The 144,179-nt window shown below is 41.7% G+C and overlaps 1 protein-coding gene and 2 non-coding genes across 3 annotated transcripts; all 3 read left to right on the top strand.

The window, feature by feature from the left end:
- Positions 1 to 22,532: 22,532 nt before the first annotated feature.
- On the top strand, positions 22,533 to 22,637 carry LOC126076603 (small nucleolar RNA SNORA76). Its single transcript, XR_007517532.1, has one exon. It is a non-coding gene; the product is annotated as a small nucleolar RNA SNORA76 (small nucleolar RNA).
- A 6,427-nt stretch (positions 22,638 to 29,064) lies between these two features.
- On the top strand, positions 29,065 to 111,472 carry EP300 (E1A binding protein p300). The gene is made up of 31 exons (XM_049884476.1): positions 29,065 to 29,848; positions 53,285 to 53,922; positions 63,647 to 63,826; positions 64,984 to 65,245; positions 66,027 to 66,140; positions 67,962 to 68,207; positions 77,376 to 77,469; positions 78,044 to 78,181; positions 80,165 to 80,282; positions 80,954 to 81,128; positions 84,411 to 84,488; positions 84,896 to 85,005; positions 86,672 to 86,809; positions 87,405 to 87,842; positions 89,086 to 89,265; positions 89,708 to 89,852; positions 90,867 to 90,985; positions 92,138 to 92,377; positions 93,056 to 93,144; positions 95,048 to 95,128; positions 97,273 to 97,329; positions 97,976 to 98,053; positions 99,681 to 99,748; positions 100,835 to 100,985; positions 101,100 to 101,246; positions 101,916 to 102,029; positions 103,231 to 103,396; positions 104,343 to 104,507; positions 105,729 to 105,890; positions 108,189 to 108,470; positions 108,679 to 111,472. The coding sequence occupies exons 1-31, from the start codon at positions 29,755 to 29,757 to the stop codon at positions 110,881 to 110,883; spliced, it is 7,272 nt and encodes a 2,423-aa protein (XP_049740433.1). The 5' UTR covers positions 29,065 to 29,754; the 3' UTR covers positions 110,884 to 111,472.
- LOC126076585 (U6 spliceosomal RNA) lies at positions 100,564 to 100,675 on the top strand. Its single transcript, XR_007517517.1, has one exon. It is a non-coding gene; the product is annotated as a U6 spliceosomal RNA (small nuclear RNA).
- Positions 111,473 to 144,179: the final 32,707 nt, after the last annotated feature.

Raw genomic sequence — 144,179 nt, forward strand, 5'->3', positions numbered from 1 at the left:
AAGAAAACAGATTCCTCCTACTGACATGATTTTGACATGTCCCGTTCACTGAGAAAGGATAGAGTCCCTGGCCTTTTCATCCCAACAATGCATTTGCTTTCCTCTTAGGCATTTTTCATGAAAACAATGAAATGAAAATGCCCCCATCCAACTACCAGGGGAGGGTGGCAGCATTCTGAAGTAGATCTTCTCTGATCTCTAAATTTCTCCTCTAATCTGGGGAGAATTTGGTTCATTCTGCCATACTGTTTAAATCGGAAGAAGCGATAGTACAGTGCAGTGAATTACTTAATATGGCCCTGCTAGCCATATTCTTTGTGACTCCTACAGAATGTTCGGGTGGGACTATGCAAATAAGGTGCTTGTGGCCCACCAAGGGGAGTGGACATCTTGCTGCTAATGAAATAAGGTGTATGGAACCTGTGCTGGTTAAGGTTGTGTGTTAGCTTGGCTGGACCATGATTTCTAGAGGTTTGGCAGTTATGTAATGATGCAATTTGGCAGTTATGTAATGATGTAGTCATCCTCTATTTTTGTGGTCTGATGTAATTGTCCTCCGTTTTGTGATCTGATGTAGTTATACCCCATTTTGTGGTGTGCTGTAAATCCTAGCCTCTATGTCTGTGGTTATGGTCCAATTTGGGAGTGAGTTGTCTGCTATATCAATAAGGCAGGGTTAGGGTGGGATGTATCTTGAGTCATCACCTTACTAGAGGATGTGACTCAAGTCACCACCCTTACCCCAGTCACCACACTTAACACCCTTATTCAAGTCACACCATTGCACCACCTTTCTCAAGTAAGGGGAGCTTCTTTGAGGGTATGATCTGCATCCATCTATCTATCTGTCTGTCTACCTATCTGTCTGTCTATCTATCTATCTACATATGAATGCTCTGGCAAAGCCCTGTCTCTTGTTCTGGAGCCTGCATCTGGCTCATCATCATCTGACCTCTGGCTCTTGGAACTTAAACTAGCAGCCTATTGTCCAGCCTGATTTGCCAGCTTCTGCAGCCTTGTGAGCCAGCAGCCTATTATCTGACCTGCTGATTTGGGTTTGCCAGCCTCTACAACCATGTGAGTGAAGAGAAGCCTCCAGCCTGATGCCCGATCCACGGATTTGGGGTTTGCCAGCCTCCACAATTGCATGAGCCATTTCCTTGGTGCTACATGAGTTCTGTGAGATGTTGCAGCAAATTATAGAACCCAAAGATGGGAGAGTGAATACTGAGGGGAGGAGTAGTAGTTGATATTAGAGTTGATGGAGTGGTACAGCAGTTTGGGAAAACTGGAGTTTTGGCACATCTTTAACCTCTGCTTCATAGGAACCAGCTTTGTTCTGATCCTTCTAAAAGAAATTATTCATTTAGATAGGTACCGGAAACACATGAGTGTGTGGATTTGGCAGCAGAGATGTGAATGAGGTGTGTTCTGATGCCTTCTCTTTGCTCAATGAGCTGGGAAGTGAGGCCATTCATTGCGAGTAAGGGAGGAAGGAAGGCAAGAGAGTGGAGGGCTGAGCAAAGAGAAGGTTATAAGTAGTCTCATGGAGGACAGGAGAGAGAGCTGACCAGAGACGCTTGGTACCATTCCCAGCAGTGTTAAAGGTGGGTGTTGCAACGGATGACTGAATTTTAAGCTGTATCAGTTTGTCTAGGCACGTGACCTTCCTCTAGTGAACAACTGTCTGGGTGTGTTATGGATTGAATTGTGTCCCCCAAAATATCTTTTGGAACCTTAGCCCCTATACCTGTGGATGTAATCCCATCTAGGAATAGGATTTTCTTTGTTATGTTAACGAGGCCATATCAGTGTAGGCTATGTATTAAGCCTAATGGCTTGAGATACAAAAAAAGAGTAGGTTAGACACAGAGAAGCAAGCACAAATGGGGGAAAGACAGATGCCATGTGGAAATGGCCAAGGAACTGGGGAATGCTGAGGTTGCAGAAGCTGAGACAAGGATTTCCCTCCCGTGGACAGAGAGTGCCTTTCCCTAGAGCCGGTGCCCTAAATTTGGACTTCTAACCTCCTAAAGTGTGAGGAAATAAATTTCTGCTTTTTAAAGCCACCCAGTTGTGGCATTTCTATTCTAGCAGCACTAGAAAACTAAGACAGGGTGCATGACAACTGCTTCCTCGCCTCTCCGGGCTAATAACATCATTGTCTACCTAGCTGGAAACCTCAATATCACATCTAGCCAGCCAGCCACTCAACCATCAACCTTGTAGATTCAACCACCTAAATTGTCCTCAAATCCATCCCTCTCGTTTTCTTTCACCTTGTAACAGCTTCTTCATTGTACCCTCTGCTTTTCTTCTCTTTCTCCATTTTCAGACATGCAAATTTGATTGTGTCACTCCCCTACTTAAAGCCCTCCAATGGCTCCCTATGATCTATGGGTTTCATTTTGAGTGCAGTGGGAAGCCATATAAAGATTTCAAGCACTGGAGTGACAATTTTTTATTTACATTAAAAAATATATTTTATTGTGTTTTTAGTGAAAATATACACAGGTAAAACATGCTTCCATTCAACACATCTAAGATATAACTATTGGTCTCCACAGGAGAAAGATGCAGCAGACTGCTTCTGTAAAGATTTCAGCTTTGGAAATCCTATGGGGCAGTTGTACTCGGTCCTGTAGGGTCACTATGAGTTGGAATTGACTCGATGGCAATGGGTTTTTTGTTTTTTTCAGGACAATAGTCTTGGGGACTCCTCCAGCCTCAATGGGTCCAGTAAGTCTGGATTCTTTAAGAATGTGAAGCTCTTTTCCACATTTCTCTCCCTTTCTATCAGGATCTACCTGTTGTGTCTCTGATTAGAATGTTCAGTAGGTAGCCGGGCACCAACTAGTTCTTCTGGTCTCAAGGTAGAGGAGGCAGTGTTTCCTGGAGACTATTAGTCCTGTAGTCTGGTTCCTTCTCTGAGTCTTGGGTTTCCTTCTTTCTCTTCTGCTCCAGACAAATAGTTAGCCATATGTAAGCTTTTACGATCCCAGACACCACTCACTCACAAAACTAGGAGGTAGAATATAAACTTAAAAACTATATTATGCCAATTTGCTGGCTTCTTTCAGGAGACCATGACCCTAAATCCTCAAACCAATAAAACTAATCCTGTGAGGTGATTGCTTATGTCTAAGTAATATCAGCTTCTGTAGCCCCTTTTTTTTATTTTGCTTTCATTTTTTGGTTGTTGCTGTTGTTCCAAAAATTATATATATATATATATAACATAGCATTTGCCAATTCATCTTTTTTCTTATGTACAACTTAGTGGCATCAATTACATTAGTCAAGCTATGCAAACTTTACCCACATTTTGTGCCATCTTTCCCATCACCATAGATAAAAAGTGACTACTACCTAGAAAATTACTCCCCTTAACCCCTCCCCTCTGGTAACCACCAATGAACATTGATCTCTCTGTATTTACCTATTCTTGTCATTTCATAATGCTCAGTTTACATTTTAAAAGATCACTCTGGTTTTTGTGTGGAGAATGGATTTGAAAGAAGCCAAAGTAGAAGCAGGAAGAAATAGTGGCCTAGACCACATGGTAGAGGTAGGGATGGAGATAAGTGGATGGATTTGAGATGTATTTTAAAAATAGAGTTGGTAACATTTGCTGATGAATGGGATGTAGAGTGTATAGGAGAGAGGTGTCAAGAGAGACCCCTTACTTCTGAAGACTCCCTAATTCCTTGGCTTCTATAGCACTTAACCCTCCCTCATCCATTACTATGTCTTCTCAGTCTTTTTATTACTCCATATTCGTGGCCAACTTCTTTAATGATGGGGTTCTCCAAGGTCTATGATCTTCTTCTATTCCAATTTTATCAACTCTCCCTGGGGATGTTCATCACCTCTTATCTTCAACTCTTTTTTTTCTTTTTAAAATTAATTTTTATTGTGCTTTAACTGAAAGTTTACAAATCAAGTCAGTCTCTCATACCAAAATTTATACACACCTTGCTTGCTATATATACACCCCTAATTGCTCTCCCCCTAATGAGACAGCACACTCCTTCCTTCCACTCTCTTTCCTCATGTCCATTCGGGCAGCTTCTGGCCCCCTCTGCCCTCTCATCTCCCCTCCAGACAGGAGATGCCAACACAGTCTCATGTACCTACTTGATCCAAGAAGCCCATTCTTCACCAGAATCACTTTCCATCCCATATTCCAGTGCAATCCCTGTCTGAAGAGTTGACCCTGGGAATGGTTCCTGTCTTGGGCTAACAGAAAGTCTGGGGACCATGACCTCCAGGGTCCTTCCAGTCCCAGTCTGACCATTAATTCTGGTCATTTTATGAGAATTTGGGGTCTGCATCCCACTGCTCTCCTGCTCCCTCAGGGGTTCTTTGTTGTGTTCCCTGTCAGGGCAGTCATTGCTTGTGGCCGGGTACCATCTAGTTCTTCTGGTCTCAGGCTGATGTAGTCTTTGGTTTATGTGGTCCTTTCTGTCTGTTAGGCTCATAGTTACCTTATGTCTTTAGTGTTCTTCATTCTTCCTTGCTCCAGGTGGGTTGAGGCCAATTGATGCATCTTAGATTTTTTGGAAGTAGATCACCAGGCCTTTCTTCTCAGGTGCCTCTGGGTAGATTAGAATCTCCTACCTTTCAGTCAACAGCTGAGCATGTTAACCAGTTGCACAACCCAGGAACTCTTCTTAACCTCCTTAAAAAAAAAACCTCCTTAGAGTTGTTTAAATCCGTAGGATTTTATCATGGCAGTACCACTTCCTTGGGTCTCTGTGAAGATTGAACAATAAAATACACTGGGCAGGTGTTTTCAGAGTCCATCCTTACAAAATATTTGTTTTTAACTATTACAGTGATGCCTCTCTCTCTTCTCCCATCATGCAATCACTAAGTCTGTAGATTCTGTGTTCTCAATATCTCTTGAATCTGTCCCACCCTTTCCATTCCCACTGCCACCCTCTGAATCTAGCCTCCCTGATGATTGCAGGAGCTTCCTAACTGATCCTCTTGATTCCATGCTTGGCCCCTTTCAATCCTTTCTCCACATTTTTGTTGTGGCTTTTCTGAAAACCAACTCGGCTCACGTCAGCTTCCGGCTGAGCTGAGCTTCTTTCAGTTCCTCAAATGAGCAAGTTCGGCTTTTCGTTTACAAATGCTGTTTCCTCTGCTAGGACCTCCCGTCCCTCATCTCTCTGAGCCACGTCCACAAGCTGCTCCCTTTTCTTTCTGCTCTCCATGTAAATGTCAGGCTGCCTGTCCCCCCTCCAAGATTCCATTAGGTGTCCCTCCTATGCGTCACTTTCCTCCAAAGCTGTCCCCCGTCGGCCGTAGTGCTCATCTCACTTCACTGCAGTGACTGTCCCCCACTAGATTGACAGCTCCATCAAGGCCAGGTCTCTGTCTGTTCTGTTCACCACCATTCCCATAGGCTGGGCCTATAGCAGGTGCTCAATACATTGTAAAATTAATTAATTAATTTACTTTTAATAGGTAATACATGCACATAGTAGAAAATCCAAAAGGTATAAAAGGGCTTAAGTAAAAAATAAGCTCTCTCCACCCTGGTAGCCCAACCACTCACTATAACTATTTCCTTGAGGATCCTTCCATCTATGCAAACATCAGCATATATACTATGGGTACGGTAGCATATTATATACAGTGTTTTATAACTGGCCGTTTTTTCACTTAATGTATCTTAGAAGATAGTCCTTTTCAGCTTATATGTAATGAATATTTTAAAACTCTGCATAGTAGACCTTTGTCAAGATGTATTATAAGGAATTTAACCAGTCCTCAACCACTGGATATCTAAGTTGTTTTCGATCTTTTGTTGTTATAAGCAGTGTTGCTCTGGGTGTCTTTGAACTAGTCATTTCACACATAAGCAAGTATATCCCCAGGATAAATTCCTGGAAGTGAAATGACTGAGTCAAATCATACACGCATTTAGTAGTTTGTTAGATATGCCAAGCTGCTCTCCATAGTTCACCAGTTTACACTCCCATCTATAATATGCGTGCTTGCGTGCTCATTGCCGTGGAGTCGATTCTGACTCATAGTGATCCTGTACTACAGAGTAGAACTGCCCTATAGGGATTCCAAGGAGCGGCTGGTGGATTTGAACTGCTGACTTTTTGGTTAGCAGCCAAATCTTAACCACTATACCACCAGGGCTCCATCTGTAATATACTTCTAGACATTCTTCACATGCTTGCCAATACAAAATTATCAAATCCCTTGGTCTTTGGCCAATCTGGTAGTGACAACAGGAATGCCATTGTAGTTTTGTCATATCTTTTTATAATTGAAGGTGAGCATCTTATCATATACTTATGATCCATTTGCAAAGTGAAAGGACAAATGCTAAAATGGGAAATGACAAATCATATCAATCAGACAAAGACAAACTCACAGAAAACTGAACAAAAACATGAACTGGCACTTCACCAAAGAAGAAATCCACATGGGCAATAAGGGAAATAAAAATGAAAATGACAATAAGATACCATTACAGACTCATCAGAGTGGTTACAAGTAAGAAGTCTGTCAATATCAAATGTTGTTGATGACACAGAGCAACAAGAAGTCTCATACACTGCTGGCAGGAGTGTAAATTGGTAAAACTGCTCAGAAAAGGTTGGGCATTATCTGGAAAAACTGAAGACATGCACGCCTTCTATCCCTGCAATTCCACTCCCAGTGTATATACTTCTAGAGGAAGCCTTGCCCATGTGCACTAGGAGTTATATAAACGAATATTAAGATCAGAACTGTTTCTGATAGAACGAAAACTGGGAAACCTTAAATGCTCCCCCATAGTAGAATAGAGGAGCAAAAAAAATTGTAGTTTATTAACACAGTGGAAAGCCATATAACAATAAAACGAACAAACCACAGCTCTGTGCATCAACATGGTTGGATTGCATAAAAATAATGTTAAGCCAAATAAGGACGTTACTAAGGAATATGTGAAACTAAACCACTACCCAATGTCTGAGGATGTCTACACGGGAGGGGAGACTTCATCAGGAAGGTAAGGCAATGATATTAACTGGAGTCAACGTGGAGGTTACATCCACAGCGGAGCAAGGGCTATGTGATAGGAGAGGTGGACACGGTGGGAGGCTCTTAAGGTACTGGCTATATTTTATTTGCTCACCTGGATGATGGTTACACACGTGTTGGTCTTGTCTTTAAACTGTACATATATATTTCAGGCACTCTGTGTATAATGTATTTTGCAATTAAAAAAAAAAAAAAAACTAGCAAGAAAAGGTCCAGAACAGTAGATATATGATACAATTTAAATAAAAAGGAAAAAAGTAATGAAAATATAAAAAAATACATATATATTTGCTTGCTTACATCCGCATGGATTAGCTCTGGAAACATAAACACAAACATGGTAACAAAGATGGTCACTAGTGTGGAGCACTAGGTGACCAGGGGACAGGGTGGAAGGAAAAACAGGCCTTTTAAGTGTTAATTAATATATTATCTAATTTAAAATTTCTAAAAAGGTTTTTTAAATTTTTCTTCAAAAAAATGAAAATTTCTAAAGAAAGAAGACTTTGTATTTCCTTTCCTGTGAACAGTTGTATTCGTTTTCTATTGTTGCATAACAAATTGCCACAAATTAAGCAGCTTAAAACAACACATACATTTAATATCCTATAGTTTCTGTGGGCCAGGAGTCTGGGCACAGCTTACCAGCATCCTCTGCTCAGGGTCTCCTGGGCCCTGAGTAGTCTGCTAGCTAGACTGCTCTTTTATCTGGAGGTTTGAATGGGGAAAATCCAGTTCCAGGCTCATTCATGTTGTTGGCAGAATTCATTTCCTTTGGCTATAGGACCAAGAACCTCTGGTACTGAAGGAAGAAGTTCAAGCTGCACTGAAGCACTGATGAAAAATAAGGCTCCATGAATTGTCGAAATACCAATTGAAATGCTTCAACAAACAAGCAGAAGGCTGGATACCCTTACTTGTCTATGTCAAGAAACTTGGAAGAGAGCTACCTGGCCTAATGACTGCAAAACATGCATACCAAAAAAAACCAAACCCAGTGCCGTCGAGTCGATTCCGACTGATAGCGACTCTATAGGACGAGTAGAACTGCCCCATAGAGTTTCCAAGGAGGGCCTGGAGGATTCGAATTGCCGACCCTTTGGCTAGCAGCCATAGCACTTAACCAGTACACCACCAGGGTTTCCAAAACATGCATATTTGTGTCCATTCCAAAGAAAGACGATTAAATTTTGAATGCAGAAAATATCAAACAATATCATAAGCTAGTAACATTTTGCTAAAGATAATTGAAAAAATGACTGTAGCTGCACATCAGCAGAGAACTGCCAGAAGTTCAAGCTGGATTAGAGGACACGGAAAAAGGGATATCATGCTTGATGGCTGATGAATCACGGCCAAGAGCAAAGAATACCAGAAAGATATTTACCTGCATTTTTTTTACTACACAAAAACCATGTGGATAATAACAAATTATGGACAGCATTATAAAGAGTATGAATTTCAGAACACTTAATTGTGCTTATGAGGAACCTGCCCATGAATTAACAGGCAGTTGTTTGAACAGAACAAGGGGTCACTGAACGGTTTAAATTTGGCAAAAGTGTGGGGCAGTGTTATACTCCTTCAGCTTACTTATTCAAACTGTATGTTGAACAAATAATCGATGAAACTGGACTATGTGAAGAAGAATGCAGCATCAGGATTGAAGGAAGACTCATTAACAACCTGCAGTATGCAGATAATACAACTTTTCTTGCTGAAAGTGAAGAAAACTTGAAGCACTTCCTGACGAAGATCAAACACTACAGCCTTCAGTATGGATTATGCCTGAACATGAAAACAAAAACACAACTGAACCAATTAACAACATCGTGATAAATGGAGAAAGTATTGAAGTTGTCAAGGACTTCATTTTACTCGGACCCACAATCAATGCCCATGGAAGCAGCAGTCGAGAAAGTAAACAACACATCGTATTGGACAAATCTGCTCCAAAAGACCTCTTTCAAGTGTTAAAAAGCAAAGATGCCAGTTTGAGGACTAAGGTGCATCTGAACCAAGCCTTGGTATCTTCAATTGCCTCATATGCATGCAAAAGCTGGACAATGAATAAGGAAGACGAAGAAGAATTGATGCATTTGAATTATAGAAGAAGAATTGATGCATTTGAATTATAGCATCGGCAAAGAATGTTGAATATAGTGTGGGCTACCAGAAGAAGGAACAAATCTGTCTTGGAAGAAGTACAGCCAGAATGCTCCTTAGAAGCAAGGATGGGGAAATTTGTCTCGCTTACTTTGGACAGGTTATCAGGAGGGACCATTACCTGGAGGATATCATGTTTGATGAAGTAGAGGGTCATCGAACAAGAGTAAGACCCTCAAGGAGATGGATTTACAATGTCTGCAATAATGAGCTAAGACATAGCAATGATTGTGGGGATGGTGTGGGACTGGGCAACGTTTTGTTCTGTTGTATATAAGGCTATGAGTCGGAATCGATTCAACATTCAACGGCACCTAACAACAACCTTTAGGGTTTATTCACTGCAAGTATCTACTGTTTATTTTTTCCAGGTTGTTTCATACTTTATTTTTTACCACAACTACTTTTTTTTTAAATTGTGTTTTAAGTGAAAGTTTAAAATTCAAGTCAGTTTCTCATAGAAAAACTTACACACACATTGTTACGTGACTCTAGTTGCTCTCCCTACAATGTGACAGCACACTCCTTCTCTCCACCCTGTATTTCCTGTGTCCATTCAACCAGCTCCTGTCCCCCTCTGCCTTCTCATCTCGCCTCCAGACAGGAGCTGCCCACATAGTCTCACGTGTCTACTTGAGCTAAGAAGCTCACTCCTCACCAGTATCATTTTATGTCTTATAGTCCAGTCTAATCTTTATCTAAAGAGTATCACACCTACTTTTGACAGTCCATTTTGACAGATATGTTGATAGAAATAATATCAACAATCAATGCAATTTCACTCATATGAATATTCTGGTGAATATGGAATATTCCAGTGAATGGACAGAAGGTGAGTAAGAATAGTTCTCAGGCTTTCTGTTCTATGGCCAGGCTAGGAAGGATCTATTGTTTCGAGGGAGGAGGGGTTGCCCAGTTTTCTATATTTTTCCTTAACCATTTACGAGAACTCTTATAGCATAAATAAATTAACCTTTTGTTTCCCACCTGAGGTGAAAATTCAATCCATTTTTGATAAATGGATAAATGGCACTGCTATGGATTGAATTGAGTCCCCCTAAAATATGTATCAACTTGGCTAGGCCCTGATTCCTAGTATTGTGTGGTTGTCCACCATTTTGGGATCTGATGTGATCTTCCTATGTGTTGTAAATCCTACCTCTATGATGTTAATGAGGCAGGATTAGAGGCAGTTATGTTAATGAGGCAGGACTCCATCTATAGAATAAGGTTGTATGTTGAGTCCATCTCTTTTGAGATATAAAAGAGAGAATTGAACAGAGAGAAGGGGACCTCCTACCACCAAAAATGAAGAACCAGGAGGGGAGTGCGTCCTCTGGACCTAAGGCCCCTGCACTGAGATGCTCCTAGATCAGGAAAAGATTAATGAAAAGGACCTTCCCCCAGAGCCGACAGAGAGAGAAAGCATTCTCCAGGAGCTGGGACCCTGAATTTGGACTTGGGTTCTGGGTAGCCTCCTAGACTACGAAAGAATAAACTTCTGTTTGTTAAAGCCATCCACTTGTGGTATTTCTGTTATAGCAGGACTAGATAACTAAGACCGACTCTGAATCTCCTACTGCTTCTTCTAAGCACTTTAGCTGCAGCAACAGTGACTTCATCAGGCTTCTGTAAAATCTGTTTTCCTTACCTGGAAAGCTGACCTGAGACAAAGTACAGAGTTTAACGGAGGTTTGAGGATGGAAGAGAATATTAATTTGGACTTGCTGTGAAACTGCTCTTACTCTAACTCATGCCAAGAGGAGTTAAAGAAGTCAGGAAAAGGAAAAACCTCCGATGAGGCTGCAGGTAGGAGGACAAACCCAAAAACCCATTGCCCTCTAGTTGATTACAACTCATAGCAACCCATCTTTATGTCTGTCAGTTTGTCACACTGTGGGGGCTTGTGTGTTGCTGTGATGCTGGAAGCTATGCCACCGGTATTCAGATACCAAGATGGTCACCCTTGGAGGACTGGTTTCAGCTGAGCTTCCCAACTAAGAAAGAATAGGAAGAAGGACCTGGAAGTCTATTTCTGAAAAGAATTAGCTGGTGAAAACCTCATGAATAGCAGCGGAACATTGTCTGATATAGTGCTGGAAGATGAGCCCCCCGGGGTTGGAAGGCACTCAAAAGATGACTGGGGGAGAGCTGTCTCCTCAAAGTAGAGTCGACCTGAATGATGTGCATGGAGTAGTCTTCGGGACCTTCATTTGCTGATGTGGCACCACTCAAAATGAGAAGAAACAGCTGCAAACATCCATTAATAATTGGAACTTGGAATGTACAAAGTATGAATCTGGGAAAATTGAAAATCATCAAAAATGAAATGGAACGCATGAACATCGATATCCTAGGCATTAGTGAGCTGAAATGAACTGGTATTGGCCATTCTGAATCAGGAAATCATATAGTCTACTAAGCTGGGAATGACAGCTTGAAGGGGAATGGTGTTGCATTCATTGTCAGAAAGAACATTTCAAGATCTATCCTGACATACAACACTGTCAGTGATAGGATAATATCCATATGCCAACTACTAAGGCCAAAGATGAAGAAATAGAAGATGTTTATGGCTTCTGCAGTCTGAAATTGATTGAAAACGCAATCAAGATGCATTGATAATTACTGGCGATTGGAATGCGAATGTTGGAAACAAAGAAGAAGGATCGGTAGTTGGAAAATAGGTCCTTGGTGATAGAAAAAATGATGGAGCTCGAATCATAGAATTTTGCAAGACCAATGACTTCTTTATTGCAAATACCTTGTTTCAACAACACAAACGGTGACTATGCACATGGACCTCGCCAGATGGAATACACAGGAATCAAACCAACTACGTGTGTGGAAAGAGACGATGGAAAAGCTCAATATCACCAATTAGAAGTGGCCAGGGGCCGACTGTGGAACAGACCATCGATTGCTCCCATACGAGTTCAAGTTGAAACTGAAGAAAATCAGAGCAAGTCCACGAGAGGCAAAATACAACCTTGAGTATACCCCACCTGAATTTAGAGACCATCTCAAGAATAGATTTGACACATTGAATACTAACGGCCAAAGATCAGACGAGTTGTGGAATGACATCAAGAACATCATACATGAAGAAAGCAAGAGGTCATTGAAAAGACAGGAAAGAAAGAAAAGACCAGGATGGATGTCAGAGGTGACTCTGGAACTTGCTCTCAAACGTCGAGCAGCTAGAGCAAAAGGAAGAAATGATGAAGTAAAAGAATTGAACAGAAGATTTCAAAGGGCAGCTCGAGAAGACAAAGTAAAGTATTATAATGACAGGTGCAAAGACCTGGAGATAGAAAATCATAAGGGAAGAACACACTCGGCATTTCTCAAGCTGAAAGAACTGAAAAAAAATTCAAGCCTCGAGTTGCAATAGTGAAAGTCTATGGGGAAAATATTAAATGACACAGGAAGCATCAAAAGAAGATGGGAAAGAATACACAGTCATTATACCAAAAAGAATCAGTCGACGTTCAACCATTTCAAGAGGTAGCATATGATCAGGAACCAATGGTACTGAAGGAAGAAGTCCAAGCTGCACTGAAGGCATTGGTGAAAAACAAGGCTCCAGGAATTGATGGATTATCTATTGAGATGTTTCAACAAATGGATGCAGCGCTGGAAGTGCTCACTCATCTATGCCAAGAAACATGGAAGACAGATTCCTGGCAAACTGATTGGAAAAGATCCATATTTATGCCTATTCCGAAGAAAGGTGATCCAACCGAATGTGGAAATTATCAAACAATATCATTAATATCACGTGTAAGCAAAATTTGTCTGAAGATCATTCAAAAATGGCTGCAGCAGTATATCCACAGGGAACTGCCAGAAATTTAGGCCGGTTTCAGAAGAGGATGTGAAACCAGGGATATCATTGCTTATGTCAGATGGATCCTGGCTGAAAGCAGAGAATACCAGAAGGATGTTTATCTGTATTTTATCGACTATGCAAAGGCATTCAACTGTGTGGATCACACCAAATTACAGACACCTTTGTGAAGAATGGGAATTCCAAAACACTTCATTGTGCTCATGAGGAACCTGTACATAGATCAAGAGGCAGTTGTTCAGAGAGAACAAGGGGATACTGAGTGGGTTAAAGTCAGGAGAGGTGTACATCAGGGTTGTATCCTTTCACCATAGTTATTCAATCTGTATGCTGAGCAAATAATCCAAGAAGCTAGACTATATGAAGAAGAACAGGGCATCAGGATTGGAGGACAACTCATTAACAACCTCTCTAATGCAGATGACACAACCCTGCTTGCTGAAAGTGAAGAGGACTTGAAGCACTTACTAATGAAGATCAGAGACTACAGCCTTCAGTATGGATTGCACCCCAATGCAAAGAAAACAAAAATCCTCACAACTGGACCAATAAGCAACAGTGGGTTAAAGTCAGGAGAGGTGTACATCAGGGTTGTATCCTTTCACCATAGTTATTCAATCTGTATGCTGAGCAAATAATCCAAGAAGCTAGACTATATGAAGAAGAACAGGGCATCAGGATTGGAGGACAACTCATTAACAACCTCTCTAATGCAGATGACACAACCCTGCTTGCTGAAAGTGAAGAGGACTTGAAGCACTTACTAATGAAGATCAGAGACTACAGCCTTCAGTATGGATTGCACCTCAATGCAAAGAAAACAAAAATCCTCACAACTGGACCAATAAGCAACATCATGATAAACACAGAAAAAATTGAAGTTGTCAAGGATTTCATTTTACTTGGATCCACAATCAACACCCACGGAAGCAGCAGACAAGAAATCAAAAGACAGATTGCATTGGGCAAATCTGCTGCAAAGGACCTCTTTAAAGTGTTGAAAAACAAAGATGTCACCTTGAAGACTAAGGTGCACCTGACCCAAGCCATGATATTTTCAATCACATCATATGCATATGAAAGCTGGACAATGAATGAGGAAGGCTGAAGAAGAAGTGACACCTTTGAAGTTTGGCGTTGGTGAAGAATATTGAATATACCATGGACTGCCAAAAGAACGAACAAATCTGTCTTGGAAGAAGTACAACCAGAATGCTCCTTAGAAGCAAGGATGATGAGACTGTGTCTTACATACTTTGGACATGTTGTCAGGAGGGATCAGTCCCTGGAGAAGGACATCATGCTTGGCAGAGTACAGGGTCAGCGGAAAAGAGGAAGACCCTCAACGAGGTGGATTGACACAGTGGCTGCAACAATGGGCTCAAGTATAACAATGATTGTAAGGATGGCGCAAGACGGAGCATGTTTCATTCTGTTGTGCATGGGGTCGCTATGAGTCGGAACCGACTTGACGGCACCTAACAACAACAACACATCTTTATGGAAGCCGACTGCACAAGTTTTTCCCGTGGAGGGGCTGGTGGATAGTTTCCATGGAGACACACTTGGATTTCTGTAGTATTGGCAGCCCATGTCGAGTGAGATGTTTGTTGGTTGGAGGATTTTGGAACTTTGGGTTCACTGCTTCATATGCCTCTCGTGACCTCAGCACAACTTAGGGCGATACCATACATTTAGCTGCCCAAAAAGCCACATCACCAGTGCCCATTGTCCAGATTCTGAGCTTTGTGGTGTTTGCTGTGCCAGCCCTGGCCACTCTCCCCTTACGGATGGTTGGACTGCAGCAGAACCAGGGAGTTGTTCAATTATGTTCACATGGGCTTCTTTTTTTTAACCAGACAACCACTCAGAATCATTCAAGACTCAGTTCCTATGCTGTCTCCTAGAGGGACATGAAAACTTCCAGGCCCAGAAAGTCGCACCATAATCTATGTGTGAACCTGTGCTAGCATTCACACTACAGACTATTGTAGTTTATCCATGAGTATTTACACTTCTCTCTCTTTCACTAGATACTAAGACTCTCAAGGGCAGTGTCTGAGCTACCTACCTAGTACTGTGTAACAAAAATACCACAAGCGGTTGGTTTTAAAGAACAGAAATGAATTTTCTCACAGTTCCGAAACCCAAAAAAACCACACCCATTGCCGTCAAGTCAATTCTGACTTGTAGTGACCCTATAGGACAGGGTAGAACTGCTCCATAGGGTTTCCAAGAAGCGGCTGGTGGATTTGAACACCAGGACACCTCTCACGGTTCAGGAGGCTAGAAGTCCAAATACAGGCACCGGCTCTAGGGAAAGGTTCTCTCTGCCCTCTCTGGGGGGAAAATCCTTGCCTCAGCTTCTCTAGTCCTTGCATTCTTTGGTTCCTTAAGCTCCATCTCCATGTGGCATCTCTCTTTCCCCCATTTGTGCTTGTTTCTCTCTGTGTCTAATCTGCTCTTCTTTATCTTAAAAGTCATTAGGTTTAAGACACAGCCTACACTGATAACAGCCTCATTGACATAATAAAGAAAACCCTATTCCGAAATGGGATTACAACCACAGGTATAACCCCTTTGCTGTCCTCATCGATTTCTGAACTTATAGTGATGCCATAGGACAGAGTAGAATGGCTTCTTTGGTTTTCTAGGTTGTAATCTTTACGAAAGCAGACTGCTACATCTTTCTCCCTTGGAGTAGCTGGTGAGTTCGAACTTCAGACCTTTCGGTTATCAGAAAAGCATTTAATCATTGCACCACCAGGACTCCCCTACCTGCTAAAACCAAAAAGCAAACCCACTGCCATCGAGTTGATTCCAACTCATAGCGACCCTAAAGCACAGAGTAGAACTGCCCCATAGGGTTTCCAAGGAGTGGCTGGTGGATTCAAAATGCTGACCTTTCGTTTAGCAACCGAGCTCTTAACCACTGCACCACCAGGGCTCCACCTGCTACCTAAAAAAAAAGAGCTACCTAGGAGTGAGTAAATATTCACTGGGCTGAACCAGATATCTGCATCCTCAGTGCCAGGGCCTGTGAGGGTACCCAGAAGATGCTCAGAGCATGTTTGTTAAATTAGGTTCTAGGAGAGAGGCTTCTCTCCAAGCCCTCTGCCCACCCCCCTCCTCTGGCAGGCTTGGATTAACACCGAGAGCCAATAGTTTGTCACATAGCAACAATAGTAAAGAATGAGCTGCTGCCACCGAACGGAATGGAGCAGACGCTTGCCTGCTGCAGAGAGCAGAGCTATTTTGAGATCCTTTTTGGGTAGAGTCACAGTCTGATAGGTCTACACATTGTGGCTATAGCTACCGCACACGGCATCAGCTTGGGGGTACAAGGCATGGAAAAAATGTGCTATTGGCATAGCAGTCTCTTTTGCCATCCTTTGGAGCACCCTTTTAGAATATAAAGGATCAAATTGTAGGTCACAATTTTTCTCACCTTGAAGTCAATCAGATTTTTGCTTACGGTATTACTATGTTATTATTCCACTGAGTTACTGTGCAGATGTGCTAATTTATAGATAAGATGACCATATATTCCAACCAAAAAGCAGGACCCAGGTTTCAGCCCAAGGAGCCCTGGTGGCACAACAGTTAAGTGCTCAGCTGCTAACCGAAAGGCTGGTGGTTTGAACCCACACAGGGAAAGACCTGGCGATCTGTTTCACAAAGATTACACCTTAGAAAACCCTATGGGGCAGTTCTACCCTGTCACATAGGGTTGCTATGAGTCAAAATCAACTGGACGGCACCTAACAACAACAACCAGTCTCAACCCAATTTCCCAGCTTGGAACACATGGTCCTCTGGTCTGGCCAGATCCTAGTTTTCCAGGATCCCGTGCTGCCTGGGCACCCTCACTTGCGTATGCTCCAGCCTTGGGGATGTCTCCAGGCTCCCACGTGGCAAGTGCTTCTGCTCACAAGTTGTCCAGCCATGTTTGCCTTGAGGGAACTCGGCCACTATCTCCGGTAACTATCTCTATGAGTTTCTCCCCAACTAGATAGTGTTCCAAAAGGACAAGAACAGTGTCTTCTTTCAATCCAGCACAGTGCCAAGCACAGAAAAAATGCTCAATAATGGTTGGTCTGGTGTATAAAGAGTGCAAATTGCTTGGTTACCTTAGGTTTCCCTGGCACAAGTCCGTCCCAGTAGCTGGATGCCACACCTAAAAATGAAGGAAGTTGTAAGTTCTTGTGGTTGCTTTCCGTAGCTTGGGCTACAAAAGATAGTGTGTGTGTTTATGTATAGAATTTCCTCTTCATTTGTTCTTTCATTCATCTATCCATTAATCCATTTCAATGATCACTTATTGACTATGAATTTTGTGCCAGTTCCTGTGCTAGGTACTAGGGACTTAAGGAAGACTAAGACCTGCTTCCTGCCCTAAGGACCCAAAGGTTCAGTAGTCAGAGGTTCCTGTACCTCAGTTTGGGGTCTAATTAAGGACATTTCACTTGCTTTAGACCCCCCCCAGGTTTCCAGATTGTTAACAAATGCAAACATTTATTTCCATTCCGGTGCAATTATGCAGAATCTGAGTCAAGTTATGCAAGATTCTAAGAGAGAAGGAGGTTGGGTGGCCACCCTAATGGATCTTACCATGTCTTTCTCAGGGCCAGAAAGTCCTTATTATAGTAGAATAGATGAGATTGGGGTGGTCAAGGACATCCATTCATTTGTTCAAGAAGTTTGAGTTGAGTCTCTACTATATGTCAGGTCCTGAGTTAGGGGCTGCGAAGGGAGAGACCTAGGTCTCAGTTGTCACAGGGAAAGGAAAACAAGGACCCAGGCAATTAAAACAGTGTAAATAGGGTGTGATTCAGAAACACAGGGTTCTTGCCATAGGAGAGTAAAGCAGAAGGCATAACCAGGACTCGGGGCGATCAAGGAGGGTGTTTCAGTTACCCAGTCTTGCTGTAACAAATACCACAAGTGGGTGGTTTTAAAGAATGAAAATTTGTTTTCCCACAGTTCTGGAGGCTAAAAGTTCAAATCGGGTCCTCGGCCATGTGGATTCCTCAGCGTTCCTTGGTTCCTTGGCTTGTGGACGATTCTTACATGGCTTCTGTCTTCTCCCATGCATGCCTGTCTCTGTATCCAATCTCTTCTTTCTATAACTCAGAAGTGATTAGTTTTAGAATCCAACCTGCTTGGGTATGATCTAATGAACATGACAAAGAAAACCCTATTTCCAAACAGAGTTACATCCACAGGTACAGGGGTTAGGATTCCAACACATATTTTGGGGTGACACGATTTAATCCATAACAGAGGGCATTACAGAAAAAAAGAAAGTCTGGAATTGGAAGGGTGGCTCGGAATTAGGTGGGTTAAAGGTGTGGGGGTGGTAAATATTTCAGGCAGAAGGAATATGTGTGTGAATGTCCCAAGGACAGAGAGCATGGTGCAAGCAGAACAGAAATAATTCCACTTGAGAGAAATGAGATACATAGGCAGGAGTCCTTTCCTGCACACGGAACATTATCCTAACAGCAAAGAGGAAAGATTGAAGGTTTAAAAAAAAAAAACAATCCTTTTGGGTTCTGATTTCAAACATCCCAAAAATTTATCATGTAGAATGAAAGCTCCTCATAACACTCCTCTCACCACTTTAACAGTTTGGTGCATGTTCCCTCAGATTCTAATCTGTTATTATTAACTGTTTTTCTTGCTTTTAGGTGCCATCAGGCTGGTTCTGACTCACAGCAGCCCTATTTACAAAACAAAACACTGCCCAGTCCTGTGCCATCCTCACAATCTTTATTATGCTTGAGCCCATTGTTACAGCCACTATGTCAATCCATCTCCTTGAGGGTCTGACCCTCTGCTTTACTAAGCATTACATCTTCTCCAGGCACTGATACCTCTGATAACATGTCTAAAATATGTGAGATGTAGTCTTGCCATCCTTGTTTCTAAGGGGCATTCTGGCTGTACTTATTCCAAGACAGATTTGTTCCTTCTTCTGGCAGCCCATGGTATATTCAATATTCTTCACCAACACCATAATTCAAAGGTGTCAATTCTTCGGTATTCCTTATTCATTGTCCAGCTTTTGCATGCATATGAGACAATTGAAAACACCATGACTTGGGTCAGGCGCACCTTAGTCTTCAAAGTGACATCTTTGGTTTTTAACACTTTAAAGTGGTCTTTTATAGCGGATTTGCCCAATGAAATATGTCGTTTGATTTCCTGACTGCTATTTCCATGGATGTTCATTGTGAATCCAAATAAAACAAAGTCCTTGACAACTTCAATATTTTCTCCACTTATTATGACATTGCTTATTGATCCAGTTGTGAGGATTTTTGTTTTCTTTAGGTTGAGGTGCAATCCATACTGAAGGCTGTAGTCTTTGATCTTTAAAAGTAAGGACTTCAAGTCCTCTTCACTTTCAGCAAGCAAGGTTGTGTCATCTGCATATCACAGGTTGTTAACAAGACTTCCTCTGATCCTGATGCTCCGTTCTTCTTCATATAGTCTAGCTTCTCGGATTATTTGCTCAGCATACAGATTGAATAAGAATGGTGAAAGGATACAATCCTAACACACACCTTTCCTGATTTTAAACCACAAAGTATCTCCTTCTGTGTGAACGACTGCCTCTTGATCTATGTACAGGTTCCTCATGAGCACAATTAAGTGTTCCAGAATTCCCATTCTTCACAATGGCAACCATAATTTGTTATGATCCATACAGTCGAATGTCTTTGCATAGCCAATAAAACGCAGGCAAATATCTTTCTGGTATTCTCTGCTTTCAGCCAGGATCCATCTGACATCAGCAATGATATCCCTGGTTTCACGTCCTCTTCTGAATCCGGCTTGAATTTCTGGCTGTTCCCTGTCAATATAATGCTGTAGCCGCTTTTGAAAGATCTTCAGCGAAATTTTACTTGCATGTGATATTAATGATATTGTTCGATAATGTCTGCATTAGGTTGGATCACCTTTCTTGGGAATAGGCATAAATACAGATCTCTTCCAGTTGGTTGGCCAGGAAGCTGTCTTCCAAATTTCTTGGCACAGACAAGTCAGCACTTCCAGCACTGCATCCATTTCTTGAAACATCTCAATTGGTATTCTTTCAGTTCCTGGAGCCTTGTTTTTTATCAATGTCTTCAGCGCAGCTTGGACTTCTTTCTTCGGTACCATCAGTTCCTGATCATGTGTTATCTCCTGAAATGGTTGAATCTCGAATGATTCTTTTTGGTATAGTGACTGTGTATTCCTTACATCTTCTTCTGATGCTTCCTATGTCGTTTAATATTTCCCCCTTAGAATCTTTCAATATTTCATTTCAAGGCTTGAATTTTTTGTTCAGTTCTTTCAGCTTGAGAAATTCCAAGCGTGTTCTTCCCTTTTGGTTTTCTATCTCCAGGTCTTTGCATGTGTCATTATAATACTTTACTTTGTCTTCTCGAGCCACCCTTTGAAATCTTCTGTTCAGCTCTTTGACTTCATCATTTCTTCCTTTTGCTTTAGCTACTCAACGTTCAACAGCAACTTTCAAAGTCTCTTCCTACACCCAATTTGGTCTTTTCTTTCTTTTTAATGACCTCTTGCTTTCTTCATGTATGATGTTCTTGATGTCATTACACAACTCGTCTGGTCATTAGTATTCAACGCGTCAGATCTGTTCTTGAGATAGTCAGGTGCTGTATACTCAAGGTCATATTTTGGCTTTCGTGGACTTGTTAATTTTCTTCAGTTTCAACTTGAACTTGTATATGGCCTTATTCCAACTGATGATATCGAGATTTTCCATCGTCTCTTTCCACAGCTGTAATCGATTTGATTCCTGTGTATTCCATCTGGTGAGGTCCATGCATATAGTCACCATTTATGTTGTTGAAAAAAGGTATTTGCAATGAAGAACTTATTGGTTTTGCAGAATTCTATCATGCAATCTCCAGCATCATTTCTATCACCAAGGGCGTATTTTCCAACTACCAATCCTTCTTTGTTTCCAACTTTTGCATTCCAATCACCAGTGATTATCAATGCATCCCGATTGCACGTTCAATCTGTTTCAGACTGCAGAAGTTGGTAAAAATCTTCAATTTCTTCACCTTTGGCCTTAGTGGTTGGTGCATAAATTTGAATAATAGTCGTATTAACTGGTCTTCCTTGTAGGCATATGGATATTTTCCTATCACTGACAGCATTGTACTTCAGGATAAATCTTGAAATGTTCTTTTTGATGACGAATGCAACACCATTTCTCTTCAAGTTATCATTCCCAGCATAGTAGATGATCTGATTGTCTCATTCAAAATGGCCAATACCAGTCCATTTCAGCTCACTAATGCCTAGGATATCGATGTTTATGCGTTCCATTTCATTTTTAACAATTTCTAATTTTCCTAGAGTCATACTTCGTACATTCCAGGTTCTGATTAGTAATGGATGTTTGCAGCTGTTTCTTCTCATTTTGAGTGGTGCCACATCAGCAAATGAAGGTCCCGAAAGCTTGAGTCCATCCACATCATTAAGGCTGACGCTACTTTAAGGAGGCAGCTCTTCTTCAGTCATATTTTGAGTGCCTTCCAGTGTGGGGGGCTCATCTTCCAGCACTATATCAGACAATGTTCCACTGCTATTTATAACTTTTTCACTGGCTAATTTTTTTCAGAAGTAGACTGCCGGGTCCTTCTTCCCAGTCTGTCTTAGTCTGGAAGATCAGCTGAAACCTGTCTGCCATGGGTTACCCTGTCGGTATTTGAATACCAGTGGCATAGCTTCCAGCATCACAGCAACACACGAGCCCCCACAGTACAACAAACTGACAGACGAATGGGGGGTTTGCCACTACTAATCACTAATAAACTTTGGTCTCTAACTTGTTGTTGTTGTTAGGCGCCGCTGAGTCGGTTCCAACTCATAGTGACCCTACACACAATAGAATGGAACACTGCCCGCTCCTGGCCTGTAGACATTTTGTCTCTATACATTTGCCCATTCTAGGTACTTCATATTAGTGAGATCATAAAATATTTGTCCTTTTGTGATTGACTTATTTCGCTGAGCATGAGGCTTTCGAGTTCTGTCCATATTGTAGTTTGGATCAGACTTTGTCCATCCTTACGGCTGAGTACTATTCCATTGTATGGATACACTACATTTTGTTTATCCATTTATCCACCGATACGTACTTAGGTTGTTTCCACTTTTTGGCTATTGCAAATAGTGCTGCAGCGAGCATTGGTGTACATGTGTCTGCTCACGTTGTTGCTTTGAGGTCTCTCGGGTATATGCCTAGGAGTGGAATTGCTGAGTCATACGGTAGTTCTGAAGGCATCCTTAACCTACATTTAATGCCCTACAATTGATTAAATTTTAATTTGATTTGGTTACATATAATTTGAAAGCTTGAATATTGAAAGATTCTATGGACAAAACACTGAATTACAGCAGTAAGCATCAAAAGAAGATGGAAGACCCCACAGCGGTGCTGGGGGTTAAGCTGCAACACCAGAGCATGTGCTCTCAAATAACTGAAGCCGCCAATCCCCTGCAAGGTGGGTGGCCCTTTTAACCATGAGCAACACAATGGCTGGCAGTCCAAGCAGGTTACCTGGGGTGCGAAGTTGCCCGGGGGTTTGCGACTTAGGCCTCAACCCTCAAACCCAGAGCTGAAATGTCCTACAGAAACAGGTGGCTATAGTAGGCTTTGCTACCTATTGTGCCCTGTGTGTGTGCCCCTGACATTCCTCTGTTCTCCTTTCCCTAGAGAAGCAAAACCAGTGAAGCCCATGTGTACATATATAGATATGTTGTCGTTAGGTGCCATCAAGTTGATTCTGACTCATAGCGACCCTATGTACGACAGAATGAAACACTGCCTGGTCCTGCATCATTTTCATTACCATCCTTGCTTCTAAGGAGCATTCTGGTTGTACTTCTTCCACGACAGATATTTTTGTTCTTTTGGTAATGTATTCAATATTCTTCACCAACACCGTAATTCAAAGGTGTCAATTCTTCTTCAGTCTTCTTAATTTATTGTCCAGCTTTCCCATGCATATAAAGAGATTAAAAACACCATGGATTGGGTCAGGCACACCTTAGTCTCCAAGGTGACAACTTTGCTTTTTAACATAGAAATAGAGAGAGAGAGAGATTTAGCTCAAAGAAATGACTCACGTGGTTGTAGAGGCTGCTAAGTCCCAAGTCCGTGGATCAGGCATAAGGCTGCAGGCCTCTCCTGACTCATGTACCTGCAGGGGCTGATGAACCCAAGATCGGCAGGTCAACAGCAGACCACTGGCTCACAGGCTGCAGAGGCTAACAAATCCCAAGATCGGCAGGTAAGTGTCAAGTCTCAAGAACCAGAGGTCAGATGATGACAAGCCAGATGCAGGATCTAGACTGAGAGCCTTGCTGGAATATCCATTTATATACTGGAGGCAGGCCACACCCCCAACAAAGCTCCCTTTCAATTGATTCACTGCTCACAGCAGATCTCATTATGGAGTTGATTACATCATTAGATAGCTGCCAAATTACACCATCACATAACTGCCAGACTACATCATAACTGCCAAACTACATCATAACTGCCAAACCACAAGGGCTTGCTACAACCTCACTGTCTGTCTGGAGCCATCATCCTTTAACGGAGAAGAGAGACATGCAGTTTCAGTTAAACACTGTGTGGGATGGCCTTTGCTTGAAAGTGGGGTGGGGATGAGACTCAGGGCTTTGGCCTTGACCAGTTTCTTAGGGCCATGGGGTACTTGGCAGGAGGTGGTTTCGGTCTTGAGCTGCTTGATGAGTTTAACTCATCTGGCCAAGTTGTAGCCACAACCTATTTACAAAAACTACCATGCAGGACAAACTGCTTATTTGAATACTACGTCATGCAAGTGTTTAAAGCTTTGGGCCAATTAATCTACGCGGAGGTAGGGGGCTAGAAGAGTGGATAGAAGGTTCCAGCCCAGAGGAAGAGTGGGGGGAGGGAGGAATATGAATCAAACCAAGGAACACCATGACTTCCCCCCAAGAGACAGTCTCCAAGTGTTCCATGCCCACCGCTGTCCCGAAACACCAAACATTTTGCTTTTTAAGCTTAAAATGGCAGGTGAGCTTCCTTACTATAAAGGAGAACACTGGAAGTTTCCAGAAATTTAACGAAGCCTATATCAAGCTATGGGCTAAGAAGTGTGTGTGAAAAATTGTCTGAAGAATTTTGACTGCAATTCAGAGAAGGATTCTTCCAAGTTTAAAAGAGTGAGAAGCAACTCTCCAAAGACTTCTTTCAACCCTATAATTTTATTTTTAAAAAATGAAATAAAGGTCTTGGCAAAAAAAAAAAAAAAAGATGGAAGGAATACACAGAGTCACTATGCCAAAAAGAATCAGTCAACATTCAACCATTTCAGGAGCTAGCGTATGATCAAGGACCACTGGTATTGAAGGAAGAAGTCCAAGCTGAACTGAAGGCATTGGGAAAAACAATGGGAAATACCACTTGAGATGTTTCAACAAACCAACGTAGCACTAGAAGCACTCACTAGCTTCTGTCAAGAAATTTGGAAGACAGCTACTTGGCCAACTGACTGGAAGAGATCCATATTTGTGCCCCATTCCAAAGAAAGGTGATCCAACAGAATGCAGAAATTATTGAACAGTGTTTTTTTTTTTTTATCGTTAATATCACACATAAGTAAAATTTTGCTGAAGATCATTCAAAAGCAGTTGCAACAGTACGTGGACAGGGAGCTGCCAGAACTTCAAACTGGATTCAGAAGAGGATGTAGAACCAGGGATATCACTGCTGATGTCAGATGGATCCTGACTGAAAGCAGAGAATACCAGAAGGATGCTTACCTGTGTTTTATTGATTATGCAAAGGCATTCGACTGTGTGGATCATAACAAATTTTGGATAATATTGGGAAGAATGGGAATTTCAGAACACTTAATTGTGCTCATGTGGAATCTGTATATAGACCAAAAGGCAGTTATTTGAACAGAACAAGAGGATACTGTGTGGTTTGGGATCAGGAAAGCTGTGGTTAGGGTTGTATCATTTCACCATACTTATTCAATCTGTTATGCTGAGCAAATATATGATCCGAGAAGCTGGACTATACGAAGAAAAACAAGGCATCAGGATTGGAGGAAGACTCATTAAAGACCCGTGTATGCAGATGACACAACCTTGCTTGCTGAAAGTGAAGAGGACTTGAAGTACCTACTGATGAAGATCAAAGACTACAGCCTTCATTATGGATTACATCTCAACATAAAAAAAAAAGAAAACAAAAATTCACACAACTGGACCAATAGGCATCATGATAAACAGAGAAAAGATTGAAGTTGTCAAGGATTTCATTTTACTTGGATCCATAATCAATGCCCATGGAAACAACAGTTGAGAAATCAAACGACATATTGCATTGGGCAAATCTGATGCAAAAGACCTCTTTAAAGTGTTAAAAACCAAGTTGTCACTTTGAAGACTAAGGTGCACTTGACACAAGCCATGATATTTTCAGTTGCCTTATACGCATGAGAAAGCTGGACAGTGAATAAGGAATATCAAAGAAGAAACGATGCCTTTGAATTATGGTGTTGGCAAAGGATATTGAATATAGCATGGACTGCAAGAACAGACAAGTCTGTCTCGGAAGAAGTAAAGCCAGAATGCTCCTTAGAAGCAAGGATACTGAGACTTTGTCTCACTTAATTTCGACATGCGGTCAGGAGTGACCAGTCCCTGGAAAAGGACATCATGTTTGGTAAAGTAGAGGGTAGTGAAAAAGAGGAAGCCCCTCAATGAGACGGATTGACACAGTGGCCGCAACAATGGGCCCACGCATAGCAAGGATTGAGAGGGTGGCGAAGGACCCGGTGCTGTTTCATTTTATTGTACATATGGTTGCTGTAAGTCAGAACCAACTTGATGGCACCTAACAACGACAACATCAAATATATAATCCAGGGTGATGATTCAACTCTACTTTTTAAAAGACATCTAAAGTCTCATACTGATTGCATTCATGTGATCCTTATTTCCCCAGCCACTTCCAACATGGCTGACTTCAGGGTAAAGGGCCAGAGGAACAAATCCCAGGGAGAGAGGCAGCATTCATCCTAGTTCCCATGTAGAGAGGAGCCTTCCCTCCTGGCCAGGTCCGTGGCCCTTGACTCCTTCTTTTAGCAGAATTTTCTCCTGTGATATTACTCAGGTCTCCTTAAGCACGTTCTTGTACCCACTCACAGTTTGGCCAGGGCGACCAAACGTTTGAATGCTATTTAGACTCAAGTTGGATCCTCTGCAAAACTAGGCAAATCTTTTTCCTAAGGTCAGAAACTCTTCAAAAAACCAGGTGAATTCCCAAAGCCAACTCTTCAGACAGGGATTGGACTGGACTATAAGACAGAAAATGATACTGGTGGGGAGTGAGCTTCTTGGCTCAAGTAGACACATGAGACTATGTGGGCAGCTCCTCTCTAGGGAGGAGATGAGAAGGCAGAGGGTGACAGGAACTGGCTGAATGGACACAGGGAATACAGGGTAGGGAGGAGGAGTGTGCTGTCTCGTTAGGGGGAGAGCAGCTAGGAGTATATTAAAAAAAAAAAACAAACCCAGTGCCCTCCAGTAGATTCCGACTCACAGCAACCCCATAGGACAGAGTAGAACTGCCCCATAGAGTTTCTAAGGAGTGCCTGGCGGATCTGACCTGCCAACCCTTTGGTTAGCAGCCATAGCACTTAACCGCTACGCCACCAGGGTTTTCCAGGAGTATATAGCAAGGTGTATGTAAAATTTTGTATGAGAGACTGACTTGATTTGTAAACTTTCACTTAAAGCACAAAAAAAAATTAAAAACAAAACAAAACCAGGTGAGCCAAGTTTCCAGGCATCCACATTTTTCCTCTGTGCTCTTCACCATGAATGTGGGTTTAAACTGTTGAAAATAACCGAATCATTCCAGAAAGCCAGTTTTGACCTTACCCCTATATGTCGGATCCATCTGGAAACAACTTTAAGGTAAAGAGGATGCTATCCTTCTTCATTTGTCTGCTTTTCACTACAACTTGGGCGATTGAGGCCTGGATGTCACATCATAGAATTCATTCTTGTGAGGTAATGTGAGTTGCTCCCTTAGAATTTTCCTTCCTAGGTTCTTATTCATTTTCACCCTCATTCATTTAAAAATCAAACAAACAAAAACCACACACACACCAAAAGTAAACCGAATAGTATGAAAATGCCGACTAAAGAGCATGAAATTTGAAAGATTAGAAAAAGCTTTTAAGCATCATCTTGGTAGATAATGGTTTAGGGGTTCCCTTGAGGCCACTTACAAATCTTGCCGCTTCCTCAAGGACCAATTTCCCCAAGGTGAAACACGGGGACCCTGTATTGTGTAGGAATGTGAAACTGTGCGTGCATCCCTCGGCTGCAAAATTGTTCGGTCACACACACATTTTCTTTACTCATATTCACCCATTTCCCCCATCGTTCCATTACTACATTTTTGCTTTTTTATAGAATTGCATTATCTTTAAGACACTGCCTAAATCAAATGTGTTCTTTTATTAAGCTAGTCTTTTTTTTTTTTTTAATTGGGAGTGGGTGGAAAGAAGTACCCCGAAACTTCCTCAGGTACCAGGCGTATTCAGAAAAATAACTTAAGATTCCGAGGAAGACTGTTGCCTAGTAGGGGCGAGTGGACACGTGCTGGAGAAGAAATGAATTTGCGTCTGGTCCTAAAACATCCTTTTACTGCTGTGATTTCTGCTGATTATCAATATATCCTCGTTGCAAAAAAGAAGGGGGGCGGATACAGAGAGAAAATGGAAAGCACCCCGCATCAGTGTGATTTTGGGATGTGAACTGCTCCCCTCCGGACAGGTGATGGAGGAGAGTGCGGACGCACTGGGTGTATGGCCCGGAATACCGGGTAGCAGGGTACGCTCTTGCTTGGTGGATTCAAGGGAGGTAAGGCCGACTGGCCGCTCACGGGCCCAGGGAGCAGGGCCATCCCCATGGGCGCTCCTATTAAGCCACCTGTGCAATGACTTGGCGCCTTCCCTGGCGTAACTCCTGGGCTCCGTCACTCCTGGTTCCCACCGGTTCCTACGCACAGACCCAACCCAGGAACCTTCCCCCGTAACTGTCCACCGACCGAAAATAGATTCCGAGTTCGCCCTCTTTCCCCCACCCCCCCCCTTAAAATCCTCCCCTTTAAAGGGAGCCACCGGGTGACGCCGGGGGAGTTTGCGGAAGCGCCAAGCGCGTTGAGGCCCTGGGCGGGTCCCGTGATTGGAACTGACCCCGCCCCCGGCTCCTCTTCCCCCATTGTGTGAGCCTCTAGGGCCTAGGCCCCGCCCCTCGCCCCCTCCCTCCCGGGCCCCGCCCCGCCCCTTTTTTCACCCCCTCCCTTGGCTCATTTCCGGCGCCGCTGCTACCGCTAGCCCGTAAGGAGGATTCGGCAGAGGGAAGAAACAACAGCCGCCATCTTGTTTGTGTGCTAGGCTAGGGGGGAGAGAGGGCGAGAGGGAGCGGGCGAGAGTGGGCAAGGAGGACGCCGGGCTGAGTGCGAGCTGCGGGAGCCAGAGAGTGCGGAAGGGAGCCGGGCCGGAGAGAGGCGACAGGGTCGAGACAGTGGCAGGGGGCCCGGGGCGCACGGCCTGGGCGACCCCTCGCCCCCTCCTGCCCGCACACACCCCCACCGCGGCCGGGAGCCGGGCCGGCGTCGACGCCTAGGGGGGACCATTACATAACCCCGCGCCCCGCGGCGCCTTCGCCCGCCGCCTAGGGCGGCCCGAGTGGAGCCTCGGGGGGCGGGCGCTCCCGGCCCCGGCCGTATTTATTTATTTTCCGCGGGAAGGGAGGGCAAAGGAGGCGAGCGCGGCGCGAGGAGAGGCCGCCTGCGCCGCCCTCCGGAGCGGGCCTCCTCGGTGGGTTCCGCGTCGGGGCGGGCGAGCGCCGCTGCTCGGCCCGGCCCCCTCGGCTCTCTGCGCCGGCGGCTCAGCGCCGGCGTCCTAGCTGCGCCTCCGCCGCCCGGCCGCCAGCGCCCGCCGCGCGATGTGAGGCGGTGGCGCCAGCCTGGCTCTCGGCTCGGGCGGGCTCTGTGCGGCCATTAGGGGCCGGTGCGGCGGCGGCGGCGGCGACGCGGAGCGCGGCGGCGGGAGGAGGGCTCGGAGGGTGGGGGCGCAGGCCCGGGAGGGGGCACCGGGAGGAGGTGAGTGTCTCGCGTCGCCTCCTCCTCTCCCCCCCTTTCGCCCCCGCCTCCTTGTGGCGATGAGAAGGAGGAGGACAGCGCCGAGGAGGAAGAGGCTGATGGCGGCGGCGCTCCGAGAGACCTCGGCGGGGCAGGGGCCGGCCGTGGCGGGCCGGGGACTGCGCCTGTAGAGCCGCGCGTTCTCGGGAGTCGGCCGCGGCGGACGCGCTCGGCGGCTTCGTGCTCTGCGCCTCCTGCGGGCTGGGCCCAGGCCCGGCCCCTCGCACTTGCCCCTACCTTTTCTGTCGAGTCCACATCCCTCTTCGGCCGCCGCGAGCCGGCGGAGAGAAAAAGGAACTTCCCCCACCCCTTCGGGTGCCGGCCGAGCCCCCCAGTCCCACCCCAGGGAGCGGGGCGGGGGCCCCGGGCCGAAGAAGAGATTTCCCGAGGATTCGCCTTTTCCTCGCTTGTATCTCCGAAAGAATTAAAAATGGCCGAGAATGTGGTGGAACCGGGGCCGCCTTCAGCCAAGCGGCCTAAACTCTCGTCCCCGGCCCTGTCGGCGTCGGCCAGCGACAGCACAGGTTAGTCTCGGGCCCGGCCTTCCCCGGCCCCTCGCACCTTTCTTCTTCCATCTTTGCTTCCTTTCTCTCTCGCCCTGGTAGCCTGCCTCTTGGCCCGAGTCCGTCGCAGAGGTATCTATCTGAATGAGCTGGTCGGAGGCGGCCGGGAGCCCTACCATTTTCTTTGCCTCCTAATCCATTCGTTGCAACACTCTGTGCTATCGATGTGTGTTCTGGAATTAGAGCTCGGAAGTGGGTGCTGTAGAGAAATGGCCTTTATTGTAGCGCCCATGCAGTTTTAGTTTGGGGAAATGCCAGCGCGTTTGTGTGCAAGGGCTTTTTTTTTTTTTTTTCCCCGGATTTTAGTTTTAATTTTTTTTTTTTGATGGTGTTAAACGAGAAATCGCGAATCCTTTCTCCTTGGTTGCACTCATTCTGTTTCCTCTACTTTCCACTCTTCAAGATTTCCTCTCCTTTGCACAAAGATTTTCTGCGGAGGATTAGGGCGTGAAAAATCGTGGTTTCTTTTAATTTTTAATTTTTGTGTGTACGATTTTGGATTTCAGGTTTAACGAGAGGTTTAACAAAAATTGGTCTGACCTACTATTCTTAGGGTTTTTTTGTTTTGTTTTTTCTTTTTGCTCTGAGAGTCAATATGGAGCGCAGTTCATTTTACATCTCCCATTTTTTTGTTGCGAGGCCAAAATGTCTGAAACTCTGGGTTTCCTCACTTGGGAGGAACAGAGATATTTTTGCAGTTTGTATTCACTTTCTCTTTTGGGGGGAAAGAAAAAAAATAAAGGATTTTGTGGAGTTATGTACCTGGAAATCAAGGATAGAAGTTGAAAGAGTCCCAATCTGCAACAAACATGAACCGATTGTACAAAAGTGAAAAATGAGGTTTGGGCCTGGGGGCGGGGGGGTTGTTCGTATTCTCTCTTTTTTTTTTTCAACCTTTTAAGCATATTCAGAGATTGAGATTTTAGTTTGAAAGCCCTGCAAATTCTTTACTCAGTTGTGGACTAGTCTTTTGTCGTGAGGATTCAGGAATACTTGTCTGCCCATCGCCCCTTTCTCTCCCTTCTCACAGCTAGTTTCGTGGTGCTGTCCTGATGGTCACCGGCCTTCCCGTTCACTGCCGTAGTTGTTTGAGATGCCAGGATAATGAAGAGGGAGAATGGCTGGCCATCTGACAGTCCACAAGATGTTCCCCTTACTACGGAGCATCTCTTTAAAAACTCCCCAGAACAGGCTCAACGTCATCCCTCCATCTGCCAGTGAGAATGCATAATGGAGTTAAATGTACCCTTTGAGTTTGTAGAGAACTTCCAGAGCATGTTTCTTACGAGGCTGCATTTCCAGGAGTGAAAATGTGAGGAAATGGCAAATGCTTTGAGTTTCTTTGCTCTTCGGAGAAAGATGCTATATGACAAGTTTAGGATAACCTGCAGTTTTGTTTTGTTTTTTAAGTAGGAATCATGCAGAGTTCCTTCACCTAAGGCTTGTAACATTGGCGCTGCATGAACTTTGTTCTGTTCTTATGCCCTGAAGTTTCTGTAGTCTTCAGGGATTTTTTTTTTTTTTAAGCCTCCCTCCCCCTGCCCCGAATTTTTATACATACACACATACAGAGTTTCTCGTTGCAGCTTACTAAAGTGTCATTTAGAAGGATTTTTTAGACCACCTTTAGACATATTTTCACATGTAGATTTTTGCGTTATCTCTTTAGTCATTTTCCATTTTTGTGTGATGTGGTCATGGATTTTACATTGGAGTTGGCTAAGTGACTTTGGGATAGTGTAGGGGTAAACTTTGCTTTAATTCGATGAGTCCTGATTGAGCAGTTTAGTCTTGGAGTAAATGCAAGGCCCAAAAGGAAGGATGTGCTCTGATGTTCAAAACTTCTCTTCAGGTGCACTATTGCATTCTCCCTGCACTGTGTACTTGGACATGTACGTCTCACTCACCTGGCTAATACATAAAAACCCTTCTGTTACTTGGAATATGTAGGAGTTCTGAGTGTATGAAATGGCTTTTTTATTATAAAAAATTATTTTTGTAATAAGAAATAAACCCTTAACATTGAGACTAATTCAGTCACAATTAGCACTAACAGTTTATCTTAATGTTATTTATTTTTCTCTAAATTTCGTAGTGAGAGTTATTATTTTTCTCTGTTCTGAAGAATTCTGTTACAGGAATTCTTTAGGATACAAACCAGTTTGGGGTTTTTGTTGGGGGAGAGGTGACTAGAGAGACAATACTGTCCCTCCGTGAACTTATTTCAAGTCGGGCACTGTTACAGTTTTTTTTTGTGTGTGTATACAGCAGTGTGTAGTAGTAAGTTTGCAGGCAACTTTTAATGGAGGTACTTCACTTTTTAAAACTCTAAATTTCAGACATACCTTCTACGTTTTGACTTTTGAGTTGTCACCTGGATTTTTCATAAATGTGAAAGAAAGCTGTTCTTTGGTACTGACTGTGGTTTTCATCTAGAACTGGTGAAAATAAGGCAAAAATCCTAGGCTCCAGAAACTTTTTTAAAGAACAATGAAGGCTTGCGATTTTTGAACCTTCTAAGAGTGTTGAACACGCCAGTTCTGTAGGAAAGAAAACTGGAATCCGGTTGGGCTGACATGCTAAAGGGTTACAAAACAAATCAGCGTTTAAATCCCAACTTCTGGTTAGGTACTGATGCAGAATAAAAATGATATTTAATACTTAAAGATTCTTCTAAGAAATTTCTAGGTTGAGTCAGATAGCTTGAATTAAGTTCAGGTGTTATGCTTTGGGATGGGGGAGGAAGAGAGACTTTAGGTTTTGCACCTATATGCTCCTGGTTCCACATTTACAGTTTAATTTGGTATGGTTAAGGCAAAACAAATTATTTGTTAAACGAAATAACTTTGTCCTACCCTTTCCACTCCAAAAGATGATAAAACCCATTTATTTGTAAAATTATTGACCAGAAGAGGTAGTAATAGGTAAGTCCTGGATTATCCTGTTCTTAATAACCTTGAGCGATAGAAACGAAAAGGATATTAACGTTACCTTAATTGTTCAGTGAACATGTTCTGTCACTGCTTGGCGAATGCTTCATGCCGTCCGCACTTAAAGAACAATTCCAGAAAGGTGGCTTACAGTGTTAGGGCCTGGCATGTGAAGTAGGGAAAAGATCCTTCGGGTCTTGGTACAGTTTTGTGGCCCTACAACATGTCAGGATTGGCTTGGCTTTTATGCCTATTTTTATTTTTCATTTCAAAGGCACAGAGCAGAGTATAAAATGTACTTGCATTTTTAGTGGCAGGTTGACAACTAGATTAATATACACAGTAGAAAAGTGGCAAGAATTCTTAAATGTTAGTTATACTTTCTCGAGATACCATCGGATATTAGCGGTTCAGCAGCGTAACCAAAACGTTTTGGTTGGAGGCCACTCTTTTTTCAGCTCTTAAACCTGTGTGATACGGCATTTTAATCTTATTTCTCAGGTATGAGTGTTTACATTAATTCTGCTTCTAGAGTCTTTGAGATGTGGCTCCTTGGTTCAGTGAGGTATTGCTGGATCTCAGTATTAAATTGCAAAACATTTTACTGAGTGTCTTGAACTACTTGGGCCATTGCTTATTCTTGAGGACCCTGTGAGTTAATTTATAGGGCTTCAAGAGGATTATCTGCGGTAGGTGGTGAGGTAGAGTGACTTTTTTTACGTTGTAAATCGTGTATGTGTTGTAATTGGGGTGACGTCTTTTAGCTGGAGTTTAGACTGTATTGCAGAGTTCAGAAATGAGGTGGTGTGTCCATTGAATGGATGACGGAGAGAAGGGAGAAGAGGGTTCCTGTCTTGGTTGCCTTTTGTCGTTTTCTCTCAGTTTTACTCTACTTGTCTACCTCCTCTTTAGTATAAAAAGGGGGGAAAATGAAACAAGGAGTTGAAAATTAATGCTTAAGTGGTGTTTGTAAGGATATTAAGTGGTGAGAGTTGAAAATTAATGCTTAAGTGGTGTTTGTAAGGATATTAAGTGGTGAATAGGAAAGGAAAAAAGAGTGGGAAGAATGTTGCAGATACAAGTGGGAGTGTAAAATACTTCTTTCTGGCGTATTTATAAAAACAATTCAGGACCTGTTTTTCCAATTCATACACCTAACAATGAAAAAATAAGACGTAATTCTTCTGTGTATTTGTCCAATTTTAGGATTTCTTCCATTGAGGATTTTTGAAATTGAATTTTTTGAATGTGGGAAACATTAGTAAAATTAATGGGCAAATGAAATTTATGTTATACCAAATGTAAAAATTTTAAAACATTAATTTCCAAAAACCAAACCCATTGCCATCTAGTCAATTCTGACTCATAGCGACCCTATTATAGGACAGGGTAGAACTGCCCCATAGAGTTTCCAAAGAGCGGCTGGTGGGTTTGAACTGCCGACCTTTTGGTTAGCAGCCATAGCACTTAACCACCACACCACCAGGGTTTCCAACATTAACTTAGCAGGTGATTTTTTTTCACGTGATGGGTGGTAATTTTTTTTTCCTGAAATTGCTCAGTTCTATTCAGTATCGAACAAAGAGGTTTAAAAGAATAAGTAGTGATTACTGTCTTGAGGTATTTGCATATGTATATTTAATGTAGATCTTTTTTATTTCTTTTTAATGCCAGGAGGAGTAATTTAGTTAAAGTGTGAGAGAGAAGATAAAGTAGAAATTGCTGGGGGAAAGTGAGTGGTTAAGAGTATGAATTTTGGAGTCAGACTGTTCGAGGTTGTATCTCAGACCTGCCGTTGTTAACTGTGAACCTTGGGCCAGTTATTTTAGCCTGTCTCAGCTTCCTCACCTGTAGTATCTGTTTAAGGCTTTTGTAAGGCATATTGAGAATTCTCTTCATAAAATGCTTAGGATAGTGCCTGCTGCTGCGTAGTATGTGTTCATTAATAACTATTTTTAACATTACTGGTAAGTATACTGGAAGGAAAGCAGTCATCTGTTGTTGTTGCTGGAGTTTTTTTTTATGGGTAGGAGAGATGAAGAGAAAGCCGAGTGCATGAAGTTGAGAGAGTAAAGTTGAAAGTAAGGCTTATGGTGCAGAGTTAGCCTGTATACCAGCCATCTAAGCACAAAGTTTGGGGGTGAGTACAAAAGAATATGGGAGCAGAGATTAAAATAAGAATAAAAGTATTATATATACTGTCACGCAGGGTGTCTTGTATATGTAACTGATCAAGTAGGTAAGGCATGATGAGAAATCAGAAAGCAGATTGCTCTCATTGGAGGTGCTCAGAAAGAATAGGAATAGCATTTTGCTAAATTTTGTAGTTGGATGCTATTTTTTCTATATTTTATTGCTTGTCTGCTCATAAAAGAACTTCTCTTATGAAGGAGGATGGAGGAAAGCAGGAGTAGTGCCAAAAAAAAAAAAAAAGTTGCCGTCAGGTTGATTCCAACTTTTAGTGACCCAATAGGACAGAGTAGAACTGCCCCATAGGGTTTCCAGGGAGCAGCTGTTGGCTTCAAACTGCTGACCTTTTGGAACAAGCTCTTAAACACTGAGCCACCAGGGCTCCAGGAGTAGTGCAGTACCTTTCAAAACTTTTTTGACCACATCCAAGTAAGGACTACAGTTTATGTGTAGAACCAGAGACTGCACAAGTGAGCAAACAGTACCCACATTACTTATATGTACTCTGATATTTTCTATTGCAATTCATTTATTTTAAAGTGCTGGTTGTGACTTTAATGTATTGATTTCATGAACCATCTCTGGCTTATGATCCACAGTTTGAAAAACACTGGCTTAGAGAGGAGTTGATAAGCTAGCAGCTGTCCTGTATTGGGCCAGTGTTTTCTGTATGCTAGGCACTTATCCTCAGTACAGGGAATACTCTGATAATCCAGACAGACGTCGCTTCCTTCCTAAAGTTTATAGATAAAGGGAGAAAATCGACATCCAACAAGTCTGGTGTAACCAGCACTGTAATTGGAAAATACAGTCAGTGTACAGGGGCATCTAATCTAGTGATTAGCTCTGGAGCCTGGCTTGAGGAATTGGAGTCTGATCTTGAGATCTGAAGGATAAGGGGGTTAGTAGAAGTGAGTCAAGGAATATGGCCTGTTCAGGGAACCTGTTAATTCCGTACAGCTGGGGAGATGGCAAGAAATATGACTATAAAGGAGAGCAAAGGGCCACTCATTCAGAACTGACATTGCTTTGGGGAGCTTAGACTTTCCACTTTAGGTGTTTTAAATGGATGAGGCAGCATTATACCTCAGTTGAAAGATCGAAGTGAAGACTAGGCTGGAAGGGAGCAGGAGAAATATGGCGGCCAGGAGACCAGTGAGATGGCTGTTTCAGGATTCCAGTTGAAGTGAGGGTGGCCTGGATTAGAAGAAACAAGTGGAAAGATTTGAGGGAAAGTCTGTGATTGACAGAACTTGGTGATTGATTAGATCTTGGGTAGTAAGATGGGAGGCTGGCTAGGTGACGATGCCATTTATTAAGATAGAGAACGTAGAAAAGAAGTGTTTTTTTCTGTGTGTTGTTGGGGGGGGTGGCAATGAGCTAAATTTTAAGACATTTTAACCCCTTCGTAAGCCAGTTGTTTTTTCTTTTTTAATTTTTTATTCTATGTGTTTTCACTAATGAAAGGCTTGCCGAATCATTGAGTTTGTTTGAATTTTTGGGAGGTGATAATGGTTTTTGTTTTATGTCTCATTCTACAAATCACACTTGGAGTTCAGAGGTACATATTTGTACCAAATGAAAATTACCCCCCAAAAAAACTTTTTTCAAAATTCATGTTTTTCCTACCAAAAATGGAATGATTCAGCACCACCTCATACGATTCCCTGTAAAAACAGTAATTTCCGGCACACACCTGTGTTTTCCGGTTTAAACTGTTACATAGGGCCCTGCCTACCATCAGCACCATACTGTCAGTGGGACAGCAGCTTCCTGATGAAGCCCAGAGGCACAAAAAGTAAGTGGTAGCTGTATATACCACCAGTCCTGAAACAGTTAAAGTTGTGTGGGTCTCCTGAATGAAGTGTAGCCACTGTTTTCATTTGGTTTGCCTTTATCTCCTGTTAGCCAGCAAACATTGAAAACCTACCAGGTGTTAGGCACTTGGAATGTAAAGATGAATCAAGATACCCTTTCTCCTCTCAAAGCGTTTAGCATCTGGTGGGGTTGATTCACATGCACACACAATTCTCCTGTAAGGTACATTCTACCTGTATACTGATGTTCATTGCAGCACTGTTCACAATAGCCAAAAGGTAGAAACAGCCTAAAGTCCATCAGAAGATGAGTGGATAAACAGCGTGTGGTACATACACACAGTGGAATATTACTCAGCCATAAAGAGAAATGAAGTCCTGATGCAAACTACAACATGGATGAACTTTGAAAACATTATGCTGCGTGAAATAAGTTAGTGACAAAAGGTCATGTATTGAATGATATTACTTATATGAAATATCTAGAATAGGCAATTGTATAAAGATCAAAGTTAGTGGTTACCAGGTGCAGGTGGGGAGGGAGAGGGGAGGGAAGGTTCATCACTTAGGGGGACACTGAGCTTCTGCTAGGGGTGATAGAAAAATTTGGAAATGGTTAATGGTGACGGTTGAACAACATGATGAACATAATGTTACTGAATTGTACATGTATAAAATGTTAAAATGGCAAATGTTTTGTTACATGTATTGACTCCATTAAAAAGAATACTCTGATCAAAGTTTTAAAAATGTTCTGGATAATGGCAGAGGTTAGGAATTATCTCTGACAGGGTGGGCTTGGAGAATTGGGGAAAACTTCACAGAGAAAATGTGTATTCGAATGGGGCCCTGAAGGTAAATTTCCTTTTCTTAGAAGTAGGAAAGTTTGGAGGAGTATTTCGGGTGGAACAAATACAAGCAGTTGTCTAACGTAGCTGGAAGATAGACTGTGTGCCGGCGTGTTTTCCTGGGAGATAGATGGAAAAGGACGTTGGAGTCCTATTACAGAAATATGTAAATATCATTTGATGTTTATTTTATCAGGAGAAAGATTTTAGGAGCAGGAGAGTGACATGGTCAGAGGTAAAATTAATTCTGGGGTCACTTTACAGGCTCATTTACAGGGAGAGACCCTAAGTGACAGGAAGACCAGGAATGTGTCCTTTATCTCTTGAAATGAGCTTATCGTTCGCCTTAGAAGGAAGGTCCAGATTTTGTTTGCCAGTTGTCATAAATGTAGAAAATGTAAGAGCTGCCAACTGAGAAGCCATTCACACTCCCCTTTGCTCTTTACAGAGATGCAATTTTTAGGTTTTTTTTCTGGGATGTTATGATAGCTTCTCCATCTGGAATTACCTATAGGTATTTCCTTATACAAACGCTGGTCAAGCAAACAAATAGTAGTCTCACTGCAAAGCTTCTCACAAGATTCTTGCCACTGCCCTAAATCAAGATGTGCTCAGTAGTTGTTAAGTTGGCATGCAATTCAAGTTTAATATAAACATGTTGTTGAGCTCTGGTGGCATAGTGGTTGAGAGTTCGGCTGCTAACCAAAAGGTCGGCAGTTCGAATCTACCAGGTGCTCCTTGGAAACCCTGTGGGGCAGTTCTACTCTGTCCTGTGGAGTTGCTATAAGTTGAAATTGGCTCAACAGCAATGGGTTTGGTTATTGAGTTGATTCTTAAGGATTTTAAATAAATAAATGTCCCCATCTTGTAGTTAATTCCACACCAAGATGCATTACTATGCTAATAAGTGGATAAAGAACGAGACAGTCAATGTAAAACCTCTAAAAGTGGGTCCCAGGTCACATTCATGATCTGTTATGACCCCCATCTCTTTAAATTTTGAGACCTAACTTAAATGTGTTGGGGTTTAAGAATAAACTTCAAGCCAATGTCTTCCCAAAGTATAGGTCCACATTTTGAGTCATGATTGCAGGCAACGTTAAGAGTGCATATTTTGGGAAATTTACTTGCCTTTTTGCCCTTTGAATGTATTAGATTTCAAAATTCAGCAGCTGCCAGCCTGCATAGCTTTGTGATGCTGAATAATTTAATATCGGTTATCATCTTCTATCCGGACTGGTATAAAACTCACAAGTTGTTTTCTAGTTGCTTTAGAAAGTTTTAGGAGTCTTACCTATTTGTCTGTCCAGCATGGGTATGTATTTTGTTTGTCCATCTTTCTCTCCTTGAAAGGTGGGGTTTTTCTATGATTAGATTAATTCTGCTCCATCTACAGAGTATTAAAATACTATTTTTAAAATAATCTACTGAATGGAGTTTAGGAAAGTTGTTTTAATCTGATATGCAAAATTGCCTCATTTTAAAGGCTGCAGTGTTTTAAAATTTCGTGTTTTTTTAAGCACTCTGAACAACTGAGTTAATAGAAGAGTAGGAGCATCCCAAGCTAATAAGAACACATCTTTGTGGGATTAATAGTGTGGTGTGATGGATCCCTTTTATATGGTCTTGTAACTCCCACCAAATGATTAGGTGGGACTATGCAAATAAGATGCTTGTGGCCCACTGGCGGGATTGGACAGTGTGCTGATAATGCAAATAAGATCCATGGAACCCTAATGGGGGGATTGGTCAGGTTTGCTGTCCCGCTAGGCTTAAAAGAGAACCAATCCCAGAGCAGAGGGAGACCTCACTATGACCAAGAAGGAAGAGTTAGGAGTGGGATGCATCCTTTAAACCCAGGATCCCTGCACTGAGAACCACCTATACCCAGGAGACAGAGAGAGAGAGCGCTGTAACATTGGAGACGGTGAGAAATGGTGACAAGCAGCAGCAGCAGGACCAGGAGATCAGCAGGAGAAAGCATGGTGGGCTTCCTGGCCTACACAAGGAGAAAGTTGAGCACTTTTAGGCAGGGGGCTTGCAGGCAGAGTGGGGTGCTTCTGGGTACTTGTTGGCGGAGCTAGGCTTGCTGACCCACTGAGCTAGAGAGCTGAGTGCCTTTGGGCCGAAGCTTCCTGACAGAGTGGGATGCCTCTGGGCACTTCTCAGGGGAACTAAAGAGCTTTGTAAAATTTGCCCAAGCAGGGCAGAGGCTGGAGACCAAGGAGAGGCCTGCCTGTGGGCATGGCCAAGAAGCTGTCCTGACCAATGAACTGTATCTGGGTCGTTCCTAATCCTAAATTGTAACCTGTTACTTCCCTAATAAACCCCATAATCGTAAGTATTGCCTGTGAATTCTGTGTGGCCGTTGCAACCCAGCATCGAACCCAGTAGAGAAGAAGAGAGTGCCATGGGAGGGGCAGCTGGTGTCAGAATTGGTTAAAAAAGTTGGAGAGAAGAGCTGTGTCTGCCCTCAGCTTCATAAGACTCAGCCTTGCTTGGGCTGATGCTGATGGTGATTCTCGTCCTGTCCCGTCCCCCCGCCCCCCCGCCCCCCGCCGAAGCTAGGAGGTGAGACAGCTCTGCCACATCATTTTTACAGATAGCTTCACAGTTAATTAGACCAAAATTAGAAGGGTTAAAGTGATGTAGATTTGTTTTTTAATCATCGTCTTTTTTTTTTTTTTTTTTTTAAATCTCTAATCCCTAACCTGGACTAGGGCTCTGAGTGTTCTAATCTCTGCCCACCTCGTCAGCCTGAGCCTTCACTCACTTCGTGGCCCCTACTTTAAGTTTCTTTCAGTTGCTGAACTGCCCAGGCTTCTCCCCCATCTTTAGGTTGTTTGGGAACCCTGGTGGCATAGTGGTTAAGAGCTACAGCTGCTAACCAAAAGGTCAGCAGATTGAATCCACCAGGCGCTCCTTGGAAACCCTATGGGCCAGTTCTCCTCCATCCTGTAGGGATCGCTATGAGTTGGAATTGACTCGACGGCACTGGGTTTTGTTTTGTTTTTTTTTTAAGGTTTTCCACACATCCTGTCCCGTCTCTCTACTCTTCACCTGTGTAGCCTCCTACTTATCCTCTGACATCACCACTGGGTTAGATGAAAGAAATGAAGGTTTTGAGATCTGTGAATGCCTGTTCTTTTTAAAAGCATTTTAATGCTGCAGAGTAAGCTAGCCGAAGGGAAGAGAAGCAATGGGTGGATTTTGTCTTCTAAACGGATACTTGAGAATTGGCTCATTTTAAAATACGTTAATTAGTGTAGGTATTTTGCTTACTGGCCATACATAGTTCAAGAGCAGAACTGAGCTAATTTAACTTCAGATTACCTAAAGTATGAAAATAAGCCTATTTAGTCAACAAATAATGTTTGAGCATCCTCAGTGAAAAAACGTAACTAGAAGAGGTATTATTGTGCATTGGAACTTGATTTTGAACCAGAATCATTTCAACTTATATTTTGCATCCAGTTAAGTAACTGTTAAAAAAAAAAAAAAAGTTTCTTATTTATGCTCACAGCATAATATTTGAGATTACAGTGGTGATCGTCCTAAATTTGAAGGCTCTGCTTTCGTTATGTATTTTGTGGGGTAATACTTATCTAATTTCTCGTGTATCATGGAATTATCTTGATCTTTTGACTTTTAGAAAGGCTAAGTAAGCTGAGTATGTATTTTTAAAGGGATTATTTTGTTAAAATTGCTGTGAGGACCACAAGCAATATGGAAGACGTGAAGAGTGACCTACAGAATCAGCATGTAATAAAGTATGCTTTAACTCAGTACTTGTTTGCTATGTTTAATCTAAACTCAGTTGTTTTTGTTTAAATTGTCTCATTGCTAACACACAGTTCATTGGATAAACCTCATGTTCTGCTAAACTTTCAAATTAGATTTAAATCTGTTGGTCAGATTTTGCATCACTGTATTTGAACTGAATGTACACGTAGATGAAGAAACATTTTACGTGTACTCATACTCATTTTGCATGTGGGAACTTGTCAGTAAACTGTTTGCTTGGTAGAAGTGGCTGCTGCTGATGTTGATCGGTTGATATTTTAGAAACTAAATAGGAAACATCTTACTGGAGATGGTGTGAGTTGATTCATTTCAACAGTCATTTGTGATACTGTTTTGCAATATTTGTCATAGATTAGAGGTAATGGAATAAGTTTCAGGTTTTTAAATTTCTGATTGGAAGAAATGGGGGGATGTAAGCAAATTAAAAATCAAGAGCTTACCTTATTATCTAGAAAAAATACTCACTGTGTTTTACTTTCTTATCTCCTACTTCTCAGTCCACTGAAGTCTGGATTTTGCCCTTGCAACTCCACTGAAGCTGCCCTTACTCTGATTATTCGTTGTTGAGTGCTTTCGAGTCAATTTCAACCCCCAGTGGCCCTGTAGGACACCGTAGGACTGCCACGTAGGGTTTCTTAGCCTGAAGTCTTTACAGGTGCAGATCACCAGAATTGAGGCAATGGAAGTTAGAATTTAGTGAGACTGAAGATAAGGGACTTGACACCAACTTATTTCAGGAAAACTCAGATAAAAGAATTTTAAATGAGAAAAACCTAATTATGTGGGACTCTATAAAGACAAATGTCCTACTAGTGACTGGAGTATCAGAACAGGGGGTATAACAGAAAATACAGAAAGAATTGTTGTAGATTTGTTAGTAGAGCGGCTGGTGGGTTCAAACCACCGACCTTTCATCTAGCAGCCAAGTGCTTAATGGTTGTGCCACCAGGACTCCTCTGATTCCTCGTTATCTCCTGTTAATCTACATTTAGTGGGCTCTCTCTGGAGCATGGAGCACCAGTGACGGTTTCCTTCCTGGAACCTTTTAGTCTCCAGGTCAGTATTCCTGGTAGGATAAGGCTGAGGATGTTGGGCTTTAGCATCCTTTGCTGGTTAAAATCCTTATAGATCACTGTCCCTTAAATACTAGTGTTACCTGTGGTCCCTTCTGTGGGTCTTTCTTGTTTTGCCTCATAAATACCATCTGGTCAGTTTTAACTCCTTCTGTGACTCATAATTCCTTTATGCAGACCTTCTCTTGATGCTCCAGAACTGTCATTAATGAGGTACCCACTGGACATCTCCACGTAGGTATCCCAACAGTGACTTTTCTTTCATATCCTTATGTTTTCCTCTGCCTCTCTAGATAACCCCACCTCTATACCCTTTGGTTGTCCAAGCCAGAAACTTATATGTTGTCTTTGTCTTTTCTGTAACCCTCCTGTCTGCAGTCTGAGATGAATTCTTCAGATTGTGCTTTTTTGACACCTCTGCCCGGTTAGTACTTCATCTGTAATCTGTGTCTTTCATTATTTCTCCCGCAGTAGCCCCCTAAGCACTCTCCTGCACTCCAGACTTGTCCCTGTCCAACTCAGTCTTCATCCTGTTGACCCGAGCAGTCTCTGTTAAATGCAAGTTTGTTCCAGGGCTTCGAACCTATTCAGTCACAGCAGACAAAGCGAAACAGGGACAGACACGAAGTTTTACAGTTCGGCAGATTTGGCATGGTACCTGGAACAGGAAAAATTACAGGTCGAAACCCTAGGATGGAAGACTCAGAAGAGGTATAGGGAGCCGTTTCAGGAGCCCGACACGTGGGATTGGATTATTGGCAGAACTGTAGAAGAGTGATACACATTCTAAGTGGCATGGTTGGCTGCCATCTTTTGAGCGGGGCAGCGCTGCTTCAAACTGTGCTCAAAATCCAACGGCAAGAGATTTGGTTGCAGTGGAACTTACATGCTGCCCTTGTTCTCTGAAAGAGAGATTGAGTTTCTAGCAGGGCTTTGACCTGTAATTTTTCCCATTTTGGCTGTCTTTCCAGTTCATGGTAATATTAAAAATCCAGGTCTATTGTGGTGATACTTCTTAGCCATTACTGAACCAGGCAGAGCCAGTTTGAAGCCCTGGTTTGTCCATATCATAATAATTCTTAAAAATCTTTCAGTAGATCAATTTTCTCCCCAGAATAAAAATATAAACTATTATATTACGGAACCCTCTAGATTGTTTCTTGTATTTATTGAATTCATCTGAACTGATCTAATCCCTCTGCAGGTCAAGTTGAGAAGGGGGCCTGAGAAGGAGATTTGGAGCTTGATTTTCCGCCCCCTCCTTGAAGGAGAGGGAAGGAAGAACCTGAGGAGCTTAGTGATAAAGGCATAAAATTCAGGCTTGTTGGTGTTAAGGCCCTCAGCTCAGCGAGGATTTGTGGAAATTATGACACTTAATTTTTTTATTGTCTCTTCATACATATCGCTTTTTGTTTGGGGCCTACTTTTCTAGTTTTGGACCACCGGATTTCATTTACTGTTTATAATAAACTTCGGCTAAAGACATAATCTCATGTTTTAGTAACCTGTTTATAATATGCTGTTCAGTTCACTGCTTGTGAATCTGTTAGCACGTTTTTTTTCTGGGAAGCCCTTGCAGAAATATCTAACAGGAAAAGGATGGAAATTTGGTGACCAAAATAAAGTCCACATACTAGGTTTTTGCACTTTAGTACTCTTAACTGTACCAGTATAGAATTGACTAAGAGTTTGGGTAGTTTTTCTTACTCTGGAAATACTACTTTAATTTCTATTTAAAAAAAAAATAGCAGTTTAAAATTTTCAGAAAAGTTATAGTAGTCACAGTCCTCATAATGTTCAATAGTCTAAAAAAAAACTGCTAAAAATGAAGTCTTGTAGGTTCCTCACATAGAAAGAACATTGGCCTGGGATCCAGGGGACTTTAATAGATTCCATATCCAATAACAGAGTTGTATTATCTAGGGGAAGTCAATGTTAGGTTCAGTTGCTGTATCTGTAAAGTGAAAGAATTAGTAGTTTTCAAACTTAGGCGCTTCCTGAGGGGTAAAGTGCCAAAGGTCTGAGGAAGATGAACCCTCATTCTCCCAGTTCCTCTTCACCCCATGCTGTTCTGCCTCCAGGTAAACTTGGGAACCATTGTACTAGATGATTTGGTAGGATTCTTTTCTCTGCCCCGTCTGGTTATAATAGAGTTCAGAAATCCTGATCAGACAACAGGACATAGAGGATTTAGGCATGTCACACTTGACAATAATGGCAATCCTCAAAAACAAAGAAGAAATTCTCCAGTCTGTTGGATGATTGGCTCTGCTGAAAGCTACAGGGCTAACGAAATTGTGAGAGGAACCTATATCAGATGTGGATAGATTGTTAATGACATACACTGAGGATCAAACGAAAGAGCGAATTCCTCTCAGTACGTTGACGATCACTGCTAAGGCACAAAGCTTGTTCGAGATGCTTAAAGAAAAGGCATTTTGAGGTGAGTGCTGGCTCTGGGTGGTGCAAGCGCTTCAAACAACGTTTTTTGCTGTATAACGTGAAGGTGACTGATGACCGCTGATGGGAATGCAGCAGCAGAATTCGTCGAAAGCTTTCTTAGGCTGAGTTCGCTAGAGGAGCAAAACCAGTGAAGCGCGTACCTACACGTATATAGAGATTTACCTCAAGGAGGTGGCTCACGCATTTGTGGAGGCTGGTAGGTGGGTCAGGCGTCAGGCAGAAGGCTGCTGGTTCACAGTGTTGCAGGAACTGATGACTCCCAAGATACGCAGGGCAGAGAGAAAGCAGCTGACTCGCGTCCCAAGAACCAGAGGTCAGAGGATTATGAGTCGGATGCAGGATCCAGAGAGCTTTGCCAGAACATCCATAGCTATTAGATACAGGCCACACCCCCAAGGAAACTGATTGGCTTTCAGCTGATTGCTGCACACATCACAAAATGGAGGGTGATTACATAATATCTGCCAAACCACTGAGAATCGTGGCCTAGCCAGGTTGACAGCCTTAACCATCACTGTCCACCCATTATCAACTTGGCACCAGTACAAAGCTCCTTATAATCTCTAAATAAAGACAAAATATAGTCATACTTGCACCTAACATGATACAGCTGTCACACGTACAACCAAAAACACACTGGTCCCATTTATATCTTATATTTTATAATAAGTAATGGAATGAGGGAGGGAAGAAAAAGATTTGAGAGATGTATATGCATGCACACATACACATGGTCATAGCTGGTGTTTAGAACTGCTTTCTTCTGCCACCCATTACGTATTCTCTTCGCCCTCAGCAAGCACCTCAGCTAGTCGTGGTTCTTTGCCTGGTGGGGTGACCCAAACCCTCAAACCTGAAGGGTTATGGCCATTAGTTGTCATATCAGAATTGGGTTGCTATAGTTTTCCATTGGCTTTAATTACAGGGCATCGTAGTAGTAACAGACGTCCTGAGGGATCTCCTGTAGTCTAGGCATACTCTTCTTTACGTCCATTATGTAATATCAGTCCGATTTCCTCCTGGTAATCAGTATCATTCACACCAGCCAATACGTTAAACTGCCTTCTTTGCCTAGTGATCCAAAGGCATGAGAAGCCCAAAGTGGCCTGGTAGCGTTCTCAATTCCCAGTTCAATAGAATCAGTGTCGTGTAATTGGCATCAGTTCAGAGCCTGTGTAGTAATCTCCAAAAAGTCCGATTATTTCTTTTCCCCCAATGAGCAGTCACTCTGATAAAAGGCCGTAGATCTCTTTGGGGAAGGATGTGAGAAAGATTAACAGTATAAATTTTTGACAGTGTAGCTGGGTCCTTCCTCAAGGGGACTTGTCCTTCCCTTCATTCAAGGGGTTGTAGGTCTGTAACTGGTCAAGTCTGGGGATTGATTGAGGGGCCATGACTGTTCTGACAATTCTAGGTAGACTGCCATTCACTTGAATTCTCCTGCTTGTACAGATCAAGTAAATACTTGGTAGATTTCCTACGTATTTCGCTCCTAGGGACAACGTGACCAAGTAGTCAACACCGTAAGTCCACACGAGTCAGACTATTCAATTACTGCTTTGAACCTGCTTTCCATTACAGCAACCATATGCACCTTGTCCTTGGCAATTAAGTGCCAACACTTAACCCTCCCACCAGGAGATCCAATCAGCCACATTGTAGTTAACCCAAAAACCAAACCCACTACTGTCGAGTCAGTTCCGATTCTTAACGACCGCATAGGTTTTCCAAGGCTGTAAATGTCTGCGGAAGCAGGCTGCCACATCTTTCTCCTGCAAAGCTGCTGGTGGTTTCAAACCACTGACCTTTCAGTTAGCAGTCAGTCGCTTTAACTACTGCACTACCAGGGCTCCTTCCATTATAGTTAGTTGTTTTGATTCAGTCAGAGCAGTTCCAACTGTCAAATCTGACTTACATAAAATTGCAATCACAGTAGTCTTCAGGGGTACTGGGGCTTCCTTCACCAATTTGTTCCTTACCGTTGTGAAGATATGTCCTCTGGGTACTCTGTGGATGGATGTCTGGGTCCAACCTAATAAATCCACTCTTAACATACCAATTTTGGTTAGCCTTTGGATACTTCTACAGTATACCAAGGCAGGTCTGGCATTTCAGCTTGATTAGTATAGTCCACTGCTTAATCCATGTTTCAGCACACCAACCAAATAAACTGTTAGATCCTTTTCTAACCTCTCGAGTTGAAACATTGAATGAAGAATCTGTGCTGGCTCATGTCTGAAGAACCAGAGGTCAGAGGTTGACGAGTTGGATGCAAGATCCAGAAAGAGCTTTGTGGTAACATCCATAGATATAGGATGCAGGCCACACCCCCAAGGTAGCTGATTGTCTTTCAACTCATTGGCTGTACACATCAGATCACAAAATGGAGGATAATTATATGTGCCGAACCACTGAGAATTACGGCCTAGCCGTGACTGACACACAACCATCACAAAACGTCAGATAAATTGTTAGGTGCCATCATAGTGACCCTATCATACACAACGGAATGAAACACTCGCTGGTGCTGTACCATCATCACAATTGTTGGTTTGTTTTGAGCCCATTGTTGCAGCCCCTGTATCATTCCATCTCATTGAGGGTTTTCCTCTTTTTTACTGATCCTCTACCTTACCAAGCCTGATGTCCGTCTCCAGGGACTGGTCCCTCCTCATAACATGTCCAAAGTAAGCAAGATGAAGTCTCACTGTCCACGCTTCTAATGAGAATTCTGACTTCTTCTAAGACAAATTTGTTCATTCTTCTGGCAGTGCATGGTGTATCTGATCATTTGTGCCAACACCACAGTTCAAAATTCTTAGGTCTTCCTTATTCATTGTCCAGCTTTCACATCCGTATGAGCCTATTGAAAATAACAGTGGCTTGGGTCAGGCACACCTTAGTCCTCAAAGTGACGTATTTGCTTTTGAAAACTTTAATGAGACACTTTGGAGCAGATTTGCCCAGTGCAATGTTTGATTTGAGTGCTGCTTTCGTGGCATTCGTGGTGGATCCAAGTAGAATGGAATCCTCAAGAACTTTGATATTTTGTCCATTATCATGGAACTAATTGTAGAGGGAGGTTATATGTTCCCACTAATTTTTAATATGGACAAAACTTCCTTATTCTGAAAGCGAATGCCTGAAAGGACTTTCATCCGTGATATGGTGTTCACACAATGTCCAAATCACAACGTATTTCACAGAACGTATTGTGGACGTTGGAAACCCTGGTGGCGTAGTGGTTAAGTGCTGTGGCTGCTAACCAAAGGGTTGGCAGTTCAGATCCGCCAGGCGCTCCTTGGAAACTTTATGGGGCAGTTTTACTCTGTCCTGTAGGGTCGCTATGAGTCAGAATTGACTTGACGGCACTGGATTTGGTTTTTGGTTTTGGTTTATTGTGGATGTTAAGTGACGTGTGACTATGTATAATTATAGAATAGCTGTAAGTACTTTTAATTACATTCGGCAAATCTGCAAAAGACCTTTGTAAAGTGTTAAAAAGCAAAGATGTCACTTTGAAGACTAAGGTGCGCCTAACCCAAGCAAGCCATGACATTTTCAACGTCCTCATACGCATGCAAAAGCTGGACAATGAATAAGAAAGACCAAAGAAGAATTGACACCTTTGAATTATGGTCTCAGCAAAGACTATTGAATATACCATGGACTGCTGGAAGAATGAACAAATCTGTCTTGGAAAGAATTACAACCAGAATGCTCCTTATAGGAGATGTTATCATCAGGGAGCGGTCTCTTGAGAAGGACATCATGTTCACTAAAGTAGAAGGTCAGCAAAAAAGAGACCCTCGAGGAGATGAATTGACACAGTGGCTGCAACACTGGGCTCAAGCAAAACAGCGATTGTGGTGATGGTGCGGGGCAGGGCAGTGTTCCGTTTTGTTGTACGTAGATAGGGTTTCTATGAGTTGGTACCAACTCTTTGGTGCTTAGTAATTCATTCCAGTATTTATTTAGTGTACATAATAACATAATAAGTCTCTGTGCTAGGTGCTACAGGAAATGTAAACACCTATTAAACAAGACCCTAAGCCTCAAGCTGTTTATAATCTGGTAAAGAAATAAGATGGATTCAACCTATTAAGTAGGTACTTTCCTATAATACAGAGGTAGAAACTAGGTTTTTCTTTGTATGCTTTAGAATTGTCTTGTTTCTTGGAAAAACTTTATTAGGATTTTGATTGGCATTGCATTGACTCTGTAGACTAACCTTGAAGAGTTGGTATCTTTACGTAGTATTGAGGATTTCTAACCAGGTGTTTGGGAGATTATTCTATTTATTTAGATAGTCTTTAAAGTTTTATAATTTATACCCATTTTATAATTCTACGGTGTCACAACTTTTTGTAATCATAAGTTACATTTAAAAAATTATTTCTAACCATTTTTTGGTGTACAGAAACAGTTTACTTTTTTTATATTTGTTGCCTATCCAGTCATTTTGCTAAACTGTCACTATTTTCAATAATATGCATGAATTTTCTATGTTGACAGTTAAATCATCAACAGTAAATACTGTTTCTTCCTTTCTGGTCACTTTACTTGTAATTTTTCTTGTATTGTTGCCCTAGCTAAAAACCCAGTATAATATTGAATAGAAGTGGGTGTCATGGGTATCTTTGTCTTATTCTGATAATTAAAGAGACTACTTTTAATTATGGTCTATTATGCATATTTGCTGTTTTTAGGTTTTGGAAGAAGCCTTTTATCAACTTAAGCTTCCTTTTAGATTATGGTTTTGTTTGTTTTTGAATTATAATTGGGTATCAAAATTTATCAAATGCTTTTCTTACAGCCAATGAGTCTTTTTTTTTTTTCCTTTGTTAATATGATGAGATGTTTTGGTGTTGAAATCCCCCTTTCTTAGGGGGATTCCTGGAATTATTCCAGTTTATGATGCTGCATTTTAAAGACACTGATGAATTTGACTTGCTCTCTTTTTTTTTTTTTTTTTAAGGATCTTCTGTGCTCATGAATGATTGGCCTGTGATTTTCTTTCCTTGTACTGGCAATGTGTGATTTTTAAAGTATTATTTTTTTCTTCCTAGAAATGGTTGTATGAGATTGAATTGCCTTTTCCTTGAAAGTTTGATAGGACATGCCTGTAAAACCATCTAGACCTGGTGTTTTCTTTATGGAAAGATTAACCAATGGCTCCTTTTCTTTCATAGTAGTAGGATTATTCAGGCTTTCTATGTTTCCTTCTTTTAAACATTTTTAAATGAAAACTTTCAATTTGATAGAGAAACTAGTTTAAAGAACTCCCATATACTCATCACATAGTTTCAAGTTGCCAGTATTTTGTCCCCATGAGTGTTGTTTCACCAGAAGGACTTCACTAGGCATCTCTCAGTAAAAAAGATTTATTTTTAACATAGTTATTACTGTCTTTATCCTGTTCAACAAAATTAATAATTTCTTAATACGGTCTACTACCAAGTCCATGTTGCTATCCTAATTCTCTTTCAAAAATTTGTTTTTATGGTTGGTTTGTTTGAATCAGGATCTAATCAGAGTCCATATAAGGACATGATAGTACATCTGGTTGTTGAATCTCTTATTTGATAACAGATCCCTCCTCTTTTTTTTTTTTTTTTCCTCCTTTTATAAAAGACATTGATTTGTTGGAGAAAGGCCATTAAAATGTTGTGGGGGAGAGTAATTGGGAGTGTGTAGCAAGGTGTATATGGGTTTTTGTGTGAGAGACTGACTTGATTTGTAAACTTACATTTAAAGCACAATAAAAATTATTTTTTAAAAATGTGGGACATTTATCTTGTATAATTTCTTTTTTATTAAGGTTTGGTGAGTATTTTCCCAGGAATTTGTTCATTTTTGTCTGTATTCAAATTTTTGGCTTAAAGTCTATCTTCAATTAATTATATCTAGTATTTTTTTCTTAACATCCCAGAAGCTTATCTTTTATTACTCTGGTCAAAGAACCAACTTCGGTTTTATGGATAGCCTCTCTATTGTATCTGTTTTCTCTCTCCTTGAGAATTGCTTTCATCTTTGATCATCTTTCTGTTCTTTTTCTAACATATTTACTTGCTTAGCTTGTTATTTTTAGCTTCATTTTCTAATGTAAGCCTCTAAGTGATGAAATGTAGTTTTTTTTTTTTTCTGTGAGATGTAGTATTGTTATTATTACTCAGTTTCTTTTGTGACTTCCTCATTAATCACTTGTGTGTAGGTATGTTATTTAAATTTCTAAATGGGGGCAAATTATTTTTTTCCTATATATTCGATAATAAGAATATGCTGATGATGGGATATATTCTTGGATATTCCAAGAGGAACAGGGAATGCAAAATTGCACATAAAATATCCCAGTTTTGTAAATTAGGAGGAAATAATGAAAATATATCACATTAAGCAATTGTCTTTGAGTAGTGGGGTAACAGGTGAATTTTTTATTTAAAACTTCCCTTATATTCCCAAACTATTTGTAATACATATTTTTATGATGGAGAGGCTGATATTTTTCAAAAGGAAAGAGGAAATTATTCTATAAAAGTCTAGACTCTAAATTATGTTGAGAGCAGTCAAGCATGACCAGATGCTTACTGTGTTGGGCATTAGGCAAGGAGTTGGTATGTACAGTGGTAAGACAAGCTTCTTCCCAAAAATTGCAATCTGGGTGCCCAAGTGGAGTGAGGAGTGGTGGTGAGGAAGAGCTCGCAGAGGTAGGGAGACAGGCACACACAGGTAATTTCAGTTCCATGATAGAATGGTACAAAAACACAGGCAGGCCATTTAGAGGAGAAGGAGTCGTACCTCTTTACCCAAGAAACGAAGATTAATAGGTCCAAGTTCAGGTAGTCCCCAACTTTAAACGGGGTTCTATTCCGAAGACTCTGAGGTCAGTTGGTTTTGATATAAGTCAAATCCCTCTTTTTTTTTTTTTTCTTTATTACCAGTATTTTTATAATCCAGTCTGTATTTGCCTTTGGGGGTTGGAAACATTATGTATAAACTTACAGTTACGATGACACCAGCTGCAACGTTATAGTAGTACGTATTACTAAGACTTAAAAAAAAAAAAAAGGTTGTAAGTACAGTTCATTATAATTCTCACATGTCATAAGTTGGGGACTACCTGTAGATCATTATTAAAGCAGGTATTTTGTTCTGGACTGTTTTTTAATAGCATAATCAGCTGTAGGTTCAAGTAAATATAACTGTTAATAGCCAGATTGCCTTTTGTAATGTGAAACTGCTTGGAGAATTAAAATGATAGAAAACTCAGACTCCTCAATCCGTATCATAGGTTCATACAGTGGTTTTTAATACGGGGCAGTTTTCCCCCTCCATAGGATGTTTGGCAGTGTCTGGAGACGTTTTTGGTGTCACAATTGGAGTAGGAATGCTACTGCCATCTTAGAAACCAGGGGTGTGCTAAGTATCTTAGAATGCACAGGACAGCCTGTCCTCCCCCCACATCAAAGAATTACCTACCCAAAGTGTCAGCAGTGCTGAGGTTGAGAAATCTTGGTTTAACCTATAATTAGCATGTAATTTTATGTAGCAGCAACAATGCCCCCTTTTTGGTGGCTGGGAGTGGCTTGTATGTTGTTGAAGAAGCCAGAGGCGTGGTTTTGTACCCTGTTCTGGCTAGCTGTTGGTTAATGAAGAAAAACTGTTCTGTTGCAGGCTGTGGGTCATTTGAGAACAACTTCATTCAGTAGAGGGCCTACTTGTGGCAGGCACTGTGATAGGAGCTGGTATAGAATGGTGGGCAGCCCTGTCCAGTGACACTCAAACAAAATGTTCTACACGTGATGGGTCGTTCGTATCAGTTTTTCATGTAGTATAATATTGTAAATACTTTGTTTTCCATTTCCATTCTTAGTTTATGTATAGACAAGTTCTTTTTAACCTCTTCTAAAGAGCTTTTTTTTTAAAGAGCTTTAGAATACTATATAGCTTAGTTGTATGTCTTTTTTTCATGACTATCAGTACACACTTGCAACAACTCATTTGTAATGGGCATTGTACTAAGATGTGATCCCTTTTTCCCATGGTCTTACCTTAGGTGCAGTTTCTTAAGTGTTTAAACCTGTTGGTCTAGCTGAATACTCCCAAACATGTGTTCTATATTATTACATAAGAAACAATACAAATAATAAATACATAGTATTCCATGGAGTGTGGATATGATTTCTAGCTGCTCATCAAGAACAAAATACAGAACAGTTTCTAATTTTGGTTTGTTCAAGCTTTAAACTTAATCTTTCTTCTTTGCTTTTAGATTTTGGCTCTCTGTTTGACTTGGAGCATGACTTACCAGATGAATTAATCAACTCTACAGAATTGGGACTAACCAATGGTGGTGAAATTAGTCAGCTTCAGACAAGTCTTGGCATGGTACAAGATGCAGCCTCTAAACATAAACAGCTGTCAGAATTGCTGCGGTCTGGTAGTTCCCCTAACCTCAACATGGGGGTTGGTGGCCCAGGCCAAGGCATGGCCAGCCAGCCCCAGCAGAACAGTCCTGGATTGGGTTTGATAAATAGCATGGTCAAAAGCCCAATGGCACAGGCAGGCTTGACTTCTCCCAACATGGGGATAAGCACCAGTGGACCAAATCAAGGTCCCACGCAGTCTGCAACAGGTATGATGAACAGTCCAGTAAATCAGCCTGCCATGGGAATGAACACAGGGATGAATGCTGGCATGAATCCTGGGATGTTGGCCGCAGGCAGTGGACAGGGGATGATGCCTAATCAAGTCATGAACGGTTCGATTGGAGCAGGTCGGGGGCGACCTAATATGCAGTACCCAAACCCAGGAATGGGAAACGCTGGCAGCTTACTGACTGAGCCACTGCAGCAGGGCTCTCCCCAGATGGGAGGACAAGCAGGATTGAGAGGCCCCCAGCCTCTTAAGGTAAGGACAGCTTTGATTTATGTGTATTAGCATGCTTTTGAGGGTCCCATGATGGTGGGAGGGCTTGAGGTCAGTTGTTCATTTATTTTTTTACTGTTCAAGTTTAATCTTCTCAGATGGTGGAGCATTTCGCACATATTATATACAAGGGATCTACTGTGTTGTCACAGCTTTTAAGAAGCCCTTATTCGATGGCACTGGGTATATCAGTTTTAAGTAAAACATTTACTTTACAACTGACAGGTATTCTGTAACTTCACAGGTTGTTCCAAATGATTGCTAGCTAATTCCTGTACTCACTGGCACAAGTACCGGAATATTTTCATCTCACTCCTAAACCCATTGTAGCCTTCACAGGCTCTTATAAAAATATCGTGTTAAGATATCTGGCATGACACTGTCTCCAGAAACACATTGTATGTTCCCACTGCTTGGGATATCCCTGGTCTTTAAGAGATTTCTTTCCATAAGAGGTTTAGTAAATGCTATTTTTATTTTTATTAGTGAATGGAAATTAAGGTACATTCATTTACAGTGAAACTTCAGCCAGCATTCCGTGTGTTTCAGATTAATCAGATTTTGGCCATTGTTTGAAAGGCTTTTATTTTAAAAATCCTACTAGCTTAGCTTTATTAAGTAAGCAGATATTAAATATATATTTTGAAAACCTTTTAATCTCTTAAATATGTGCTCTGTATAAATAATTAAAACTTAATTAGCACACATACATTTGTCTTTATTCCTCCATATTTTCCCTATGTACTCCTTTATAAAATGGGATCATACTATAGTTGCCAGTGCCTGGCATGTAGTTACTTAATAAATTTTTATTGAATGAAAGAGATGGCTTCACCAGGAAGGTGGTATTGGAGATGGGCCGTAAAGATGGGTATGGTAGCATTTTCACAAGGGTTCAGGAGCAAGCTTTCTCTATAAATCTAGGCAGGCATTAGGAGTTCTGTGTTCCTGAGACTCTTGATGGTAAGAGAGAGTTCAAGAATGAATTTAAGACATAGGAGGAATCAGGGTTGGGGGCACTGAGGTCACATGTGGCTATTTGAAAGCCCTTCAACGGTTTTTTGCTGTTCAGTAAAAAATACTGACTAGTGCTTGATACATCTTAACTTAGGAAGGGATTCTATTTAGCATCCCTTCTCTGTAGAATTTCCTTTTCTGGCACTTTTATGTTGCTGTATCAGTGTGGTTTATTTTAGAATATTTGGAGTGAGAACCACAAATAAGACAGCCAAATGTTAAGTACCTCTTCTGAGTTCTAAGAACATAGCAGTGAAGAGAAAAAAATCCCTGTCCTCCTGATGTCTGTATTCTTGGGAGAGGGGGAGGTGACAGACAGACAATGCTCATTTATTCATTCATCAAGTGTTTACTGAGCCCTAGCTTTGGTGCTGAAGATGGAGCAGTCAGTGAGCTCCTGCGCTTATGGAACTTACTTTCTAGTGTGCATGGAAGATATAAATTTACATTATCCCAGGTAAGGGCGCTAAAGAAAAATAAAGTAAGGAAGAAGGCTCGTTGGAAGAATGCCTAGACAGGGTGGGACTCTGTTCTGTTTATAATCTAAACCACAGATTTTTTTTTTTAATTAATTTTTATTGTGCTTTAAGTGAAAGTTTACATATCAAGTCAGTCTCTCATACAAAAATGTATACACACCTTGCTATATACTCCTAATTGCTCTCCCCCTGATGAGACAGCATACTCCCTCCCTCCACTCTGTCCTCGTGTCCATTCAGGCAGCTTCTGGCCCCCCCGCCTTCTCATCTCCCCTCCAGACAGCCAGTGTCAACACAGTCTCATGTGTCTGCTTGATCCAAGAAGCCGTTCTTCACCAGTAACATTTTCCATCCCATATCCCAGTCCAATCCTGTCTGAAGAGTTGGCTCCGGCAATGGTTCCTGTCTTGGGCCAACAGAAGTTCTGGGGACCATGACCTCCGGGGTACTTCTGGTCCCAGTCTGACCATTGAGTCTGGCCTTTTTACAAGAATTTGGGGTCTGCATCCCACTGTTCTCCTGCTCCCTCAGGGGTTCTCTGTTGTGTTGCCTGTCAGGGCAGTTATCGTTGTGGCCGGGCACCACCTAGTTCTTCTGGTCTCAGGCTGATGTAGTCTCCGTAAACCACAAACTTTTTGCGCTAACAGTATTTCAAGGACTGGGTATATAACAGTGAACAAAACAGGAAAAAAAGATCCCTGTCTTCATGGAGCTTATATTTTGGTGAGAGGGGAGAATTTAAATATAAAAATTTTATTATCAAATTGATCATTTCTCTTTTAAATGAGTCCCATCTACATTGTGTATTTACAAATTCATACTTGTAAAGCCTTGTAGAACAAGAACAGCTCTGTAAGTCTTTAATAAATATTGTTTAAGTTACAGAGATTTAAGGTGATACGTCTGTGTGATATGCAAAAAAGTACTTTTATAAACAACTAATTTTCTCTCTGTGGTAGAAAAAGCAAGTCATATTTTCCTATGGAAAACGCAAATAAAAAATTCAAGTCAGTGTTCAAATTGTTGGCCAGTAGTTGCACTTCCACTGTACCAGGTTCTAAAATTATCTGGTACAATTAATTATATTTCTTCCAAAACTTCTAAGAGAGTTAGATGATATTTAAAAGTCAAGAATTAAAAACAAGGAAGTTTTCAGTGAGACTTGATGACTTGAATCCTGCTGGCAAATGGTATTGGCTTTTGTACATAGTTTTTTTTGTGGACGAATCTGTGTTTTAGGATATGCAGGCAGGTTGTGCCATTATGCTGTGGAAGTCTTCCAAAGGCCTGACTAACAGTGGTCTATGGGAAGAAACTTGGATTTCACCTCCTTTTACCCTCATCTTTCATTTTTAGTAAGCACAAAATAATGAAGGCCAAAATAAAAACTGTCTTAAAGTTGCTTCTTTTTGATCAGTTGAGGAGGATACAGTAGAAGGCAGGCTAGTGCGCTGATGTTGAACTGTATCACCCGGGCTAGGTCGGAGCTGTACCGCAGCCTGCCTTCTCTGTGGCTGTGTGCTGTGACTGCCTGCTAATCAGTGCACTCTGAACTTGACAAGGCAATGTGTCTACCCTGCAAAAGTGCTGCTGACAAAAGAAAGAATTTTTGAAAATCCATTTCCTAATTGGTTCCTTTTAGCAGTTGATTCTATAAAGATTACAGCCTTGGAAACTCTGTGTGGCACTTCTACTTACTGTGTGCATTAGAGTTGCTGTAAGTCAAAATCGACTCAACAGCAGTGGCTTTTTTGTTTGCTTTAGGTACTTTAAGTGGGGGAGGACAGTAAAGTGAACTAGTAAAAGCATCATAGTTAATTGTGTGAACTGTGGAGCTCTACACCTGGGTTCAAAATGGACTCAATCCACTTTAATAGTAGCTACATTACATTGCCAAGTTGTTAGCAGGATCTGTTTTCCTTTATGTGGAACAGACTTATAATAGTAGGAAGTAACCTACCTCATAGGATTGTAGGAGAGCTAAACGAGTATATATAAGTTCTTAGTAGCACATAGTGTTTATTATTAGGATAGTAGTAGCCATCAAGGGCTTATTATTGCTGTGTTTCCATTATGTGATGTCTTTAAACATTTTTTTAGGGAGGAAAGTTTAAATCTACGTTACAGAGTTAGTTGAAATCTTCAAAAGTATAGTTCTCAGCTGTAATGGGGAAGGTGAACAACACCCCGTGAGCAGCAGTTGGCTGGAGGATTATGGGGATGCATGAGTCGGAATCGACTCAACGGCATTGGTTTTTTTTTTACTAGTAGAGACTTCAGTTGGGTTAATACTGTATAAATGTCACGGAAGGTTTTACCTTGTTTGGTGGAACTAATGCATTTCTACTCAAGAAGTGTTACCCTGGGGTATTCTTGAAAGAAAATTTTCTTCTCGGAAGGAACTGGTTTATAATTAAGGAGACAAGATTCAGAATATTATTAAGTAACAATACCAGACCATATAACTGTACCTAAATTATTTTTAGGCTCTAAATATCAAGAAGATTCTGGATATTAATAGGTATTTAATATGCATCAGGGCCATTAATTGTAACAACACCCTATGAGGATCCCTGGTGGGCAATAGTTAAGAGCTTGGCTGCTAACCAAAAAGTCAGCAATTAGAATTCACCAGCTGTTCCTTGGGAACACTGTGGGGCAGCTCTGCTCTGTCCTATAGGGTCACTGTGAGTCAAAATCAACTCGATGGCACCCGGTTTAGTTTTGCCCGTATGAATAGATTTATTCCCATTACACAGGTGAGGGAACAGGCTCGGAGATAAAGACAGTAACAGTGGAGCTGACATTAGAACTCTCGACTTTGACTTAAAAGCCCGTGAGATTAATCACTACAGTATAATGCCATTCTAAACCTACTAGCTAAAAACAGATACGAGGTTTTCATGGTTGATGCAACAGCGGACACCTCCCAACTTGTAACCTTATATACGAGCAATCATTGCTAGACTGAGACCTGTGTGAGTGGAAGCCAAGCTTGTTTCTATAATGCTGTCCATAATCCCGCATTACTGACCCCTGGCCTTTTGCAAAACACAACCCTGGAGCATCTTTGCATATCACTTTTCAGTTCTCCTTGCTCTGTAGTCCTAGATCTGGGGAAAAATAAAACAAATCTTAACCCCCTTCCCTAATTCTGGCTGCCTCACATACTGTAAAGAGGTGTGTGTTACCCACATCCAGATAGGTTCATAACCAAAATTTCATATAATTTGTGACTGATGAAATTTAAAATAAAAATAAATAACTTCTGAACCTCACTCATTCAAATGAGTATTGGCCTTTGCATTAATACCCCTTTTTTTTTTTTTCTGGAGGCGGTCAGAATGCTAATGGTGCTGGCACAGTTTTGGAGCACCTTTAAAGTTAACATCATCCTCATCCTTTTGTGATGGATTTTGCCATCTGTTCTCATAGAGTATCTAGCCTGTGCAGCTTTAAATTAAGAGAGTGATGACTGCCCTGTCTGCGTCCCTGTTTTAGAAGAGAGCCTGAGTGGCCTTGGACAGGAAGGAAGGACTAGTTAGGGCACCATCAAGTGTAAGCTGGCGTGGGGAGGAGAATTGATGTTGGGGGAAGGCTCTTGAATGCCGTGTTCTATGAGTTTAAATAGAAGGATCTCATGCTCACATTTACAATTTGGACAGGTGTGGTTCTAGGTGTGGCACACCAGTTTAAGAGGACAGGCACTAATGAGGTAATGCAGCCAGAAACTAAGGTGATGGTGTAGGAATACAGTAAAGGGAATGAATTGAAAAATAGGATTTGATGTTGTAGATTCTGAGAGATCACTTGTTCATCATCGTATCTACAGTACTGAACACAGTACCTGGAGTATTACGTGGGTATAGATACATAACGTTGACATTTGTCTAATCTAAGATCACTTGTTCATCGTCGTATCCACAGTACTTAACACAGTACCCAGAGTATTACATGGATACAGATACATAACGTGGACATTTGTCTAATCCAAGATCACTTGTTCAGCATCGTATCCACAGTACTGAACACAGGACCCAGAGTATTACATGGGTACAGATATATAACGTGGACATTTGTCTAATCCAGTAGAAATGTCTGAAAATAGTTCTGTTTTTATTCCTTAGTAAAACCTGGAGTCACACATACATTGGTTTATATTACTGTGGTACCAGCAAGTCTTATTAAGGCTTGCAGGGACTTTTGTCCCACATGTTAAATGTTCCTAAATTGTTATATATATTTTTCCTGTTTATTTGTCAGTGACTGTCACTATCATGTGTTTTTTGTGTTCCCGTTCCCTAAATTTCTGCTTTGAATGTATTGGGAGTTTAGAAGCAACCTGTAGAGTCAGATTTTTAAAAAAGAAAAGTGATTCCCTACAGGCCCTTTCTGAGATTCCGTAGTGAAGTCCTTTGCATCTAATTTTTGTCTTAGATGCCTAGGGCTGTTTGCAGCTTCCTGGTCCTCTGCATTTTTAGTTTAGGTGAATATCTGTATCGTTGTGGTCCAGGTAGGTATTTGGACATCAGCAGCACATTAGCTGTGGAGAAGAGAGCACAATCAAGTAACTTTAACCACAGTCTATTATATTTGGTGGGCAAGGGGGCGGAGGGGGCCTGTGAGGCAGAAGGGGTAGCAACGGGGAGGTTGGTTGTGTTTCACTTTCTAACTCTGGCAGCAGACCTCTGAGGGAGACTAAAAAACAAAAGCCTGAGAGTCTTTGTTGGTCAGGATGACCAGAAGTGTCAGTAATGAATTACTGCCAGCTTGACCAGCCAGCCGTCAGTACAGTCTTTGTTTATGTAAGAGTTTTTAGGTAATTGAGGAACCCCACAAGGTCAGGACTGGTTGAAATTCAGTTAGTCTGGGCGAGGCAGGGTCCATGTGAATAAACATGAACTGATAGATTCTGTGCTTATTAAGAAGAGGTATCAAGGCAGGTTGCAAGTTCCAGCATTTGATTTACTCAAATAGTGGCCTCTTAAAAGCATAATTTATTAACTATTGGGCTTTTTTTTTTGTATCATGCAGATTCTATGATAAAGTGGATTTCATATCCTTTGTTTTGAATTTCAATCACATGTTAATAGAAAACACAATGAAGTGAATGTAACTCCCCTAAGTGTTGTTGTTAGGTGCTCTCAGTCAGTTTTTCAACTCACAGCAACCCCATGTGTTAACAGAGGAGAACTGCCCTATAGGGTTTTCTAGGCTGTAATCTTTATGGGAGCAGATCACCAGGTCTTTGTCCCTCGAAGCCGCTGGGGGAGTTTGAACTACCAGCCTTCCCGTTAGCAGTATAGGCTGTGCATGTTATTGGAACCATATTAGCATAAATACTAGTACTTCAACTGTAGCAGCAGCAGCACTTGCAGCCACATTGAAAACTACCAAAAGCAGCCTGAACTTAGAGTGAACCTGTTTCTGTATTTGATTGTTCCCGAGATTGTCGTGGCCAGATTCACTTAGGAAATTCCAGTTATTGGAAATTGAATCAACAAGTTTTTTACTCTGGATGCTTCCCATTTGGGCAGCCCATTCTTCTGTGCCTTCATCCAGACTTGCCACCTGCCTCCGTCTCACTCCCCAGTTGTCTTTGGAGCATTTAGGCAATTTACTTAACTTCTCTGAAGCTCTGAGCGCATCTAGGAAGGGAAATATAAGTGTTTTGTAACTTTTTTTTTTTTTTTTTTGCCTTTCCACTACAGGCAAATCTTTGAGCTGATAAAAGATTCGTATTCATATTGATTTGGAAGGTATAGATAATGTATAAGATTTAAAGAACTGACTTTTATTTCCTGAGGCTCTTACTTATTTTTTGGCTTTTAGATAGTTTCTGTTTTCCTGAGTCAGTGAGCTATGGTATTGATCAAGCTTAGGGTGTCTAGATGTTGAGGCTTCAGAGGGAAATGAACTGTGGTTTTTGCCCTTTTGTGCATGGTCTGGAATAGAAGAGGCACACATTTAAACAGATTGTCACCCATGCTGTATTATAAACAAAGGCATGAACACTTGTGGCAGGGTGCAAAAAGAGCTCTTTAATGCCCAACAGAGTAGAAAGCTGCCTCACAGAGGTGGTAACATTTGGGAAATGTATCTTAAAGGATGACTAGAATCTGCAGCTGCTTCTTAATTATAGGTTGTACCAGCTAAGCAAACAACACAAAATGAAAATTAAATTGCCTCAAAACCAACAGAGCCCCGTTCTGCTCATAAACTTGGGGTCGCCACAAGCTGCAGGCAACTCAGCACCACTGGTTTTGGTTTTACCAATTTAGTGTTTTATTTCTTTATAGGTTAGCCTCAAGGAGTCAAATAGGAAAGGAAGTGTGCCACCACTTATTTTAGGGCAAAGGAAAAGCTTAAGGCAAATGCTGGAGACTCAAGCATGATGCTCCCAGTTTCATAAGTAATGAGTTTAAGAGGTAGTAGGATACTCTGAAGGAGCCCTGGTGGCACAATGGTTAAGCACTTGAATGCTAACTGAAAGGTCGGTCAGTGGTTCAAACCCACCAGCTGTTCCACGGAAGAAACGTGTGGCAGTCAGCTTCCATGAAGACTGTAGTCTTGGAAACCCTATGAGGCAGTTCTACTCTGTTCTATTGGGTCACTTTGATTCGTGATCAACTTGAAGGCAGTGGGGCGGGAAGATACCCTGGAGAAATAATTAGACCTCATGAAGGCCCTAGTATACTGTGTTTGTTCCCTTATGAATAGAAAGAGGCAAAGACAGAAGGTAAGGAAACCTCTTGGAGGCAGTCTACACAAGCAGTGATAAGGGGCTTGAATTAAGACAGTGACAGTGAGAATGGAGACATGGGAAGGATTTTAGGGAGTATGTGTGTATGCTAGATGTAGTATTTGAAGTATCCTTTGACAGGACTGAATCTGGCAAAGAGGATTGTATCTGGCAGAGAGAGGGGTAGAATCCACCTAATGTGACTGCTGTTAAGTGAGCACTAGCGGTGACTTCCTCAGTTTCCATTCGGAGTGCTTGCCTTGTGTTTCTAGTAGGTGATGACTGACTTTTAGTTGGGATCCTATGGGGAAGAATAGAATTGAAGGGGATACTTCTAATTTTATATTTAAGGTATAAAGGTGACCCCAGTTTGAATTATTCAAATACCCATTTTGGGTGATTTTTTAAAATGATTGTAACAGTAAATTTCATCATTGTTATCAGTAAAACATTTGACCTTTGAATAATTAATACTGTCCTTTTCGTTAATCATTAATACAGTATGATTGCCCTAATGGGCTTTAATAAATACAGCAGAAAAGAAACTACTTTTTAAAGTACATAGGGTCACAAACTCAAACTATTTTAAGGGCGAAGCAGGTAACTTAATGAATAGCTAGGCTTAAGACCACAAGGAATTCTATAAATTCTGGAGTTTGCATGTTTCATACATCTAAAGGATTCAGGTTCACAAGGCTTAAAAAAAAAAATACACCATTGGGCCACTAAGTAAAAAAGGATCTGTCTCCCACACCACCTGTTCGCTGCCTTTTTTATAAACAAAATGCTATATGAAGCATTTGAATGCTTTGAACATGTCAAACTATAATTTATTTAGGGGTTAGATGGTTTATTAAGTTGAATTGAATTTACGAAATCATAGTTAATTTGAACATTAAATGAAAGTACATAAACATTAGTGTCATGTGTGACTTGATGGAAGTAGCACATCTTGTTTAGTAGATAGTTTAATGAAAATGCTGATAAATTTTTCTAAAACACCTTTATCTCAAATATTTACAGAAAATAGCTCTGTAAATTTATTGTACCTCAGGCCCCTAAATTTTGATTTTGAAAATGTGATTATTTTCATGAGCATACTTTCATGCAGCCTGTTTTATAATAAGCAGAGAAAATTTTCTTTATAAAAAGACTCAATACAGTATTCTGTATCATATAGTTGTTAAGAGGTTTGATTCCCAGCTCTGCCATTTATAAGCTGTGCAGTCTTGGGCAAGTTACTTAACACAATGGTGTCTCAGTTTCTCTTGTTTTTATAACTCTTATCTCCTAGGGCTGTAAAAATTAAAAGAGTTAATACACAGGTAAATGCTAAGACATACAGGAAGCATTCAAATAAATGTGTACTTTTTTTTTAAATTGTCTTTTTAAGTTGGAAAGGGAATGATAATGTTGTCCATTAAGATGTGAGAGGGAACTTCATTTCTCTTCTGTTTGTTACTCTTAGATGGGGATGATGAGCAACCCCCCTACTCCTTATGGTTCGCCATATACTCAGAATTCTGGACAGCAGATTGGAGCCAGTGGCCTTGGTCTCCAGATTCAGACAAAGACTGTACTACCAAATACCTTATCTCCATTTGCAGTGGACAAAAAGGCAGTTCCTGGTGGAGGAATGCCCAACATGGTGGGTAGCAATCTGTTACAAACTTCTCTTAACAAAAGAATTATATTAAACTTTTCATGCCTTCTGTTATACACAGAGTATATTTTTTTTTACTATACACATAAGGTTTATACACACTAGAAACCTAAGTAAATGTGTAATGGACAACCCTTGTGAGCAGGGAGGCAGTGCTGTTTTGTTCCTTGTGGTATTGATCAGCGAGGGTGCTGATCCAAATAGGAGCAAGTGAGGCTGCTACAGGGACGTTTCAGGGACCTGCCATCTATCTAGCAGATTCTGCTTGTGAGCACTTGGGTAGGATAGGAAAAGTGAGGTCTTTCGCTTCTTGGCCAAAGGACTCTGGCAAAGGATCCCAACTCTCGATGACCATATCTAGTGATTTGTATTTGATATTACTGCACACTCGAAAGGTTTTAAACTATTGTTGTAAACTGATTTTTGCCATGGAGAAATTTCAGAAGCTTCTAACATTGCTTTTTTTTTTTTTTTTTTTAAAAGCAAAACCATTTCTAGTTACAAATGTGTTAAGTAGTCTGCACTCAACTTTGGAAAAAATTGCCTGCGATGATTTTCTCTCTCTCCTCTCACATGTTTAAGTTTCTTGTTGTATGGTCATTGAATGCCTGCATTCCAGATGGTCTGCTAAGTACTAGAGATAACAGAGATGGATAAAACATGGCATCCCTGTCACGGAAAATAATATTAAATATTTGTTTTTTTATTGGGAAAACAAAATTTCTTCCTGAGATTACAAAAACTAATTTTTTATCCAACCGAGAGGCCCCTGCTGAGTCTACCAAGAAGCTTTCCATTCTTTAAAACCTAGTGTGGATAGGCTCTTCTCTGTGAGTCCTGCTCTGCTCCTTCTCTCCCACCAGAGGTGGCTGTGTCCTTATCTTTGCTCCTGCTCTCTGTTCATTTACATACTGGTGTTGTAGTAATTTATTGTTTTCTCACTGTATTGAAGTGCTTGATGGTAGGAGCCATACTTTGTCTTTGAATCCCCTGTGTCAAAAAAGGAAAAAAAAAAAGCCTGGCATATGTAGTCTGTCGCCCATAAAGGCTTTAACTGAAAATGTCCAGGTCCCTGTTTTATTAAAGAGAGAGCACACTGTGACACCTAACACTGAATGTGTCTTTATTGTTACACCCCTAAGGGCCAACAGCAGGCTCCACAGGTCCAGCAGCCAGCCCTGGTGACTCCAGTAGCCCAAGGGATGGGCTCTGGAGCACACACGGCTGATCCGGAGAAGCGCAAGCTCATCCAGCAGCAGCTGGTTCTCCTGTTGCACGCTCACAAGTGCCAGCGCCGGGAGCAGGCTAATGGGGAAGTGAAGCAGTGCAACCTTCCCCACTGCCGCACCATGAAGAACGTCCTCAACCACATGACCCACTGCCAGTCAGGCAAGTCCTGCCAAGGTGAGTGGGCTCCCAGGGTTGGTGTACGTGGTAGATAATGTTTCTAGATAAAAATACAGTCAGAGAGAAAAGAGGAAATTTGATCACGTCGATTTCGAGATCCCATTTTTTTAATAGGATCTTTGTGTTTAAAAAAACCAAAAACCCATTGCCATCGAGTCAGTTCTAACTCGTAGTAACCCTATAAGACAGTACAGCTGCCCCCACAGGGTTTCCAAGCGGCTGGTGGATTCAAACTGCTGCCCTTCTGATTAGCAGCTGAGCTTTTAACCTCTGCGCCATCAGGGCTCCTACTAGGGCATGAAAAAGTCAGGGGTCTTCCCTTTGGTGATGACCCTCATTGACTTTGATTGACCCCAGCATAGCATACTTTAAATACTGTTGAAGATTTGCTGTCATAACGGCAAATACTAAACAGTGTTACCAAATCTAATACAATTTTTGTATTTACAGAGTCATTAAAAATCTTTTTATAGGCATGTGTAGTCATGATACTGGTTTCGAATATCTTAGAATAAAGTAGGTTGTACAGCATACTGTTTAAAAATTCAGGCTCTGCGGCCAGGCTACTGGGTAGCTGTATGACTTTGTGTATATTCTTTAACCATTTTTTGCCCATTTTCTTCACCGTAGAATGTATTAATAGGAGCTACCCTAGAGGGTTGTTAAGAAGATGAGATAAATGAGTACATCTGTAGCATTCACTAAGTGCTCAATAAGTGCTAGCTATTATGAATATTTATTAATATAAAGATATAACCTGCACTTCTCTTCTCTTCAGTGGCACATTGTGCATCTTCTCGCCAGATCATCTCACACTGGAAGAACTGTACAAGGCATGATTGTCCTGTGTGTCTTCCTCTCAAAAATGCTGGGGATAAGAGACATCAACAGTGTAAGTGAGGAAATCTTTGAAGCTTTATACCAAAATGATTTTTGGAATTTCACCAGTGTGATTCGATGGGATTTTTGAAGTACTTTCTGATTATGGGAGGTTCCTATGACTGCCTGATACGGTCACACTGTGTTGACAGAATGTTTTTTTCCTTTCCGTTAATCTACGTCCCATTACCTCGTATCAGTGCATGAATTGAACTGCTTGTTAGCTAAAAGAAGATCCAGAAACTTTTAGTATTCATGCTTATTAAAACACAGTTTGTCAGATTCTTTCTTTCTGCCTAGTCACATTGGAAATGTTTCATTTTTAAATCCGTGCAGGCTAAGCTGCTTCCCCGCATTATTTGCCACATTCTAATTAAAACATAAAAAGATGGGTATGGAAGGTATGGTGGTTATACTATTGCGAAGTATTGATAGAAGGAGATAAAGCACTGCTGTACCTGCTCTGGAATCAGAGGTCCCTACCCAGTGGTATTAGACAGGAGAACTGAAGGAGTGGTGCAGAGGTTTTCAGATGATGTCATGACCTTCAATATTCGATGAAGTGAATTTAGTTAGGTTACTGGATATAAAAAAAATCAGTGATTTTCTTACGTATAGAAAAAAAGGTGGGAGAAACTACCCATTTAAAATAGCAACCAAAAAAGTGATAAATAGGAAACTTCATTACTAAATGAGCTTTCTAGGAAAGTCCATATATTACTGAATGACTACAAAAACAGATTGATTAAATGGAAGAATAAATGCCAAGATCTGGATGAGCAGGCTTGATACTGTTTTAAAAGTCAGTTTTATACACTCTCAATGAGATTATTTAGGGAAGTTAATAAAGTGATCTTGAAGTTCACCTGGAAGGACAAATCTGTGCGAATATCCAGGAAAACATATAATAAGGAGTATGATAAGGTAGTTTTCCCCTACTGAATTTAAAGGCATAAAAATTACACAAGTTTGATACCTGCGGGAAAGTACCCAGGTTAGTAAAAGAGAATAGAAAAATTCAGAAGCATCCCAGTGTGTGCACACAGAATTTATTGCCTGCAAAAGGCCGTAATTGAAATTAGTGAGAAGACTGAAAAGCCTTACAAGAACCAGGCAGATAAGCTGGTTTCTCTAAGGCTCCTACGACGATAGAGAACTTAATGCTCCATTTTAAACACTTGAAAACTTAAAAATTGTTGCTTCAGCATCAGGCGAGGTACTGTTCTCTCTGTGACCTAAGTATTTAGATAGTTTGAAATTATTTTAATAAGAAAAAATGGAGGTCATTTTTATAATCCTGGAATGGACAAGAGTAATATAAAGAGATGGTTTTAGAAGTACAGCTACCACGTCTCCTCTCTGGAAACAAACTATTAAGCAGGGTTGGAAGAGAAATTTGGAAGTGTATGTGCAGCGTGCAGAAAAGAGATTCTTAATAAAGAAATCATAAGTGGCCAGTAGAAAATGGAGGATAGTTGAAACAACCCCAAAAACACAGCAATGTTCACTTTTAAGAAATAAGATACCATTTCTCCTGTCGTGTTGGCTAAAATGATAGTACTGCTGTTGACATTTGTATGACCCTTAGACCCTCATACCCTTTTGGTGGGAACACTGGTGCAGCTTTTCCTGGCAGTGATCCCCCTTGATCCATCAGCTCTGCATCTAGAAATTTTTCCAAGTAAATAATGGGAGACAGGATACATGTACTGAGATGTTTCATAATCACATGAATGATAATTCTGTGTTTTTTTTTTTTTGAGATTCATTCATACACTTTGGTCTTTCCTGTCGCTGTCTTTAATGTTGGAATACCATTTCTTTTGTCTTCTAGCAATTTTGACCGGAGCAGCTGTTGGACTTGCAAATGCAGGTTCTCTAGGGGTGGGGCAGCAGTCTGCCCCCAGCCTAAGCACTGTCAGTCAGATCGACCCCAGCTCTATAGAGCGAGCCTATGCAGCCCTTGGACTGCCCTACCAAGTCACCCAGATGCCAGCACAAGCCCAGGTGCAAGCGAAGGGTCAGCAGAGCCAGCAGTCTGGGCAGTCTCCCCAAGGCATGCGCCCCGTGAGCAACATGAGTAAGTTTGCATGCTCCTAGTAACAGGCGTGGCATTGCTCGTGTGTGTAAGTGCTCTTTCCAAATGCAGTACTCACTCTTTAACTTAGTTTAAGGTTAGTTTCTCTTGCTTTGTTTCTGTCTACTTGATGGATTTTTGAAATTTTTAGTTACAGCATAAAAGGCCCTTTTTAAGTCATCTACCAGAGTACCTGCTAATAGTTTATATTCTCCGGATCACTTTATGCAGATATTTGGCTATATTTGCAGGTATGGGATCACATACATTATTCTTTAACAGGGTAGGCGTTTTTTCTCTCGTAATACTCAGTGTCTCCTTTTGTATAGTACTTCGTTGTATATAATAATCGCTTGCAGGTCGACATTTAGGTTTCCAGGTTGTTTTTGTTTTTTTTCCCCTGCTTTAAACCCCACAACAGAAATGTCCCTTGTTTTGGTTTAAAATGTGCAGAAATGAGTGCGTTATCGTTAGTACTGCTTTTCAGATACCTGGCGGGGAGTCCCTTTTGAAATAGTTTTTGAATGCACTTGTTTGCCTTATCTCTTCTTGTGGTGTGACTGGGAGGGGAGGGGGAGAGAGAGAGGTTTTCTAATATCCTGACTTTTTTATTTTGGGCATATTTGTTTCTCTAATTGTATATGATAAAATGGGAGAACTTTGCTCTATGATTATTGCTTTGCTACCAGGAAGTTGAACATTAAAAAAATTTTTTTTAATAGTTACATATCCACTGCTAATGAGTCTGCAGCCTTTGATACCTTGCCTTTTATTATGAGATCATGTATTCTTGATGGTGAAGTTTTGCTTAGCTAGAAAGTAGTCTGATTCTGAATAATCTACTGTGTATTTTCCTATGATACCCGTTTTCACCCTACTATTAATATTCACAGTAGGCTTTGGTTTCTGACCATTACTGTTTGATCTTAAACGAGGGAATAAAATTGGGCACACTGCCCTTAACAAAATGTAATCTTATTAGTTTTTGTTGTTTTTAATTTGTAAGATTACAGGTAATTTTACATATCCAGTATGGAACAGTCATTCTACTGTCCAGAAATAAACATAGTTAAAATTATCTCACCCTTCAGGTTACGGTCTCTGTGTCTGAGATGTCTCAGTTATGCTTCATATACTGTTTTATAACTTGCTTTTTATTTTGAGCATTTTTACGTATAAGTGGAGGTCCACATCATTCTTGATAATTACATAATACTAATCTTCTGAGAGTCCCTGGGGGCCACGGACGGTGAAGTGCTTGACTACTAGCCGAAAGGTTGGCAGTTCAAACCCACCCAGAGGTACCTAAGAGGACAGGCCTGGCACTCTGCCTCCAAAAGGTCATGGCCTCGAAGCCCCTGTGGAGCAGTTGTGCCCTGCACACATGGGGGTCGCCATGAGTTGGAATCTACTTGAGGGCAACTAACAACAGATCTTTTACAGTAAGATTTTTATCACAACTCACTAAATACTTGGAAGGATAGATCAGTTTATTCTATAATTTTCTAAATTGCTTCTTTAGCTAATTTTTATAAAAAGAAATCATATAGTTTTTCAGATGTTTTAGTACAGCAAATTTACTTTTTTCTCTTTCTCTTCCGTAGTGTGTTCTGTTGCACCCATTTTTACCATTTCTACTTCTTGTATTGACAGTCCAGGCATTCTTCTTCCTTTTTTTTTTTTTAACTAATACTGTAAAAGTATTTGAAATCTAATGATTAGTTTTTTAGCACAGCTTGAGCCACATACTGTAATATTTTAATGATACTATTTTTATAAACAGTGCTCAACAAAGACTGTTCTCTCAAAGTTAAAATTCTGAGAGTGGAAAAGCAGACCCTTTGAGCCCCACCAGTTTGTTTTGATTTTTAATAATTTGGATCCAAGATGCCAGTGGTGGTGTTAGGTGCCATTGAGTAGATTTTGACTCATAGCAGCCTTATGTGTAACAGAATGAAACACTGCCCAGTCCTGTGCCATCCTCAAAACTGTTGTTATGCTTCAGCCCATTGTTGCAACCACTGTATCAGTACATCTCGTTGAAGGTCTTCCTCTTTTTCCCTAACCCTCTACTTTACCAAGCGTGATGTCCTTCTCCAGGGACTGGTCCCTCCTGATAACATGTCCAAAATACATGAGACAAAGTCTCCCCATCCTTGCTTCTAAGGAGCATTCTGCCTGTACTTCTTCCAAACAGATCTGTTTGGTCTCCTGGTAGTCCGTATTCTCTGCCAGCACCATAATTCAAAGGCATCAGTTCTTCTGCAGTCTTCCTTATTCATTGTCCAGCTTTTGCATGCATATGAGACAGTTGAAAATATCATGGCTTGGGTCAGGTGCACCTTAGTCCTCAAAGTGACATCTTTGCTTTTTAGCACTTTTTAAAGAGGTCTTTTGCAGCAAAAGACCCACAGTGGAATGCATCGTTTGATTGCCTGACTGCTACTTCCCTGGATAGTGTCAGGGAATTTCTGATTCTTCCAGTCAGCTTTGTAAGTCAAATTTTGCAGTCATTACTGAGACTATTTTAGCAGTGTTAGCACTCTGTCAGACTGGTTCTTTAATATACCTTAGAGTCTTCATTCCTGCCTTTTTGGTGTTCAGTGCTTGATCAGTTGATTTCATTCCTGAAAGCGTTCTCAAAAAGGGATCATTTCTTGTTTTTAACTAGTCAGGAACTTAGATAAATTTTTCTTAAATTTCTGTGCCCTGTACCCATAAACCATTTTGTGTTTTTCACTATTCAGTGAGAAGAAGTGTTAACTTGCTAAGTAATCATATGACCACTTTCTCTGAAAAACTGGACCAGGAGGTGGAATGAGGAGAGAACCTGCCTTTGCGGGGTTGTTTTTAGCTCTTCTGTATTAAAAGTACATGCAAAAGAGTGAGGAACAGAAAGATGGACCTGGGGTCTTCCTTTTTCCCCCTTTTCTTTTATATCCTTTGATTTGGACTTCAGATGGTTCTTTCTCTCCCTTTCCATGTTACACAGAGTGCCTCTTGCCTCTTTCTTTGTGTTTAGGATCTTGTCCCAATGCAGTTGTCTACTCCTGGCCTGAGTTTTTGTTTTTAGAATTGGGTATTTCCCATTCATCTTTCAGACTAATGTGTATAGTTCCTTTTCCTCTCCTTTTATAGTATCTGCGTATGTACATTTGTATATACCCACAAAATTATTTGGACATTAGCTTCTTGAGGTTTCTTTTTTTCCCCTTTCTTAGTGTGTTTATTTTAGGGTCAGGATTAAGATTAATCAAATTTTCATCTCTCTCTCAGTTTTCAGTGAGCCAAAAACCTCTAGAATACTTCATTCATTTCTTCTGCTGTTAGAGCCCCCTTCCCCTTTTTTTAAATTATTGTGAAAATATGCATAACAAAAATACTCAACCTCATCAGTTTCTACATGTACAATTCAGTGACACTGATGACATCCTTCAAGTTGAGCAGCCATTTTCACCATCCTTTTCCAAATCCTTCCACCACCTTTAACATAAACTTGGTGCCCCCCCCCGCTACCCCCACCACCACCACCCCCAGTAAAAACTCCTTTTTTCCCCCCTTCCTCCCACCCTTGGTAACCACTGATAGTCTTTGGTTTATATGTTTGCATGTTGCATATAAATGAGATCGTATAGTAGATCCCATCTTGGTCTCTAGTTTTGAAAACTAAGTATGACAACATGCTCTACTTCCCAGCGTAGAGTTTCTGTTTACCAAAGAAAACCCAGATAGGCAAAGGCTACTTACGCTGTATTTTTCCTTTTATACCAGAACCCTTTTAATAATGAGTGCTATATGTTCATGTTGTGTGGAAGGTGTCACTTTGTATTTTCATTTTCTTATGAATTCCCTGAAGCCTGTATAAATAAAGGAAATAATCAAAATGGAGTCACCGTGACTGAGTCTTTAAAGGGTTTTAAACTTCTATAAAAAAGCACTTATTGCATATTATAAACAAGTGACTGCTTTTTCACATCACAACAAAATCTTAAGCAATTTATTTTAACCAAAATTTTATATTTTTCGCTAATGTTTATATCAGAGCTTTTTGACTATAAATGCCTTTTTCAAGTTTTTTAAGTGATTCCTTAAATCTTCTGTCTTTATTAGAATTTTATAATGGAATTTACTGGGATGATAATAATTTTATATTCTTACAGTTGATGATGGTCATAAATATGGCCCTGGAGTTTCAGCTTGATCTTAACCTAGTACCATATTCTTGGAGAAAGTAAAGAAATATACGCAATTGTTAAAACCCAAATAAGTACTGATAAATCTGTTTTCTTACCGTTTTCATGTCTCTTACGAGTTTGAAATACTAGACAAAGCTGTTCTCATTCACCAACTACCTTTATTTTAGGATGGCACTTGGGGGTCAGTCGTGATCTGGTAGGCTAAATTCATGAATGAGACCATGTTTTGTCCTTAATGGTGTAAGATTTTTATCTCATCTGTAAACAAAAGCAGTATACTTCCATTTATTTGGCAACCTATAATGTTTAGCTTGGATGTTAACCTACTAGTAATTGTGGAGACAAGATTCAAACCTCACTAATTGGATCACAGAGAACATGCCCCTACCCAGTGTGTGTGGAACCTTGAAACATCACAGGGCTTAAAGATAGGGACTCTGACTTCTTTACGCCTTTTATCGCCAACATATACCATCTTGATCATCTCCTAGTAGGAGCTCAGAAAAGGCACATTCGCTGAACTCACACAGAAAGGCAGAGCTGGAGCAGAAATCCGTGCCATTCAGCCAATAACGCATCTGACGCTGGAGCCAGTGGTGGTTCAGTGGTGGATTCTCACCTTCCATGTGGGAGACCTGGGCTCCATTCCCAGCCAGTGGACCTCATGCACAGCCACCACCTGTCGGTGGAAGCTTGCATGTTGGTTGATGTGATGCTGAAAAAGTTTCCGTGGAGCTTCCAGACTGAGAAGGGATAGCAGGAAAGACCTGGGAAACGAGTGCTTAGTTGTGTCACGTCTCACTCAGTCACTTACGGTATTCTTGGGGGTCCTGCCAAGAGCATGGATTGGGTATCTAGTTAAAAATCTAAGACAAAAACTTTGTTTAGGAAATTAGAACCATAAAAAAGTATCCCTCCAACAGAAACTTAAAATCTTCTAGGTTTTTCCATCGTACTTGCCACAGGTCTAAGGTAAAGGTAAGAATTTAGTAACTACTTTTCCGTGTTTAAATCTGAGTACAATTTTTTCCCCTAGATTTCTTTTGAAATTTTCAAACCTATATTAAAGTTAGAATAGTCCAGTAGCACTATATATTGTATTCTTTACCTAGACTCACTAATTTTTAGTATTTTTGCCACATTTGCTTTGTTTTTGTGTAAACTTGAGACATCCTGACACTTCTGTTTCAGCGTATGTCTCTTGAAGAAAAGGACATTGTTTTCCATAACCACAATACCAGTATCACACCTGAGAAATGCAACATTTAGTTTAATAATTAGATCCAGGTGAAACATTTTGGGGACAAATATGTCATAAATGGTGGTGTGAATGTGATCAGTGTTACTTTCAATATAAAAAATTCTTGGGACTCTTTTTTTGCCTTTAAGTAGCCTTTATAGTATCTTAGTTTTCTTTTTATTGCCGACCTTCAAATTATTGATTAACTTACTCTCTTACAGCCATCTTATGAAAATTCTGGAACTGTTAATACCAAGAACTTGCCTCTTGGCTTCGTTTTGTATGCTCTCGTTTGATGTAGCCGTAATCTCTAGTTGATGCTCCTAGACTGTCAGCTCTTTATAAAGAAAAAATTTATGTTTATGAGTCTGTGTCATCTTATCTTTACCTGAGGAATACAGTACAGGTTTCCCCTGCTATCCAAAAGCAGAATGTCCCTGTGAAACCTTTCATAAACCGAATGGCATAAAGCAGAGAAGCAGTTTTCATTAATTTATATGAGAAAAATTTTTTAGAATTCCCAGACCCAAAAAAATAACATACCAAATAATACCAAGTAACATACAAAGCCTAAAATAATACTAGCATATAGTGAAAGCAGCAATGATGTAAGTACACAGCCTAGGTAGGAATCATGTCTATACAGTATAGCATCACTTCCCAGAATCAGGAATCTAGTGAGCACACTGGGAGGTTGGGAGGTGGTGGTAGTAGCCTAGCTGGCAGTGGCACACGTGCCTGGGTTGAAGGGCCAGGATTCGAATTCCTCAGAAGAGTCCATTATATTAACCGTATGTGCCAGGGCGTCTTAGTTGTCCTAGGGCTGCTATAATAGAAGTACCACGAGTGCATGGCTTTAACAAAGAGACATCTATTCTCTCACAGTCTAGGAGGCTAGAAGTCCTAATTCGGGGTGCCAGCTCCAGGGGAAGGCTTTCCTCTCTCTGTCAGCTCTGGGGGAAGGTCCTTGTCATCAAATAGTCCCTTGATCTAGGACTTTCTCAGCATAGCGGCCCCTGACCCAAAGGACACACTATTCTCCTGACTGTTGTTACTTGGTGGTATGAGGTCCCCATGTCTCTCTTGCTTCTGTCTTTTATATCTCAAAAGAGATGGACCCAAGATTTAACCTAATCTTGTAGATTGAGTGCTGCCTTAGAATCGACTCGACGGCACTGGGTTTTTTTCATTAACATAATATAACTGCCCATGATCCCACTTCTTTAACATCGTACAGGTAGAATTTGTAACACATAGGAAAATCACATCAGATGACAAAGTGGTGGACAGTCACACAATACTGGGAATCATGGCCTTGTCAAGTTGGCATACAATTTGAGGGAACACAGTTCAATCCATAACACGAGGGATGAGCCCTACAGTTAGAGACACCACACTTGCTCCTGGCGGGTGGAGGGATGTGCGCACAACCTCTTTAACAGCTTCCAATTCTTGCCCTTTTTTGTAAAAGCAAAATTCCTCTTCGGTTTTCTTTCGGTTATTGAAAACAGGTACTAATGTAGGTCTTCCGTAAAAGCTAAGTGGGGTAAAGCGAACTTCCGTAAAGCGGGGGTTACCTGCACTGGGTAACTGGATAAAGAGCCCAAGTGAACATGTATAGTCACACTTCGATGGGAAAATACATACACAGTTCCAGTTTGGAATTGCAGGTGTGTCTCCCACTGCGGCAGAACTGGCTGTAGTGCTGGAACGTCTCACAGGTTACGCATTTTAGGTTCCTGCGATGGTCAAGGGCAGTTGAGCAAATGGTAAGCAGCATTCATTCAGTTGTGCGATGTGCTGAAAAAACGGCCGTCTGTGGTCCTTACTCTGTAACATCATCTAGTTGGACTGAGCAGGCAGATTAAGTAGACAACGCTACAGTTTCTCCTGACTTAGGTTACAAAGATTTGGTAGCAAGGAGAGGAAGAGGGAATCCTTTCTGGGGCTTAGAATTCATTTTTAGGTATTTTATTTCAAAATTAGAGCTTTATTAATGTAAGCACTCAGTGACCACGTTCTTAATCTTCTAGTTCCTGTTGAATTCAGGTATTGTATAAGTTACGATTTTACTGGTATGAGGTCTCTTCTAAAGCTTTGACAAAAGTATAGTTTCACTAGTTTTTGGTGTCATTAATTCTGTTTTTTTTTTTTTCATTTCCTCCTGAGCAAGTCTGGCAGTGCCAGCCATGTCTGATTTCCTACATTCTTGAACTCCCAAGTGAAAGCTCACGCTTGTGGTCTTAGATGCTAGCCTGTGTAGGGATGGTCCTCAAGTTATGATCGTGCTGTCGGTGGCAATCATACGCTGAATAGGAAACGGACCTGGAGACTTGGGCGAGAATGTTTTGCTGTGTTTTCATGTGCCATCAGAAGGCAGTAAGAGAAGCAAGTTCACATATAGTGCACTCACTTTTTTATTTACCTCATTGCACTGTTTTCTCTGCCATCAATAAAACAAATCTATGTTAAGGGTGCATAATTTTTCTAAAAAGGACTTTGTCCATATAGAATGTTTGCAGAGACAGAATTGTGGACGACATAGTTTTATTTCAAAGGGGCCACTTCCAGCAACTCCAGAGAGCTGGCCTGCTGCCTTCAGAAGAGAAGTGCTGCCTAAGCATTCAGGGAGTATGGATGAAATCAGCCACCGTATTCTTCATTAAACATTGCTGAAAAATGTGCACGTTATTTGCATTTTGGTAGGAACATGTTCTGTTAACTAAAATAAGGTGTATATTAGTAGACTTGGGTATCAGAAAGGTTTTTAACCACATGAAAGTTTGGTTTAGTGTTAATATTGCTGCTGGTTGTTTGTAGTTTTAAAGATACAGCATTTATTAAAATTGTTAATTGAAGAAGCAATGCTGCACATAGAATTATTCAAACCATTTAGGAGTGTTCAATAGAAAATATTTCCCTCTCAACCCAAACACTGCCTCTCACCCCCTGCTCTAGGGCACCGTACTTAGTTTCCTTACGCCCTTGCGTAAATTTTCTGTGCTTATAAAAGCATAGGCACGTGTACAGTTCGAATCCCTGGATTGTTTGTTTCCAGTGTTAGTTGTATGTGTCTCTGTATACATATGTGAGTATAACTGTAAAACAAATGATCAGAAGTGGAGATTTTTAGTGAAAGAATACATGTACGGTTTTTTGTTTCTGTCTGTTTGTTTTTGGGTCGTTGTTAAAAAAAAAGTTAAGCAGGTGCCAAATAGCTCTCCCAAGAGTTTGTTTTAGTTTACACACTGATGAATTTTGGTTGAAATGTTTTTTTTCCTGTATTGTTCTCATTCAGTACGTGGTATTCTCAAACTTTAAAAGTATTGACAGTTTAAGACATGAAAAGTATATTTGAAGTTCTGCTTTAACTGTTGCGTTCATGTTTTGTGGTGGTCCGGCTCTCATGCTCTCCTCTGTGGGTGGCCGGTGTCTCTCCTGCCAGTTTCTGTCCTGCCTGGCAGATCCGGGAGGGTACTTGTGTGTTAACCTTCACATGTGTGTTGCTTGTTATATTGCTGGTGGTATTTGTGTTGCTGATTTCTTTTCTGACTTGTCATCTGTCTCTTGACTTATAGATGTTGTCCTTGATGGCGTCAGAGTTTTGGGTCCTGACTTTGAAAGGATAAAAATTTTGTGTAATGTTTTCTTCTAGTATTTTTATAGCTTTTCTTTTTTCTTTGTTATCGGTATTTAAAATATTCTCTCTTTTTTTTTTGTATTGTTTTGACTTAGGTGCTAGTCCCATGGGAGTAAATGGCGGTGTAGGGGTTCAAACACCCAGTCTTCTTCCTGACTCGATGTTGCATTCAGCCATAAATTCTCAAAAGTAAGTTTTATCTTGGGTTGGCCCTGTCACATTTCAAATATTTGTTAGAATTCCATATTTGAGTCCTTTATTTACTTTCCATGATTTGGAGGTATTCTTGATGACTGCAGGCAAACAGCCTGTTGGGGTCCCTCCTTTGGGCATTCCACAGCCTTAATTTGAAATTGTATCAGTTATCTTGGGTAACTTACGCTTTCCCAAATACAGTAGGAAGTTGTAAGGTTGCAGCTGCTTAAGCAATAAGTCTGCTCTCTCCCGTTACCTAAGGAGTTCCCTAGATGAGCTGTATCAAAGTTTTAGCTTAGACCTAATTTATAACACACAAGTCTTCATCCTCCCCTCCACATAGAGTTGCTGGAGGTTTATGTCTTACCCTTGCACAAGTACAAACACATACACACTTTTTATAAATGTGGTCACATGCTTTTCTCACCCAGACTTCTTTGTGTAAATAGATTCCTCAGACTGTATTGGCTCCAGTGCGCACTAATCACTGTCAGCTGTACTTAAACAAGATCTTCTTTCACCTACTCTTCCTCACTGACCTATTTTATGATTCCTTTTTTTTATAAAGCCCAATGATGAATGAAAATGCCAGTGTGGCTCCTCTGGGTCCTATGCCAACAGCAGCTCAACCATCCAGCACTGGAATTCGGAAACAGTGGCATGAAGATATCACTCAGGATCTCCGAAATCATCTTGTTCACAAACTGTAAGATGTGGGCTCGTTTTATTGATAAAGAGTTAAATCATATGAGCACTCTTTCACTCTGCCGGCCGCTTAACCACCAGAGGCATGTTACTGATTTTTCCCGTAGCCTGGTCCTTGGTGGCAACATTTCTGTTCCTGTTGCGTTCTTGCTTCCCATTCTCTGCCTCTTGTCGCTCAGTTTTTCTCTTCACCATCACTTTAGGAGTCTTTCAGCTTTAACAGGGTGTAAAATATTATCTCTGCCTAGTGCCAGGCACATAATTAGTAATCAATATGTTGTTTAAAAATTGTTCATTTCAGTGCCACTGTCTTTGTAAAACTCGTATTTTACAAGGAAGACCATAGGCATCAGCTCATTAAAAATGTTGGCAGTGGCAGCATTCTTTTCTGTTATTCCTGATAAAGCTTTTATTATGTTGACAAGTTAAATCAGGTATGGTGATCTGTAGTCCTCCAAATGTGCATATGCCAAGAGTTTGTGAAAACACCTTCTGTACTACATTGTAGAGTTGGTGTGTGCCAGGCACTTTGCCTCGTAGATACTGTCTTATTTAATAAAAAGAATTCTTGTCAGATAAAGAAGAAGGAACTACATAGAGTGGCAGAATTTAATTGGACCCAAGATCAGAAAGATAGAGCTTGGATCATTTGATGGTAGAGCTTAATTTTCTGAACAACGTGTAGCGTGTGCCACTTGGGGAAGGCAGTTTTTCCTTCCCCTCCACTTAACAGAGGGGCCGCTTTTATTCCGTCCATGCTCATTATTGGCGTGGAACCATGTGACCTAACTTTTAGCTTCTTAATTCATTTTTGTTACATTCTAAAATGTTAGCACTAAATAATAGAATTTGACGACGAAACTCAGAGATTTTAATGAAACGAATTAATAAAGAATAACCAAAACAAAGTATTACTTTTGTGATAAAGTGGTCAGAAATTTTTATTTAATATACAAAGAGATTTGATTATTTGGGATTGATCATATGATTAACTTTAAAAGTTTATTATAAGCTTGTGAATTTTCTACCAACTTAAGTAATCTTCTAAACGTCAATTTCTGCCTTCCCCATCTGGTTCCATAACACACTATGTAACTGAACATGAGTTGTCCAGATAAAATTAGTGGCTGAAAATCACATTTGTCAACTTTAAGAAACTCTAGTCTAGTGGCCACAATTTTGAAAGACGTTGCTAGAGAGTGAAACACTTTTAATGTAGCAGAATCATTATGCATTTTGCCTCCTCTGGTTTAAAGTTCTAGATCTTTTAAGATTTTGTAGTGTTTATTAGGATGTATTTAACTTAGCTGAGGAAATGCAGAGAGTAGAAAGAATTGAAGGCTGTTGCTATTTGGTGCCATGACAAAGGTTAGGTCTCCTCACTTCCTTTATGGAAATACTAGCACAGTATAATCTTTCGCTGTACATTTGGAGGGACGGGCACCAGCGAGTATTATTATGGAGTAATTTCTTATATTTTGATCAGCAAAACCCCGTCTTCAATGAAAGGAGACAATTTTATTTCAGTTAGTATTTTTTTCTGTTTCGGCATACCTCCCTCTACCCAATTTTTTTCTTTTATCTAATACGTCTTATTGTATAAAAATGAGAAAATACCAATATTTTAGTTTTTTAATATAATAAAAAAGAAATTGTACTTAGAGTATACTATTATACTTTCGTATAATGTAATTAAAAGTTTAGTAGGAGTCCTGGTGGTGCTATGGTTGAGTACTCAGCTACTAACCAGAAGGTCAATGGTTAGAACCTTCCTGCAGTTCTGTGAGAGAAAAGACCTGGTGATCGGCTCCGGTAAAGATTACAGCCTAGGAAACCCTGTGGGGCAATTACTCTGCCCTGTATAGGACCAGTAAGAGTCAGAATCGACTCAATGGCACACAACAATGAAAAGTTTAAAGAATTGTATGTTTCCATGATGTGAGTGAAAAGCTGATATTATAGCGATAGTTTTTTCTATTCCCAGTGTTCAAGCCATATTTCCTACTCCGGATCCTGCTGCTTTAAAAGACAGGCGGATGGAAAACTTAGTTGCTTATGCCCGGAAAGTAGAAGGGGACATGTATGAATCTGCAAATAATCGAGTGAGCATCAGCATTTTCTTATCTATATACAGTCAGAAGTGGACCTGTTCTGGTTGTTTAAATTTGTCCTGTTCTTTAACATTTATAAGTAGTACTGTGTTTCAGAAAAGGGAACTTTTAGCTGTCCTGTCTTATTCTTCACTGACATCCAGTCAAGATAAGAAAGCAGTTGTCTTAAAGCGTGTGTCACCAAGTATCTTAGACTTGTCCTCTTAATAATGCAGTGTGCTCATGTAGCACTTTATCTTGGTTGTCCTTCTGTCAGCCTAGAAACCAGCCCTGTGCTGTTTTCACTAGTGTGTGGTGAATCAGCTGCCCAGCACATCTCAAGTAATAGTCCCACTTCTCACCATCACTTGAATTTTCTTTTTTAAATTGGCTCTTAAAAATGTAGCATACTGTCTGTATCCTGTAAATTGCCAGGATGTACTTAGTAAACCTGCTTTGAGAAGTCATGCTTTATTGTGTAGGTTCATAATAAAGCTACCGGTCACACGATCATTCCAAACATGAGCCATACTTGTAATGATTTAAGAAGGTAGATTAGATTTTTCCACTTTGAGTTTCTGCTTTCCTCTTTTAAGCTAATTTTCTATTCTTAGTTTGTTTTTTCTGTTACCTGGTGGTAGTTTCTCTTTTTCCTCCTCTCTTATTTTACTTCAAAAATGTAGGCAGAATATTATCACCTGCTAGCTGAAAAGATCTATAAAATCCAGAAAGAACTAGAAGAAAAACGAAGGACTAGACTACAGAAGCAGAGCATGCTACCTAATGCTGCCGGCATGGTACCAGTTTCCATGAATCCAGGGCCTAACATGGGACAGCCGCAGCCAGGAATGACTTCTAGTAAGTGCTTTATGATTTATTCTCTCAAAGAATTCCATAGACTTTTACTAACTTTGTTCTGAGACCCTGGCTTTCATGGGCACTCATTGACTTGGATGTTAATAGGCTGACCAGATTTAGAGGCTCTACAGAGGCTTTCCTTCTTCCTACACACAGTTGTTGCTTACGTTGCAGCTCTTCTTTACACAGTCTGTTCCAAGGCTAAAGACTATTTAGTTTTTTAGAAGTATACTTTAAAATTATATCTTGACAGCTTTGACATTCTCGGTTTTCTCAGCTGGATGAAGTAAACAGATAAGGATTATTATGCATGACCTAATTCATTCTTGACTTAGTGGGTTCCAAGCAGTGGAATCTGGAGTGGGCACACAACAATGAGCAAGAACACAGGGTACTGAAATGCTGTGAGAAAGGCTATGATGAAGGCTAGGGCACGGAAAGCTGTTTACCGAAAGGAAGTGCCAGCAGATACCAGCTCTTAGGTCATCAGTGGATTCTAGATAGGCTGATCCCCTCAGCCCTCGCTGTAGTAAAATGGGGAACCATTGGTGGTCCCTGGCCTTCAGCAGCCTCATTTGTTAATTGTAGTGTGCCAAACAGATACTATTTTCTAATTGGTTCACGAGGTGAGAACAACTAGGAAGAGCAACAGCACTCCTGGCAGAGGGAACAGCATATATGGAGGCCCACTGCTAAGGGAGCACACAAGTATTTTTCGAGTGTAGTTAAGAGTAGGTGGGCAAGAGACAGGGCGGCATGAACCAGAGACTACATCATCCTGAGACCAGAAGAACGAGATGGTGCCCAGCTACAACCGATGACTGCCCTGACAGGGAACACAACAGAGAACCTCTGAGGGAGCAGTGGGATGCAGACCCCAAATTCCCATAAAAAGACCAGACTTAATGGTCTGACTGAGACTAGAAGGACCCCAGTGGTAATGGCCCCAGACCTTTTGTTGGCCTAGGACAGGAACCATTCCCGAAGCCAACTCTTTAGACAGGGATTGGACTGGACAATGGGTTGGAGAGGGATACTGGTGAGGAGTGAGCTGCTTGGATCAGGTGGACACTTGAGACTATGTTGGCATCTCCTGCCTGCAGGGGAGATGAGAGGGTGAGAGGCTGGCAAAATGGACACGAAAAGAGAGAGTGGAGGGAAGGAGTGGGCTGTCTCATTAGGGGGAGAGTAATTGGGAGTATGTAGCAAGGTATATATAAGCTTTTGTGTGAGAGACTGACTTGATTTGTAAACTTCCGCTTAAAGCACACACACACAAAAAAAACAGGTGGGCAAAGAAATGTGCAGAAATGAGAAAGTCAAGTCTAGAATTGGGGAAATGGCTTCAGTGCTGATATTTTGAACTAGGGTATAGAGATAAGTGAACACATTTGAGATAGGTGAATTTGGTAGAATTAACTTGGTTCCAGGTGAAATTTGAGTCAAGTATGTATTCTGTCAGATACTAAATTATATTCTTACGTTAGTGTAAAACAGTGTGGTACTGATGTAGGCAGGAACAAACAAATACTAGCGGAACTCGGTAGCCTGAAGTATACACGTTGGCCTTTAGCTTGTACTCACAGAATGAGATCCCATGGGGTTACAGTGAGTTGAAGATCCACTTGATGGCATCTGGCAACACCATATCCCATACACAGAAATTAATCATAGACGAGCCGAGAGTTTTAAAAACAAGAGCATTACACAGAAAACTAAGGAAATATAAAATTCAAGATACCAATCTCCTTAAAATAAAAAACATTGCAGAAGAAAAACCAGGAAAGGATATGAAGGAAGAAGTAGCAAAATCAGTATGAGATATCTGTTAAATAAATGTAAAGATATCTGGAACTTGTGCAAAAAAATTAAGACCTTTTTAATTTTTTTATGTTTTTTGGTTTTTAGGAATTTAATTCCAGGTAGTAATGGTACAATTGCACGAAAGTATTTATAGTAGCATAATTTATACTACTGAGACATTTGAAACATCCTAAAAGTTTTCCAGTATTGCATTGCAAAAGCAACCATATATCTGTACATTAGAATAATCTCATCAAGGCGCCCTTAGTGTGTTCCGTTTATACCCAGTGGTAGAAAAACTGACCAGACCTAGGCAAGCATCAGAACCCTTGACTTAGAGGTAAAGGGGAGGGTGTGGCTGAGAAAGTGACAGTCCCACCTACACTATTGAGCACACACACCCAGATAGGGCTGCCCCTGTTCGCAGGTAAATTTTTGAATACAAGGGAAAGTCATAATCAGCGTACTAGAAAATGCATTTGAAGAATTACTGCAGAAAACAGAAAAATTTTGAAAGAAAAAATTTCCACACAAAAGGAATGGAAAGACAACAGGGGATAAGAAAGGAGCTGGGAGTACTGTTGTCATCATTGTTGTTAGGTTCCATTAAGTTGGTTCTGACTCAGAGCAACCCAGTGTACAGCAGAACAAAATACTGCCCGGTCCTGCACCACCCTCACAGTCGTTGCTATGTTTGAGCCCATTATTGCAGCCACCATGCTGACTAAGCTTAAAAACCGTATTAGCAACAAAAAATATGAGATTATATGCAAGATTTAAAAAGCTGTAAAATAAAGTGGAAAAGAACAAAAATCCAGTCAGTACACAGATAATAACTATGAAAAGCAGCTTTTTGAGAGAACCAACAGCCTAACAATGTAGGTGCTGTTAGTCCTGTTTTACTGCTGAAGAGCTGAGGTGTAGAGAGTGTAACTTGTCCATGATCTCACGGTGAAGTGGTAGAGCCAAGATTCAAACCTGGAGCTGCCTCCACAGCCTTCTCCAACACATTAGGATATGATGACTAAAACAAAATTACAATTAAAAAAGTTTTAAGTAGTTAGAGTATATTTCTCTTGAATATTTTCGTGAAATAAGCTGAATCGACCAGTCAGAAATGTGTTCTGCGGAAGCATCCAGAAATAAAACCAAACCATTAAAAAATAAATAAATAAATTTGGCAGGTAGTGGCTTCATTTTCATGCTTAGGTTTTACATTCTCTTCCTGTGAACACTGTGAAAGGACTCTGGTTCCTAAGGAATGTACTAAGGTCACACTATTTGGAGGTATCTTTTTTATATTTCTGAAGTTAACATTTTCTTCAAGTTCCTGTGTAATGTAGTGCTCTATTCTTTTGAGAATCAGGCTGAATTTTCGCAGATCCTGTTAAAAGATCTTTGGTGGGGCTTTTTGTTTTTGTTTTAAAGAGAAGGGCAGCTGGGTCCTAAATGCTTTTCTAACCCTCTTTTCTATTCTAGATGGTCCTTTACCTGACCCGACTATGATCCGTGGCAGTGTGCCAAACCAGATGATGCCTCGGATAACTCCACAACCTGGTAAGCAATGAAAGAAATCCTGTGCCCTACCACAGTTCTTTCAAGAGGGTCTGTGGTGTACTACAACATTATGGCTGCCCCCTAGTTGCTTTTTTACGCAATCACCCACTTGAGAAGCCAGAAAGCCTCTTCGAGTTGGAGCTCAGGGAGGAATAGATGATAAAGAGGAGGTTGATGGGCAGGTCAGGAGGCACATAACAGTAAATGATCAAGCATCCACTTAGGAACATTTGGCCTAGATGGAATTTACTGACGAGTGTTACCTTTGATTAAGAAGCCCTATGTGAATTAACAGTGCCCTTCGCTCATCCATTGTGATAAAATGGTTTTGAATCAGAAAAAACTCTGCCCTTTATTCTCTAATTCCATGGGGGTGTTGAGATCTAATATTGTGTACCTGTTCGCAGGTTTAAATCAATTTGGCCAGATGAGTATGGCCCAGCCCCCAATCGGCCCCCGGCAAACCTCTCCCCTTCAGCACCATGGACAGTTGGCGCAGCCTGCAGCTCTCAACCCGGTCAGTTTAACTTCTCTGGGTAATCTGTCTAGCCTTTATCTGATGGTATAAACATTTAAAATATCTTTTTTCTTTGTTCCTACTTCATAAAAATTCTCACGTTTGTTTAGTGAGCTCTAAGTGACTTATCGACGACATGATTGTTTCTGCAATTCTGTTGTACTTGACCCTTAATGTAGACAAAGCAAATGCTTTGCTTGTGTTTGGGAGATAAGAATAGGTATTTAAAAGAAGTGGAGAAAACTAAATTGTATACCATGATTAAGTAGTGAATGCTAAACAATCCTTGATTTTTTCCTTATTTTTTTAACCTAGAAATTTGGTGTTTAGAAATTTATTCTAAGAAATAATCGAGATACTATAAGGAATAGTGTGAAAAAATTCACTTGGAGGATTTTGTACTGTATCCTCTGTACTGAAAAAGTGGTCATGTCCTGAATGTAATTAGAAGATTCATTATGACAAAATTATGGTACATCTGTAAATCAGGATGTTGTATAGGCAATAATTTAATAATTTATGTAATGGCATGAAAGCTGTTTGTGGCTTTAAAGGGAAAAGCAGGTTTCTAAAGAATATATCCTATAGAATCCAGTACAATTGAGACCTCTGATAAACCTATGACTTGTTAATCCGTATAAAATAAACACTAAAAGAAATATTTACATCTCAAGCACTGTTCGTAGTTTAAAAATCATAGTATTAGAGAGCTGATCAAAACCAGCCAGCCCCCTGCCCTTGGGGTCTCACTATTTTGTAGCCTGCAGACTTTGACTCAGTCACCTCTCTTCCCTAATGTTTGACTTCCCCAAACCCAGAAGCTCCCCACACAGCGAACTGCCTTTTGCACAGGAATGGAGGGGCAGCTACCTGGTTCCAGAGACTGTGAGGAGGGCCTCTCAGCATCATCCATCTGGCTCTCCTTGTTGGTCCCAACCCTTACTCTATCACAGTTAACTGGTGCCTCCAATTTTTGAGCCTTTTTGGGATTATCCAGCGTTACTTCTTGTTATCAATCTGTCGTATTTAATGAGGAATCCTAGTTGTCATTTTAATCTGTAGACAAATGATTTTCTTAGATTATAAAGTTTTTAGCCTTTGATATGCCACATTTCTTTCCTTTATTAAAAAGCTTGGTTTGTCTAGGGCAGTTGTAGAAATGAAATGTAGCAATCTTTAGAGCGTTTGTGGACCATGTATGCTACCAGGTTTGGCTGTATCCTGGAAGATTTTGTGTGTACCCCCTCTGGAGTCTTGCATTTTGTGCTGTAACAATAGCACCAACATGACCAAAGAGCTCATGACACTGATTCACTCTCCTGACTTGACAGGGTATGCACATAAACAGCCTCTGTGTCTTAGCAGAGTTCCAGGTGCATTTGTGTACCAACAGAATTGGCACTTGTCTTTGCCTACTTGTTATTTCTTGGGAGGAGGCTTAGGTAAGCTATGAGGCTGTTTCCCATTGTCTTGGCAGGAAAGTCAATTGTTCTATCACTTTCTTCTTTCCTCAACTTTTCCCCCCACCCTTCATCTATTGTCCTCTCTTCCCTTCTCTGCTCACTGAGCCCAACAATAGGCCAGGCCAAAGCAGTTGGGTGATTCTCATTGTAGAATAACAGTGTGATGACGTGGTTTGGTGCTGTTTGTTTTTTTTTTTTTGCAGCCTATGGGCTATGGGCCCCGTATGCAGCAGCCTTCCAGCCAGAGCCAGTTCCTTCCCCAAACTCCGTTCTCAGCACAGGGAATGAATGTATCGAATATGCCTTTGGGGCAGTCCAGCGGTCAAGCACCAGTGTCTCAAGTATGTCTTAGAAGTGGATTTTTTACTTTTTCGTGGTTTTTGAAACTTGTCTTGACCCAGGTTTTTACAGGGAAGTGTGACAGCAAATAGTGGATGATAGCAGTTGATTTTTTTGAAATAACAGTTATGGATTTACGGTATTCTGAACATGCAGAGATTACTCTGTGGCATAACAGTAGTGTGAATTGTTACAAACTAGGAAATAGGCTTAATTGATGGTTTTCACTGTTCTTTAAGTAGCAAATGTCCTTTTTATAAATGAAATCTTAGTGAGGACTGCAATGTAAAGGAAAGAGAGAAGTGTAAAGTCTAAAAAGCTTAGGAAATTTCCAGAAGATTAAGTCCTTACCTCTCCCATGGCCCTGCAGTGGATGAGGTTGTCCGGCTAAATGGCTTGACGTCTGCTTTGTTCAGTTCTATGTTGACTGTGTTATCCAAAGATAGGCCTCCGGTAACAAGATTTTTGAGACATTTTGGAATGGGGCATTGCCAGTTTCTGTTTGATCACTTTGTATCCTAAATGCACATAACCTACATGTGTGAAACATCTTTACTGTTCTGAATTGACACCTTGTTTTGTTTTTCATTTTAACAGGCACAAATGTCCAGTTCTTCCTGCCCAGTGAACTCCCCTATCATGCCTCCAGGGTCTCAAGGGAGTCACATTCACTGCCCCACTCTCCCTCAACCAGCCCTGCATCAAAATTCACCATCTCCTGTACCAAGTCGTACCCCGACCCCTCACCACACACCTCCAAGCATAGGGGCTCAGCAGCCACCACCAGCAGCGATTCCAGCCCCTGTTCCTACTCCTCCAGCCATGCCACCTGGGCCACAGTCCCAGGCTCTCCATCCCCCTCCAAGGCAGACGCCTACCCCACCAACAACGCAACTTCCTCCCCAAGTGCAGCCTTCACTTCCTGCTGCTCCTTCAGCTGACCAGGCCCAGCAGCAGCCACTCTCACAGCAGAGTACAGCAGCCTCTGTTCCCACCCCAACGGCACCATTGCTGCCTCCACAGCCTGCAACTCCAGTAAGCAGAGATTGAGGTCTAGGTGGAATCATTGAAACTATAGAGTTCTATGACTTCTGTGCTGTTTCTGCTCTCTTGTTTCATTTCCTTTTGTTGTCTCACCAGTTATACTGGAATCTCTTTTTGGTTAAAGGGACTTGCTTTTCCCTTTTTTCTTCCTGTACCTAGCACAGAAGGAACTCAGAGGTACTTGTTTAGGTCTGACTTTGACCATGGTATGTTTCATGCTGTATTGAGACCTGTAGGAAAGTCTCTTTCTGCTTATTTCGTGTATCGCTTAGTGCGCTCCATGTCTTTGACATAAATTTCAAGAATCTTTTTTAAACGGTGTGAGCTCTAGTACTCAAGAGTAATGAAAAAATAATGTGGCATTGAGTCCCTGTGGCCCTGTGTTAGGAAATCATGATCTACGATGAGGGGGTTGTGGGCTTGAAACAATTTATAGCTTCCTTGTGTGAGGTTGGTTATGTATATAGCAGAAATCAAGACTCTCGTCTACTAGTTGAATCCTTGCTAATAGAACTCTATGTGTCAAAGCTTAGAACTTTTTCCTTGATCATTAATGCTGATATTTTAGTTCTCAGTCATGTTGGTAAACTGGGAAGTCCTGTGAGTCACAGCCACCTCATAAAATACTGTTCACTGGCAACTGGTTTGTCCTAGCCTCTGAAGGGCGGAGTGCAGAATGATATTCACCTTGTTTTATTCTATGTAGGCTAGTTTTTCTGAAAATACTAACTTCTCATCACTGAAAGGCGTAGGAAAAAAAATTACCAGTTAGTGTTGCATCCTCAATAAGTGCAAAGGAAGTACCCATTAGAACGTGATGGTTCAGTTCATTGTATTATTCTCTCTCCTTTTCTGTACGTTTGAAACTTTCCCTAATGAAAAGTTAAAGAAGATGGCCAGCCACCCTTATTTTTTTCCCTTCCATTTCTGTGTGAGTAGGAGCTCCCAGAGGAACCCCCAGCCCTCACACATGGCCCCAGAGTAGTGGTTACTCAAGAAACTTTTGCTGGCTGCCTCGCACAGTTAGCCAGCATCTGCAAGTCCTTCAGCCTCCTGTTCCTAAGCATAATTTAATAAAAAGGGGTCAAGTAGACAGAATAAGTGAAAGCATCATAAAGGGAAATAATGATACTGGCATAGAAATAGGTGGTTAATCCTACCATCCTGTTCTGCATCTTAAATTCTAGTTGTATAATTAGCCAACTTGTGGTGTGTTTTTCTGCCTCTTGTCCAGCTTTCCCAGCCAGCTGTAAGCGTTGATGGGCAGGCATCAAACCCTCCATCCACTAGTAGCACCGAAGTGAATTCTCAGACCATTCCTGAGAAGCAGCCTTCACAGGAAGTGAAAATGGAGGCCAAAATGGAAGTGGATCAACCAGAACCAGCAGATACTCAGCCAGAGGATATTCCAGAGGTAAGAGTAGGACAGTTATTTCGACTTGGCTAGGACCTCAGTCTGTTGTTGTTAGTTACTGTTGAGTAGATTCCAATTCATGGTGACCCATGTGTTACGGAGGGAAAATACTCCATAGGGTTTTCTTGGCTGGTAGCCTTAATGGAAGCAGATCACCAAGCCTTTTCTTCCACAATATTGTAGGTGGGTTTGAACCACCAATCTTTAGCAGTCAAGCACAAACGATTTACACTACCGAGGGACCTCGGAACCTCGGTATAGAAACTCAGTTTTTTAAAAAAATCAATATTTTGGTAATTAGGGCTCATTTAATTGGTTCCTACGTCAGACAGGGTCTTCAGATACATCCACAGGGGAGAATAGTAAATAAAATAATGGTGGTACTCTTGCTGCTTCCCAGTTGGGTCTTGGAAGTCCTAAAAAGTCCTGCTTTGCCCTTTAGACTAAAACAGAAGACTGTAAAGTGGAACCTACAGAAACTGATGAGAGAGGCACTGAATTAAAAACTGAAATGAAAGAAGAGGAAGACCAGCCAAGTACCTCAGCCACCCAATCATCTCCAGCTCCAGGACAGTCAAAGAAGAAGAGTAAGTCTTTTATGCTCTGTATTCCTGGAGATGGGAAAAAACTAAATGCCTGGAGTAGAATGGGATCGGGCGTCAGAAACTGGCCTTAATGGGATTTCATTAAGCTTGGAGCCCTGGGCCTGGCCTTTGTATTATTATTAATGTTGGAAAAGAAATTTTTTTTCCTTTAGGTATGTTGACCTGCTGCAACCACTGGGTCAGTCGTACCATCACATACCATCATTTCTTCAGGTTGGGTGGGTGGTAGGTAGGTGGTTAGCAACCTCTGGAAGTTACCTCTTTCTAGAAGAGAGAAATTGTTCAATAATATTCTTGACTAAAATGCTGCATATTATAGCAATAATAGTAACGCTTACCGTTCAATTACTGTGTGCCAAGCAGTCTACCATGTATCTGCATTGTCTTATTGAATAACTTCATAAGAGCTCTATTATGTTATTGTTCCTGGAGTACAGGCAGGAAAATGAAGGCTTAGCAGGGTTACTCGGGCAAACTGATTCGGAGTCTCTGCTCTGAACCGTTCTGCTAGAAAGCAGTGGATCAAGTTGAGCAAGCAGAAATCTGTGTACTAACTCATGTATAGGAGTAGAATGTCTTGAAGCTATCCAAAAAAAAAAAAAAAACCAACCCCGTTGTCATCAAGTGGGTTCCGATCCATAGTGACTCTATCGGACAGAGTAGAACTGCCCTGTACGGTTTCCAAGGACGGCTGGGGGATTCAAACTGCTGACCTTTTGGTTGACAGCTATAGCACTTAACCACTGCACCACCGGGGCTCACTTACAGCTAGTCATCCCTTAAGCGGCACAGTTAAGATATCTCAAGGTCTGCTGTTACGTGGGCGCCACCTGGGCGGGTAGCACTTCTCCCCTTCCAGGTGTTAGAAATGTGCCCCTGGTGGTAGTTCATGGGGACAGTTTGTGTTTTGTGATTCTTCAAGTGCTTTTAGAGGATCAACCTGAATGTTTTTCTTTTGTTTAATTCATACTAATTTCAAATATACTCTTCTTAAAGTTTTCAAACCAGAAGAATTACGACAGGCACTGATGCCGACACTGGAGGCACTTTACCGGCAGGACCCAGAATCCCTTCCCTTTCGTCAACCTGTGGACCCTCAGCTTCTGGGGATCCCGGTAAGTATGGGGTGGTGCTTCTGGGCTGGTTGATTGGTTGGTTGGTTTTAATGTAACAGCTTTATTGAGATGTAATTCACATACCACAAAATTTACCAATTTAAAGTGTACATGCAGCTCAGTGGTTTTAGTATAATCATAAAGTTGTTCATCCATCACCATGAACAGTTTTAGAAAAATTTCATTACCCCGAAAAGAAACTCTATGCCGGATAGCAGCCACTCCCCACTTTCTCCTAAAACCCCCTCCTCTGCCATCCCTAGGCAACCACTAATCTCTTCCTGACCCTGCATTTGCCTATTGTGGGCATTCATATAAATGGAATCATACAGTATATGACCTTTTGTGTCTGGCCTCTTTCACATACCTTGTTTTCAAGGTTCATCCGTGTTGTAGCACGAATCAATACCTCATTCATGTTCATAGCCAAATGATATTCATTCCATTGTATGAATATTCTGTTTTGTTGGGTATATCCTAGGAGTGGAATTGCTGGGTCATATGGTTTCTCATTTATTTTTATCATTTGCGTAGCAGTAGATCATGACGGAAAAGATGGACCCAAGTCAGCTTTGTCTGGTGTGTAAAGGCAACTTTTTTAAAGTTGCCTTTACACACCAGACCGGTCAGGTTTAACTTGAAGATATAAAGTGGTTACTGAATAAGGTGGCCAAAACTCTTCAGAGAAGAGTGCTTCCATGGGTGAAAATAATTTAGGAACTTTTTTTCCTGTTCTTCTGTCTGACTAGATGGATCACTGAAGCAAGTTCTGTACACTGTTTCCTCATTTGTAGGCCCTTTCTAGTATGAAAATTTTTAAGGGTCTTTGCCTTCTTGGTATTTGACCTAATGTCACATACACCACAGTGACACCTCTGGAGTAACCTCGTAGACCGTCAGCCTGCTGTCTGGAAATTCTGCAGTGGCTCTAGTGGCTACTTCTGTTAGTTACTCTCCGCTCTCTGAGCAGCTTCAGTATCTGTGTACGCTAACAACTGGAAAAAGTGTGCACACCAGCTAACTGGGAACATGGACAGCTCAAAGACTCGACGTGATCTGGAGTATTAGTGATGATAATAGGATGACACTCCAGCTGCCTTAAATATACTGGGACTCTTGGGTGATGTTGTTTGGTGTCACTTGTCTTTCTAGGATTACTTTGATATTGTGAAGAGCCCCATGGATCTGTCTACCATCAAAAGAAAGTTAGACACTGGACAGTATCAAGAGCCATGGCAATACGTGGATGACATTTGGCTTATGTTCAATAATGCTTGGTTATATAATCGGAAGACATCACGGGTGTACAAATACTGCTCCAAGCTGTCTGAGGTCTTTGAACAAGAAATTGACCCAGTCATGCAAAGCCTTGGATATTGTTGTGGCAGAAAGGTAAGAGATTTTCAGACCCGCCTTTTAACTTTTTAGGGCACCTAGCCTGTAGCAGCTAGGTTAAGAGAGTGCGCTGCTTCTGACTTTGACAGGGTTTTCTCGTACTGCGTCGTTTGTACTAACTTGCACCTGCCACGGTAATACCTGTTTGCATTCCTGCACTTTCTGCAGAGATGCTTTTTGCATAGATGTTAATCGTGTTGAAAACTCGACCAGTTAGAACACTGAATCACTGGACTGTAATCTAAAGTAGGGACTTTATCATACTCATCTGTGTGTGCACGTTGTCTGGAATGTGCTGGCTTTTTTGTGTGTATAAATTCACATTGTTGAGCTCCCCGTGTCCTGTTGAGTTCTGCAGCAAGTTATGGAGGGGTATGACTGCTAAGCCTATCTCAGGGTGGTGAAATAAAATAGTATTATTGACTAAATAGTATGCTTAAAAATTGTTAAAATGGTAATTTTGCTATTATATAGATATTTTACCACATTTTTAAAAACTTAAAAAAAAAAAAAAAACTTGAATGGTTTTAGTTCTGTGAACTACTTTGGAACTGAAATAGCCCCGTTCTGATTAACATATATGAAGACGAAGACATTACTGACTTTTGTTTCTGATTTGCCAGTGTTCTAGGCCTTCAGGCCTCTGTGCTATTTAACAAATGGTTTCTTTTGCAGTTGGAGTTCTCTCCACAGACACTCTGTTGCTACGGCAAGCAATTATGCACAATCCCTCGTGATGCCACTTACTACAGCTACCAGAACAGGTAAGCACAGCCATGTGTGGACACGTGTCCCATGTCTAGGCACAGCATGCAGATGGACCAGCGCAGATGCAGTCGTGGTTCACATGTAACTTGGCTTGAAACAGCTGTACCACACAAGTTCCGTTCTCTGCTTTCTGCCTTTGTTTGCAGAATTATAAACTTCCCTAACACAAAGTAGCCTTGTGTCAGGTGTCTTGGCCCTTATTTCTGTAAGGGAGGAACCCAAGGCTTTCTGAGTTGGTGGCAGAGGTAGGACTATGTCCCAGGCCCCACTTCTCTTTCCGTCATTTTGTTATATATAGCTCACCACTGCCTCAGACAAAACCAAGAAGATTTTCAAACTAATTAGTCTTTCTGCTTGCCCGTGAAATAGTTGGTGGCTGTCTCCTTGCCCAAAAACTACCCAGAAAATGTGAAACTCAAGCTTGTTAGCCCACTATACCTTTTTGGAAATACTTCCTTTCTGTGTGGCCTAACCCTAAGTAGTTCTTCTGGGAGTGTATGAAAACAGGACTGCATAGGTTTTGCCTTGCATCTGGTAAGCAAGTAAAAAGGAGAAACTCAAATACCTACAAAGATTGGCATCTGGCAGGATGGTAGGGGCTCTAATAAACTAGCCAATTCTGTCTTACTTTCCCCTGCCCAGTCAACTGCTGTAGTCACATAAATCCCATTCACTAATCCATCATGACAGTCACGGTTTGCCCCGTTTTCAGTAATCAGCCCCCAGTGTAGCTTGCAACTGTACTCTTTATTTGGGGCTTTGATACAGTCATAGCAAGGCCAGGCAGTTTATTTCTTTAATGATTCCGAGCCTGTGGTGTTGGTTTTTACTGAACTTGTGTGCTACAGATGTATTTTCTAGCCTTTTTTTTTTTTTCCTAGTCACTTAAACTTTTTTTTTAATTTACAAAAAGTTAGGTGCACTCTTAATGCTTTATAGTCATTAGAATCCATGGTTTCTTACTCAGTGAAATCTAGGAAAGGTAAGACTCAAGTTGTTGGCAACACCTTATGTTCAGAAAAGTAGTAACAGCTGGCGTGAAGGTTTGCTCATATTATAGTCTTGGGATTTGTACTATCAAATCGGTACAAGTATTCTTTGTACCGAGGTACGTGTGATCCGTGCACCTGCCCCTACCACAGCCTTTCTCTGCCTGTGCCGATCGGCAGCTCTAGGCAGTATTTCTTTAACTGCTTGTGCAGGCTTTTCCATGAAAGACATTTTTTTACCGATATGGCTTCCTTGAGTTTGATTGGTGACTTGCAATCCCCAGTTGTTTTTAGATGATCATTTCCTGCTACCGCATCCATAGTGGATTTTTTTTTCTTCTTTTTTATGTTTTTGGAAGTGGGGAGATCTGTGTGATTGCTAGGATTAGGTGGTGGCCAGAGTGGCAGTTCTCCCCTACCAGTATATTATCCCTCTTCTTCCTTTTGACCGTTTGTACCAAGTAGCATTCATTACTGAAATGAAAGGGTGTGGGTCTGTGTAAGTGGAACTTTTTTTATTTGCTGTAATCATTTGCAACTTGTGATCCCATTTGAGATATTTAATGCTAATCTGTTGCTTTGCCTTGGCTTTCTGCTTTGTGTTGTCCTGTCTTGCTTTTATGTTTTTTGTTGTCCTGCAATCCCTCATTTCTTTGTTTGTTTTGTGTTTTTTTTTTTCTCCCTCATGCTTGTCGTTGTCTGCACTTGGCTTTGATTGCAAAAAAAAAAAAAAAAAAAAAACTGTGGGGCCCATAAATCTGCATCATTGAATGTCCTTGTCGCCGTTGATGACCTGCTCTCTGCTCCCGTCCCCCTCCTTGGCCTGCTGTGATTGGTGGCTTCGTTGCTTGGCTTTGGCTGTGTTGTGTGAACGGAACAGTTCACCCCAGTATGGCCTTCTTGCCGACAGGTATCATTTCTGTGAGAAGTGTTTCAATGAAATCCAAGGGGAGAGCGTTTCTTTGGGGGATGACCCTTCCCAGCCTCAAACGTAAGTAACTGCATTGTTTTGAAAAGTGCTGAATTATTTCTCAGTTTGCCGTCAGGTGATGATGTTCAGGTTTCTAAGGAAGAAATCATCTGATCCAAAGCTACATTGTCCAGTATGTTGGCCATTAGCCACATATGACCATTTATAGATTAAAATTACATAAAATTAAAAATTGTTCCTCAATTGCAAAGCCTCGCTTCAAGTGCTGTGCAATAGTCAAGTGTGCCTAGTAGCTACCACATTGGGAAACGCAAATAGAGAACTTCCCGTTAGATAGCACTGATCTAGGGAATACATCAGCCTTGGACAGCCATCTTACAGGTAGTGAAGGTATTTCTTTTATAAGGAAACAATCAGCTTATCTTTTAAAAACTGAAAGGTTAATGCAAGGAAACTTCACTATTAACTGTTTTGAGTTTAAGGGGAGTTAAACTAATCACCACCTTACGGCCTTCTAGTAGGTGAACAGAGCACTTAAATCATTTTAATAATTAAGTAAATTTAACAACATGTAAGATTAGACGTTTATTAAAGTGACTTATTAGAGACTCATTTGGTTTTTTGGCATCCCAGAAGCTTATATTGTTGGGTAAATCTGTCAAGGAAAATTTTCAAACATAGCCTGAGCTGCCTGATAGTACTTCAGATCTCTAAGATTCAGTTAGATGCCAAGAGACTGTATTTCCTTCTTCCTAACCAGACTTGGATTGTTTTGTTACGAAGGAAAGAACTGTTGAGTGTAGTTTTAATATTTTTCAGGTTCATATTTTCTGGTTTATGCTATAATAAACAGAAGCTGTTCAGAACGTTACGTAAGAGTAAAAGTGGAATGATGGAATTGTCATGTCACTGGTAAAAACAGCTTCGGAGAAAAATTGGTTAATTTCTAAATTGGGTTTTAAAGTTGTACTTTCCTTTCGATCGCTATTGAAATAAAATACAGTAGAGTCTGGGAGAGTAGATACTGAGAACCCTTGAGCCTTAGGGGAGACATCTGACCCTTGGCTAAAGCAGGGAAGTCAACTCTAGTATAGGTTTTCCTAATGTAGGAAGGGCGGTCAGCCTTACAGTTGAAACTGTACCGTGGCCTGCCACGTGCTCTCAACTTGAGGATGGGGCATGTCTGTAGAGTACAGAAAGCTCCCCCTGACTGAGCGGTTCTGCAGTGGGCATGAGATTCTGCATTTCTAACAAGCCCCCAGATCCTTCTGGTGCTGCTGGTCTTCAGACCACACTTTACCTTCAGCCATTCAGGAAAATGCCATTATCAGTGTAGCTGTTGACATGTCCTCATTTTGTTGGGAGGAGTCACAGTAGTCAAAAGTGAGCCCTCTCTACGTGAAGTTGAGCCTAGATAGAGAATGAGAAGACTGTCCGTTTCTTTCCCATATGTAGTGAGGCTGTGAGTGGTGTGCTATGTTAGGTTTCAGGATGGGAGGCCATGTGAAATTTTTAAAAATAAGTACTATGAAATACAGAATTTTTACCCTTCAAAATTACCTTTTTTGGGGAACGATTAGAAACCTAAAATACATGTTCTTAATGTTGAAGTTTTCTATTGATACAAAAAGTACTTGACTAGACTGTCTTTCAAGGAGTATTATGTTTAAGTAGCGGTTTACCTCCAACTATAAGTAACATCTTTGGTAGCTCAGTCTAGAAACATTAAAACTATAAAAAGGTATAAGTACCTAATACCAAGAGTAACCAAAAAAAAAAAAAAAGTACTGCCATCAAGTTGATTCCTACTCATAGCGACCCTGTAGGACAGAGTAGAACTGTCCCGTAGAGTTTCCAAGGAGCCCCTGGGAGATTCAAACTGCCGACCGTTTGGTTAGCAGTAGCACTTAACCACTACGCCACGAGGGTTTCCAATACGAAGAGTAGTAGGCAAGATTTTAAAAAATGAAAGAAAGAACCAGTATTCTAGTTCTTCCGAGTTCTCCGTTTTCTGTAAGGGGAGATAGGTTTCCTATAAAGTCCTTTCTGAAACACAAGCATTTTGTGTTAGCCAAGAATCCCCTTGTTGATGTATATTCGTAAGAGGATTTAAATAATCCATTTGAAGCCTTAGATTTGTTGCCTTTGGTTAAAGCATCTTTCTGTATCACATCTTCTCATTGTGTCTTTCTTCTCTCCTGTAGTACAATAAATAAAGAACAGTTTTCCAAGAGAAAAAATGACACACTGGATCCTGAACTGTAAGTAGTTGTAGAATCTGTACTTCGGTTTCTTTCCTTCTCACTCTGCTAGTTTGTGTGGTTGGTCAGACTATTCTATGCTCGTGGGCTAAATCTTCACAACCCTAAAGTAGCTGGTAAAAATGTGGAAAACGTGAAGGTACTAGGGCTGTTCGCCTGTATTACAGTTAGTATGCATTTCACTAAATTGAATAATGTTTTGGTGTGTTATAGGCCCAAATGCAGCACCAAACAACTTCTGCTTTGCTATATCAGCACATTGCTAAAGAGCACCAGGAAGTCTGATCCCTACGTTTTCCTAGCGCGGGGTTTCTAGGGAGGCTGTTCACAGCAAGGAGCACTGAGATATGTGCCATATTCTAGGTGTTCTAAAGATGTGACTGGATGGATGGTGGCATCTGGAAGTTGTAGCAGCAGTGATCTCTCACTCCTCCCTGCCTTTCTGCAGTCACATTGCAAATGCTCACATTTAATGACCGAACTTAATTGGTTTTGAAATTTGCTCTGTCTGTAACAGCGAAGAGATTTTAAAAAACAAACATCGTGTCAACTCCTTGACTGTCTTTTGAGTTGTCTGAAGTCAGGGGACATACTGGAGGTTAGTTACAAGTCTGGTGATTAATCTGCCAATGGGCTTGCATTCCAGGTTTGTCGAATGTACCGAGTGTGGAAGGAAGATGCATCAGATTTGTGTCCTTCATCATGAGGTCATCTGGCCAACTGGGTGAGGCTCCCAAGCAGTATTTTCTCTAGGATTTTCCTTATCACTTAGTTTTTCCTTCTTTGCCAAGACTATCGTATCTTCAAAGTTGCTGTCTTTAAAAATTGGTTCTATAGGCTAAAACAAAAAAAACAAAGCCATTGTTGATTAAAAAAAATAATTAAAATTCAGTTTGAAAACATTATATATCCTAGAAATCAAGATAAAAATAGACCTTGCCTTGTTTTAATCCACATACATATATTGCATTCTGCTTTTTTTCTTTGTGGCATGTAATGTTGGCTTTTGCAGCAGATCTTCTTAATTTTTAATGAGTACATGACAACACTGACGTAATTAATGGGCTTGTTTGCTTTTTAAATTGTTTTGTAATTAAGATTTATCAAGAAATCTTAATACCTGGAAACTGGTAAGCAGGTGTTAGATGCAGTTAAATTTACCAGATTTTGAATGTCATTTATACTGCAGTAGAAAAATGAGAAGACGCAGAGATAAGGAAGGGGTGGGGGCACCTCTTTTCCTACTACCGAGAAAACATCATGTCGTGAATGGAATATTAAGTGATGACCTTGGTGAAGGTCTGATTTTTACACTTTTTTAAGGGAGATAAGTTACGTGGCTGTAGTCAAAGCATAATTGTCGACGCGAGGCAGCAGAGTTACGTAAAAATGACTAGATACAGACTTTAATGAACAAGCTGTTCTTGGACTCTAAGCTGTGTTTCTGAATATTCACCACATACTTGTCCAAGCTGCAGGTATCAGCAGCTTGGATAGCAACGGGTGGATTTTTTGGTCTGCTGTGACACCCATTTACTGCTATGGGCTGCTCCTCACTCTCTCCAGGAATGGGTTGATCCCAGCTCTGTTCCGAAGGAAGGTGGGAGCTGGGCATCAAGTGACTCCCCATAGAATGAGAACTCCACACTGCCCTCTGCTGTTCACGGACTCACTGTTGACGTGGGTTTGGAGGTTATAGAAAACCCATTGCCATGAAGTAGATTCCAACTCATAGAGATCCTATAGGACAGAGTAGAACTGCCCCATAGGGTTTCCAGGGAGTGCCTGGTGGATTCAAACTGCAGACCTTTTCGTTAGCAGCCAAGCTCTTAACCACTGCGCCATCAGGGCTCTATTTTAACAAATTTCCAGAAAATAACACTGAGGAAAATTGCAGTAGGTGACATTTAGTGGCTGCTTAGTATTTTCACTCTGGTTTGTCTTTAAATGTGCTTTTTAAATGAACTTAAGAGGAGTCAGCTGGTTGGAGATAATCTTTTTTATTCCTGTATTAATCTTGCTTTTTTATAATTTGAAATAATAATATTTGCATCTTATTATTTGTCCTAAAGTACCCCGTTTCAATTTACAGCCCTTGGCCCTCTTTTTACGCATATTCCGTTTGTTTCTTCTGTTTTTTATATTTCTTCATAGCTCTGCCTGTTTTTCAGTTAAATTAATCTTTTTCAAAAAGCTTTTTATTTTGGTTGCATTTATTTTTCATTATATATTTAGAAATATTTCTTCTAGGTTGTCTTTTTGAATTTTAATATTATTCAGAAAATAGGTTTTGTTGTGTAAAATACTTTAAATGCTTCTTTGCTTAAACAGAGTCTTGGTTTATGTTTTAGATTTGTCTGTGATGGCTGTTTAAAGAAAACTGGACGAACTAGAAAAGAAAATAAGTTTTCTGCTAAAAGTAAGTTTTATTCTTTCAAGTAAATCTTAGCAAAACTTAACCGAGTTAAGAAACGGTTCAAAGCGATGAATTCCTTTGCTTCACCCTTACGTAAAATTGCTTAACTAGAGTAAAAATCAAATTATTCTACAATGTATTTAAAGTTGAACCATAATGTATTTTTTGGTGTGAAAATAATTCATTAGACCTGAGAAAAAGAAAAATGTCTAAGGAACAGGATTTGTAAGATAAAAGATGTGTTTTTTTTTTTTTTGAGTCCTGCATTTCTCCTTATTTGGGGCATTTTCTGGTGTGGGCCAGATGTGCCATTCCTTGAGTGACTCCCTCAGTATTGTCCATACCATCCTGCTTTAGACCTTATGTGATCTTTTCAATTTTGGGGGGTGGGGGTCAAATTTTATTGTACAAGCAGTTGATATCAGTAATCTTATTATAGTATTTGGTTTAATTGGTTTTGTAGATGCCTTTGCAGTATGCGGAAACCCTGGTGTCATAGTCATTAAGTGCTATGGCTGCTAACCAAAGGGTCAGCACTTTGCCCCTTGGAAACTCTATGGGGCAGTTCTGCTCTGTCCTGTAGGGTCGAATGAGTCGGAATCGACTCGACAGCACTAGGGTTGGTTTTGGTTTGGCTGCAGTATGTGGCCTACAAATTGCTTCCTGTAATATTTTTTAGAATGTCCAACATTTGTTATTTTAAAATATTATTGGAATGTAGGCATTTGTTGCTTTTATTTCCTTTAACTCTTCCAAAAATTGGAAGTTTTTCAAGATAAAAACTTAGAGAAAATGAAGTTTAAAAATTATCGATTACCGTGCATGTTTCCGCAGCACATATACTGAAGTTGGGTTGATACAGAGAAGATGAATTAGCATGGCACCTCTACAAACGCGATAACGCAAATGTGGGAAGTGTACCACTTTTTTTTTTTTTTTTTTAAGTATTAATTATCTTGCAGACTTTTTAGAAATCCAGCAGGTTATCCTGTTTTTATTGGAAAGAGAGGAGTGACGTTTGAGATTGAGCCTTAACACTGTCGATGATAAGTTTGTACCCCAGTAACTGCTGAGCTTTTACGTTCCTAGGGCTGCCATCCACCAGGCTTGGCACCTTTCTGGAGAATCGTGTGAATGACTTCCTGCGGCGACAGAATCACCCTGAGTCAGGGGAAGTCACTGTTCGGGTTGTTCATGCTTCTGACAAAACTGTGGAAGTCAAACCGGGCATGAAAGCAAGGTATCCACTAGTCATCTCCCCTTTCTTCTCCTGGGTCCACAGTTGCTCACAGGGTTGGTGATTCCAGTATGAGTGAGATGCGTTGTGGTTTTCCGTCCACTCTCCACCTCACAGGTTTGTAGATAGTGGAGAGATGGCCGAGTCCTTCCCGTATCGAACCAAGGCCCTCTTTGCCTTTGAGGAAATCGATGGTGTCGACTTGTGCTTCTTTGGCATGCATGTTCAAGAGTATGGCTCGGACTGCCCTCCACCCAATCAGAGGTACGACTGACTCAGATTCCTGTGGCTGCCTTCTGATCTGGCTCGATTTTCAAGTTGTAATATGTGAAAAAGCTTAATGGGCAAAGAAGTGTTGGGCGTGCTTGGTTTGGAAATCTCACGTGTCCATGTGATAAATAGAATTGTCTGTAGTGTTGACATATCTGAACGGAAACTGGGAAAACAGTTGCTGCTCAGTTTTTGCTCTTCTGTAGTAACAGTTACTACTGTTACGAACATGAGATTTGAATAGCAGCCTGAAATTGGGAATGGGAGGCAAACTCCTACTTTTCAGAAAATGGGCTTAAAATCTAGACTACGTTAAATAGCTGAGAGAACGTTGTACAGATGGGGTAGACTATGGTTTAGAATTTGTCTCCAAAATAGTGTAAGACCAGAGTAAGAATGCTGCCAGAGGACATTTGCATCAACGAATACTGACTGATAAACTGTGTGCCAGGCACTGCTAGGTACTAAAAATGTAACAAAGAAGCAGACTTACTGACTTCCCAGAAGGGTTCATAGTTTAGTCATTTACCTAACCATAACACTGTATGACGAGCATTACAAATCGTGAGGTGAGCAGAGAACCCAGAAGAGAGGAAATACGTTTTTAGTCACATAAATAAGAACTCACTATATGACTTGGTTTTTCTTCTCCCTTTGGTATAGGAGAGTATACATATCTTATCTAGATAGTGTTCATTTCTTCCGTCCTAAATGCTTGAGGACTGCAGTGTATCATGAAATTCTAATTGGATATTTAGAATACGTCAAGAAATTAGGGTAAGTATATTGATAATAAATGCCATTTTTCAAAACCATTAGTGTGGTATTGTAGTGAGACATAGGTTAAAACATGCCAATATATAAACCTTTGCTAATCTGAAGGCCTGTTTTTCTTACCTTGGTTTTTTATCTAGGAGAACTGTAACCTCAGCTTTGTTAATGTTGTCAATAGGAAAGAAATGGGCACTTGGACCACAGCTGGGCTCCTACCCTTAAAAGGCCTTTATGTTCTTGGTACCAGATGAATTTTAACTTGTTCAACTAAGCGTTTGGGGACAATTTGATTGGAACGTTTTGTTGCTCATTTGAGGGCCACGGCCTTAAACTACATTTGGTGCTTTCACACCTGGATGTCAAGACCAAAAACACGCCCAGCTCTGGAACTAGAAAGATTAGACTACACCCACTCCTCACTTATTGGCATGATAAGGTTACAAAGACCAGGTCATTATGCAAAAATCAGCATTATGCAAAAATGGAGGGTGACCATATCAGATCACAAAATGGAGGGTGGCTACATTATTATTAACTAATTGTCAAATTACATCATCACAATACTGCCAAACCACTGAGACTCATGGCCCAGCCAAGTTGGCACATAACCTTAGCCATCACAGTCAGCATTACTCTCGCCTCACATCTCAGGGCTTGTTATTGCCAGATGTACATCATTAATGCACAGAATAGTCAGTAGGTTTTTCACTGTTGTCCTAAATGCAAAATGTCAGATAACAAGATAGTAAGTGAGGAGTAGGTATAGTTCCTTACCTTTAAGGTATGTATGCCCTTGAGAATATCTCCCACCTCACCTTCTAGGTTATTCCTCTTAAGAATTTGCATTTTGTTTAACTCGCCTGTTAAATTGGGTCCATTATTCCTTTGCATTGTATCCTTCATTTGGTCTTAAAGTGCAAATTTGGTATTTTTAGATCGAGAGGTCAGTCATCACTTCTACGTCTGAAATTCACAACATTCCTCCATAACCTCCAAAAAGAAGTAGCCAGTGTGAGCGCCATTATTAGTGCTGTGGGTTGTGTGTACTCTGGCCTTCTGATCTGCAGCTGGGTTGTATACTTTGTGTTATCATTGGAGAAATCATAGGTTTCTATATTGGCTCCACCTCGTGGTTTAAAAAATAGCATTCTTTCCAAAATGGATGATCTTTTTTCTTGAATATTCCTTTTCTTTGTGTTGGTAGGTATACAACAGGGCATATCTGGGCGTGTCCCCCAAGTGAGGGAGACGACTATATCTTCCATTGCCATCCTCCTGACCAGAAGATACCCAAACCCAAGCGACTGCAGGAGTGGTACAAAAAGATGCTTGACAAGGCCGTGTCAGAGCGTATTGTCCATGACTATAAGGTCAGTTGGTGCCTGGAAATAGACTGATAAAATTGGACATCTCCGAGTCTTGCTGCTTTGTATTGTCTCATTTAAATGCTGTAACAAAAACCATACATTTTTCTCTAAGTCATTTGTAAAATTATGCTGGTATGTTATTTTGTCTGATTTTTAAGATGAAGTATATATGACAAAAAAGTTTAACAAGTGTTAAATCCAGTCAGTTAAGTATATCAGTGTTCATCGTTCTCTTTATTTTTCCGTATATTTTAAATTTTTCAAGGTAAGAAAAACCAGGCTTTTAAAAACTTAGAGATCAACATACCCGTTTAAGGATGTGAGTAACTGAAACTATATTCTTAATAGCCATGTTAGTTTAAAACTTTATAGGATATCTCATGATACGAACTTGAACTACTGAAAGTCTCATGTTTTACTCATGCGGAGGAAATAATCCACTGGATCCATTTTTCTCAAACAGCCCTGCAAATCCTTCTGTAGCCATACAGTTTCCAGTGGCTGTAGTCCAGGTTGCCTTGAACATAGTTTTCCGTGAAAGTTGCTGAAATTTCAAGGATGGGGGTGCGGAGGGGTTGCTGTATAGCACACTCCTGCCCTGAGGAGTAGCGAAGGCTGCAGTGTGTGTGGTGCTATGTCGCCCTCTGATGTCCTCCTAGCAGGCAGATTTGCCACCTGGTTATGCAGAAGCAGATAACCTCCCTGTCCTGGTGGGTAGAGGAAGAGAAGACCAGAAGTTACTGACTTTAAACAGACCTTTTCACGGTTTATGACACTGAATGTCCTCCTGGGTATGCAGTTGAGGAATAAGATACTCTCCCAGCTTTGGGAAGGCATGTTTAATCCTTCCATGTTTCCTGTGTGTTCAGTTACTGTGGCTACTTCTGTGTGATCCATGCTGTGGGGAAGAAAAAACAAGTTCCTTATTTGTATGTGGGTATTTTTACAGGATATTTTTAAACAAGCTACTGAAGATCGATTAACAAGTGCCAAGGAATTGCCTTACTTTGAGGGTGATTTCTGGCCCAATGTGCTGGAAGAGAGCATTAAAGAACTGGAACAGGAAGAGGAAGAGAGAAAGCGAGAAGAAAACACCAGCAACGAAAGCACAGACGTAAGGGCATTGCATTTTCCTTTCAGCTAACCTTGGTTTTGGTGTATAATCCAGAAATGAGCTTGATTAAACTTGCAGCTTGTTCTTAGGTGGGAAAGAGCTTTTTCAGGTGGGCTAAGATAGAAAGTATTACAGTTCTGTTTCAGTGGTTTTAAACCTTTTTTAGCCCCAGACCCCTGTTAAAAAGTTGATTTGTTGGACAGAAACTCTGAAAAACTGATTGAAGATGACCTATGTAGAGCAGATTGGCAAACTACTTTCTGTAAAGGACCAGATTGTAAATATTTTAGGCCTTGCAGGCTATATACTGTCTCCAGCATGTGCGGAGCCGGGGTGGGGGGAGTGGGAGCACTTCACAGCGCTTTATTATTAGTATGAAAACCACACTTAGCACACTAAAACAGACCTGGGCCAGAGTTTGCCAGCCCCTGTCTAGAACCTGGCTGGGTAGCGGATTGTCTGAGGACCTTTTCCTGCTCAGTTATTTCCCCACAGCGTCTCTCGAATTGTTCCCGTCCTGTCGTGTCTGGCCAGATAGTGGTGTGCGTGCCAAAGTTGCCCCTTAAGTACTCTGTTAAACAATGCTTTGTGGCCTGATAGTTTAAAATTTCATTGACTAAATGGTTTTCAGGGTTTTTTTTTTTTTTTTTTTTTTTAAATAGCTAAAAGGTTGCCATCGACAGGATACAGTAGAACTACCCCATAGGGTTTCCAAGGAGCGGCTGGTGGATTCAAACTGTTAACCTTTTGGTTAGCAGCCAAGCTCTTAACCACTGTGCCATCAGGGCTCCTCTTTAATAGTAGGGCATAAAATTTGAGAATGTGGGTGGAAGGAGACAAAGCCCAGGTCTTCTGGTGCCCCAGTTCCATCCACTACCCGTCACTCCCACGCAGTCCTTGTTCCCTGTGTCCAAAGCTGGGGTCTGCTCACCGGAGGGGTCTATAAACTGAAGACTCTTCCAGTCAAGAAAGGTGAAGGGGCAGCCCTTGCCTTAATAAAGAGTCTCACTGCAGGGGTTCTTTATGGGGGAAAATTAGACAAAAACATTAGTTTTGAGCTATTATTAGAAATAATTTAAAAGAAGGAGAGGATGAATGAAGAGAGCAGCTAGTAAGACCTAAGATTATGGGCTCTAGATTTGAAGAAGGGAGAATATTTGCACCTTCAGTATTGTTTCCATGAAAACTTAACATTTCTTGTCCTCTTTGTGCTACCTGCAGGTGACAAAGGGAGATAGCAAAAATGCCAAAAAAAAGAATAATAAGAAAACTAGCAAAAACAAGAGCAGCCTGAGTAGGGGCAACAAGAAGAAGCCCGGCATGCCTAATGTGTCCAATGACCTCTCCCAGAAACTGTACGCCACCATGGAGAAGCACAAAGAGGTAAGATGCGGCCCCAGGAGTGAACACAAATGTAGGGTAGGGCTTTTAGACACTTCCTACCAAACCATTTAAAATTCAAAAGGAAGAAATCATTTGACTGGTAAGAAGGAAGCAATGAGGATGGTGAGAGTTGGGGTGGTAAGGACAAGAAATGTTACGGGTTCTTTGGTAGCTGTTGTAAGTCTGCATGATGTTGGATTGTGGTGTCTCAGTAATAGTTACTAACAATTCATAGTTATAGGTATTTCAAATATTAATTAAAGCCACAGTTGGGAAGGGCCCTTGGAGTTTATTGTAATGGGCTTGGCTTTAAATTGTGGACACACACTCTGATTTGTTTATCTGAAGATGATGCGTGCACTAGGCACTGTTAGGATCTGGAATCTGCAGTTGTTGGTGTAGGTTGTAAATTCAGGTATCGATTTGGCTATACTGTGATACAGGGTAGAATCAGCTGTGATGGTTGTCATTGGAGGAGGTGCCCTAGAGGCCCTAGAAAAGGAGAGCTGTTCCTTGTTCTTCCACTTAGAGAAATGAGGGACCACCCGATGGGATGGGTTGTTACAGGCATTCCTCTTCGTAAGATTCCATGCTTTCCCACAATGCTCTTCTCTTACTATGTGAGTGGTTTCTTAGACTCACAGTCTCAAACGCAGTATTAACAAGGTCAGACACAAGACACAGTCATTGACTTCCAGCATCAGTTGGAGAGGTCTCTGCTCAGTGTGTGCTCTCTTGTCTTATGTTCTTTTTCTAGAAATATATCTTATCCCAAAGATAAGGCAAGCATTGCCACCCAAACACATCGTAAGTGTTTCTGCCAGCTCGCAGACATTTTCACAGTCTGTACAACTGGTAGGATAGAGAGTAGGCAGGACAGCAGTTTCTCACAAGTTCCTAATTTCTTGAGGTGGTGTTTTTTGTTTTATTTTTATGTAGTTGTATATCAATAAGTTTCAAATACATGTATAATACCAGCTTTCTGTTACAGTCTTTATACTAAATAGATACGGAATTAATGGTTCAAAAGGAAGAAATCATTTGACTGGTAAGAAGGAAGCAATGAGGATGGTGAGAGTTGGGGTGGTAAGGACAAGAAATGTTACGGGTTCTTTGGTAGCTGTTGTAAGTCTGCATGATGTTGGATTGTGGTGTCTCAGTAATAGTTACTAACAATTCAAGTTTTCAAACTGCCATGAACAGAAATTTTACTGTTTCAGCAGCAAGGACTAAGGAAGTTTTTGTTTTTATCCCTCCCCCACGGCCATTTTTTTTTTTTTTTTTTTCTCCTCAGTGGTCATATTTATGTAAGTACAACAGTACTCATTTACTAAATTAGTATGCATAAAATTGATAGGTACATGATCAGTGAAATGTGCATTTAAAATTACAATTGTATTACATTCAATTTCTGTCATAACAAAAGTATTCTAAATCTTTAAGAAAACACACACAGTCGTTCTGAACACAGTTATATTGCCATCTTAAACAACTACCACTGAATTAGAAGCAGGGATCAGAATTTCTCAGTAATCTAATTTTCTAACTCCAGGAAGAAGATGGGCTTTTGTGTTCACAATTTTTTACAAACCCTAACTTTTCCACCAATGTTTTCTTTTAAAGTTGCAAAACTATGGAAATTTGCACAGAGAACCCCTGTACCCTTTGTGTAGAGCAGCTACTGTTTTACCGTATTTTCTCCGTTTCTGTAATCCCAGCACGTGCCTGCACGGTCACACTACGGTTTTCCACTGGGCAACTTCCTAGTGCTGCACTGGCATCTAATCTAAGGGCTGTGCCTTCTGTTAAGTTGCCACGTCTCTAGTCTTCTTCCATTTCACAGAGCTCCCAGCCTTGTTCCCCTTCATGGCGTAGGCATTGTGTTGAAGAGTCACAGTTGGTTTTGCAGAACACCTCTCAATTTAAACTTGTCTGATTTGTGTCCTTGTGATTAGATTGAGGTTAAACCATGGATTACATCTGAAGATATACTTCTTAGGCAGAGTGTCTGCTATACATGTGCTGTACCTGAGCTAGACCATTTGAAGGAATTCTTGAATAAGGTAGAGAGGATTACAAGATGAAAATTATAGGTCCGCTGTAGTCTGTCTCAAAGAACAGACCAGGATGTGTGAAGCAGAAGGGGGGAGGGGTCAGTCCTGTCATGGTTCTGTCTTGTAGAACTGACTTGAGACATCACCAGTCTCAGTGCGGTCCAGCCTGCTCACCTGTCCACTGTTGATGACCCAGTGTGTGGTGCCCTAGTGCTGAGTCACGACCAGATGTTCTGTTTTGCAGGTCTTCTTTGTGATCCGTCTCATTGCTGGCCCTGCTGCCAACTCCTTGCCTCCCATCGTGGATCCTGACCCCCTCATCCCCTGTGATCTGATGGATGGCCGCGATGCTTTTCTCACTCTTGCAAGGGACAAGCACCTGGAGTTCTCTTCCCTGCGGAGAGCCCAGTGGTCCACCATGTGCATGCTGGTGGAGCTGCACACGCAGAGCCAGGACCGCTTCGTGTACACCTGCAACGAGTGCAAGCACCACGTGGAGACACGCTGGCACTGCACCGTCTGTGAGGTAGGCACCTGGGTGTGGAAGGAGAGCGATGCCAGCATCAGGTGTGAGCTAGGCCCGTGGGGCCGACCTGGCCTCACTTTCAAGTAGTGGAGCTGAAGAGACTAGTTTCTGTTCTGTAAAAGGTGGCTTTTGGCCCAAACAGAACATCTAAAATGCTTTTGATTGACTTGCATCTTGGAGGGTTTACCTGTGCTGTGTTTTGTTCCAGGACTATGACCTGTGTATCACCTGCTATAACACTAAGAACCACGACCACAAAATGGAGAAACTAGGTCTCGGCTTAGATGATGAGAGCAGCAACCAGCAGGCTGCAGCCACCCAGAGCCCAGGAGACTCTCGCCGCCTGAGCATCCAGCGCTGCATCCAGTCTCTGGTCCATGCCTGCCAGTGCCGCAACGCCAACTGCTCCCTGCCCTCTTGCCAGAAGATGAAGCGGGTTGTGCAGCACACCAAGGGCTGCAAACGAAAAACCAATGGCGGGTGCCCCATCTGCAAGCAGCTCATTGCCCTCTGCTGCTACCATGCCAAGCACTGCCAGGAGAACAAGTGCCCGGTGCCATTCTGCCTGAACATCAAGCAGAAGCTCCGGCAGCAGCAGCTGCAGCACCGCCTCCAGCAGGCCCAGATGCTCCGCAGAAGGATGGCCAGCATGCAGCGGACTGGTGTGGTGGGCCAGCAACAGGGTCTGCCCTCCCCAACGCCTGCCACTCCAACCACCCCGACTGGCCAACAGCCAGCCACCCCACAGACCCCCCAGCCCCAGCCCACCTCTCAGCCCCAGCCCACTCCTCCCAACAGCATGCCTCCCTACTTGCCCAGAACTCAAACTGCTGGCCCCGTGTCCCAGGGCAAGGCAGCAGGCCAGGTGACCCCTCCGACCCCCCCTCAGACTGCTCAGCCACCCCTTCCTGGGCCCCCGCCTGCAGCAGTGGAGATGGCAATGCAGATTCAGAGGGCAGCCGAGACGCAGCGCCAGATGGCCCACGTGCAAATTTTTCAAAGGCCAATCCAGCACCAGATGACTCAGATGGCCCCCATGGGTATAAACCCACCCCCCATGGCCAGAGGTCCCAGTGGGCATTTGGAGCCAGGGATGGGGCCCACAGGCATCCAGCAGCAGACACCCTGGGCCCAAGGAGGATTGCCTCAGCCCCAGCAACTACAGTCTGGGATGCCAAGGCCAGCCATGATGTCAGTGGCCCAGCATGGTCAGCCCTTGAACATGGCTCCCCAACCTGGATTGGGCCAGGTAGGTGTGAGCCCACTCAAACCAGGCACTGTGTCTCAACAAGCCTTACAGAACCTTCTGCGGACTCTCAGGTCTCCCAGCTCTCCCCTACAGCAGCAGCAGGTGCTTAGTATCCTTCATGCCAACCCCCAGCTGTTGGCTGCGTTCATCAAGCAGCGGGCTGCCAAGTATGCCAACTCAAACCCACCACCCCTCCCTGGGCAGCCGGGCATGCCCCAGAGCCAGCCAGGGCTGCAGCCACCTACCATGCCAGGCCAGCAGGGGGTCCACTCCAACCCAGCCATGCAGAACATGAACCCCATGCAGGCAGGTGTCCAGAGGGCTGGTCTGCCCCAGCAGCAGCCGCCGCAGCAGCTTCAGCCCCCCATGGGAGGAATGAGCCCCCAGGCGCAGCAGCTGAACATGAATCACAACGCCATGCCCTCACAGTTCCGAGACATCCTGAGACGACAGCAGATGATGCAGCAGCAGCAGCAGCAGCAGCAGGGGGCAGGGCCAGGACTAGGCCCGGGGATGGCCAACCACAGCCAGTTCCAGCAACCGCAGGGAGTCGGCTATCCCCCGCAGCAGCAGCAGCAGCAGCAGCAGCAGCAGCGGATGCAGCATCACATGCAGCAGATGCAGCAAGGGAGCATGGGACAGATGGGCCAGCTTCCCCCAGCCTTGGGCGCCGAGCCCGGAGCCAGCCTGCAGGCCTACCAGCAGCGGCTCCTGCAGCAGCAGATGGGGTCCCCTGCTCAGCCCAACCCCATGAGCCCCCAACAGCACATGCTCCCAAACCAGGCCCAGTCCCCGCACCTACAAGGCCAGCAGATTCCTTCTTCTCTCTCCAATCAAGTGCGCTCCCCCCAGCCTGTCCCTTCTCCACGACCACAGTCCCAGCCCCCTCACTCCAGCCCTTCCCCAAGGATGCAGCCTCAGCCTTCTCCACACCACGTGTCCCCACAGACCAGCTCCCCACACCCCGGACTGGTAGCTGCCCAGGCCAACCCCATGGAGCAAGGGCATTTTGCCAGCCCGGACCAGAATTCAATGCTTTCTCAGCTCTCTAGCAATCCAGGCATGGCAAACCTCCATGGTGCAAGCGCCACGGACCTGGGACTCAGCACCGAGAACTCAGACTTGAATTCAAACCTCTCACAGAGTACACTAGACATACACTAGAGACACCTTGTAGTATTTTGGGAGCAAAAAAATTATTTTCTCTTAACAAGACTTTTTGTACTGAAAACAATTTTTTTGAATCTTTCTTAGCCTAAAAGACAATTTTCCTTGGAACACATAAGAACTGTGCAGTAGCCGTTTGTGGTTAAAAGCAAACATGCAAGATGAACCTGAGGGATGATAGAATACAAAGAATCTATTTTTGTTATGGCTGGTGACCGCCAGTCCTGTTTTCCCTTGTGTGTGTGGTTCACGTGTGCACTGGGAGGGGGCTGAGGTCTGTGACGCCAGCCACATGCTCCTGCCTTGCACCTCCAATAGGTTTTATTATTTTTTTTAAATTAATGAAAATATGTAATATTAATAGTTATTATTTACTGGTGCAGATGGTTGACATTTTTCCCTATTTTCCTCACTTTGTGGAAGAGTTAAAAAAAAAAAAAAAAAAACCATTTCTTAAACCAGAGGACAAAAGGGGTTAATGTTACTTTAAAATTACATTCTATATAAATATATAAATATATATAAATATATATTAAAATACCAATTTTTTTTTCTCTGGGTGCAAAGATGTTCATTCTTTTAAAAATGTAAGAAAACAAAAAAACTCCCCCTTCCTCCCCTGAAGTCAACTTTTGTGCTCCAGAAAATTTTCTATTCTGTAAGTCTGAGCGTAAAACTTCAAGTATTAAAATAATTTGTACATGTAGAGAGGCAAATGACTTTTTCAAAATATACAGGGGCAGCTGCCAAATTGATGTACTATATATTGTGGTTTCTGTTTCTTGAAAGAATTTTTTTCGTTATTTTTACATCTAACAAAGGAAAAAATTAAAAAGAGGGTAAGAAACGATTCCAGTGGGATGATTTTAACATGCAAAATGTCCCTGGGGTTTCTTCTTTGCTTGCTTTCTTCCTCCTTACCTGCCCCCGCCCACACACACACTTTCTGTAAAACTTGAAAATAGAAAGCAAAAACCCTCAACTGTTGTAAATCATGCAATTAAAGTTGATTACTTATAAATATGAACTTTGGATCACTGTATAGACTGTTAAATTTGATTTCTTATTACCTATTGTTAAATAAACTGTGTGAGACAGACACCCTGACTTCGTTTCGCTTTTTGCCACAAAGTGCAGGGAAAAACTGTAGTACAGACACCAGCTAAATGTCATGGTTAAATTGATATTTGCCTTTAAGCACCTTCTCCCAAAGTCCCATAAGGATGACCTCAAGGTCTTCACTCATTCATTTTATGAATATTAGGACCTAAGAGGGATTGAGTTTGTCTAAAACACAAGTAACTCCTTAAAAGCGAGTTCTTGAAGCTTCAGTAACAATACATGTTTCCTCTGTTACAAACCTAGAGGTCAGCTGGGGGAATCACCTTAGGTTGTAGGAAAGGAAAACATGGAAATAAAACCTGGAAGGCTGAGAGGGATTACCACAATGAGTGGGGTACTATGCTAGGTGTTAAAAGGAATGGAGAGGTTACTGGCCCTCTCTCCAACTGAATTACATTGGCTACCAGCAAGTTAAAAAATTTGGAAAATGCTGTACTAAGATGCTTTGGCCTTAGTTGGCAGCTCTTGTTTTTGTCATGGAAGCTTTACACGAACCACGTAACGACTCTGCTGAAGGCTAAAGAAGATCCAGGGACGATTTCTCCTCCCAAGTAACTTGACTTCAACTCCTGTTTGTTCTTTCTGTTGTTACATTGTCTTACATAATGGTAGCCATTCTCTAAATCTGAAGTAAACTTGTGTGCTCAGCATTTATCAGAGCCAGCCCCAGAAAATGAGTCGCGCGTTCCCCCATCTCGAGTCTGTGATTTAGCAGATACAAAACCAAACCCGCTGCTGTCAAGTCGATTCTGACTCAGTGACCCTGTAGGACAGAGTAGAACTGCCCCGTAGGGTTTCCAAGGAGCAGCTGGTGGATTCAAACTGCTGACCTTTTGGTTAGCAGCCAAGCTTTATTAACCACAGTGCCACCGGGGCTCCGATTAAGCAGATGGAGCACCTCTATTCTGTACCAGGCCGATAGCACACTGAAAAGGATACAACCTCCCTCAAGCTAGGTAGCTTGAGGTCTAGAAAAGAATAGCGTGATGCTTGAATAGAAAGTGTTACAGTGATGTAAGCAAGGAACAGAGGGTGTAGGGAAAGACTGGCTGGTGGAAACTGGGAACCTTTCTGGAAAGGACAGATTAAGCTGGATCTTGAAAGGCCGATGAATGGGGAAAATTGGAGAAAGTTGGGGAAGAAGTTCGGCCTGGAAGAGCGAAAGAAGAATCAGATCCTGTTGGCAAACGGCTTCAAGTTCATTTAACTGAAACCAGATTACAGGAGGTAGCGAATACCTGTGGCAAAAAAAGACCCTAGGCCTACGGGTCAGGATTGATCTGAGCCCCCAAAAGGGAAATCCTGAGAATTCTACCCCATTTCCAAGCAGTAAATTCCCAGCTTTCATAGCTCTAACCCCTTTGGCTAAAGCCAGCTGGGCTGGGGTGTTAGACCAGCAGATTTTAAAGTGGGGGCAGAAATCATCAAATGAGAAAAAAAGATAGCTGCCCTTTCTATCTATCTAGCAGTGCTAGGGAGGGAGAGAATATGGATTAATCCACTCTGAAATACAGGAAGCCAATTTCAACTTTTCTGTATATTTATTTCCACAATGAAAGGTTGGAAAGAAACTAAGCCACAAGTCTCCAACAGGGCTATTTCTAACACATCAACCTAAGAACTGGACCCAGTGAGGGCTACCAGTATTCCAGGTGCTTTCATTTACTTAATTTATTGAATCCTCAAGAGAATCCCCATTTAGCAAATGAGAAAACAGCCTCAGGTGAAATGAAGATCACAGAGCCAGTAAAAGGCTTACCAAGAAGTCAAAAGTCTACTGGACTCCAAAGCTTCTTCCCTCTGCTCCATAGCCTCTATCTCCTTTTCTGACCTCTCAAGCTGAAATTCTGAATGAAGGATCTGTGCTTAGTGGGCCCACCCGTATCAATAAACTCAGACTGATCTAACTTTTTGTTCCTTGCACCATTATCCCACACCTTTAATAGCCATCCCCACGCGTATTCCCCAGGTTTGTTTGTATATACTAGAAAAGTCAAGCAGTTCTTTTGGAGTGTAGCATACCTCCTCCTGGGTCACACTTTGTACCTCACCTTTTGGGGCTCACTGAGACTTCGATTACAGGTCTAGAAGCAAAAATGGCTGGTGGGGGTGGGTCCTGGGAACATTCAGTAATATCTTTTAAGGCATCTGCCTCAAGCAATGCCTAAGGCAACTCCCCTGATGCCACTCCAGGTGACAGCTCAGCTGCAGGCACAGCTGGGTCAATCTCATCAAATGGGGGTAGAGGGATAATGGTTTTCCTGGAGACGGTGGCTTAGCAGACAAAGATGGAGTAATCTCTTCAGATGGGAGGGGTAGTGCTGTTGGCAGGAGTGATTCAGCAGAATTTAGGGGTCCAGTGTCCCCAGCTTCCTGATTATCTACCCATATGTCCCCATGCCAAGTTTCGGCATCCCATTTCTTCCCAATCACTGCCCTCACTTGAGACACCATTCAAAGTTGGGAATCCAACTGGCGTTGTAATTCAGTCACTCTTACGATAGGACTCTGGGTTTGGTTTTTTGCAATAACAGCTCTGTTACTCCAAAAAATAAGGCTTTCTTTCAGGGCACAATTGGCCACTTTCAGGTCTTTATGTGGTGCTTCAGCTTTGACTCTGAAGGCCTGAGCTCATCTCTTTCTTTTTCCACTTTGTTTAGCAAAAGTAGGACCAACCAGCCAGCTTCCTTATATTTCCCATTCTAACAAAATTGTACAAAAGTATCCAATATGCCATCACCTGGATCCTTTATCTCACAAATATTTAATCTATTGGTGGTGATATTTTGCTTATTTCTATTCCCACTTCACACCATGAATTAGCAGTGCCCTCTTTATTACCAGAGGCACAGTCATCAGCGCCTTTAAGGCTAGCCAGATTTGAGAACCAATTTAGAAAACTCATCCTTACAATATTGTTTCTCCAGAACCATGACCAGTACCAAATGTCTTAGCGGGGTTCTCTAGAGAAGCAAGTCTCAAACCTGTGGTTTAGGCATCGGGCCAGAGGCTTCTCCTGACTCATGGGGTTGAATGGGCTGATGAATCCCAGAACTGACAGGTCAGATGGCAGGCTGCTGGCTCAAGTCCCAAGAACTAGAAGTCAGATGGTGATGAGCCAGATGCAGGATCCAGAGTGAGAGCAAATTTTTTCAAGAGCATCCATACATAATTGGATGTCGGTCACACCCTCAAGGAAACTCCCCATATATCAGATACTTGAGTGAGTCAGTGACTTGAGTAAGGGTGTTTTCAGCCACACCCTTTAGTAAGGGTGTGACTCAAGATACATCCTACACTAACCCTGCCTCATTAACATATAGAGGTTTAGGATTTAAAATAAAATGGAGGATAATTACACAACACCACAAAATAAAGGGCAATTACATGAGATCACAAAATGGAAGACAATTACACAATACTGGGAATTACAGTCTAGCCAAATTAACATATGACATTAACCATCAGATACGCAAATGTCAAATAAAAGATAACTGGAGTGGCTGTATTAACACCAGAAAGTAGACTTTAGAACAAAGAATACCATCAGGGATACAGGAGGACATTTTTTCATGATAAACAGAATGTAACAATCCTAAATATAAATGCCAATATATCTGACAATTTATATGAAATGGAAATGTGAATAGCCTTAGGTCTATTAAAGACATTGAATTCGTAACGTAAAATATTCCCACAAAGAAAACTCCAGACCAGATAGTTTCACTGATGAATTCTATCAAACATATAAGAAATAATATCGATTATATACAAATTCTTTCAGAAAACAGAAGAGGGAACACTTCTCCACTCGTTTTATGAAACCAACATTACCCTGACACTAAAAACAAAGCAAGTGTAAGAAAACCAAAGACTTTCATGAACATAGACACAAATATCCTAAACAAAATATTAGCAAATCAAGTCCAGCAATATATAAAAAGGATAATACAGCCAAGTGGAATTTATATCAAGAATTCAAAGTTAGTTTGATATTAGTCAATCAGTCTAATTAACATATTAACAGAATAAGGGAGACAAAAATATGATCATCTCAATAGATACCCCCATTCATGATACGAATCCTCAGCAAACTGGGAATAGAAGTAAACTTCCCCAGCCTGAAATGGGCATCTACAAAAACCCACAGCTAACATCACACATAACGATGAAAGAGTGAGTGCTGATGCAGTCCAAGATGGCAGAGTAGTCAGAAGCTTCACAACATCCGTCTTAAAACAAAGACTCAAGAAAACAAGCGAATCAGATACTGATGACAACTTTGGAATACTAAGCATCAAAGACAAGGCTGAAGCATTGGACTAAGTGCCTAGCAGAAGGAGAGACAGTAAGAAAACAGCAGACATGGAGAATTATGGCTCGCCAGCACCCTGCTACCTGAAACTACACAGCACGGCCATATTGAGACAAAGCAAGCAACATTCCCTACCAAAACCCCATCATCTGGTGCAGCCAAGCAGGAGCAACTCTGCACTCAAGTCCAGAGCCAGGAAGGAGGGCTTCTCATCCTGCAAAAGTTAAGCACACACACCACACTCACTGTGCCCAACCCAGCTCCCCTGTGTCAGAGACCCTTGGGCCTGTGGGGCTACCCCACCCTCCTCACCCATTCCCCCCTCCCCACACATGATTACAACCCAGGAGCAACCACCACTGCCCGTCCCCTAAGCTGGGAGTCCACAAACTAGAGGCGCCCACCCCTTTGCTCAGCTGCTGACACTGCGGGGCCTATGGTCCTGCAGCACCTCCTACAGCGCCCGCGGTGACCCCATGCCCTCCAGCCACTTGCATGGGAGTCTGTGGTCCTACAGCAACTCCTGCAGCACAGAAGTCTGCCTCCCACTCCATACAGCCACCTGTGCCAGGGCCCTGAGGGCCAGTGAAGCCTCCCACTCCTTCCAACCACCCACACTGGGGGCCCACAGTCCTAAACAGTGCCAGCAGTGCCTCCCGCTTCCTCCAACCACCTGAAGTGGGAGTCTGAGGACTCGCTGCACAGCCTCCCCCACAATGAACTCTAGTAGACAGGTCACACCTTCCAGCTGGGCACCTGTGGACAGGTGACATCTCCCCCTGCCTTGTCCCCACAGCACCCCTGCGACAGGAAGCTTTTGCCCACACCAAACACCCCTGTGCACCCTTGTCTACTCGGGAGAATCAGTCAGAGTTTCCGCACCACCTACCCAGTGACTGATGACCCAGGAACCCTTGCCTCAACCACCTCGCAATCGGCAGAGTGCACACACAACACCCAACCCAGCAACCAGGGAGAATGCCCCCTGCACCCACAGCCAGGTGATCGGGCAGAAAGGTACGTCACTTGACCAGAAACACCAGCTACATCCTCAGCAGCCCCACAAGACCAGTGAACAGAGACCCGTGCTCACACACCCAACTGATGCCCTACCCACCCGTAGACAGGAGGCGAGCACTTTGATGTGACCAGATTAACGCCAGAGTAGTACACACGCCCAGCCTACTTCAAAACAAAACCAAAATTAAGGATACAGCAAACAAATACACAATAAATAAATATAATAACTTCTTGATGCCTCAAAGACAATAGACAATATCAAATCACATAAAGAAACAGGACAAGATGGCTCCAGCAAGAGACCAAAATAAAGAACCAGAAAACCTTTCAGAGAAAGAAATGACAATGGGACTACGTGATGAGGAATTCAAAAGACTGATATACAGGGGTCTCCAGGAAGTTAAGGAAAACACAGACAAAACCAAGAAAAATAGACAAAATCAAAGAAAACATGGACAAAGCAATAGAATAATGCAGGAAAACAATACAAGAACAAAACAACAAAATAAACAATTAGAAACCATACAAAAACAGCAACTAGAAATCCAAAAGATTAACAATAAAATTTCAGAAATAGGCAACTCAATAGACAGATATAGGAGAATTGAAACAATGGAAGACCAAAACTGTGAATTTGAAGACAAATCCCTTGATACCAATTTGAGGAAAAATCAAAAAAAAAGAATGAAAAAAGCCTAAGAATTATGTGGGACACTATGAAGAGGAAAAATTTGCATGTGATCGGGATTCCTGAACAAGAGGAGGCAATGGAAAACAGAGAATTGTTGAAGATTTCTCGGCAGAAAACTTCCCTAGTATCATGAAAGATGAGAAAATATCCATCCAAGAAGCTCAACAAACTCCATACAAGATAGACCTCAAAATAAAGTCACCAAGACACATCATAATTAAACTTGCCAAAACCAAAGACAAAGAAAGAATTCAGAGAGCAGCTTGGGAAAAACAAAGACTCAGCTACAAAGGGGAACCAATAAGACTAAGCTCTGGTTCCCAGCAGAAACCTAAAACCATGAAAGGAAAACTTACCAACCAAGAATTATATATCCAGCAAAACTGTCTCTCAAATATGATGGTAAAATTAGGACATTTCCAGATAAAAAGAAATTAAGAGAATTTGTAAAAACCAGACCAAATTTACAAGAAATATTAAAGGGAGTCTTTCGGATAGAGAACCAACAACATTAGACAACAAGCTGAGATTAGGACACAGGAAAGCATCAGCCAGATACCAACCCAGATAAATAATTCTAAAAAATAAAACAAAGCTAAAAGACTGAAAACAGGGAACCAGAGACGTCAATTTGTAAATGATGGCAACATCAAAAAACAAAAGAGAGGGTATAAACAGTGTAGTTATGGAACTTTCATATGGAGAGAAGGTTAAAGTGATTTCAATAAATAAAAGACTGATTTAAACTTAGGAGGAGCCCTGGTGGCACAGTGGTTAAGAGCTCAGCTGCTAACCAAAAAGTCAGCAGTTCAAATCCACCCGCTACTCCTTGGAAACTCTATGCGACAGTTCTACTCTGTCCGAAAGGGTCGCTACGAGTTAGAATTGACTTGATGGCAACGGATTTGGTTTTTCATTTTTTAAACTTAGGAAGATAAACGTAAATTTCAAGGTAATCAAAAAGTTAACAAACCTATGTATCAAAATAAAAAAGAAGAAAAACAAAGATTCAGTAAACACAAAGCAAGCCTTAACACAATCCAAAACACTGAAATAGTACAAGTATTTTCTGTAATCACATAACCATAAAAGTAAAAATCAATAACAGGAAAAGCAAGCGGGAAAAAAAATCAAATATATGGAAACTGAACACCACCTTGCTTAAAAACCACTGAGTGACAGAAGAAATTAAAGATGGAAAAAAAATTCCTAGAATCAAATCAGAACGGAAACACATATTACCAAAACTTTTGAGACACGGCAAAAGCAGTGCTCAGAGGTCACTTTTATAGCAATAAACACACACATCAAAAAAGAAGGGCCAAAATCAAAATATTAACCCTACAACTTGTACAAATAGAGAACAGCAAAAGAAGCCCACAATCACCAGAAGGGAATAATAAACATTAGAGCAGAAATAAATGAAATAGAGAAGAGAAAAACAACAGAAAGAGTCAACAAGACCAGAAGTTGGCTCTTTGAAAGGACCAACGAAATCAACAAACCACTGGCCATATTGACAAAAGAAAAGCAGGAGAGGAAGCAGATAACCAGAATATGAGATGGGTGACATGACAACAGAACCAACTGAAATAAAAAGTATGCTCTTGAACGTTGAAGAGCTAAAGCAAGAGACAGAAAAGATGAAGTAAAAGAGCTGAACAAAAGATTTCAAAGGGTGGCTCGAGAAGACAAAATTAGGTATAATAATGACATGTGCAAAGACCTGGAGACAGAAAACCAAAAGGGAAGAACATAGTTGGCATTTCTCAAGCTGAAAGAACTGATGAAAAATTTCAAGCCTCAAGCTGCAACAGTGAAGGATTCCACAGGGAAAATATTAAACAACACAAGAAGCATCAGAAGAAGATGGAAGGAATACACAGAGTTACTATACCAAAAAGAACTGGCCAACGTTCAATCATTTCAGGAGGCATATCATCAGGAACCAGTGGTACTGAAGAAAGAAGTCCAAGCTGCACTGAAGGCACTGGCAAAAAACAAGGCTCCAGGAATTGACGAAATACCAACTGAGATGTTTCAACAAACAGATGCAGTGCGGGAAGTGCTCACTCCTCTATGCCAAGAAATTTGGAAGATAGCTACCTGGCCAACTGACTGGAAGAGATCCATATTTATACCTATTCCCAAGGGAAATGATCCAAATGAACACACATATTATCAAGCAATATCATTAATATCACATGCAAGTAAATTTTGCTGAAGATAAGTCCAAAGTGGGTGCAGCGGTATATCGACAGGGAACTGCCAGAAATTCAAGCGGGATTTAGAAGAGGACGTGGAACCAGGGATATCATTGCTGATGTCAGATGGATCCTGGCTGAAAGCAGAGAACACCAGAAGGATGTTTACCTGTGTTTAATTGACTATGCAAAGGCATTCGACTGTGGTGATCATAACAAACTATGGATAACACTGCGATGGACGGGAATTCCGGACACTTAACTGTGCTCAGGAGGAACCTGTACGTACATTAAGAGTCAGTCATTTGAACAGAACAAGGGGATACTGTGTGGTTTAAAGTCAGGAAAGGTATGCATCAGGGTTGTATCCTTTTACCATACCTATTCAACCTGTATGTTGTGCAAATAATCCGAGAAGCTGGACTATATGAAGAAGAATGGGGCATCAGGATTAGAGGAAGAGTCATTAACAACCTGTGTTATGCAGATGACACAACCTTGCTTGCTGAGAGTGAAATGGACTTGAAGCACTTACTGATGAAGAATGAAGATCACAGCCCTCAGTATGGATTACACCTCAACATAAAAAAAACAAAAACTGTCACACCTGGGCCAATAAGCAACATCATGATAAACGGAGAAAAGATGAACTTACCAAGGATTTCATTTTACTTGGATCCACAATCAACACCCATGGAAGCAGCAGTCAAGAAATCAAAAGATACATTTGTTGTAAATTGAATTGTGTTTCCCAAAAATATGTGTCAACCTGGTTAGGCCATTATTTCCAGTATTGTGTGGTTGTCCTCCATTTTGTGATTGATGTAATTTCCTGTGTGTTGTAAATCTTAATCTCTACCTGGGGTTAATGAGGCAAAATTAGATTATGTTAAAGAAGATTATGGTGGGATGTAACACCCTTACTTGCGTTGCATTCCTGTTCCAATATAAAGAGAGTTTCCCTGGGATGTGACCTGCATCACCTTTCATCTCACAAGGGATAAAAGGAAAGGAAACAGAACGGACGGTGGGGGACCTCATAGCACCAAGCACATAGTGCCAGGAGAAGAGCACGTCCTTTGGACCCAGGGTCCTTGCACGGAGAAGCTCCTAGTCCGGAGGAAGACTGATGACAAGGACCTTCCTCCTGAGCCAACATAGAAAGAAAGCCTTACCCTAGAGCTGACACCCTGAATTTGGACTTCTAGCCTCCTAGGCTGTGAGAGAATAAATTTCTCTTTGTTAAAGCCAACCGCTTGTGGTATTTCTGTTACAGCAGCCCAGGATGACTAAGACAGTTGGAGAGGTTGCATAGAGACTGCAACTCTTATACACTGTAGGTGGGAATGCAAAATGGTACAACCACTATGAAAAATGGTATGGCACTTCCTTAAAAAGCTAGAAATAAAACGTTTCATAACATGGAGGAACCTGGAAGGCATTATGCTGAGTGAAATTAGTCAGATACAAAAGGACAACTATTGTATAAGACCACTATTATAAGATCTTGAGAAATAGTTTAAACTGAGAAGAACGCATTCTTTTGTGGTTACAAGAGGGGGAAGGGATGGAGGGTGGGAGAGGGTTATTTACTGATTAGATAAGAACGACTTTAGGTGAAGGGAAGGATAACACTCAATACAGGCAAGGTCAGCTCAACTGGACTGGACCAAAAGCAAAGAAGTTTCCGGGATAAAATGAATGCTTCGAAGGTCAGCGGAGCAAGGGCGGGGGTTTGGGGACTATGGCTTCAGGGGACATCTAAGTCAATTGGCAAAATAAAATCTATTAAGAAAACATTCTGCATCCCACTTTGAAGTGTGGCGTCTGGGGTCTCAAATGCTAACAAGCGGCCATCTAAGATGCATCAATTGGTCTCAACCCACCTGGATCAAAGGAGAATGAAGAACACCAAGGTCACAAGATAATTATGAGCCCAAGAGACAGGGCCACGTGAACTAGAGACTTACATCATCCCGAGACCAGAAGAACTAGATGGTGCCCGGCCACAACCCGATGACTGCCCTGACAGAGAGCACAACAGAGAACCCCTGGGGGAACAGGAGAGCAGTGGGATACAGACCCCAAATTCTCATAAAAAGACCAGACTTAATGGTCTGACTGAGACTAGAAGAATCCCGGCGGTCATGGTCCCCAAACCTTCTGCTGGCCCAGGACAGGAACCATTCCCGAAGACAACTCATCAGACATGAAAGAGACTGGACAATGGGTTGGAGAGAGATGCTGATGAGGAGTGAGCTACTTGTATCAGGTGGACACTTGAGACTGTGTTGGCATCTCCTGTCTGGAGGGGAGATGGGAAGCTAGAGAGGGTTAGAAACCGACAAAACGGTCACGAAAGGAGAGACTGGAGGGAGGGAGCGGGCTGACTCATTAGGGGGAGAGTAAATGGGAGTATGTAGTAAGGTGTATATAAGTTTATATGTGAGACTGACTTGATTTGTAAACTTCCACTTAAAGCACAATAAAAATTATTTAAAAAAAAAAAAAGCTAGATATAGAAATACCATATGACCCAGCAATCCCACTCCTAGGTATATATCCTAAAGAAGAGCTGTGACAGGAATAGACATTTGCACACCCATGTTCACTGCAGCATTATTCACAATAGCAAAAAGACAGAAACCACCCTAAGTGCCCATCCACAGATGAATGGATTAATGAACTGTGGCACATACATATATCCCATGGAATACTATCAAACAACAATGAATAATGATGAATCCATGAAACACCTCACGAGGTGGATGAATTTGGAGGTCATTATGCTATGTGAAATAACTCAATCACAAGAGGACAAGCATTGTATGAGACCACTATTATAAACAAACAAGAAAAGGATTACACACAGGAAAAAAAATTCTTTGATAGTTACCAGGGATGGGAGGGTCAGGGAAGGAAAATTACCAAATAGAAGACACATGTTAATATTGGTGAATGGGAAGGTAATCACAATATGAGGGAAGTCAGTAAAATATGACCAAGGCATGGAAGGACACTAAGAGAAATGCAAGAACAAAGGACAACAACAGTAATTACTATAGCATAGACACTCCTGCAATGATAGTATTAACAAATACTAATATATGAATGCATACCTAGGTAGATAGGTATACCAAGACGTGTGGGAAGGTGTAATCAAACACACCCATATGCAGACATAGGTTTGATGGTGGATATTTCTACATGCATAACTGTTGTTGTTGTTGGTAGCTGCCACAAAGCTGGTTCCGACTCATAGCGACCTTATGTACAAGTAGAATGAAACATTGCTAGATCTTGCGCCATCCTCTTGATCGTTGTTATGCTTGAACCCGTTGTTGCAGCCATCTCATTTACGTTCTTCCTCTTTTTTGCTGACCCTCTACCAAGCATGATGTCCTTCTCCAGGGACTGATGTCTCTTGACAACATCTCCAAAGTATGTAAGACATAGTCTCTTCATCCTTGCTTCTAAGGAGCATTCTGGTTGTACTTCTTCCAAGACAGATCTGTTCATTCTTTTAGCAGTCCATGGTATATTCAATATTCTTTGCCAACACCACAAATCAAAGACATCAATTCTTCAGTCTTCCTTAGTCATTGTCCAACTTTCACATGCCTATGAGGTGACCGAAAACACCATGGCTCGGGTCAGGTGCACCTAAAACATCTTTGCTTTCTAACACTTTAAAGAGATCTCTTGCAGCAGATTTGCTCAATGCAATGTGTCATCTGATTTCTCGACTGCTGTTTCCATTGGCGTTGATTGTGGATCCAAGCAAAATGAAATCTTTCAGAACTTCAATCTTTTCTCTATTTATCATGATGTTGCTTATTAGTCCATTTGTGAGGATTTTTGTTTCCTTTATGTTCAGGTGTAATCCATATTGAAGGCTGTGGTCTTTGATCTTCTTCAAGAAGTGCTTCAAATCCTCTTCACTTTTAGCAAGCAAGGTTGTGTCATCTGCATAACAGGTTACTAATGAATCCTCCTCCAATTCTAATGCCCTGATTTTCTTCATATAGTCCAGCTTCTTGGGATTATTCGCTCAGTATACAGATTAAGTATGGTGAAAGGATATAACCCTGACACACACCTTTCCTGACTTTAAACCACACAGTATCCCCTTGTTCTGTTCAAACAACTGTCTCTTGACCTATGTACAGGTTCCTCACAAGCACAACTAAATGTTCCAGAATTCCCATTCTTCACAAGGTTATCCATAATTTGTTATGATCCACACAGTCAAATGCCTTTGCATAGTCAATAAAATGCAGGTAAACATCCTTCTGGTATTCTCTGCTTTCAGCCAGGATCCATCTGACATCAGCAATGATATCCCTGGTTCCACGTCCTCTTCTGAATTCGTCCTGAATTTCTGGCTGCTCCCAGTCGATGTACTGCTGCAACTGCTTTTGAATGATCTTCAGCAAAATTTACTTGCATGTGATATTAATGATATTGTTTGATAATTTCTGCATTAGGTTGGATCACCTTTCTTTAGAATAGGTATAAATATGGATCTCTTCCAATCAGTTGACCAGGTAGCTGTCTTCCAAATTTCTTGGCATAGAGGGAGTGAGCACTTCCAGCGCTGTATCTGTTTGCTGTGAAACATCTCAACTGCCTTCAGTGCAGTCTGGACTTCTTCCTTCAGTACCAACGGTTCTTGATCATAGCTACCTCCTGAATTGACTGAACATGGACCAATTCTTTTTGGTGCAGTGACTCTGTATATTCCTTTTGATGTTTCCTGTGTCATTCAGTATTTTGCCCATAAAATTCTTCACTATTACAACTTGAGGCTTGAATTTTTTCTTCACTTCTTTCAGCTTGAGAAATGCCGAGCGTATTCTTCCCTTTTGGTTTTCTAACTTCAGGTTTTTGTACATTATAATACTTAATTTTGTGTTCTCAAGTCACCCTTTGAAATCTTCTGTTCAGCTCTTTTACTTTATCATTTCTTCCTTTTGCTTTAGCTACTCGATGCTCAAGAGCAAGTTTCAGAGTCTCTTCTGACATCCATTTTGCTCTTTTCTTTCTTTCCTGTCTTTTTAATAACATCTTGCTCTTTTCACGTATGATGACCTTGATGTCATTCCACAATTCATCTGGTCTTGGGTCATTAGTGTTCAGTGCATCAAAACTATTCTTAAGACGGTCTCTAAACTCAGGTAGGATATACTCAAGGTTGTACTTCCTGTCTTGTGGGCTTGTTCTATTTTCTTCAGCTTCAACTTGACTTGCATGTGAGGAATTGATGGTCTGTTCCACAGTTGGCACCTGGCTTTGTTCTGACTGATGATATTGAGCTCTTCCATCCTCTCTTTCTCAATTTGATTCTTGTGTATCCCATCAGGTAAGGTCCATGTATATAGTCACCATTTATGTTGCTGAAAAAACATATTTGCAAAAAGTCACTAGTCTTGCAAAACTCTATCATTTGATCTCTGGCATTGTTTCTATCACCAATGCCATATTTTCCAACTGCCAATCCTTCTTTGTTTCCAACTATCACATTCCGACCGCCGATAATTATCAAAGCATCCTGATTGCATGTTTGATCGATTTCAGACTGCAGAAGTTGGTAAAAATCTCCGATTTCTTCATCTTTGGCCTTAGTGGTTGGTGCATAAATTTGAATAATAGTCTTATTAATTGGTCTTCCTTGTAGGCATATGAATATTATCCTATCACTGACAGCATCATACTTCAGGATAGACCTTGAAATGTTCTTTTTGAAGATAAATGCAAGGTATTTGACTTACATCAGTACCAACTTATGATAGAGTCACTGGAATGGAACCCTATCGTAAGTCGGGGCCTACCTGTATATCTTTTTGGGGGAACACACTTCAGTCCATAACGACACCTAAGAATTTTTTTTTTTTTTTTTAGCAATTGCAAATGTATTGTACTTTAAGTTTTGATTTCCAATTTTTTTTCAGTTTTTCATTTCAGTGTCTCTCCATAGCCGACGGTACAGAGTGTAGTGCTTGGCACAGAGTAGCTGCTAAACAAATGTTGAATAAATGGATGGGTGAATGACTAAATTAAAGAAAGAAGAAACTCTTGGTCCCCATTGTTTCTGTTGCAAAACACTATACCCCCATATGCACATATGTACATCCATCTTCAATTTGTTTCTTCTAAATAGTCCTGTGATTTTTTTTTCCTGTTGTATTCTATAAACAACTGAAAATTCTTGTATGAACAATCATGAATGGTCAGCCTTGTCAAGCAGTTGCCATGGAAACAGGAGAATTCTTGCACAAACAGCTCCAGACAAACTCTGCTGCTCCTCTGATCAATCCTGTTTCATTCTCCTCACCTGGCTAGAGGGCATGCACAGAATATCTCCAAGGGCATCAAGGGGAGTCAGAACCTCGGGCCCTAATTTCCCCTCGCAACTGCTGAATTCCAGGAAAAATCCCGAGGATCTGTTAGAAGGAGCAACAAGGGAAGAGGAGAGAGGAAAGACATCTAGCTCACTTCTTTCTTGAGGAACTACAGAAAGACTCAGCTCAAGTTTCACTCTCCATGGAGCCTCCCCCACCCCGCTCTTTAGCACATGTTCTCTGCCCTCCTTGTGCTTCTGAGTGACTAGAAGAACTCTTTCGATTCACACAGGCCCCTCCACTCAGCTATGACTTCAGTGTGTGTTGATTGATGAAGCCATGTCTCTTCTTACCTCAACTAGACAAACTTCCTCCTGGCCAGAGGCCACACTTTCTCTAGCCTCCCTCCCCAGTCACTACTGCCATCAATCCCAGCAACCATTTACTGAACTCTAGGCCAGGCACTGTGGTTTATACACATCATCTCATTTCACTACCTAGACCAGCACTGCACAAGAGAACCTTGTGATGATATAAATGTTTTATATTTGTGCTGTTCAATACACAGCCACTACCCACACGTGAGGGAGCCCTAGTGGCACAGTGGTTAAGTGCTCGCCTGCTAACCAAAAGATAGGTGATTCAAACCCAGTCTGCTTCCATAAAGATTTACAGCTCTATGGAGCAATTCTACTATCCTACAGGCTTGCTATGAGTCAAAATCCAGTCAATGGCAATGGGTTTGGTGTTTGGTTTTAGCCTCATGTGTTTTGCATTGGACAAATCTACTGCAAAAGACCTCTTTAAAGTGTTAAAAAGCAAAAGTGTCACCTTGAGGACTAAGGTGGGCCTGACCCAAGCCATGGTACTTTCAACTGCCTCATGTTACTGTTGTTATTAGGTGTTGTCAAGTCAGTTCTAACTCATAGCGACCCCATACAAAACAGAACAAAACACTGCCAGGTCCTGTACCATCCTCACTGTTGTTGCTATGCTTGAACCCATTGTTGTGGCCACTGTGTCAATCCATCTCATTGAGGGCCTTCCTCTTTTTCACTGACCCTCTACTTTACCAAGCATGATGTCCTTCTCCAAGGACTGATCCCTCCTGACAACATGTCCAAAGTATGTGAGATGCAGTCTCACCATCCTTGCTTCTAAGCAGCATTCTGGTTTTACTTCTTCCAAGACAGATTTGTTCGTTCTTTTGGCAGCCCATGGTATATTCAATATTCTTCACCAACACCACATTTGAGAGGCGTCAACTCTTCTTCAGTCTTCCTTATTCATTGTCCAGCATTCACATGCATATGATGTGATTGAAAACACCATGGCTTGGGTCAGCCGCACCTTAGTCCTCAAGGTGACATCCTTGCTTTTCAACACTTTAAAGAGATTTTTGCAGTCAATTTGCCCAATGCAATGCGTCTTTTGATTTCTTGACCGATGCTTTCATGGGTGCTGATTGTGGATCCAAGTAAAATGAAATCCTTGACAACCTCAATCTCCTCTTCGTTTATCATAACCCTGTTTATTGGTCCCGTCGTGACGATTTCTGTTTTCTTTGTTGAGGTGTAATCCATACTGAAGGCTGTGGTCTTTGATCTTCATCAGTTAGTGCTTCAAGTCCTCTTCACTTTCAGCAAGCAAGGTTGTGTCATCTGCATAACACAGGTTGTTAATGACTCTTCCTCCAATCCTGAGGCCCTGTTCTTCTTCACACAGTCCAGCTTCTGGGATTATTCGCTCAGCATACAGACTGAATAGGTACGGTGAAAAGATAGAACCCTGACACACACCTTTCCTGACTTTAAACCACACAGTATCCCCTTGTTCTGTTCGAACAACTGCCTCTTGATCTACATACAGGTTCTCATGAGCATAATTAAGTGTTCTAGAATTGCCATTCTTTGCAATCTTCATAATTTGTTATGGTCCACACAGTGGAATGCCTTTATGTAGTCGATAAAACACAGGGAAACATCTTTCTGGCATTCTCTGCTTTCAGCCAGGATCCATCTGACATCAGCAATGATATCCCTGGCTCCACATCCTCTTCTGAATCTGGCCTGAATTTCTGGCCGTTTTTTGTCGATATACTGCTGTAGCCACTTTTGAATGATCTTCAGCAAAATTTTACTCGCGTGTGATATTAATGTTATTGTTCGACAATTTTTGCCTTCAGTTGGATCGCTTTTCTTGGGAATAGGCATAGATATGTATCTGTTCCAGTCAGTTGGCCAGGTAGCTGTCTTTGAAATCTCCTGGCAAAGATGAGTGGGCACTCCAGCGCTGCATCCATCTGCATCTCAGTTGGTATTCGGTCAATTCGTGGAGGCTTGTTTTTTGCCAATGCCTTCACTGCAGCTTGGATTTCTTCCTTCAGTACCATTGGTTCCTGACCATATGCTACCTCTTGAAATGGCTGAACATCAGCCAATTCTTTTTGGTATAATGACTCTGTGTATTCTTTCCATCTTCTTTGATACCTCTTGCATTGTTCAGTATGTCGTCCATAGAATTCTTCACTATTGCAACTCAAGGCTTGAATTTTTTCTTCAGTTCTTTCAGCTTGAGAAATTCCAAGCGTGGTTCTTCCCTTTTGATTTCCCATGTCCAGTTCTTTGCACACGTCATTATAATACTTTACTTTGTCTTCTGTAGCCACCCTTTGAAATCTTCTGTTTAGTTCTTTTACTTTGTCATTTCTCCCTTTTACTTTAGCTACTCAATGTTCAAGAGGAAGTTTCAGGGTCTCTTTTGACATCCATTCTGGTCTTTTCTTTCTCTCCTGTCTTTTTAATGACTTCTTGCTTTCTTCATGGATAATGTCCTTGACGTCATTCTACAACTCTCTGGTCTTTGGTCATCAGTGTTCAACACATCAAATCTAGTCTTGAGATGGTCTCTAAATTCAGGTGGTATTACTGGTATATATTATATATTATATATTATTGGTATATTAGCATACACCAATAATTACATTAAATGTAAATGGAGCAATCAATTAAAAGGCAAAGACTGTAAGACTGGATAAAATAGCAAGACCCAACTATATACTACTTACAGAGACCCATTTTAAATAAAAGATACAGATAGATTAAGAACAAAAAGATTAAAAAATATATACCATGTAGCTTAACTAAGCATCAGAGAGGTGATATGCTTATATTAAAATCAAAGTAGACTTCAAAACAAAGATTGTTACCAGAGACAAAGATGGTAATTTCATACAGATAAAATGGTGAATTTATCAAGAGGATATAACAATCATATATGTGTATGTATCTAATAACAGATATTTAAAATAGTTGTTTTTTTGTTAGGTGCCATCAAATCAGTTCTGACTCATAGTGACACCATGTGTAACAGAATGAAATGTTGTCCAGTCCTGTGCCATCCTCACAAGTGTTGCTATGTTTGAGCCCACTGTTGCAGCCACTGTGTTAATCTATCTCTTTGAGGGTCTTCCTCAACTTCAAAATAGGGGAGGTAAAAATTAACAACAACCTTAGACAACCTTAGGAATAAACAAATACACTTTCACAGTTGGAGTAATGAGTAGAACAAACGCACTAAAAATCAGTAAGGAAATAGAGTTGGACAGTATCATTCACTCACTTGATCTATGTAGAACTGTACACACAACAACTGTAAATGACTTATCACTTTCAGGTTCACATGACCATTCGCCAAGAGAGACCATAGGCTTGGCCATAAAACAAATCTTGATAAATTTTGCTCCAAACTAGCACAGACTAATAGTTTTATCTTAGGTAGCTGCTTGCAACCTTTTAAGACCCCAGACTCTACTCCACAAACTAGGATGTAGAATATTATCTTTATGAACTAGCTGTGCCGATTGACTAAGCTGTCCCATGAGGCTATGGTCCTAAGCCTTTTAACCCAGTATACCAATCCATCAAGTTGTTTGGACATGTCCATAATTGTGTCCCCTTTGCGCTTTATTATATATATGGATACATATGCAGCACACACAAATGTGTATACATACATGCCTACAGATACACCTATACATGTACGTGCATTTACTCATATATACCTTCCTATACACATTATATGCATACATATCTACCTATGTAACCACACACATTTTTTTGGTTGTTATTACTATTGTTGTAAAATTATGTATGTTATAGCATTTACCAAAATTGTCCCTTTCTTTTGTGTACTTCTTAGTGACTTCATTTGCCTTTGTCAAGTTGTGCACACTTCACCTGTATTTGGTACTGCTTTTCCCATCACCAAAAATAACACGTGTAAGGTGATTCCCCCTTCCTCCCCCTTCCATTCCTTGTAACCATCAAAGAACATTGCTTTCTGTGTGTATATCTATTCTTGACTTTTTAGAACAGTTGCTGTTGTTAGGTGCCATTGAGTCAGTTTACAATAGTGGGGCCACACAGTATTTGTCCTTCTGTGATTGACTTATTTCACTCAGCATAATGTCCTCCAGATTCATCCATGTTATATTTCAGGGCCTCCTCATCATTCCTTATGGTTGCACAGTATTCCACTGCATGGAGGAACCAGAATTTGTTTATCCATTCATCCACTGATGGGCACTTAGGTTGTTTCCTTCTTTTTGCTATTGTGAATAATGCTGCAATGAACATAGGTGTGCATATTATTATAGTTTTGATTTGCATCTCTCTACTGGCTACTGACGTGGAGCATCTTATCACGTGCTTATGGTCCTATTGTCTGCTTGAATATCCTCTTTGGTGGAATGTCTGTTCAAGCCTTTTGCCCATTTTTAAATTGGGTTATTGGTCCTTTTGTTGTTAAGTTGTATAAGTTTTATATATATTTTGGATATTAGACCTTTATAAAATATATGATTCCTGTGTAGTTTTTCCCAATCTGTAGGTTGTCTTTTTACTCTTTTGATAAAGTTCACTGATGAACACAAGTATTTAATTTTCATAAGGTCTCAATTACCTATTCTGTCTTCTACTGCTCACGTATTTGTTGTTATATTTGATAATGTATTTAAAAAAACTAGGTCCCACACCTTCACCCCTATACTTTCTTCCAGGAATTTCATGGTTTTAGATTTTATATGTAGGTCCTTGATCCATTTAAAGTTACTTTTTGGGTATGGTATGAGGTATAGATTCTGCTTCATTTTTCTGCATGTGGAAATCCACTTTTCTCAGCACCATATGATGAAGAAACTATTCCATCTCCATTGAATAGACTTAGCACCCTTGTTGAAAATCCATTAACCATAGATATATGGATTTCTGGACTCTCGATTCTATTCCATTTCTCTCTATCACTAAACCAGTACCAGACTGTTTTGATTACTGTACCTGCATAGTATGTTTTGAAATCAGGAAGTGTGAGGCTTCTTAATTTGTTCTTCTTCACAACTACTTTGGCTATTCAGGGCCTCTTGCCTTTTCATATAAAGTTGAAGATTTATTTTTCCACTTCTGTGAAAAAGGGTGTTGGAATTTTTTTGATCAGGGTTTCATTGAATCTATAGATCACTTTAGGTAGTATTGACATTTTCACAATATTAAGCCTTCCAATCCATGATCACGGAATGTCTTTCCATTTATTTAGGTATCCTTTAGTCTCTCTCAGCAGTGTTTTATAGTTTTCATTGTACAAGTCCTTTAGATCCCTAGTTAGGTTTATTTCTAGGTATTTTATTCTTTTAGGTGCTATTCTAAATGGGATTATTTTCTTGATTTCCTTTTCAGTTTTCTCATTTCTGGTGTATAGAAACCCTACTGATTTTTGTGTGTTGATCTTTTACCCTGTATCTTTGCTGAACTCTTCTACTAGTTCTAGGAACTTTCCTGTGGGCTCTTTGGGATTTTCTACATATAAGATCATGTCATCTGCAAATAGAGAGTTTTACTTCATCTGTTCCAATTTTATTTATTTATTTTATTTCTTTTTCTTGCCTTATTGCTCTGGCTAGAACTTCGGGTATGATATTGAATAGAAGTGGTGGTAGTGGGCATAGGAATTAGATTTTAAGAATAAGGAGGAGCTAGGGGAGAATTTTAAGGAACATGGCATGATTTGACTTACATTTTAAAGAGATCACTCAGGCTATTTTGGTTTTGGAGTGGTAAGAGAGGAAGTAGGGAAACTAGTTAGGAGGCTACTACAGAATTTCAGGCAAGAAATGATGGTGCCTTTTTTTTTTTTTTTTGGTCTGGGGTGGTAGGATACGGAAGAGGACAGATTTGAGACATTTTTAGATGGAGAGTCAACAAAACTTATACTTTATAAGGAAGTTCTGCTGTAAAAAGATTTGAATATTCTGCCTAGTGCTAGTCACTGGTGTTTCAGTTTGCAGTGTAGCACTAGGAGGCTTTAGATTCAGAGAGACATAGATTTTTAATACTGGCTTGGTCACAGCTTTCTCACCTGTACATATGAATAACAACACTTAGTTCAAAGGGCTACTGTGAAAGGTAAATAAGATGGCGCATGCAAAGCTCTTCCCCGTGTCTGGTTGCACAGCGGGCTCAGTGAATGCTAGCTGTCATCATCTTTATGACATGACATTTCCACATTAATTTCAACAGATTAATTTTAATAGTTCTTTTCCTGGCCTCCCCGCCTCCAGTTTCCATGTACTCCAGGCCGTCATCTGCTAGCTGCAGAATTTCTCTACCTAAAACGTAAATCCTGTCACTTCCTTTTCATAAACACCAAAATGGCCCCCACTGCCAACAGATTAAAATACAAATGTCTTAGAATGACATACAAGGCCCTTTATAATTGGGACCCTGCCCGCCCACCTATCCAGCCATTTCCCACTTCCTAGCCTATAAACCAAAAAAACAAACCCATTGCCGTTGAGTCAATTCTGACTCATAAGAACCTTATACGACAAAGTAGAACTGCCCCATAGGATTTCCAAGGAGTGCCTCGTGGATTCAAACTGCCGACCTTTTGGTTAGCAGCCATAGTTCTGAATGACTACACCAGCATTATGTTCCGTTCCCTGGATAAGTGATTGTTCCATCTTACCCTGCTTTTCCCGTGCAGTTTCCTCTGCCTGAAGTGTCCTATCCCCTCACGTATCTGTTAAACAATTACTCATCCATCAAGGTGCAGCTGAAATTTCTCTCATATTCACACCTCCATTTCCTATCACCCAAGCAGAATTGCTCTCTCCTTTCTCTGTGAACATTGTACATTGTACATAATTGTAATACTTCATTTACCACTTCGTGAGCATGTCATATCCATCTGGGAACTTTCTCAGAGCAAGCACTGTGGTCACTGTTGTGCCCCCCTCCCCACCTTGGCAGGCACTCAAGAACCATCTGATAAATGGATAGCAAGGCGCGAGGAGGATTCCTTTATGACTATACCTACTCAGGTGAGTATCTTTAGTTGCTAATCAGCGGTCTTGTCAGGGAGGCCTTACCGTGGGGTGGTTAGGAGGAGGCTTTGGAATCAGAAAGATTCCACAACATACTCACTGTGTGATTCTGAACATGTTATTTAACCTAAGGCTCAGTTTCTTCATCTGTAAAATGGGAATGATAATAACATCATTGGGTTGTTGCAAGGATCAAAAGAAATGATTTATGTAAAGCGCTCAGCTAAGTGCCTGGCACAGAGTGAGTACTCAATAATTGGTCATTTTTAAAAAGTGCAAAAAAAAAATATAGCAGACTGTTCACAGTGGGTACGGGGTGACAGGAGGAGGATACATGAAGGAGTCTAACTTTCTATTTTATATATTTTTATGTATTGTTTGAAAATAAAAAATACATATACCAAAATTGATAACAAAGATTAAAAATAGATCTGGGTCTTCTAATGATACACAGTGTTTTTTACACATGCCCAAAGCCTGGAGAGGAGAAGGGTCGGACTTTGGAATAAATATGGCAGAGCTTGCTTAGGAATCTCTATATAGGAATCTCTTGCCCTGGATTGTCCATTCTAGATCACAAAGTAAGGAGACAGGCATCCAAAACAAACTTTGGTGACAAACAAACACAATGTGGACAGAAGAGCTTTTTCCAAATGCGCAGCCACACACCTGCACGCCCTTGGTGGCCAGATGTGAGAACATCTGCATGCCTTTTACAAACAGTGAAGACTGGCAAACTGGAGAGGGAACAGGACCATCAGTTCTGGCCGACTGCTGCCCATCACATGAATATGTAAGTCCAAAGTCAACATATCTCCTAGCTTTTTAAGAGAACTAGAAATCTAGGTGTTCTGCAAAATTTTAAGTGTTACTTCAAAGGAATTTTTTTGTAAACACTGTACAGGCCAAACAAAACACTCATGCAGCCCGAATTCAACCCAGGAGCCTCTAGTCTGCAGACACTTTTTTCAATAGCATTTCTCAGGAAACTGAAGGTGAAGCAAATGAGAAAAATGAGCACCCCCGAGAAGGTGTCGTTGTCAGCTGCCACCAAGCCAGCCTCTAACCCCTGGCGATCCCACGCACAACAGAATGAGATGTTGTCCAGTGCCGTCCCACGATCAGTTGTGGATAGGACCACTGTGATCCACAGAGTTTTCACTGGTTGATTTTTCTGAAGTAGGCTGCCAGGCCTTTCTTCCTAGTCCATCTTAACCTAGAAGCTCTGCTGAAATCTGTTCAGCATCATAGCAATACACAAGCCTCCAATGACAGATTGGTGGGGCTGCACACGAAGTACGTTGGCCAGGAATCTAACATGGGTCTCTCACACGGAAGGTGAGAATTCTACAATGAGCCACTAAAGCCCCTTCCAACAAGGTAAAATTCCTTAATCTTTGCCCCTGTGTGCACAGGTACTTTAAGGCTGTTGGCCTTCATATTTTTCCTAATCAACAATAAAGCCGATAATCTTCCTACAATGTCTCTGAAGCTGCACTCAACGTGCTTCAGTATAATCTCCACTCATTCTTCACGACTCAGTTCAGGTGTTTCCTCCTTCAGGAAGCATTCCTTGACCTTTACTGTAACACCCAGGGGGCAATGCGTGCTAACATTTACTGAGCACATCCTCTGTGTCGGGCCCTGTTTTACGCACTTTTCCTGCGATAACCCATCTAACTCTCACAACGTACTTATGAGGCGGGTACTCATACCATCTCCATTTTATGTATGAGGCCACTGACACGAGAAGAGACCAAGTAACCTACCCGAGATCTCACTGTGAAGACTGTGCAGGGCTACAACATGTAATCGCCTGCTCGGCACTGCTGTCTTCTGCACTAGACTGGGTGATCCTTGAGGACCAGCATCTTGCCTTATTCATGTTTGTACCCACAAGGATCAGCACTTTGGCACTAAATGCTTGTGAGCAGATGGAAGGCTGAATGGGTGGCTGGGTTGAAGGCTGAGTAGATACACAGATGGATGGCGCGTTCCTCATAAAAAGGTATTGTGTATACAGTAGACTCTGAAGGACGATCCTGACAACATGTGCATTTTTTCAACAAACACTGTATGATCAGGGCTCTAGACATGAAAAGATCAGGGTTAGAGGGTCACAGCTTGGTGAGAGTACCAGACATGTAAACTAAAAATAACAGCAATGACACTTGATTTTGCTTGGAAGTCAGGGATAGCTTCCTGGAGGAGGAGATGCTCAAGTTTAGTCTTGAAGGCAGAGTTGAGCTCCCAAGTAGACAAGGGTAGGAAAGAGAGCCCAGGTGAGGAGCCGCATATACAAAGGCATGGAGATGACAGAGCCTTTATCCAAGATCTGCAACCAGCTCCAAAGGGCTCACAGACAGGGTACGGGCTGGTGTGCCAAGAGGCAGAAGGGGTGGACAGCTTCTGAACATGCGAGGCCGTCACTGGTGTAAAATGGTGGGAGTAGCAGTAACAGTAAGATCAAGACCTGTCTAACTTCAGGGGAGCAATGTAAATCCAGGACAATTCCTGGGATGGAGATCAAACATAACTCCACTCTCCAACCTTTTTTTTTTTTTTTAACCAATTCTGACACCAGCCATCCTCCTGCGACTCTCTCTACTTTTCTGCTGGGTTCGATAATCCATTGCAACGGCCACACAGAGCTCACAGACCATACTTACAGCTAAGTGGTTTATTAAGGAAGCAACAGGGTACAACTCGGGATCAGGAGGCAGGTAGGCAAAGTCTCCCTTCCTCAGTGAAGGACAGCTCTCTCAGCTCCTCTCAGTCCCCTCAGGAGAGGCTCCTCTCTGCCCTGCCATCTGTCACCACTGACTCTGCCGCTGGGCGCCTTCCAGGCCTCTCACTGTCTTCAGTGTTACTGCACTTGACCCAGGTTACTGCTCTTTTAGGAGGTTCCTCGCCTCCTCTCTCTCTGCTTCTTTCTTCTTTCTGCTTCTTCCTGCTTCTTTTTGTCTCTTAAAGCCTTCTGTGGGCTGGCTGCTTAAATATACAAACTCCTTGTCAATTTCAAGGCATGCCACTCCCACCAGGGCAATGAACTAATCAATCCCCTCTTGGTAGGCAAGAAACTCCTTTGCATAGTAGGCTACAACTCACCTCATCTGCATAGTCTATTAACCAATCCCTACAAGGTGCATACCAAACACAGAGCAGGCTGCAGCCCAGGGCCAGACAAAAAATCAAGTTGTTTACAGTTCAACCAAGAAATGTCAATCAACCCTGACAAAAATAACAAACTCTCCAGGGTAGAGAGTAGGGCAAAGGTGACTCCTAAGGGCTTAAGCGAAAAATTTCTCAAGCTATTTTTCCAAAGAACCAAGGCGAAAGGGCACATAAAGGAACTCATTTCACCACAACTAGTCTAAATGACGGGGAGCCAAAAAGGGATCTTATTTTTAACAGTTTTATTGAGGTATAATTTACATACCATAAAATTCACCCATTTTATATGTACAATTCAATTATTTTTTAGTAAATTTACACTTGTGCAACCATCACCACAATTCAGTTCTAGGCAATTCCCATCACCCCAAAAAGATCCATCCCGCTCATGGGTAGTCAACCTCCAGTGCCGCCCCCAGGCCCAGGCAACTACCGATCAGCTTTCCATCTCTATAAAATTGTCTTTTCCACTAAAGGCAAAACCAAAACAAATTGCCTAATTGGATTTTTTTTTTTTTAATCACTATGAGTTGGAGAAGGGTTAAGACTGAAGGCTGCCTCTGTCACTGTTTCCCTCATCCAAGACTTAAGCATCTGAAGGTCTTTTAAAAATCTTAGAATCACCTTTCCCACTGGCCATGTTGGAATTTCTACCAAATATTCTCTTCATAAGTAACACTCCACCGATTCATGTGCCTGATGAATGACTTGTCCCGTTAATCAATACTGTGTGCGTGTATCACTGGTTTCCTGTGATAAAATGTGTACCTTTTCAGATTTAATTATCATCAGTGAAAGCAAACGATGCTCTTCCAATTCAATTTGTTATATAAGACCCACATTTTTGACTGGAGGGACCCTGGAGGCCAAGGTCCCCAGACCTTCTGTTAGCCCAAGACAGGAACCATTCCCAAAGCTAACTCTTCAGACAGGGATTGGACTGAACTTCAGACAGGGATTGGACTGGAGTAGGGGATGGAAAATGACACTGGTGAAGAAAGAGCTTCTTGGATCAAGTGGACACATGAGACTATGCTGGCATCTCCTGTGTGGAGGGGAGATGAGAGGGCAGAGGGGGCCAGAAGCTACCCGAATGGACACGAGGAGAGAGAGTGGAGGGAAGAACTGTGCTATCTCGTTAGACGGAGAGCAATAAGGAGTGTATGGCAAAGTGTATGTAAATTTTTGTATGAGAGACTGACCTGATTTGTAAACTTTCACTTAAAGCACAATAAATATTAATTAAAAAAAAAAAAGACCCCCATTTTTGTTTGCACCACTCTTTTGAGATGTTGCTGTTGTTAGCCCCCATGGGATTGGCCCCAATTCATGGTGACCCCATGCACAATGAGATCAGACCATTGTCATCCATAGGGTTTTCACTGGGTAGTTTTCGAAAGCAGAACACCAGGGCTTTCTTCCTAGTCTGTCTTAGTCTGAAAACTCTACTGAAACCTGTTCAGCATTATAACAACATGCAAGCCTCCACTGATGACGGGTGCTGGCTACACATGAGGTGTACTGGCCAGGAATCAAACTTGGGTCTCCTGCGTGGAAAGAGAGAATTCTACCACTGAGCCACTGCTGAACCACCACTGCCCCTTCTTTTTGAGATATCAGGATTGTATTAAAGGAATTGCTATTGCCGCTATCCCCCAGCACCACATCGGACTTAGGGAGGGGGGCTTATCACATCGCCATGGACATGGATTTACTAATGTTTATCTCCCTCTTCTGTATGAGGGAGTGAGCTAGTTTTTAAAAAAATACCTGCTAACTGATTTCGAGTGATCAGTTCAAATGAGCAGAAGGCCCGGTGGGTTGTCAAGAAGATTAAATAAAACATTCAAAAGCACCTGGCCTAAGTAGAGGCTCGTTACATATTTTTGACTCTGAACCTGGATCAGCAACATGAAAACAGTACAGTGTAATGAAAAGCGTAAGTTTTTCCAGCTCCTACAGAACTGGTTCACTTAATTTCCAAAGTTCCAGTTTCCTCATTTCTAAAAAGGGTAAGTAGGAGCTCCTCCTGACTTTTACTGCGAGGACAAATGAGGTTACAGAATAAATGAAAATACTTAACAGCTGGCACACATCCCCCAAAACACGTAACCCACTGCCCTCGAGTTGATTCCGACTCATAGCAACCCTACAGGAGAGAGAACTGCCCCACAGGGTTTCCAAGGAGAGGCTGGTAGATTCCAACTGCCAACCTTTTGGTTAGTAGCCAGATGGTTACCCACAGCACCACCAGGGCTCCGGCACACATCACAGACATCCCTTTCACAGTCCTACTGTTAGGTGCCATCAAGTCAATTCTCACTGTCCTACAAGGACTAGGCGGAAAAAAAAAGCACCTTTTGGTGTATTTGCTGTGTTTGTGTAGACCTCTTGGGTAGATCTCTCTGGACGCATTAATATATATAAACATCCCTGCTGTTGAGTCGACTCTGACTCATAGCTACCCTGTGGGACAGACTAGAACTGCCCCATGGGGTTTCCCTAGGGAGAAAAACCACAGGGTTTCTTTATGGGAGAAAACTGCCACATATTTCTCCTGCAGAGCAGCTGATGGGTTCGAACTGTGGACCAAGCACTTAACTACTGCACCACCACTGCTCCTTATTAATAAATATATTCCTCAAAAATGGGCATTTGAATCCCACTTTGAAGTGTGGTGCCTGGGGTCTTAAACGCTAGCAAGCAGCCATCTAGGATGCATCAATGAGTCTCAACCCACCTGGATCAAAGGTGAATGAAGAACACCAAGGACACAAGGTAATTACGAGCCCAAGAGACAGAAAGGGCCACATGAACTAGAGACTTACATCATCCTGAGGCCAGAGGAACTAGATGGTGCCCGGCCACAACCGATGACTGCCCTGACAGGGAGCACAACAGAGAACCCCTGAGGGAGCAGGAGAGCAGTGGGATGCAGACCCCAAATACTCTCATGAAAAGACCAGGCTTAATGGTCTGACTGAAACTAGAAGGACCCCGGGGGTTGTGGCCCCCAAACCTTCTGTAGGCCCAGGACAGGAACGATTCCCAAAGACAACTCATCAGACATGGATTGGACTGGACAGTGGGTTGGAGAGAGATGCTGATGAGGAGTGAGCTACTTGCATCAGGTGGACACTTGAGACTGTGTTGGCATCTCCTGTCTGGAGGAGAGATGGGAGGGTAGAGGGGGTTAGAAGCTGGCAAAACGGTCACGAAAAGAGAGACTGGAAGGAGGGAGCAGGCTGTCTCATTAGGGGGAGAGTAACTGGGAGTATGTAGTAAGGTGTATGTAAGTTTATAAGTGAGAGACTGACTTGATTTGTAAACTCTCACTTAAAGTACAATAAAATTGAAAAAAAAAAAAAAAGATGCTCACACACACACAAAAAAAGAGGCATTTGACAAGTACCTGGTGATTAACTTTATATTTCCAGAAAATATTATCACCAAATTAACTACCTTTACTCCATAAATGGGAAACCCTGGTGGCACAGTGGTTAAGAGCTATGGCTGCTAACCAAAAGGTGGGCAGTTCAAATCCACCAGGTGCTCCTTGGAAACCCTATGAGGCAGTTCTACTCTGTTCTATAGGGTCCTATGAGTTGGAATCGACTCCACAGCAGTGGGTATTCTATAAATAAACAAGTTTGGTTCTTTTAACTAATACTTCAAAATCCCTACTTACATTTCTCATGTTCCTTCCAATAATTTGCTAGGAGGTAGACCTGTCAATAGGAAGTACAGAAAATTATTACCACCAATGCCCTAAGAATAACTGTTACTTAGAAACCCAAAACACTCGGTTGGAGTTTTCAAAATTCAATCAGCCCCATTCAACTACCTCCCAGTTTTGACTTTGCCTAAAGCACTCCCCAACCTTGGTCCAGCCCAAAACTAGTAAGAAACTTTACCTAATTTAAAAAAGGTGCTGTTAATGGCGATCTGGGTTGCTGGGATAGGGTTGGTGGTGGTTGAGGAAGGGCAAACAGATCCAGTAAAATTAATGTGTCTTAAAACTAGTAACTAGGTACTCAGCTGATTAATTCACAGGATGTTGATTTTGCGAGAGAGCTTTATGCTTACCCAAGGCAGCTTGGTATCTTGAAAAATATTTTATTTATTCCATAGTAATTTTTTAATGCTTTGTCACTACTGCCTTATCTAAACCTCTAGGACATGATTTTTTCATCTGTAAAACGGTCTAGTAAAAACACTTACTGGGTGACTTAGTTGTGAGGAATTACATATGACAACATAGTCGAACGTGCTTTATAAATTGAAAATCCCTACTTACATATTAGGGAGTCCTGATGGCTCAGTGGGTAAGAGTTCCTCCGCTAACCAAAAGGTCAGCAGTTCAAATCCACCAGCCAGCCGCTCCTTGGAAACCCTAGGGGGCAGTTCTACCGTGTCCTACCGAGTCACTATGAGTTGGAATCCACTCGATGGGAATGTGTTTGGTTTTTCTGGTTTACTTACATATTAGTTTTCCTGGGTTCAGCCACTTTTACAGAGGAGGAAAGCATGGCCTATAAAGATCAAATGTCTTCCCCAAGTCTTCCTGTTAATTAGGGCCGCGCGGAGCTCAGTTATCCCCCCACCTATCCAAACCCTACCCAATTTTCAAAGCGAGGTTCAAGCACACTTTTTCCTCTGTCTAGCGCAGTGGACAAAGAGTGAAATTCCTTGTCTCCTGTGCGTCTCGGCTGCCATTTCGGGAACGACGGGGAGGTAACTGCACCTGTCCAGCCAAGGTGCTTAAAGATGACAGTTAGCCTTCGTTGGCCCCAGGAATCCTTCCCTTTCGGGTCCTCCCGCCGCACCGCGGGTGCAACAAGCCCAGCATGTCCTGGGGGTTCGCTCGAGACCAGGCACGGTGCTAACTCCTCCGACCGAGAGCAGCCCCCTCCCCTCAGGGTGTAAGAAGTAGGGTCCCCTGGCCCCTCCCCCACCTGGGGGGTCACCCAGCGCGGGGATCCTAACCCTGCCAGCGCTCCGCTCTAGAGTTCTCCAGAACCTTGGGCTCCCCTTGTGCCCCAGCGCCTCCCTGCTACACGGTGGTCACTGACCCCCCAAACTGGACGCGGCGGACCTGCAGTCCCAGCGTGCGGCACCGATCTCTTGCCGGGTCAGGCCGGCGCGCACGCGCAGAGGTGCAGCCTTCCAGCCCGGGGCGCCGGGCGGGCGCGCGCAGGGGCGAACGCGGGGCGGGCTGCGCGGCACGGCCGGCGGTTGGCGCTTGGCACCGGCGCGCGCGCGCCGACCACGTGACCGTCGGACCGCGTGACCACGGCCCCGCCCCGCCCCGGAGTTGGGCGGGGACTGAAGACTTCGCCTCCCTTCTCCCGCGGGGGCCCCAGGGACCTGCGCTTCCGGGACGCCGTGGGGGACTGAGAGCTGCCCGTTATCGGCCCCATTTTGCAGATGAGGTCCACTGATGCCTGCTCAGAGTCACGGCCGCAAAGCAGTTAACGCCGTGCCTGGCCCGTTGTGGGGTCGGAAAGCGTCAGTCTTTCCTTTTGATCATATTGCAAAAGAGGCTTCATGGGAGCAGAAACTCTGCGATTCTCCCGTTCAGTCTCATCCACGGTGCCCAGCGCACTGTAAGCAGGCAGTAAGTTACTTGAATGAATACTTCACCCTGGCCTTTCCCTAACTCTCTGCCCTCAACTTGGTACGTCCTGCCCAAGGGCTTTTTAAATAATCGAGGGGAGGCCAGACAGAAGTGGGTATAGGGAAAAGAGCACCCAGCCTGCAAATCACGGATGCAGGAGAATTTAGGCGATCCAATTAATGCTTGCGAAACGACTGCTGCGTAGAGAATTAATAGGATGGCGTAAGAGTGGAGACCAGCTAGGCAACTTCAGTGGGACCCAGAGGAGGAGTGATGGTCTGGATTTAAGATGGCCCTATGGGCCGGAATTAACTCAATGGCAATGGGTTTGAGTTTTTTTTTTGTTTTTGGTTAGTGCCAATAATAGGAGCCCTGGTGATGTAGTGTTTAAGTGCCCAGCCCAGAGGTTTTTGGTGCCAACCCAAGAGCCTCTCTGCAGGGGAAAGATGTGGCAGTCTGCTTTCCTAAAGATTATAGACTTAGAAACCTTATGGGGCGGTTCTACTCTTACAGGGTCGCTGTGAGTCGGAATGGCAATGGGTATGGTGTTCTGTTTTTTAAGTGGCAACAACAGTGGGGCTAGAAAGTGTGAATATTTGAGGTAGGTTTTGGAGAATTAAAAGGATTTGCTGATGGTTTGAAAAGTGAGGGATGGAGAGGAAGCAATCAAGAAGGTTTCTGGGGGTTTGGTAGCCAACTAAATGAGCCCTGGTGGTGCAATGGTTAAACACTCACCTGCTAACTGAAAGGTTGGACATTCTAATCCACCTACCCGGCATCTCCGAGGGAGAAAGACCTGGCGATCTGCTTCCGTAAAAACTGTTGTCGTTGTTATTGTTGTTAGGTGCCGTCCAGCCGATTCTGACTCATACCGACCCCACGTGACAGAGTAGAACTGCCCTATAGGGTTTTCTTAGCTGTAATCTTTATGGAAGCAGATCGCCAGGTCTTTCTTCCATGAAGCCATTGAGTTTCAACGGCCAACCTTTTGGTTAGCAGCCCAGCACTTGACCATTGTACAACCAGAACTCCTGCCATAAAGACTGCTGTTGTTGTTGTTGGGTGCCATCGAGTCAGTTCTGACTCATAGTGACCGTACGTACTACAGAACGAAACACTGCCCAGTCCTGTGCCACGTTCACAGTCGTTGTGATGCTTGAGCCCATTGTTGTAGCTACTGTGTCAATCCCTCTCTTTGAGGGTCTTCCTCTTTTTCGCTGACCCCCAACTTTACCAAGCATGATGTCCTTCTCCAGGGACTGATCCCTCCTGACAACATGTCCAAAGTATGGAAGATGTAGCCTCGCTATCCTTGCTTCCAAGGAGTATTCTGGTTATACTTCTTCCAAGTAAGATTCATTTGTCTTTTGGCAGTCCATGGTATATTCAATATTCTTCACCAATACCAAAATTCAAAGGCGTCAATTCTTT

The sequence above is a fragment of the Elephas maximus genome, chromosome 4 (genome assembly GCF_024166365.1).
Source record: "Elephas maximus indicus isolate mEleMax1 chromosome 4, mEleMax1 primary haplotype, whole genome shotgun sequence".
Classification (NCBI taxonomy): domain Eukaryota; kingdom Metazoa; phylum Chordata; class Mammalia; order Proboscidea; family Elephantidae; genus Elephas; species Elephas maximus.

Excerpts from the sequence above, each read along its gene's own strand:
- EP300 (XM_049884476.1), top strand. The coding sequence starts at position 29,755 with ATGGCCGAGAATGTGGTGGAACCGGGGCCGCCTTCAGCCAAGCGGCCT. Across the intron at positions 98,054-99,680 it reads GAGGTCATCTGGCCAACTGG|ATTTGTCTGTGATGGCTGTT; the intron begins GTGAGGCTCCCA and ends TTTATGTTTTAG. Across the intron at positions 100,986-101,099 it reads AAACCGGGCATGAAAGCAAG|GTTTGTAGATAGTGGAGAGA; the intron begins GTATCCACTAGT and ends TCCACCTCACAG.